The sequence below is a fragment of the Dama dama genome, chromosome 23, assembly GCF_033118175.1.
Source record: "Dama dama isolate Ldn47 chromosome 23, ASM3311817v1, whole genome shotgun sequence".
Lineage (NCBI taxonomy): Eukaryota > Metazoa > Chordata > Mammalia > Artiodactyla > Cervidae > Dama > Dama dama.
Genome location: NC_083703.1, coordinates 57,346,471 through 57,490,649, shown reverse-complemented (window position 1 = coordinate 57,490,649; position 144,179 = coordinate 57,346,471). Strand labels below are relative to the sequence as shown.

Genomic DNA, 144,179 nt, shown 5'->3' with positions numbered 1-144,179 from the left:
AAGGAGTCTTTTAAAGGAGATTTCATTCATTCAGTGGCTACAGCCAACCTACTACTATGCTGGGGATGTGGCCAGGGCCAATGCAGAAAGTTAAATATGCTTGTCTCAACTGTGCTACAGCGATTTAATGCACAAACATGGAGATTTCACAAATGTATTATAAAATATGAAATATATCTGAATCACAAAACAAACAAACACGCAAAAACACACAAAGCCCATGGGGATGAAAAGATTTAAACCAAGTTAAAAGCAATTATTTACCTAAATTTTCAAAACCATGTTCCCTGACCCACCAGGTGACCAAGCCTCATACTTTTTTTTTCACCAGTCTAATTTTATCATATTAAATTTTGACAAATGGAAGCATTGTCATTGAAATCAGAACATTTATAAATGAGAAAATGATCAGAAAGCATTAAAAACGCAGGAGAGAAATCAATTTTGACATATTGCTCTTTTGTTGACTTTGTAGCCGTTGGACTTGCGTCTGAGCTGAGTACCTTTCATAAAAAGCTGCTTTATTAATAAAGATTAGACCGGATCTCTTTTATTATGTCTCTGGTAAGAGGCGAAGCCATGCAAGGGTTATTTCGGGTGACAATTTCCAGCCACTGTTTTCCACCCTGAGTGAGACAACACACGTTAATCGTCACTGCCCTGGGGATGCATTGTGCAAGTACCCTAAAAAAATAATAAAGAGAAAGTATCCAGAAAGTTCCATCCATCATCTCTTGTCTTCAACTTCTTCCTTTCACAGGCTGTCATGACTTCATATGGTGATATTCTTCCTGGCTTCCGTTTAAAACATCCACCTTTGAAAAAAAAAATAGGCTTTCAACTGGGGGATAAGGGAATTGATTACGCGGTGACATGGTGCTCCTGACATTTTCAGGAGTGGGAGGAAAGCGGGAATTTTAAAGTGGATGAATCATCGGGGAATAAGAGCAGGGGAAGAACAGCTGGAGAGGGGACCTCACAGCGGAGGGCACGGCGCATCCCGAATGCCCGCAGCACTATTCTTCTGCGTTTTGAAGGCCAAATGGTGGAAGAGAACTTATTTCACTGACTCATGAAGAACAAACAGTGGGAGGGGAGATGGGGCACAGACAGGAGAGGTGGCAGATCCTGGAAGCAGGTTAACCCTCTCCTTGCCCCTGAGAGGGGGTGCTGGGAAGGAGTCTCCTGGGCTTCTGTCTCAGTCCTTGTCGGATCTTCCCTGCCAGGCAGATAGGAGAGTTTTCATGTTTCCAGGGGAAAAACACCAAGTCACCCAAGGAGTTCTGATGCATGGAAAATTTCTTTTTACAATCTTTTGTTTATTAGTTTCTTTTCTAAGCACCTACCAGTGCCTGGGGCCAGGAGGTCCCAGGCATCATAGTAGATTTCAGGGTTTCTGGGGTATGGCAAATGAATCAACCAGAACTTGGGAGGGCCTTGTTTTTGGCCAGAGGGACACAGAGAGAGATGAGGCTACAGATGTCATCTGTAACCCTAACCTGGACATTCCTGAATCTACCTGCTTGAGGCCTACCTCTCTGATTTGATAAACTCCTTTGAGAAATAAGCCAGTCTTGGTTGGACTTCTGTCACTTAGCCCCCAGGGGACATTGGAGAACAGATGGCTAACATTTGCTAGGTGGTGGCAGCTCTGGGCACCCAGCAAGCACTCATTAGAGGGTGGGCTTCACCATCATTGAGGGCAGCTGGTCAACCCCATGTATGCCATGACTCTCTATTCTGCGTTACTGCATCCTTCCTCAGCCTCTAGAGAAAGGCGGCTGCTATTGCTTTCCTAGTCTAAGACTAGGCCTGCTATTTCTAGAGTTGGTTTTTAAGAATAGTTTTAATAAGAGTTCTGAAACCTGCCCCAGGTTCACAGGTGGAAGATATTTCACATGATAAGAATTCACTCCATTTAAAGGGAAGACTGTTGACCTGGGGTGGATTCCTGCCTCTTGGCTGTGATGGTTGGACGGTTGGGTGAGACCTGCCATGGTCATTGTTAACTTCAGCTGTGCAGCATTCATGTCCCCCTACCTCTGCCCTTTTTTTTCTGGTGACAGCCTCTCTTTTCTACTGCGAACCTACTGCATTCCCAGTGCATGTGGATCAAGTGGGCTGATTCACAAGCCTGGAGGGAGGTGATGCCACAGCAAGAATCTGAATGGTTGTGAGAATGAGCGAATCCAGAGCTCTTTCTAGAAAGAGCCACGGAGATGAGAATTCTGAAGGTTCCATCTTCTTTGTGCTAAATGATGACTTGGCTATCAAAACTTGGTTCACATGTAATTGGTGCCTGAATCTTTCCACAAGAAATGTGGAGATTTGTGGCAGGTTGTTTGCTAAAATGGCCACATTTCTCTACTTCTTCTCTGGTCATCTCTCTCTCTTTCGACCCAGGAGCCTGCTTCCCTCTTGTGAAAAAGTCAGGGCTTGCTGAAGGATGGGAGACTCTGGAGAAGACAGCCTGATTGTCCTAGTTGAGGACATCCTCTTCCACTCGATGGTCTGATGACTCCCAGGTATGTAAGTGAGTTCAGTCAAGGGGAACAAGGCTGTGTGTTCCCACCTGGAACTCACAACCCTTGCACGAGTGAGCCTGGTTGAGACCAGAAGAACCCAGCTGACTTTTAGAGCAATCATAAATGTAGTGTTTATGTAGCAATCATAAATTTAGTATTTTAAACCACCAAGTTTGGGGATTATTTGTTACACAGCAAAAGCTGACTGTTACAGACATCATTAGTTAAGCTTGTTACATTGGCTGCTGTGCCTAAAAAGTTGTCAAAACATACTTTATTTTCACAAGTCTCATGAAGCTTTGGGAGGTCACTGACTTTGAAAACTGAAAGGTAGTCCTGTTGCTATGGATACCCCCATTGAGACAGGAGAGTGCAAAAAGAGAAACCTAGGGTTGCCTTGACAACAGATTTGAATATTCAGGTTTGGAAGGCACAAGACTATCAAAAAATAGGAAGATTCAGGAGGAGGGGGGCGACATTAGCCTGGAAATGCTCACCTCTTTCAACACTTTGCCTCCATGGAGTCTCAGGCCATTAGAAGCAAGCATTGCCTGAATTGGGGGCTAAAAAGGAGCAACAGGAAGCTTCTCTTTCCATGGCCCATGCCTATAGTGGGAGGAAATTGCACAGCCAGCGAGTGGCGCGAGACACAGAAATACTAAGTGCTGCCTGGAAGAGTTTGTAGTTTGCTCTCAACCAGGTTTCATTCTAAGAATGAGAGCTTGCCTAGGCTGGGAGGGGTCTTGGAGTATCTGGTCCCTGCCTCCTTTTCTCCTACAGAGAGGGAAACTGAGGTCCAGAGGGAGCTTGGGCTGCTTGAGGTCCCCGTGACATTAGAATTTTGGTCTAGTGGAGTGGCCAAGTGCTCTGGCCGTGGAGTCAGCAAGCCCTGGGTATATGTCCTGGTGCTGCTGAGTAGTGTGTGATGTTACAGCAGCTTCCTGACCTCTTAGAGTTGCTCTGTGAGATGGAAGCTATGATAATAATGACTCCAAACGTGGTGAGAGCGCTGTGAGCTATTGCACAAAAGGCACTTAGCCCAGCAAGCTGGGTCTGACCCAGCAAGTGCTGACCATTATTTTTACTATTATCTTGTCACTCTGCCTCTGCTCTTCAGGGTCATAGAAGTCATCCTGGGGAGGCCCTACGGGATCCAGAATCTTCTCACAGAGGCTTGATGGTGTCTTTTAAGATGCCCACTGTCATTTTCTGTATCTTCCAGTTGGAGGGCACAGCTTATAATTTTCAAAATAGCCATGTCTTTCATTTCCTCTCATAGCAGCCTAGCCAGCCACACAGGAGGGGGTCACAGTGCTTCATTTTTTTCACTTTGTCAAGGAGGAAATTGCCCAAAATCCCTCGGAAATTTCCATCTACCCTGGGGGTTGAAGCCCTGTTCCCCAGACTGTATTTCCTCTCCCCCACCTCCCGGCCCAGAGGCAGCTGCCCCCGAAGAGTCGTGCATCCACACAGATGGGCCCAGACATGGGGTTTAACACAGCTAGAGGAAGGAAGTTTGGAACATCTGTTTATTCAAGAAAATCACCAGCCGTGCATGGACATCTTATGCATAGCAAATAATTGTTGGGCAAATACCACTTGCATATTCAGAGGCGACTTTCAGACCTGAACATCCAGTCCTGCTGAAATGATGTGAGCTAAGAACTTTTGTAAGAGTGTGGGGGTGGAGGGGAGGGTTTCTGTGCGTGGTCTGGTGTGGTGATGGAGAGGAGGGGTCCACAGTGGTCCAAGGTGTTATCTGGGAAGGATGGTTTTGTGGAGCAAATTAGCAGCTCCAGCAAGAAGGAAGCAGGGTAAAGGGCAGTGGGCTTCAGTGACAGGGTCCATACAATGGAGGGAAGAGGGCCACCTGTCCATTCCTAGAGGGGTGGTGGGCTTCCCGAAGCTGCCCAAGTCAGCAAGTAGCAGCAGGGTCTTGTTTTCCTGTGGACAACTCTGCTCTGGGTCTTTTCCTTACGGACCACCTCTGGGTTCTGCCCAAGCTGCTTGTTCACAGAGCAGGCTCAGATTAAGAAATTGCAAAGTATCTTTGAAGTGGGGGCCATTTGAAAGGATAGTGAAGTTTCAATTTCTAACTAGCTTGGCACACGAGAGGAGGCAGCACAGACCTTCCTTCTGCCTGCAGTGCCTATGTCCGTATTCCCCCTGATGGTCAGTGGTGTTGGTTCAGGTGCGTGGAGCGAGGAACAGGGGAGGGAAGGCCTGTGATGCCAAATAATCCGTGTTGGTGGCATGTCGGCTGATCGGCCAACAACTCAGGAAAAATAAACTTTCTCCCTATGGCTGTTTCTTTTCATAACGTTCCGAGCGGGAGGCAGACACAGGGCTGTCTGTGTGTGTGTCCTGTAATGTGAGCCCCTCGGGTCGTGGCTCAGGCCCCATTGGCAAAGAAGAATAGTCACTGTGTTGGTGGCCTCGCCTGGCCTTGGGTTAGGATGGGCGGGCTGGAAACACAGCTGGCTACACATCCCGGTTTTGAATAAGATTGTCACCTCTCTTGTCCCTCGGCAACATGCCACGCAGGGTTTGTTTTTGTGTTCCCGACTCGCCATCTGTCTCTGGGTTAGTGACTCAAGCTCTGTGATCATTCAGCCTTCACAATCGTGATTAGCGGTTGATCTGACTTTTATTGACCCTAAACCCTCAGATGGGCTTCCCCAGCGGCTAAGCGGTAAAGAACCCGCCTGCCAATGCAGGAGACGTGGGTTTGATCCCTGGGTCAGGAAGACACCCTGGAGGAGGGTATGGCAACCCACTCCAGTATTCTTGCCTGGAGAATCCCGTGGACAGAGGAGCCTGGTGAACCACAGTCCGTGGGGTTGCAAAGAGTTGGACATGACTGAAGTGACTTAGCACGCACACAAGCAAACCCTCTGGTGGGGGGAACCAACGTGTTGAAGTGAGCACAGCCATGTTGTCAGAGACCTTGGTGGGTATAGCATGCCTGGAGGGTCTCTTTCCCTCACGGGCTTCCCAGCTGGGCTGGGAGGAGGTGACACAGAGCAACACTGATCTTAGGGTCAGAAGACAGGGCTCAGCTCAGGCCACCTCCCCGTGACGCTCGGTTTCCTCCACAGAAAGGCGTGGCCCCTTGGCAAGGCCCAGCCTGGGATGCAGCAGCTGTTGCTGCAGCAGGCGGCGTTGTGGACCAGCATGCCTCATCCTTGGTGGTGGAAACTCCATCTGGTGTGGGTGCCCACCTTCCAAGTCAGGAATGTGTTCAGGGGTGACAATCCCATCCCCACTCTGGAGTTGAATTCTGATTAGGGTCACTCAGCTTGGACAAGCCCATTGCTCTGACCAGCGCTAGCTTCAGGGGAGCAAGTGTCTTGCGTCTGGCTAATAAGGCACCAAAGCTATTCCTCAGGGCCCCTGGGAAGGGTTTATCTAAAAATGAGGGTCCAGTCTCTTGTGTTTGGCTGGATGCTGTTGGGACTGGATATAACTCCTGGGATGGCTTTGGCCATCTTGTGACCATGACAGCCTGAAGACAAAGCTTGCACTCCAGGGCTGCAAGACCAGAGGGAGAGAAAGGAAAGACTCAGGTCCTTGATAGGGGCTCTGAGTTTGCCATCCCTAGTCCTGCCCTGCTGTGGGGGTCTCTTGTAAAGTGAGATAAAAGCAAATCCTTCTCATTTCAGCTGGTCTGACATGCCAGCTGCTGTTACTTGCAGATTAGCACATCCTCAGTGCCCTGTTCTTCTGAAAGTGGTCCCCAATTAGCAGCATTGGTGGAATCTCAACTCTGCCCCCAGATCCTGATCTTCATGGAGATTCACAGGTGATTCACGTCCACCTAAGCTTGAGAAGCCCTGCCCTAAAGGCTGTACTTTTGGAACACGGCCTCCTGAGGAGAACACTGGTTTTGACAATGATGGGCTCAGGTTCTGCCCAAGACAGGGTACCAGGTATCAGGGCTACAGTTTCTGACAGGTGCATCTCAAGTATGCCAACAAGCTGTGGAAAAGCTCAAGAAGGTTCAGAGGCCTTGATCAGTGCCTCAAAGGAAAATAAGAGAGTGGTTGATGAGTTTCTGCTTCCCAAACTGTTTTCCATCGACTTGCATTTGGGTACAGCATTGATTTTCATCTAAAGCCATGAGGGCAGTAAAATCTCATTAATTCAGGCCTCACCAATTTGGAAGTGATAATTTAAGCCAGGGCCAGGCTGGCTGGACTGAGAGCAAGACTGAGAGCAACCTGTTGTTGGGACTTCGGCTTACTAAGTGAAGGTGATGAGATGCTTCCAATTACAGGTGAACCTCAGTGTGTTCAAGTTCAGGAGGAACTGTAGTTGAAAATCAATCCATCAATAAATGTTTATTGAGTGTCCCTATGGACACGTTCCTGGTTGGTAGAGAACGCTTGGTGAGAAATTACTTTTAATCATTATCCATGCTGGAAAGTAACGGATTTCTTTAGCTAATGCAATTTCTTTCTTTCTTTTTTTTTTATTAGTTGGAGGCTAATTACTTCACAACATTTCAGTGGGTTTTGTCATACATTGATATGAATCAGCCATAGAGTTACACGTATTCCCTATCCCGATCCCCCCTCCCACCACCCTCTCCACCCAATCCCTTTGGGTCTTCCCAGTGCACCAGGCCCGAGCACTTGTCTCATGCATCCAACCTGGGCTGGTGATCTGTTTCACCCTTGACAACATACATGTTTCGATGCTGTTCTCTCTAAACATCCCACCCTCGCCTTCTCCCACAGAGTCCAAAAGTCTGTTCTGTACATCTGTGTCTCTTTTTCTGTTTTGCATATAGGGTTATCATTACCATCTTTCTAAATTCCATATATATGCATTAGTATACTATATTGGTCTTTATGTTTCTGGCTTACTTCACTCTGTATAATGGGCTCCAGTTTCATCCATCTCTTTAGAACTGATTCACATGATTCTTTTTAATGGCTGAGTAGTATTCCATGGTGTATATGTACCACAGCTTCCTTATCCATTCGTCTGCTGAAGCACATCTAGGTTGCTTCCATGTCCTGGCAATTATAAACAGTGCTGTGATGAACATTGGGGTGCACATGTGTCTTTCAGATCTGGTTTCTTTGGTGTGTATGCCCAGAAGTGGGATTGCTGGGTCGTATGGCAGTTCTATTTCCAGTTTTTTAAGAAATCTCCACACTGTTCTCCATAGCGGCTGTACTAGTTTGCATTCCCACCAACAGTGTAAGAGGGTTCCCTTTTCTCCACACCCTCTCCAGCATTTATTGCTTGTAGACTTTTGGATAGCAGCCATCCTGACTGGCGTGTAATGGTACCTCACTGTGGTTTTGATTTGCATTTCCCTAATAATGAATGATGTTGAGCATCTTTTCATGTTTTCATGTTTGTTAGCCATCTGTATGTCTTCTTTGGAGAAATGTCTGTTTAGTTCTTTGGCCCATTTTTTGATTGGGTCATTTATTTTTCTGGAATTGAGCTGCAGGAGTTGCTTGTATATTTTTGAGATTAATCCTTTGTCTGTTTCTTCATTTGCTATTATTTTCTCCCAATCTGAGGGCTGTCTTTTCACCTTACTTATAGTTTCCTTTATTGTGCAAAAGCTTTTAAGTTTCATTAGGTCCCATTTGTTTATTTTTGCTTTTATTTCCAATATTCTGGGAGGTGGGTCGTAGAGGATCTTGCTGTGATTTATGTCAGAGAGTGGTTTGCCTATGTTCTCCTCTAGGAGTTTTATAGTTTCTGGTCTTACATTTAGATCTTTAATCCATTTTGAGTTTATTTTTGTGTATGGTGTTAGAAAGTGTTCTAGTTTCATTCTTTTACAAGTGGTTGACCAGTTTTCCCAGCACTACTTATTAAAGAGGTTGTCTTTTTTCCATTGTATATCCTTGCCTCCTTTGTCAAAGATAAGGTGTCCATAGGTTCATGGATTTATCTCTGGGCTTTCTATTCTGTTCCATTGATCTATATTTCTGTCTTTGTGCCAGTACCATACTGTCTTGATGACTGTGGCTTTGTAGTAGAGTCTGAAGTCAGGCAGGTTGATTCCTCCAGTTCCATTCTTCTTTCTCAAGATTACTTTGGCTATTCGAGGTTTTTTGTATTTTCATACAAATTGTGAAATTATTTGTTCTAGTTCTGTGAAAAATACCGTTGGTAGCTTGATAGGGATTGCATTGAATCTATAGATTGCTTTGGGTAGAATAGCCATTTTGACAATATTGATTCTTCCAATCCACGAACACGGTATGTTTCTCCACCTGTTTGTGTCCTCTTTGATTTCAACAGTCTGTGTTCCCATCAATGGCCAACTCTTCCACATGTGTGTATCCGACTTGCTCCTCACTCTCCCGAGTTGTCAGATCCCCTCTTCTCAAGCTGTTTATTACTCAATGTTATTTCTGTCATCTTGAAATAAAAGGACTAATCTCCATCCACTTTCTCCATCACTATCACCCTATTTCTCTGTTCCCCTTGACCTGAAATCTTTTCAAAGAGTTGACCATTGCCCCCATTTCTACCCACCCTCCATTTTCCTTCAAACCTGAGCAAGTGGTCACCTGACTCGTCTCCTTCACCCCACACATAGTTGAGGGATGTCTGGGGACTTGGGCTCCCCCCACTTAGTGAATAAGACAGACCCTGTGGATATGCCCTGGGACTGCGGATGTGCGCAACTCCTCCCAATGTATAAGAGCAAGGAGTATTCTCAGGACTTCCTGGTGGTCCAGTGGTTAAGAATCTGCCTTGCGATGCAGGAGACATGGGTTCAATCCCTGGCCAGGAAACTAAGATCCGACAAGGCGGCAGACAGCTTAGCCTGCATGCCACAAGTATAGAGCCTGTGTGCCTCAACTAGAGAGAAGCCCATGCACCACAATAAAGATCCCACTTGCTGAAACTAAGACCCAATGCAGCCAAAAGTAGATAAAGAAATATTTCTTTTTTTAAAAAAAGCAAGGTATTTTCTCTCTCAGAGCTTGACAGTGACCTTGGAAGACACTGGGGAATGGATTAATCCAAATCTGAGCCCCAGAAATGATAAAATGCCCCTAATTCACCCTGGGTGGGAAAACATCTGTAATTTGAGGCTTTGAGACATAATGTTAATGGTCCTTAGACAGAGGGTCAGGACCTTTCCCAGGTGTCCACCTTTAGGACTCGGGACCCAGAATCCAGGTGGAGCTCCTGTCTCTGCACTTACCAGCCCTATTACATCGGCTGTCACTCAGGTGCAGTTCCCTCCCTGAAAGGGGAGTCCTGGTCATCTCCCAGGTTGCTGGGAGGCCCAGGAGAGCTGAGTGTGAAGTGTGGGGTGCACAGGAGGTCCTCAGCTTCCATTTGGGAAGCTTACTGGAGGGTGAGTGGGATGCAGTGATGCTGTGTTTCTGCCGACCTGCCAGCATCTCTGGCCTCCCCATCCATGGCCCAGGTCCCTGGTGGCTGATGCCCAGTCCCCACGTACTTAAGGTTTGCCTCCAGCCAGAGCCTCGAGTTCCTTGGGGGTCAGGAAGCACAGGCCTAATAACGATAGTGATTCCTTCTTACCATCTGCTCCTGCATGAAGTCCAGGCCCCGGTGTGGACCCTGTGCTCAGCCCTCTCGTGCATCTGCTCCTGGGATCACCCGATGTGATCTGGATGGAAGCAGAGATGGTGTTCCTTGCTCACTGATGCTCAGCCGGCTAGACTGGCTCCAGAAGCCTGGCTTTCATTGGATTTCCTGTGGCCCTCCTTGTTCTCACCCCAAATGATGCCCCAGGGATGATCCTCATCTCCTCATCCTGCACTTCCCAGACCCATGCACGTGAGGGGTCCTTATGGGGCCCTCGGGGAGAGGAGGAGGCCCCGCTTCCTGGCACACATGGCAATCCGTGTGTGTGTGTGTGTGTGTGTGTGTGTGTGTGTGTGTGTTGGGGGCTGGACGCAGGGGGCAGCAGCGGAAGGTCTGAGGCAGCAGGTGCAGGCGGTTGTGGGGTGTGCTGGGGTGAGTGGGCGGGGCGGCCTTGCAGGGTTCTAGCTCTGGAGGGTGTGGGGCCAATTTACCTCCCACCCAGGCATGGCCACGGCCTGATTCCTTGTGCCTTACTGAATTCACTCCCTTCTTCAAATGGAACCTGTTTTTAACTGTACTTTTCCTGATTATAAAAATGATACATGATCCCTGCAAAGAATTCATACCACATGGGAAAAGTATAAAGAGAAACACTAAAACCTCTCCAGTTCTTCCCCCGGAGCATAACACTGCGGCCCTGTCATCTGCACGGTCTGACTGCACACGGCACTTGTACACCCCATTGCAGGAGCAATTTTGCACAAATGTGATTGTCATTGTGCCCTACTCTGAAACTTGCTATTTTCTCACTCAATACTCTAATAGCAGTGTCTTTCTTTCTCAGCCAGATAATGTAGAGCAATACCAGCATTTTACATGACTGCATCGTGTTTCATTGTGTGCATGTCCTGTGATGAAGCTGATCAAGGCTTTTTTGTTGGGGCTTTCACTTTTTTTTAGAATTTTTATTGGAATACGGTTGATTTACAATGTTGTGTTAGTTTCAGGTGTACTAACTAGGGATTCAGTTATAGATATACATATATTCATTCTTTTTCAGATCCTTTTCCTCTATAGGGTATTATAGAATATGGAGTAGAGTTCCCTTGTGCTACACAGTAGGTCCTTGTTGGTTATCTGTTCTATATACAGTAGTGTGTGTATGTTAATCCCAAGCTCCTAATTTATCCATCCTTGCCATGTTTCCCCTTTGGTAACCATAATTTTTTTTTGAAATCTGTCTGTTTTGTAAATAAGTTCATTTATATCATTTAAAAAATCAGATTCCACATATGAGTGATATCATATGATATTTGCCTTTGTCTGACTTAGTTCACTTAGTATGATCATCTCTAGGTTCATCCAAGTTACTGCAAATGGCACTAGGGTTTTAACTTTTTTCAGGGGGTATTTTCTGGCTTCAACAAACCTCGTGGTACAAACACATTGTGAGTTTGTCTGATCATGATGTTGGGAAAAAAGTTCTGAGAGGACTGATTGCTGTGCCAACTGTGCCAAGTTGGACTCCAAAAGGTTGACCATTTTCCATTCCCGTCAGTGGGGCAGGGGAAAGCCTGTCTCCCCCGTCCTCTGCACCCCAAGTGTCAGCAATATTTTACTTTGTTGTGATCTCATGTTCACATGCTTATCTCTTGGTGGTCCTAGAGGTGAAGCATCTTATCATGTTCTTCTTGTGCATTTGTGTGCCTTCTGGAAACACCTTTCTCCATTCTGGGCTCTTTATTTGTAAACTGCTAAATTGCTAAATTGGTGAATTGACCCAAATCCTCGACAAACTCTCAACTTTATCTCAAGCAGGCTTTGACTGGAGGAAGGAGAGACAGTGAGGGGTGAAAGGTTGCTTCTGCAGCCACACAGGTCCCAGTGAGCCAGGCAAGACCCTGCCGAGCTGGGGTTCAGCTCCGCTGAGGGTCCCAGGACCTGACAGCGTCCCCTTGTGCTGCTGACCGCAGCTGGAAGCTTCTCAACTGATCTGTTAGGGCCTATTCAACCTCAGGTCCTGCATGACTTCCGTGGGGTTGCCTTGGGCTGTTGCTCTGCTTGTTTTTCCAGTAGGAAAACACGCCTCACCTGTCAAGCTCTCCTCCAAAGTCAATTTTCAAGGTGATTTAAAGCGATGCAGGCTAACGCGGATCTGCACACAGGCACCTCCATGCAGAACCAGACAGCCCTGCCTGTGGGCGGGCCAGTGGCCCCATGTGTGGCTCCATTTGACAGCTGCCAAGTGGGAAGAGGGAACCCAAACATCCATGCCCAGTTATGAATGCAGGGCTGGGCACGCGGCAGGCGGGGACCACGGCTGGCTGAACCTGGGTCGAGTAAGCATGGGTCAGCCTCCAGGATGGGAAGGGGACCCACAAAAGCATCTCTCTTCCATCTTTCATTCTAGGGTTTGGAAAGCAGGATTCCGAAAGAGAGGGAAATTGGTGGCAGAAGCTGGCGCTGGCTGGAGACCTCACACCTTCCTCCTTTAAGTCCTCCTTTAGGTCTGCTGATTCTCAGCTTTCAGAGATTAGAGTATCATTGCCATGAAGCTGGGGTCACTGAGGTCAGCAGGGAGGATGGTATTCTGATGTGGGGACAAGGTGAAGCCCAGACTCTTTCCTGGTGCCTGAAGGATTTCTTGGGTGTTAACCTTCATGCTGGCTTCCCAGGGCTTAGGAGGCCACCCCAGACCCCCCTAACATGGACAGTGATGCCCAGAATCTTACTGAACAGTGGACAGAGGGTAGCAGCAGCAGTGGCCAGTAGACGCCCAACTGCGGTCCCCCACAGGCCTTGAAGTGGTAGGACCCTGGCCAGAAAGTCTTCCTCTGTCCACATGATCTGATTTACTCCTGTGGTCCACCTATCTTGCTTTGATCACTTACAATGGTCTCAGGTTTCCCTGAGGGCTCAGTGGTAAAGAATCCTCCTGCTAACGTGGGTTCGATCACTGAGTTGGAAAGATTCCCCTGGAGAAGGAAGTGGCAACCCACTCCAGTAAAATTGCCTGGGAAATCCCATGGGCGGAGGAAACTGGTGGGCTAGAGTCCATGGGGTTGCAAAGAGCTGGACACGACTTAATGACTAAACAACAATAGCAACGGTCTGATTTTGATTCTTGTGCTGACCACCTTGCAGGGACCATGTGCATCTTGCTCACCCAGCCCCAAGGACAGTGGCTGGCATCTTGAAGAGGCCAGATGATCAGTGAATACATGGAGGATCTCTGTTGGAATTTCAGTTTGCTTTTCTCTCTTCTGGCCTTTAAACAAATGGAAGTTGTGGCTTTTCTGCTTGAGCTGCCTGCTTGTGGAAGCTGAGCAGCAGGACCCTGGCTTCCCTGCCATCTGGAAAAGATGAGAGGAAACCATCAACTGCACTGTGGGCTGTGGCTGAAAGGCTTGTGGTCATCATTATCTCAACCCAAAACCCACTTGACTCACTGCAAACTCGCCATGGGACTCCGAGGCTCCCAGTCTCTCTTTGCTCATCTGTACAGTGGGGGCGGGCTGGGGACATCAGCATTCCTGCCTCTCAGAGCTCGAAACCACACAGCTTGCAGTGTCATTTCAGCTTTGTCTCTGAGCAGCTGTAGAACCTTGGGAAAATCACTTCATATCTTTGTACCTCAGTTTCCTCTCTTGCAAATGGGGCTAAAATAGTTTCTGTCTCTTTGAAAAGATATATGCACCTAGTGTTCATAGCAGCATTATTTACAATTGCCAAGATAAGGAAGCAACCTAAGAGTATATCAATAGAGGAATGGATAAAGAAGATGTGGTGTATATATACACCACATATATATATGGCATATATATGGTATATATATGTATGGTGTGTGTGTATATATATATATATATATATGGTGCATATATAGAGAGTATATATATGGTGTATGTATACACACACACACACACACACACACACACACACACAAAATGGGATACTACTCAGCCAGTAAAAAGAATGAAATGTTGCCATTTTGATGTTTTGATCAAATAAGCAGGGGTCTGGAATCTTGGCCGGGGTGGGGATGTCTCTTTTGAGTCCTGCTTTCCACAGTCTTCCTGAAAGTAAGTGGTGGGGCAGGATTCAAGCTCTGGTCTGTGCCCCTGGAACCCATGCTACCTTCTTCCACCCAGCTTGTCCCTGTCCTCTCGAGTTCATGTTAGGCCTTTGACTATCCTTTGCGGTAGATCCTGTAGCTCCCTCTGTATACAAGTCCCCAAACTCCCCCCTCCTCTAGACTTCCGTCCTAATAGGTGTTTGGCTCATCCTAGGATGAAATGTTGGAATTCAGCCGTGTGCTTTTCTTCCCCAGCAGATTCCACACTCCCGGAGGGCGTTGTGGCATAGCCTGAGGGGTACCTTACATCATGTTTCCTTTGTATCTCAGGGTAACTGATTCCCTGGTTTTATAAGAACACCTGGTCACTCAGAATAAAAATAAGACATTTCATCTTCTCTTGCAGCTAGATATGGCCCTATGGCTAAATTCTGGCTGCAGAGCTGCTGAAGAGAACGAGATATACACTTTCTAAGTCAGGCACTTACAGGGAAAGAGTGTGCCTGCCTCTTATCCGTTTGTCCACCCAGAAAGGAGATAGTGCCATCTTGGGTCACATGGGCAGGACGTAAGCTAGGAAAGCAGACCAACCAGTTAGAAGAAGCCCAGCTCTTTGACTCTGGTCTGTCACCCATGTTTCCGTTGCCTGTGTTGGAACTATTATACAGCAGAAAAATAAACATTCATTTTGCTTAAGCCATTGTTATTTTTTATTGGGCTTCCCTTGTGGCTCAGGTAGTAAGGAATCCACCTGCAATGAGGGAGACCTGGGTTCGATCCCTGGGTTGGGAAGATCCCCTGGAGAAGGGAAAGGCTACCCACTCCAATATTCTGGCCTGGAGAATTCCATGGACTGTATAGTCTATGGCGTCTCAAAGAGTCGGATACAACTTTCACTAAGCTATTGTTGTTTTGGTTCTCTGTTACAAAAGTTGGATGGCATCACCGACTCAGTGAACATGAGTTTGAGCAAACTCTGGGAGCTAGTGAAGGACAGGGAAGCCTGGTGTGCTACAGTCCATAGGGCTGCAAAGAGTCGGACATGACTTAGGGATTCAACAACAGAAGTAAAAACTTTCATCCTAAGACAGCCATTTCCAGGTTGTTAACGTGTCATATATGCTAATATGTCTTTGAGATGTGCTCAGTAAACCCTTTTTTTGGGGACTGAATCAATGAAGCATAGCTGTCTGTATCAAAACCCTTGCATTTCCAGGACATTTTTCTGTTTTGTGTGATAAATCCCTCTTCATTTCTGTCCACTGGTGAAGTTGGGATGAAGACATGGGGCAGTGATATTACCTGATGTCTCTGGGTCCCAAGAAGTGTTCAACCCCAAACTTAGTCTTTTCAGGTTCTCTTGGTAACTCAAATTTTATGAGGATATCACAGCTGGGGTCCTGGTCCATGCTCCATCTCCTTGAAGTTTCTGTTAGCTCCTTAGCAGTTAAGCAGGGGTAGGGCAAAAGGACGCTTGTGTTGAGTGGAAGTTGTGAAGATACAACCCACCCATCAAGTTTTCAATCCTTGATTTTGACAGCATCACCAACACAGCCACATCCTGGCTGAGTCTCCAGGTGAGTGGAGCAACATCCACAGAGCGTTTATAGCAGCTCAGTGTGAGGTGGAGGATCGGAAAGTTCCTGTAGGTTCTTTTAGGCACAGCTTGTTGTTCTAAAACAAAGTCCCTTTGACTTGTGTGGAACCCCAAGCCCTTTATTTTAATGCCTGCATCATCTCTGCACCCAATGCCCTTGAAGAGCCAGGCCCCTCACTCCTTCTCAGAACATCCCAAAGAAAGTAATTAGCACCCATTGGGCTTCACCCCTTGGTCACCAGCTTCCAGGCATGCATTAGTTTCAAATTCCCAGGCGCCAGGTGTCAAACGTGTTATCAGTGACTCAGTAGATTTAGTTGCAGGGTTAATGCCAAGACGTGGTAAAGTATTTAAGGACATATTCCATGTATTATTTTAAAACTGTGATTAACACTGGTTTGGGAGCATTTTGGAAGACTAATTAAATGATTGAAAACCACCTTCTGGCTTTGCGATGTTTGTTCAACAAAAGCGTTTGTGAAAATTAGGTGTAATTCAACCACCTCATTATACAATTTGTTGCTTAATTCTGTCTACAGGCATTCAGGGTCATAGGATGAAATGGTGGTTTCTAGGGCATGGCTGGGCTTTAGAACAGGTCTCTGTGCTTTTTAGGGTGCTGTGCCCTTCTGCCCCCGTCCCCCCATCCCCACTGGTGCAGTCTCCCCGGCCTCCCCCTGTCCCCCCAGTCACCATGCCTCTCTGTAGCCCACTGCTTTGGTGCTGGCTCCTCTGCCTGCCTGTGCGGTCACCATTTCTGCTGTTCACCACATCTTTTTAGTTTTTCTCAGAAGTACGTGGTAGGTGGCACTCCTCTCCCCACCCCCTGGAAGCTAGGTGGCCCTAGTAACTTGCTTTCACATCATGGGCAGAGAAACATGTGTCGTTTCTGGGCAGAAGCTTGCACAACCTGCATGAAATTTACCCCCATCCTTTCTCTTTGCCATGGCAACTGGAGATCTTCCAGACAGCGTTTTCTCCATCAACCCTGGGTCTTGAAGTGAGAAAGATATATTGCAGCCTACAGGCTTATGGACACCAAGCGTAAATTGGAAACAAATCTTTATTTCCTACAACACAGAAACTTGGAGGTTATTTTTTTCTGAGCATAACCTAACTTCTCTTGCAGATAGAGTAGGGGCCAATTTCCCCAGATTTTCCTTTGGCTAATGACTTTTTATTTTTGAGACTCTTCTCAAATATCTTGTCCTCAGAATATTTTGCTTTGTCTGTCTCCTCCCAGCCAATTGTGATTGTAAGTCTTTTCTTGATTTTCTTCAGAATACGTACAGCCACCTGATGTTATTTCAGTTGTACATTTATTGCGTTCCATTATTTGGAAGTTGGGGGGTTTCCTTAGTGGCTCAGTGGTAAAGAATCCTGCTGTCAATGCAGGAGATGCGGGTTTGATCCCTGGTCCAGGAAGAGCCCCTGGAGAAGGAAATGTCAACCCACTCCAGTATTCTTGCCCGGGAAATCCCATGAACAGTGGAGCCTTGTGGGCTATAGTCCATGGAGTATTAAAGAGTTGGATATGACTTAGCAACTGAGCAGCAACAATTTAGAAGATGGATATTTTTTCACATGATCATACAGATGAAATCAGAATGTATCTTACAGTCCATGCTGTGTTATGAAGGCCATGGTATTGTTGAATTGCCCATGTGTGTGAACAGCAAAATAACTGTCATCCAAATCCGAAGTTCCCTTCTGCAGTGGACATGTGTAACTAATATGCAACTGGCTAGGGTCAGCATGCTAGAAGAGGATCGTGGATTGGATGGGAAGCTTCTGTAACCTTTATGCACGTCACGGTTGTAGGGATAGAGTGGAGAACTTGAGCAAATCATAGACATTTAGCAACAATCCTGAAATGGAAACCAAAGCAGGAAAACCATATACAATTCTAAAGTCTGCTTTGAAGAGTCCAACACTTGGGACTTTAAATCCTTTGATGGATTCTTTAAAGAAATGCCATATCATCAGGGTTATAGATGAATGCACAGAGGATGCGAGACTGTGGAAAAAACCCAGACACTGATGATAGAAAAGTCAGACTCTGTGTAAAGAAGTTTGAGGAATAATGATCAATTTGTTTCACTTGTATTTTCATTTTCATGTATGCACAATAGTAATATGTGATAAAAAAATTTGTCTAAAGAAGTCTCAAAGAACCCTTTCAATAAGTAGAATTAAAAATTCTAAGTGATAAGAAAGCATTTGTATCATGGCTTAATTGGCAGTGTATTTTTCTTTCACAGTGGAAAAAAATTAATGGTGCCTCTTGCAATTGTGTGTCTTAAGAGTTGATGAAATATGGTATTTCTGGCTGGGGCTGCTCTTATCTAATGACATCTGCTGTGTCACTCATTTCAATTTCAGTGGAGTTTAAGCAAGGCCTCTGGCCATTTAGAAAATTGGCTCACTTGGCCTTAGAGGCACTTTGATTTTAAATTTTACCACCTTGGAACTACAGAAGGGCTCGAATTTTGCTTTGGATGTCCACTGGGTGTCTAAGGCTTGGATGCCCATAGGTTCTGCCCCTGGATGGGACTGGGACCCTTAACCCCTAGAGGAAATCCATCCATTCCTAGACCTTGGGTGTGTCTTATGTCACTATCACAAATTTTCTACTGAATTTGTGAGTCACCTGTACTATCATTGAATTAATATTTTTCCCTTTGGAAACCTTTTTCAATAATTACAGGCTCAAAAAGAGTAGAGAGAGGTTCTTCACCCTCTTTCATTGGTAACATCGTAATAACTATAGTACAATATCAGAAGTGGGAAGCTGACAATACAATTTATTAAAATGCAGACCTTAGTCAGATTTCACCAGTTTTTGCATGTATTCATTTGTATGTGCAAATACAGTCTATGCAATTTTATCACACGTGGCCACTGTCAAGATACAGAACTGTCACCTCCTGGTTTATAATCTATGGGAACTGGAATAGAATTTGTATCCTGCTGTTGTATGAAAATTGCATAAATCTTATGTTAAATTGGTTCATAGTGCTTTTCAGGTCTACTATATCCTTCTACTTTTCTATTTATTCTATTAATTTTTGAGAGTATGATATTGAAACTCCAACTAAAAATCTTAATTCATCCACTTAAAAAATAATTGTAACACATAGTGAACTATATGGAACTCTATTCTATACTTTTCAGGTCTTATGTAAGTGTGTTATCATACTTTCATAATTTAAAAAAGAAAGAAGGAAAAAATATACAAAACTGTCAGTTACTATGACCCCTTCGTGGTCTCACTCCACCCTCCATCCCTATGCCCCGGTCCACTAATCTGTTCTCCCATCGCTGTAATTTTGTCATGTTAAGTTGAATCACACAGGATGTACAACTATTTTTTTTTCCACTTAGCATAATGCCCTTGATATTCATCCAAGTTGTCAAGTGTATCAACAGTCTTTTTTTCTTTATTGCTTAATTATATTCCATGGTGTAGACACACTGCAGTTTATTTACCTGTTGAAGGATATTTGGGTTGTTTCCAGTTATTGGCTATTACAAAGAAAGTATCTATAAACATACATGGATGGATTTGTATGTGAAAATAAAATTTCATTTTTCTGGGAAAAATGTCCTAAAGTGCAATTGCTGAGTTGTATAAATAAGTGCATGTTTGATTCAGAGAATGGATCTATGGTGGCTGGGCTTGGGGGAGGATGGGGGAGGCAATAGTTAGGGAGTTTGGAATTGACATGTCCACACTGCTATATGTTTAAAACTGATAACGAACAAGGACGTAGCGTGTAGCACAGGGAACTCTGCTCAATGTGATGTGGCAGCCTGGATGGGAGGGGAGTTTGGGGGAGAATGGATACACGTATATGTATGGTTGAATCCTTTTGCTGTTCATCTGAAACTACCACAACATTGTTAATCAGCTATACTCCAATACAAAATAAAAGGTAAAAAATAAGTGCATGTTTAATTTCATAAGAAACTGCCAAATCATTTTTCAGAGTGACTGACCCATTTTTCACACAAACCAGCCACTGGTGGGTGATGCAGTTTATTCACACCTGGGCCAGCATTGGTACTGTTATTTTTATTTCATCTTAGCCTCTCTGACAGGTGCATAGTGATGTCTGATCATGGCTTTAGTCCACATTCCTTGTGGGAGATCCGCTGAGCATCTTCTCAAATTCTTCCTGGCCGTCTGGCTGTCCTTTTGGTGGAATATCTGTTCATGTCTGTTGCCCATTTTCTAATTGGATTATTTTTTTTCACTGTTGAATTTTGAGAATTCTTTATATATTCCAAATACTAGTCTTTTGCCAGATACATGGCTTGCAAATATTTTCTTCTTTTTTTTTGAAATAAAGACTTCATTTTGTGGGGAGCAGTTTTATGTTCACATCAAAACTGCAGAGGTCAGGAGAGTTCCCATATGCCCCCTACCCACCCGCTCTGGGTCAATATCCTCCATCAGATGGTGCTTTTGTTACAACTGATGTACCTACACTGACATATCACTACAACTCAAAGACTCTAGTTTTCCTTAGTGTTCATTCTTGCTGCTGTATTTCTGTGAATTTGGAAAAATATACAAAGAGGTGTGCCCATCATTAAAATATCATGGGTTTCCCTATCACACACGCCCTGAGAACACTCTGTGCTCTGCTAGTCCTCCCTCCCTCTACCCCTTAAACTGTTTGCTATCGCTTGTCTTTTTTTTTTTTAACTGTCTCTGTAGTTTTGCCTTTTCCAGAATATCATCTAAGTTTTCTTCTATGCTATTTTCTAAAAGTTTGATAGTTTTGCATTTTGCATTTAGGTCTATGATCCATTTTGAGTTAATTTTTGTGAAATCTAAGGTTTGCGTCTAGATTCATTTTTCTGGCATGTGGATGTCCAGTTGTTCCAGTACCAGCTGTTCAATAAAGCTGTTTTTCATGTTCTTAATAGCATCTTTTGCAGAGGAAAAGATTTAGGTTTAATGATGTCTAATTTCATTGGCTTTTTTCTTTTATGGATTGTGATTTTGGTGTCATGTCTAAGAACTCTTTGCCTTAACCTTAGGTCCCAAAACTTTTCTCTCATTTTTTTTTCTCTAAAAGTTTTGTAGTTTTATGTCTTACATTTAAATCTACAATCCATTTTTGAGTTGCTTTTTGTATAAATTGTGGGTTTAGCATAGATTTTTTTTTTTTTTTTTTTGCCAAGACATCCAATTGCTCCAACATCATTTGTTGAAAAGATTATCCTTCCTCGATTAAATTGCTTTTGTGCCTTTGTCAACATCAGTCAAGCATATTTGTGTGGCTCTATTTCTGGTTCTTTGTTCAGTTTTATTGATCTACATGTTTATCTCCATCAATACTGCACTGTCTTGATTACTGTAGCTATAGAGTGAGCCTTAAAATTTGATAATGTGATTGCTCCAACTTTATTCTTCTTTTTCAAAATCACTTTAGGTCTTCTAGTTTGTTTGGATTTCCATATAAGTCTCAGAATAGAATTTTTATTTAAATTGGCTATTAAGATGCATTTAAAAGGGATATACACAAGTTGGATCTGTTATTTTTATTGAAATAAACATATAACTAGTACAATTTTGAAAAAATCATCTGGGACTTCCCTGGTGGTGCAGTGGATGAGAACCCACCTGCCAATGTAGGGGACAAGGGTTCGATCCCAGGTCTGGGAAGATTCACGTGACATGGGGCAACTAAGCCATGTGCTGTAACTACTGAAGCCTGCATGCCTAGAGCCTGCATTCCACGATAAGAGAAGGCCTCCAGAACAAGAAGCCTTCACACCACACCAAAGGGAAGCCCCCGCTTGATGCAACTAGAGAAAGCCATTGCTCAGCAACAAAAACCCAGTGCAACCAAAACCAAATAAATAAAAATCAGCTGAAGACCATGTTAAATGATCTCAGAAGCCACTTGATGGGCCCAGACCCTTCCCTCCTGGCACTTGTGTATTGGGAAAGGGGCTCCCTGTGGAATGCTGGTGGTGCTCCCTGGGAAAACACACAAGACTCTGCTTCCTCATCCGGGGCTGGCTCAGTGGTGGCTGACCTCACAGTCATCATCTATAGGATGGCTTGAAGCCTACGAATTGGCCCAGAAGGTAGGCTCTGCCCAACTGTGAGGTCCTTTATGGACCAAGCGAGGCCACTGGATACTCCTGGGCAAGTGCGAGTGTCGGGTGAAGGGGGCTGGTGGTGGGAACAGGGTGGCAGCCGTCGGGGAGAGGACACAGGAGGGAGCGAGACACTCAAGAAGCAGCAGCTGCTTCTGTGGAGAGTAGCTGATTCCCCAGTGGGACACGCCTGAGCCGGGAGCCCTGGACCTCCTCTGGCCTGTCCCTCACAGGGAAGGGGCAGAGCTAGACCACCAGGCACACTGTAAAATCCGTTAAACCGAACCACACTATGTTCTGTTTCCCCACCCCCACCCCCAGCATTTTATTTTGTATTGGAGTATAGCCAATTAACAATGTGATAATTTCAGGTCATCAGCAAAGGGACTCAGTCACACATATACATATCCATTCTCCCCCAAACTCCCCTCCCATCCAGGCTGCCACATGGCATTGAGCAGGGTTCCCCATGCTATATGGTAGGTCCTTATTGGTTATCCATTTCAAATATACCAGTGTGTACGTGTCCATCTCAAACTACCTAACTATGCACCCCATGTAAACAAAAGCAAAGATTAGATTTTGTTTATCCATCACCGTTTTGCTCCTAGTGCCAAAGTGCTGGTACTGGGAAGTTCTCAGATACGTGGCAGTTGCCTGTCCTGGTTAGTGAATGGGTAAGTGGTGGGGGTGGAGAAGGACAAGGCAGTCCATTCCGGTATTCTTGGAGAAGAGAATGGCAACCCACTCCAGTACTCTCCCCTGGAAAATCCCATGGACAGGCAAGCCTGGTAGGCTACAGTCCATGGGGTTGCAAAGAGTCAGACACGACTGAGCGGCTAACACACACGTAGTGGTTGGGGAGGCACTGGGATGTCAAGACTCTCAGGCGGCATCGCTCTGCTTTGGCTCCTGGAGGAAGCTGATGTAACTGATGATTGTGGGTCCCGTTCTGTGTCCACATCAGAAAGCTGGCTGGTTGTTTTTCCCTTGAAAGCCTCTTTGTGAAGACTCTGGTCTCAGCATGGAATCCCCTACCCCCACATCTTCTCTTCCTTCTCTCTTGGGACGGGCCTGACTGGTCCTGACCCTCACTCCAGTCACAGCAGAACAGCCCCTACCTGCTTCTCCCAGGCTCCCACCCACCTGTACTTCTTCATCATCCAGGAGAATCTGTTTCCAGGGCCAAGATCCCGGGTCCTGCCCTCCGGGTCCTACCGGAGTTGGGGTGCAGAGTGAGAAATGGCCAGTTTTCTTCCTCGAGGTTGGGCAGTCATCTGGAATACACGTCTGAACTTGAATTTCACTTTCCCTTTTTGTCGGCCTCCAATAATTTGCTGTGTGCTGGGGCTTCCGTGGCAAGCCTGGCCCAAGATTTCTTTGAAAGAAAACCCCCGACCAGGCCGGATGCATTAATGTTGTCAGCACGACCATTACCCTCCTTCAGAGAAAGGTCAACAAATAATTTCAGCTTTGTTTAAAGCTTCTTTAATGGATTCTGTAAAATGCTCTAATTACCAATGATTATCGGTCGAAGTGCTTGCGAGCTTTTTAAAGCTTTTCTGCACCCATTTCACTTTGTTCACACGGAGTTCAAGTTCTCTGATGTACTTAAGCAAGAGGAGGCGTTTCTTTTCTTTTTCTTATTTATTTTTTTTAATCATGTGACTTGGAGTGTTTACAAGGCCAGCAGGCTTTCTCTCTTCTTGGTCTGAAGCAGAAAGCTCTTACATGACTTCCCATCTGTTTCCATTTTGCCCCCCAGTCAGAGATGAAATGCCACCTAAATGATAAGGAAGTCTCTTTCTTACCAAATGTAACATAACTGCCTTCTGGTTTACTCAGAATCCTCGTGGGCATGGTCTCACTTGAGCCCCACCAAGGGGGCTAAAGGACTCACCCAGACTGGATCCTTTACTTCTGCTGGGCTGTTGACCTTCAGGATGGATCATTCTGTCTCGGACCGCCCTGTCCATCTTCATAGGCTGTTCGACAGTATCCCTGGCCTCTACCCACTGCATGTCAGTAGCACTGTCCCTAGTTGTGGCAACCAAAATGTCCTCAGATAGTCTCAAATGCCCGTGAGGGCAAGATCACGCTTGGTTGAGGAGTTTTCACATGAAGAGGCTGACGCCCCCATTGATGGTGAGCAGTAGAGCTAGAGTCTGTTGGCACTGATGGGCCCAGCAGCCCCCAAATCCAGTAGGGTGCACCATCTTTTCCTCCCCTACTCCTGTTCAACTCCCTCCATCATGGTCCTTTCTGACCTGAACGTCTCTATGCAGCATGTCTCTCTCCCGGAGTTCCTGTGTTTCACGCCTCTTCTATTCTGCTCCCCTAAGTTTCACACTGTCCAGGATCAGACGTGCCATCTGATCCTTAGAGAGTCCATCAGGGGTGTGAACAGGGTGCCAGAAAGCTCCCCCAGGGAGTCTATCACCCCTCCTCCCCCCTGCCGCCAACTCTGCAACCCTGCCAGTTTGGGTCAGCTCTGACCTCAGGAAACCCCCATCCCTGGGCTGCAGAAGTGAGGTGGAGACCCACTGGAAGGGGAGAGGAGCTGCACTGACTCAGCTCCACACAGCCCCGAGGGAACTGTCCACTTCCCTCGTGTTCCCTGTCCAGCTGGAAGCACAGTCTCCAGTTCATGGGTAACTAGCCAGAGCACCCATGTTGGTAACAAGCTTAGAGTGTTCTGAGATGGTGACCTCTGACCTGTCTGGTTCCCAGGATCTCACTTAACTTGCCCTCTCTTGGCTGAAAGGTTTGATTTGGGGTCAGGCTTCCACTGGGGTGGGGTACATGAATGTGTATACAAAGTGTGCATACATATAAGTGTGTTGCCATGGATAGTGGTGGTATTTGGGGAGAGGGGATTCTTTCGTCTAAGGTCTACATGTTTTGGAAATATTGGATTAGGCAGAATTACACAGGATTCTTCATTGAAGGACTTCGCAGAGTCTTTACTTGCCAAAATGCTCTGTGACTATCTTAGAGTGATACGGGATGCAGTAGTTTCCAAGGTAATTTGTCCACAGGATTTTTTTTTCCCCTTTTCTTGGAGTATCTTATGCCACCATTCACAGAGTATTCCTTGAGAAGACGTTCGCTGGATATGAAAGTGCACCTCTCCCCTTCGTCGGCCAGTTCCAAGGTAGCTTTGCAATCAGGAGGGATTCAGGTGGTCAAATACGGATGTACAACCTTCTTGGGATGTGATGGGTCTCAGTGGCTGGATCAGGGCAAGACCTCAGAGAAGAGAAAATCCTTCCCAAATGTCTGGGCATGCCCACTGCCTGGGGGTTGGTCTGTATGACCTGACCTTCCCGTCCAGCCCAGTGGCCCTAAGGGTAAATGTTGTGTCCAGAAGACACGGGGTGATGGGGTGGGGGGAGCCTGGAGAGAGAGAAACCCACCCTTGCTCACCTTCTCTGAAACTCCAGAAGAGAGGTGCAAGGGAGCGTGTGCAGGGAGGGAAAGAAAAACAGAAGATTCCATTTGTACCGGATGGTTTTGTTTTTTTATCTGTTTGCAAATGTTCAGTGTAATGGTTTGAAACCCAGCCGTGTAGCTGCCGCCGCCCACACACAGAGCTGCAGTACCACTGAGCATCGGCAGGCAAGCCGTATCTCCAGCATCGGCCATTACACCCGAACCCATACCAGGGCAGGCTGCACCCCTACCCCCTGGGTCCCTCCACCCACCCCCCACCACCCTGCACCCCCGACACCCACCATCCTCCACACACACAATTAAAACAAAATTTCCAGCACTCGGTTTCCTCTAGAGAAGGCAGAAAGAGAAGCAAAGGCACACATGGGATGAGGAGGGAGGAAACTCGTGCCTCATCGGAGCCACCGGTTTTCCAGAGAGCGCGGCAGCCCCCACCTGCCTGTGGACTGACCACTTCAAGGTGAGAGAGGTCTTTGTGATTTCTTTGTGCACCTGGAGGTCTGGGAGGCAAGGCCAGATGAAGGGAGCTTAATCACTGAGCCTTGTCTGTCACCTCCCGAGTGATTCTATCAGGCAAGCATGATGGATGCTCTCTTCCAAGCACACGCAGTTTTTTGTGACACAAGCCCCCACTCAGGTCCCCGTGAGTGCCTTGGAGTCAGGGGGCTTCTCAGGCCCCCTCTTCCACCTCTCAGCACAGCCTCCTGAGCTGAGACGTGGACTAAGGGCTGACCCTGCCTTTGGCTTGACCTGTTGATTTCCGACTGAGGCCACTGACCTTCCTCCCTGGAGTGAGTACTGACCCCAAAGTGGGTCCCTACAGAGTGGTTCTCCATCTATGGGGCTTTGGGAAACCTGTCTGCCCAGTGGCCCCAAGCCCGGTAATCAGAAGCAATCAGATCCAGCTGTCCAGCTAATCTCTATGAAATAGGCTTCCTTCCCAGTAGAAATCAACAAAGTTTAAAATAGAACGGACTGTAATCGGAAATGAAGCTATAGAGTTGTGTGTGTGTGTGTGAGGCAACAGGCAGCAACATCCGTATGGAAAATATTAAGGACAAATTACATAGCTCACCGCCATGGGAGCCAGGAAAAGAAATGATTTCCTTGCTTAATAAGCATGTTTGTGGGTCGGAGGGGAGCTAAGTGGGGACATCTCCTCTGGACACTTTCAACCTCTGGACCAGAAGGAGAGGGATTAGAGGAGAACGACAAAGATGGAGGGAAAGGAAAAAGGCCATAATGTAACGTACTTGGAGAAGAGAAGCAGAGAAAAAAAGCTCCAAATTCTGTGCAGTGAAGGATGAATCAGTTGGCATAGGTTTATTTTTAGTCTCTAAGATCTGCTGTTACAGTTTGCCTGGCATTAATTAATGTCATAGGCGTGTTTCATCCACAGATTCCGAAGGTCCTCAACATGTTATTCAAACCAGGAGGTGTCGACCCTCATGTCTGGGCGCTCTCGGGCCTTGGGGTTTGGTCTCCTGCACAAACACGCGTCCAGAGTGTTGCGATCTCTGACCTTGCCCTCTCCGGGTGTATCCGTTCATCTCCTGGCTCCAACCCGTGGATGTCTGGCCACTGGCCAAGGGAGAATTGCAATTGTTATGCTTTGTTTTTCAAAAAGGAAAGGCTGTACGGAGTCAAAATTGGGGGAAAAAGATGTTGGATCATGGCTTGGGATGAAAAAAAAAAAGATGGCTTTAGGGGCATCTCTACCACCACAGAGAAGAAGGACGGGGCTCCCTAATCTCCACACTGGGTGAATATTGACAAAGTGTGTTTTGTAAGCAGAGAATCACTCCCAAGGTAGTTAGGACGTAGTGTAATATTTTAGCAGGGACTCATCATGGGGCTTGGAATTGGTCAGATGTTGGCTGAAATTTCACCTGAGGCTGCTGCTGCTGCTAAGTTGCTTCAGTTGTGTCCGACTCTGTGCGCCCTCATAGACAGCAGCCCACCAGGCTCTGCCGTCCCTGGGATTCTCCAGGCAAGAACACTGGAGTGGGTTGCCATTTCCTTCTCCAATGAAGGAAAGTGAAAAGTGAAAGTGAAGTCACTCAGTCACGTCTGACTCTTAGCGAACCCATGGACTGCAGCCTACCAGGGTCCTCCGTCCATGGGATTTTCCAGGCAAGAGTACTGGAGTGGGTTGCCATCACCTGAGGCTGCTGCTGCTGCTGCTGCTAAGTCACTTCAGTCGTGTCCGACTCTGTGAGACCCCGTAGATGGCAACCCACCAGGCTCCCTGTCCCTGGGATTCTCCAGGCAAGAACTCTGGAGTGGGTTGCTATTTCCTTCTCCAATGCATGAAAGTGAAAAGTGAGAGTGAAGTCGCTCAGTCGTGTCCAACTCTTAGCGACCCCATGGGCTGCAGCCTACCAGGCTCCTCCGTCCATGGGATTTTCCAGGCAAGAGTACTGGAGTGGGTTGCCATCACCTGAGGCTACTTACCCCCGAAACGCCTGTTCATATTTCAGAGCCCAGGCTGTATTGAAAGAGCAGTTTAGAGGCAGGAGCTGTCCCGAGCAGGGTGCCTCGCTCTCTGAGGTGAAAACAGGATAACAGCTGGCTTGAGGAAGAGGCAAGCGTGAGAAAGAGAAGGCCGAGCAGTAGTGGAACCATTGAGACAACTGTCTTTGTACATTTGCAACAACTATTAGCTCAGTAAGAAAGTGTGAATGCATTCCAGCCCCTGATTCGAGGAGACATCTCTTATCCTCTCTTAAATTAATCCAAATATCCCCCCACGACCCTACAGTCAGACTCAGTCATTGATGACTAGGTGTTCAGAGCTGCCTATGTATGGTCTTCATTTAGTTCATCAGTCTTTCATGGTTGGTCCATCTGAGACAGGGGCATGGACAACCACACCCAGGAGCGTCCCAGGGCAGTGGCTGGCCTCTCTATCAAGTGAAGAAATACAAAGAGTATGAATGATCTCTGATGGCCACTGGGCAGGTTCAGTGCTCAGGTCCTCAAGGGAGATCAGCATCACTGAATTTGAGAAGTTCTTAAGAAGGAGGGTCAGGACCACCGAGAGGGTGTGAGTAGGCAGGGAACTGACTTGGGTGTTTTGTTGAGATTGGGTTCTGTCCTTCAACCCAGGCAGCGGACTCAAGGATCCCGAGCCCACACATGTGAACTGTGTGTGACTGGGTGAGTCATGCATGCCCTTCTGACCACACCAAGCTCCTTGAACATGGCCCATCACATCCTCTACCAGAGCCTCTTCAGCAACCACAGATGGATTTTTCTGGGCTGGGAACACCTAGCTGGCAGGGGGTGATGAGTGGGGATCCAGTGGTTGAGTAACAGGAATTCCGTTCTAATGGGAACCTCTGGTGGTTCACCAAGTGTGTGGCCACTGGTGTACGAGATGGGTACCCACCTGGGCACATCAGACAGGGCAGGTGACAGACCTTCAGGCTTTTGTCACCTGTTTGAGACCTGACCAGAGGATGCCCTTAGAAAACCAAGTGAAAACTTCCCCCGGTGCTGAAAACCTGGAGTCTTTCACAGCTTTGTAATTTGTTTAAGTGCAGAGAGGTCTGATATGCCAGGCCAGTTGAAGGGATAAGTTCAAAACTATGATCAGAGAAGGTGACTGCTGCTGCTGACTCTGACTGCCCGGTGTTATGACAGGGAAGGAGGACTTTGCCTGCATCTCTTTTTCTAGTCCTTGTAATGCCTGGGAGGCTGCAGCCATCCCATCACCTTTTGATGGAGGAGGAAACGGAGCCTTACGTATGTTATTTTTTGCATTGCCTTCCACAGTAGATCCACTGATTTTACTATAAAATAACTCTTTCCTCTAAAAAATGCTTGATGGAGAATTTTCTGCTCCCTCACTCCTGGGCGAGGCACGTGTTTACCTGTGGTGTCTGCAGGCAGAGTCCTGCCCATTCTGTAAGTACAGGGGTCCTATTGGAAGAGCCAGAGCTCAGGCCACCAGAGGGAGGCCTGTGGGGCCGGAGGGGTGGCCTCCCTGCAGGTTTGTGCTCACTGGCAGGTGAAGGGCAAAGGCTCCCCAGCCCTGTTCCTTCCCTGCTGAGTTCCCACCCCCCAGCAAAGGTCTGCAGCTAGGCAACTGTCACCTATGGTCCTGGGGAGGGCCAGTTGTCTGCAGTGGGATGCGGAAGCTGGACAGGGGTCCAGTGTGGAGGTGGTCATCCCACGTGAGGGGGCGGGGTCTCCAGGGCCCCTAGCTCCCAAGCAGCCCCACCTACAGGCCCTCCTGACCCCCTCCTCCTCTGTGACCGCCGTGGGCCTCACATCCTGGCGGGGAGGGGCTCCCTGGAAACAGGGCCTGTTGATGCAAACACACGTGTCTCTCGCCACAGGAAACGTGGGCTCACGTCCACAGTGATAACCACCGCGCTCCTCCCAGACACAGAAGAGGAACAGGTTTTCGATGTTTAACTAAATTAGGAAACACGTGTTCTCCCTCCCCCTGTGTCTCCTGGCAGTTCTCAGTTGACCTCATGTGGAGCCCCTCCTCTCGCTTTCTGTCCTACAGTGGGAAGCTGGACAGTTAGGCAGTAAAGCCCTGTTCCTCTGGTCTTAGCTAAAAGCTGGGAAAAAACATGGTATTAGTGATACTAGAAATCGATGGGTTTCTAGTATCTAGATACTGGAAACCAGTGATCTGGGGTCCTAGGTAGGGCTGTCCGATAGAATACAGGGTGCCCAGCTGGACTTCAGGGACGCTGTGAATGCTCTTATAGTATAAGGATTGCACAGGATATACTAGCTTATTCTTTGTTGTTTCTTCTAGACTCAAATTTAACTAGGCATCCTGTAATTTTTTTAATTTTTTATTTTAAAAACATTTATTTTTATTTATTTATTTGGCTGTACCAGTTCTCAGTTGCAGTACGTGGGATATTCAATCTTGGTTGTGGCATGCCAACTCTTAGTTGTGGCATATGGGATCTAGTTTCCCAATCAGGGATCCAACCTAGGTCCCCTGCATTGGGAAAATGGAGTTTTAGCCACTGGACCACCAGGAAACTGACCATTCTGCATTTTTTTTTCTTTCCCTTTTTAAAAAAAATAATTTTATTTATTTATTTTTATTTTTTGGGGCTGTGCTGAGTCTTTGTTGCTGTGCAAGCTTCTCTCTAGTTGCGGCAAGTAGGGACTACTCTCTGATTGCTGTATTCTTAGGTTTCTCATGCAGTGGCTTCTCTTGTTGCAGAGTACAGGTGCAGGGAGCAGCAGCTTCAATAGTTGCAGCATGTGGGCTCCGTAGTTGTGGCTCCTGGGCTCTAGAGCACAGGCTCAGTAGTTGTGGCACTCAGACTTGGTTGCTTCTTGGCATGTGGGATCTTCCTGGACTAGGGATTGAACCCATGTCTCCTGCCGCAGCGGGTGGATTCTCATCCACTGAGCCCACCAGGGAAGCCCCCCATCATGCATTTTTAAAAATGGATGTATAGTTGATTTACAATATTAGTTTCAAGTGTGCAGCACAGTGATTCATTTAAAGATATATATGTATGTGGGTATATATATATATATATATATTTTTTTTTTTTTTCAGGGCATTCTTCATTTTTATATATCTGCTACAGGTAGTAGTAGTATGAGCTTCCCTGATAGCTCAGTTGGTAATGAATCTGCCTGCAATGCAGGAGACCCCAGTTTGATTCCTGGGTCAGGAAGATCCCCTGGAGAAGGAAAAGGCTACCCACTCCAGGATTCTGGCCTGGAGAATTCCATGGACTGTGTTGTCCATGGGGTCCAAAGAGTCGGACACAACTGAGCGACTTTCACACACACACTCAGTAGTAGTATCTGTAGTATAGGGTATGCCCACGCAAACTTGAAAAACTTTTTCTGGGAGGAGCTGGGGTCAAGTTCTCCATCAGACTAGCTCCCTGGGCCCTGAGGAGAATAAAGTTGCCTCTGTGTTGTAATGGGTACCTGGCTCCAGGCACACGGTAACATCTTATATACAAGGTGGTCTCCTTGGGTCTTTCCCGGGGAGGCGTGATGAAATTCGCTGTCCCGGGGAGCAGCTGAGACCTAGGGAGGCTGGTCTGACTTTCCAGGTGCTCAGATTCCGCCTCCCTGCCTAGGACTTTCTGACAGTGGGTGGGTAAGCAGTGCAAACGCCTAGAAAATGAAGCTTTGGAGGAGCAGTAATAACAGGTTAGCTTGGAAACGCTCTGTGCAGAGATGGGAAGGCTGTATCAACACATGCAAATTATATGCAAATACACTCGGCCGCCTGGCAGTGTGTACCTGTGGGAGTCCATGAGCTCATCCCACCTGCACCCCACTACTGTCCTGGGTCTCTGGCTATGGCAAGTATACTGGGCTGAGCGCTGCTGGGACCTGGTGAGGTCCACGTTCCTGGAGCACATTTGGCCTGGGGCAGGAGGTGTGTGTGTGTGTGTGTGTGTGTGTGTGTGTGTGTGAACAAACGCACACACATGTTCTCTGGTGTGGCTGAGGATATAAGGGGGCTGATGTGGAGGTGGATGTGTGAGGCGGGGGGAGCACATTGATGTGTACATGACTTGCCACTGTGATCTGTGCATGCCCAGAGAGACACACAGCTCCTGTCTCTCAGGATAAGCCCTGCCCAGGCTCCCCCAGGATCTCTCTCCAGAGAGGAAGAGGCAGTCCCTCTTTCTGGCCATCCTCCTGCCAAGATGCCCAGAATGGATGCTGTTGATGAGAATAATTGCAGCTGTAATGTTCCCATTAGCTTCCACCATGGCTTCCCAGGTGGCTCAGTGGTAAAGAATCTGCCTGCCAATGCAGGATATGCAAGAGACGTGGTTCAATCCCTGGGTTGGGACGATACCCTGGAGAAGGAAATAGTAACTCACTGCAGTACTCTTGCTTGGAAAATTCTATGGACAGAGGAGTCTGGTGGGCTGCAATCCATGAGGTCGCAAAGAGTTGGACATGACTGAGCACACACACAAAAATGCTCCCATCAACATTGACTGGGGTTAGAGGTCCACCCGCCTTTTGGGGAGCACCATAAACTTAACTGACCCAAGTGCCTGGGGTTATTATCATCCCTGACAGACAGAGCAGCCTATGAAGGCTTTGAAAGATAAAGGAACTTGTCCACAACTAGTGAGAACGGAGCCCAGGTTCAACTTTAGGTGCCCTAAGACACCTGCTCTGAGATTTTGGGAGCTTGGTAGAGCCCTGTCCACTGAGGATTGAAACCCAAATCCTGGGCACTGACTTTTTGGGAGAGAGTGAATTCTCATGGGAATGTCTTCATGGAGATATTTGCGAGTTTTAAGTGAGATGGTTTGGGATTTGTGCTGTTAGAATTAACAGGGTTGGCCTCAAATGTTGGTGCCAGCTGCATCCCCATATGTTGGGAGGTGTTCCCCAAGAGAGCAGCTGAGCCCAGGGACTGATGATGGAGGGGTGGGCTGCCCCAGCCCCTCTGTCTTGTCTGCTGAAGAAAGGAGCTTGGGTTAACAGTTAAGCATGGTGACGTGAGCTTCTTCTCAGGCTCCCCAAAAGAAACCAGATCTGAGTTAGGTCTGAAGGTCTGGAGCAAGGCGATGAGGTGCAGATGGAAGGATGGACACAGACCTCAGGCCTGAGAGTGGCTCCTATGGGGCCCCCACGCCAGCAGGAGCTGAAAGGCCAGGGTGGGCTGGGATGCAAATAGGAAGTGGGGTTTGGGACGGGCCCGCAGAGGTGCTCAGAGGCCAGCACCCTGGCGACCATGCAGGCAGTGGAAACCACTTCAGGGAGCTGTGACTAGAGTGAGGATGTTGGATGGAATTCTGTTTGAAAATCAGCCCTCTGGTCATGGGAGGATCATGGTGTTTACTGGGGGCCTGGGGGTGAAAGGAGATCACTGGACCTTTGCTGCTGGCGGGCACACAATCCATTCCCATCCTGCTCGGCTGCCTTCTCCACCCACAGCCCAGCAGGCTGAGCGGCCCCTGCAGACCGTGTTCCTGAGTTCGTCCCCTCTTGGCTCCCTCTCCTTTCCGCCTCCAGAGAACACGTGCGCTGGCTCCTAGCCCGCACTGCCCTGAGTTCTTCCCCTTGGGGCCAAACTCGGCACAACTGGACCCCACGAGAACAGGAAGGAGTCAACACAATATTAAGCATGCCTGAGCCCTGCTGCCTGACTTTTGAGAAGGTCAGGGCCCGATTTCTGTTTGGCCCCCACTTCCCTGGGCTGGGCTTCCCGTGGAGCAGAAAGCACGGTGGGAGGAACCGATTGCTTCACCAAGCGGTCTCGCTCCCAGGCCCACTGGGGAAGTGCTTCATTGTGCAGGATGCTGCTCCCAGAAGCCTGGGTCTCCCAGCTGCCCAGACTTGATCGGGGAGACTGGACAAACTGGAAACTGGACAAACTGATGATCCTAGCCACCCCTGCCCCCACCAAGTGCACCTGAGGAAGGACAAGTCAGACGTTGAGCATCCCTGTCATGCTAAGTTCTGGAGAACAGGAAGGTCCTAGAGGGAAAAGGACCCGGTAGGAAGTTGCGTTGGCAGCCCAGCGTTGGAGAGGGACTTACTGCCCCACTATTTCGTGCCAGGGGGAACTCTTTCTTTGAAAAAAGCCACAACCAACCTTGGCTGTCCCAGCACAGCTGGAAAGTTGGTCTGACAGTTGCTTACCAAGTACCTGTGTGGAGCTGGCTGCATGCGTGCGTGCTAAGCCACTTCAGTTGTGTTCCACTCTTTGCAACCACATGGACCATAGCCTGTCAGGCTCCTCTGTCCATGGAATTCTCCAGGCAAGAATACTTGAGTGGGTTGCCATGCCCTCCTACAGAGAATCTTCCTGACCTAGGAATCGAACCCGCGTCTCTTACATCTCCTGCATTGGCAGGCGGGTTCTTTATCACTAGTGCCACCTGGGAAGCCCCGCGGAGCTGGGCTAAGAAAGTTAAAATTTGTCACCATCTTCAAGCAGTGCAACTGGTGACAGAAGCTGACGGGTAAACCAATCATTGCAATACGCTGTTTGAAGTACATGGGGAAGGATGAGCAAGCTGCCGGGGCTCCCTGAGAGAGGAGAAGGTCTCGGGGTGCCTGGACAATTGGGTCACGCCTCACAGAGGATGCAACATCTAGACCGGCTGTATCACCTTTTCCTGCTCCAGGGAGAGGAATCGTGAGTCCAGAACATAGTCACACACATGGGTCGAGCTTGTAAAACGAGTATATAACACCTTTGGAACAGGAACTCATGTGGTCCAGTCTCAAAGTGGCTTTACAAGCCCCAGATTCAGTGTAGGAGACAGAAGCTGATTTATCTGATAGGCAAACAGTAAGGTCCTTTGCTTGAGTTTCTTCACTGCTGGGGAGGAGTCTCATGATCCACAGCAAAACTTGTAACATTTCTTCTTCCTTTTCCATCCACTTTCCCTCCTCCAAGGTCTCTCTTCTCCAACCTCTGATGAAAAGCTCGTTCCTCTGTCCTGATCCTTTTTCTCTCAACCAATTTCCCAACCTCCCTGCCATGTCTTAACGTTACTGTTAGTTGCTCAGTCACGTCCGACTCTTTGCGACCCTGTGGACTGTAACCCGCCAGGCTTCTCTGTTCGTGGAATCCTCCAGGCAAGAATACTGTAGTGGGGCTCCAGTATTGCCATTCCCTTCTCCGGGGGATCTTTCCAACCCAGGGATCAAGCCTGGGTCTCCTGTGCTGCAGGCAGATTCTTTACCATCTGAGCCACCTGTGGCCTCAAAAGCTCTACACCCCTTGTCCTCTGATTGGACTTTGGTCTCATCTTGTAGCATCTTCCTCTTTGCTATTGTTCTGCATATCCATCAGCCTTCTGCTGGTTTTAAGTTGCCCAGTGGGTACTCACCCCAGGACCTTTGCACATCAAACTCCCTCCGTCTGGAACAACTCACCCTCAGATTTCCCCTTGGCTGAATCATCCTTGCATTTCAGCTGTCCTCATCATGTGTCACACCACTCCATTTTTTTCCTTCATCACTTATCTCTATCTGAAATGACTTCATTCACTTATGTGTTTTCTTCTATATGATTGTCTCCTATTCAAAAGGTGAGCCCCACACGCACAGGGGCCTTATCTTATTCTCCCCTGATCCTTTGACCTAGAACAGAACTTGAAACCTGTTTGGTGTTCAAGAAATTGTTGGTGAATGTTTGAGTAGCTGTGGAATGCAATTTCCCAGGAGTGGGTCTGTTTTCTTCTTCATGGCTTTTTTGGGTTGGTATCTGCCTGTTTGGTTTTTGTCCTTATTTTTCCTCAAGCATCTTGAACACGTATCACAGAAAAGACGAAGAGCACTTTGTTGTTGCTCAGTTCTGTCACTCAGTAAAGTCTGACTTTGTGACCCCATGGACTGCAGCACGCCAGGCTTCCCTGTCCTCCACCATCTCCTTGAGTTTGCTCAGGTTCATGTCCACTGAGTTGGTGATGCTGTCTAACCATCTCATCCTCTGCTGCCCTCTTCTCTTTTTGCCTTTAGTCTTTCCCTGCATCAGGTTCTTTTCCAATGAGTCAGTTCTTAGCATCAGGTGGCCAAAGTATTGGAGCTTCAGCTTCAGCATTAGTCCTTCCAATGAGAACAGTTCGGTGATGGCAAAACCTTCTCAGGGCAGTGGGAGGTGACAGGGCAGATTGGACAAAGCACAGCTTCTCCTGGATGGGAAAACAAGCCAATCCGCTGACTCAATGGATGTGAGTCTGAGTGAAGGACAAGGAAACCTGGAGTGCTGCAGTCCATGGGATTGCAAAGAGCTGGACACAACTTAGTGACTGAACAATAGCCACATAAAAGGGACACACCCAGAGGATGGGACAGTGGGAAAGAAAGCCAGAACGTGAGCTCAGAGGCCACCAAGAGAACAAAATCCCTGGGGTCTCCTAGGCCAGGACTTGGATTTGAGGAACAGTCATCATTTGGTTTCATGAGGACAAAAGGATACTTGGCTTGGAGAAGTAGCTGGCAGAGGCTGATATACAAATCTTGGTTTTAATCTGTTTATTGAAATGTTTAAACATATCATTTTTGTAAATACATCCGAAAGACACTGATTAATCCATCTCCCAAGGGGTAGGTGGGGTGGGGGTCTTACCATTTTGTTCCCCATCTGGATCAGTGAACTCTTCCCCTTAAAAAAAAAAAAATAAGAAAACAAACTCCTTACATAAGAAACTTTTGACAGGGGGTGGAAGAGGGGAACCAGTTTTTCTTTTTATCGCTGAAACGTAAGGCCTTTTCTTTCTGGTCTGAAAAATTAATCTACAGAAACAGTGGGTGACGCTGACAAAAATCACTTCAGGTTCTGGGAATGATTTCATTTTTACACTTGATGATTAAAAATCAGATCAGCCAAGTGCTCAAGAGCCCCAGCATGCCTTCCTAAATAGGGATACTATGGTAGGGAACAAAATGCACATTGCCTTTGCCTGGCTTTTGGTCTGTCACTCAGACACTTCTGTTCTCTCTAGCTCTGGGAAAGCAGAGTCAGGGCGATGGTCTGGGGAAATGAACTGCTCAAGCAATTATGGCAGGAGCATCAGCAACAAGGCAGTAATAGACCCTGGAGGCTCTGAATCTTTCCCTGGATGTAGTACGATCATAGCCTGGTGTGAGCCGGGAAGCTGGAGTGATGGGAGCTGTTCCAGAAAAGGAGGGGGGCATTTGTTTGCTGACCAGGGGTGGAGGAGGACAGTTTTGGGGAACCTGTCTTGAGAATCAGAAGGACATTGTCCTGAAGAACCTGTGCCCCCCTCCCACCGAACCACAGCCAGGGGCATCTTCCTGCTTCCTCATTCAACCCTCCCTTGAATGGGTCTGGACCAGAGAAACCAACCCAAACCCAGCCCATCCCGAGTACTAGAAGAGTCTAAGGAGCTGGCACATTGTCTGACCTGACATTTCCCAAGATTGGTATCTAGACCTGGAGTACTGTATTTTTTTTTTAATTTCTTGACCTCCATAAATTTAGGTGGAACCATTAAACATTAATTTTTTTAATTGGAGGATAATTACTTCACAACGGTATGTTGGTTTCTGCTGAACAACAATTTGAATCAGCTACATGCTTGCGTGTGCTAAGTTACTTCAGTCGTGTCCGACCCTCTGTGACCCCATGGACTGTCGTCCGCCAGGCTCCTCTGTCTATGGGATTCTCCAGGCAAGAAAACTGGAATGGGTTGCCGTTCTCTTCCCCAGGGGATCTTCCCCATCCAGGATCGAACCTGTGTCTCTTACGTCTCTGTCTCCTGCATTGGCAGAAGGGTTCCTTACCACAAGCACCACATGGGAAGCCCTGAATCGGCCATACATATATCCATTTATGTATATACAATATACCTGTACAGATGGATCCCCTCCTTCTTGAGCTTCCCTCTCCTATCCCCCTTCCCTGCCCACCTCACCTCTTTAGGTCATCCCAGCGCCCCAAGCTAAGCTTCCTGTGATATACCGCGGCTTCCCCGCTAGCTATCTGTTTTACACGTGGTACTGGATGAATGTCAACGCTACTCTCTCAATTCGTCCCACCCTTTTCGGAAGAGGGTGTGTCTACACGTCTGCTGTCTACATCTGCATCTCTATTAAACATTTTGAAGATAAACTTTTTATCTTGGAGTCATGTTCCGTTTACAGGAAAGTTGCAAAGTTAGCCCTTTGTCCCGCTGTGAGCATCTGACATGCACACAGGGGTGCACAGTGACAGAGATGTAGAATGTTGACACACGACTGTAACTGAATTCCAGACATTATCTAGACTTCCAGTCTTCCCTGGATGCTGGCTTTCTATTCTAGGATCCAGACGAGGGTCAAGTGGTATCTTCTGACATATCTTTTTAAAAAGTGACTACCTAGGGAATTATTTTAATGGATATCACAGAAGTATATCATGACCACATCAACTGTGATTACAGTTTGTAAACAATTAAATGCCAAAAAACATGTCCATTTGAAGAAATATGTTATAAATATAAATGAAGATGACGCCCAGCTGGGGGATGAGGATCCGGCATGCAGTGGTCTGGCTCCTTTTCATCACCACCGCCCTCCCCCTGACTGAAAGGGAGGGTATGGTGTAGGTCCCTCAGAAATCCGGTGTAGGATCCCGAAAGTGGAACTGGCCCAACGGAGACCCCTCCGAGGCCACCAGCTCTTCCACGATCCAACAGCGCCTCCTTCCTCAGCAGGAGGAAGGCAGGAGGTGGAGATGGGGGTGCAGGAGACCCTCTGGTGGGAATAAAGTTTCCATCTCAATTATTCAGCTGACCCTTGACCCCCATTATCATGGATAATCAAAAACTGGCTGGATGCTGCATGTTTTAAATAAAAACATGGTTGAAGTGGCCCTGAGGACACACAGGCAGGTAATTAACAGGGGCCACTCCTGCGACTACTCTTCAGGGGGGTGCGCTTTTCCATCTGCACAGAAATGAGAACAACGGCCGTGGGGATGAGTCAGAGCCCTATGGAGGGCTCCCCTCAAAAGGAGCTCTACAGGTGAACCTCATTTCTTACTACATGAGGATTGTGGTCACAAACCTCTGTTGACAAGCAGAACCCAGAGAGGAAAGAGGCTTAAATGAAAACCCAACTGCATGTTCCCAAGAGTGCACGTGTGTGCCCCTGCCTCCCGCTTGAAGCCCGCTTGAAGCCCGCTTGAACACTCTGCAGTTGATAAGCTTGGAGACTTGGAGGTTTTTCCATCCCGGCAGGTCCCACCTGGCTGGTAGGTCTCTATGGGCACCCATGCAAGGTCTGGGTTTAGCTCAAGGCTGGAGAAATTTGATGGGGTTTGTCTCTGTAGATAGAGTCCTCAGGCTTACCCTGTGCAGGCCGTCAGGTGACAAAGAGGGAAGCCCAGACAATCATTTAGGACACCCCGGGACAGACAACCTGAGAGGGACGAGAGATGTGAGGGTTCATCTCAGGAGAGTTGAAGGAGAAGGGTGGCTGTCCTGACTGGTCTTGCATGGTCTCTGTTCTTCACAAGTTGTCCTGCTGCCCGCACAAAAGTGAAAACCAGAAAACAACAAACAGATACATCCACTCATTTCCTTTCGTTTAACACATGCCCTGGGGACTGTGATCTGCTCTGGGCCCAGTTCAAGACTTTGTAGAGGCCCCTGGAGGTAGGGGAGAGAAGGGCTGGCAGCAGGATGTGGAGAGAGGACCACACCTGGAGGCGTCTTGTAGTCACTTCAGATTTGACTCATCCGAAGCCCGGAGAAGATCTTCTTAGCGCCCTGCTTGCTGGCGAGGCTGAGCTGGGTCCCCGGGCCCCAGATTTCCTGCACAGACTCATCCTCCTGCTGAGTCCTGGGGGAGGGCTGCTCTCGGAGCTGCAAGAAGGGGGCCAGGTGCAGCTACCCTGGGGATTTGTGCCATGCAGCTGCATCTCTGCGGGCCAGGGAAGATTCTGGGCACTGAACCCCAAAGGTAAGGGGTGATTAGGCTCCCCCTGGCCCCACTTCTGGACAAGAATGTCACTGAACCCCAGAGGCAGGGGGTTATTAGACTCCCCCTGCCCCCACTTCTGGAAGGGGATGTGAGTCAAGGGGCACAGGAGCCATGCAGCTTTGCTCCTCGTGTAAATTCCTCTTCCCACCCAGTCTTCCTGGACCTGCAGGACATCTGCCGTCCTGCCCTGGTTTTGCTGTCTTTTCTTTTAGCTACACCTGAGAGCTGTGCTTTAGAGAACTGTCATCACAGACTGCAATTTTGCCAAACGAGCCTTACTCTTGGCAAGGGAGTGATATATCTTTTCTGTTTGTTTCCTTGAGGGAGGAAAAAGAAAAGGCCCAAGAAAGCAAGTTCACAATGATTCGGAAATGATTTTTCTTTCTCTTTGGTGACTGTTGTCACATGCTTACTGGGTTGGTTATCTGCTGTCCAATCTGGACAGCTGAATTATGTGACAGTACTTAGAAAAATTGGAAGGGGAGTGATTGTTTATTATCTTGAGATATAATTCACATACCATAATGTTTCCCTTCTAAAGTCTATGATTTAGTGGTTTTTAGTGTATTCACAAAGTTGTGCACTTATCTCTATGATCGAATTCCAGAACATTCCACCCTCCTATCCCAAATAACCTCTGCACGTAGCAGCTGTCACTCCCCTCCCTACCCCCAGCCCTAAGGAGCTATAACTCTACTGTCTGTCTCTGCAGATTTGCCTTTTCTGGACATTTCATATACATGGAACCAGACGACATGTCGCCTTTGGTGTCTGGCTTCTGCCACTCATCATAGCTCTGGGGTCCACTCAGCATAGCTCTGGGGTCCACTCAGCATAGTTCTGGGGTCCACTCAGCATAGTTGGGGGTCCACTCAGCATAGTTCTGGGGTCCACTCAGCATAGTTGTGGGTCCATTCAGTGTAGTTCTGGGGTTCACCCAGTGTAGTCGGGGATACACTCAGCGTAGTTGGGGGTCCATTCAGTGTAGTTGGGGGGTCCACCAATGTTGTTGCAGGGTCCGGATTTCATTCTTTTTGTTGCCTCATGTCTCCGTGGCATAGATATGTGACATTTTAATCTAATCATCCCTTGATATATTTATTTTCGACTAACTCCAAAGGCATGTTTCTTTAAGTGACTTTTGTACAGGAAAACTTTCCCATTAAGCTATCTTCATGAAGTGTATTCACACTGTAACTCAGGAGAAAAAAGAAAAAGTAAATCAAAGTCCTTTCTGGATGTAGAGACAGATTCTTTTCTGAGGGCTTCCTTGGTGATGGGGGACTGTCTACCTGCTTCTCAGCCCTTTCGGCATCCTCTCCCATGGCTCTCTACTTCTGGGAGTTTCGCCTTACTCCAGGGGCAGGCCCAGCTCTTCAGCTCTTCCAGTCTTCTCCTCTCCCTTCCCTGGTCCACAGCTGTCCCATGACTCTCTCTCTCCCTTTTGGGGACAGCCGGGCACACACAAACCTTTGACCTTCGTGCATTTCCAAGCCTCCTCAGCTTGCCTCTTGCTGCTACACCTGCCCAGAAAATTCTTTTGCATCCTCCAACACCCAGCTCATCTATTTTCTCTAGGAAGTTCCCCAAACTGTCTTTCCCTGGGCCTCCATGATGCTTTATTTCTGTGTCATGATCAGGGGGTGGTTCTATGGTATTTAAAAATGGGAAAACTGGAGGTAGCAATACATTGGATTGGTTGCCGGTGGCAGTGCTGGGATCTGGAGATGTTGGAGGGTCCCAGGGAGGGGAAGGGACACTGGAGTTCTGCTCATGCTACACCACTGAGACATTGCCTCCGGCTTTCCCAGTCTTACTTGCATACTACCTGTGACCACGTGCACACCTGGCGCCCACAGAGCTGGGGAGGTGCCCGGGCGTTGATGCTGGAGGTACAGCGAGTGGGATCCACATGAATCTGCAGACTGTGGTTCTTCCAAAGACCAGTCCACTCACCCAGGTAAAATTCCTCCCCAAGCCCAATCTAGCTCAGCGTGAGGCTTAGAGACATGACCAGCTGGAGATTGAGATGCGGAGTCTTAATCACTGGACCACCAGGGAAGCCCTGAGACTCTTTTTTTTTTGACCATACCAATAGCTGCAATTAAAACAAATTGAACTTGATTTACAATGTTGTGTCTCAGGTACACAGATTTAACTTTATATATATATATATATATATATATATATATATATATATATATATACATATACATATATATATATACACACATGTATATATGTGTTCTTTTTAAAGTCCTGTTCCATTTTTGATTATTAAAGATACTGAATATAGTTCCCTGTGCTCTAGGTCCTTGTTATTTATTTTACATACAGTGGTGCATGCCTGCTCAGCCTCTCAGTAACGTCTGACTCTTTTAGACCCCATGGACTGTAACCCGCCAGGTTCCTCTGTCCATGGGATTTTGCAGGCAAGACTACTGGAGTGGACTGCCATTTCCTCCTCCCGGGGAACTTCCCCACACAGGGATCAAACCTGTCTCCTGTGGCTCTTGCATTGGCAGAAGGATTCTTTACTACTGAACCACGTGGGAAGCCCATATAGAGTGGTGCGTATCTGTTAATTCCAAACTTCTAATTTATCCCTCCCCACGCTTTCCTCTTTAGTAACCATAAGTTTGTTTTCTATGTGACTTAGAGATTCAGTTTGCCTCTCAACTTCCACCACTGAGAATAATTATTATTTATGTACTCAACTTGTACATACTGTATTTTTACATATTTATGGATCGTATTTATTATACTTTTCAATGCTCCGTCACTCCTGTGTTTTCTCCCTCCGAAGTTAGAGACAGCAGGGCAGGGACTAGAGTGGGGAGTCAGAGAAAACTCCACCATGGATGTAGAATTTAGGGGTGCCCCAAACTGAAGTCATCAAGATAATGTTTTCATGCAATGTATTGAAAATAAAAATTAATGGTACAGCAGAAACCAACACAATATTGTAAAGCAATTATCCTCCAATTTAAAAAGTAAATTAAAACATATTTAAAAAGTTAATGCAAGTGACTCCAAATTGAGCAAAGTATCAATACTTTAAATAAAGACAGCATCACAGAGATCCTTGTCAGGCCTCTCGCCTTCATCACTTGCAGTGGAAATACCCTACCTGGGCCCTGAGAACCTTCAGTATTATGTGGGGAGGTTCTTGGATGCCTCTTCCAACCCCACCTCCAGGGAAACAACCACGCTGGCTCTACTTCTTACCAGCCTGCACAGACAGAACAAACACGTCTCTGATATGCTGGGTGCCACTCCTCCATTTCCCAGCAGCAGGCTCGGTAGATGCACTGTTAGATCAATAGTCACAATTACTGAAGGCCTCAGCAGAGGCTGTATTTTTTTTCTCTCCCTCTCTGCGTCTCTCTCTTCCTGTTTTTTAAAGGTTGCTACTGTGACATTAAGTGATGTATAGAAAAGAATTGACTTCCTATTTCTGAGCCAGACCAAGTTTCATCTCTGCATGCGTCTCCTCCAGGTTGTTCAAAATGGTGCTTTTCTCAGTTAAACCTGGTGTTGACTCAAAGGCCAAGCCACGGGAGGTCGTACTCTTTTACTTTATTTTATAATACGCAAAGAGGATGCCTCTGCCCTCTGAGATGCTGCCTGTAGAGTGGGCACCATTTCAGCAAAGAGGGTAGGAGGCAGGTCACGCCAGCGCCTCGCTGCTCTGGGTTGTCTTTTCTGGGGCCACGGATGTCTCCCCAGTTTCAGGCCAGGTCATTCGTGTTTGAGTTGGAGCACCACTGGCTGCAGGTACATCTCTCTTCATCAAGGTATGTAACATACTTCACCAGATAAGCCTATAGATGATGTTAGTTTTTTAAAAAACAAACCCTTTTTTTCTCACCCTGTACTCTTAATGATATATTTATCTTCAAGCATACAGTTAAAAAGAAAATGCTACATAAAACTGGGCTTGACCCAGTTCAGTAATTGTCCTGTGTGCTTACCATCACTGTTCTTTTTGTCAAAATATTTACTGCAAATCATAATGGCTGTCAGAAACTGAGTCCGCAATCTGTGTTCTACTGAACATAGAAAAACCTATAAGGAAATTTGTTGCTGTTGCTTTGTAAGCAGTTCTTTTTTTTTTTTTTTTAGTGATGGATCTAATTAAACTGAAGGTGTGAATTGGTTAGGAACATTAGTTCTATTAGCCCAAGAGTCAGAAAAACAAAACATACAGTGTAATCTAAATGTCAAGGTATTTGAAAGCAATACTATTTATAGCAGCTCTACTGAGCAACCACCCAAGGGGAGCATTTTTCAATGAGATTTATAAGGGACCCTGGACCTGGGACCATGTATTTATATATATATTTGGGTTCCCAGCGTCCAAAATAGCTAAGAGCTGGAGGGTCTGCCAGATAAGCCCTGGAGCCCATGTCCTGAGAGGTGGCATGCCTCTCCGCTCCCGTCGCAAATCTTCCTGTAAGAATGAGAGCCGAGATGTTATCTGCCGGAATGCAAGGGGAGACAGGATGCAACTTAGAAGAACGATAACGTCGGGCGACTGGGAAAAGCAGAATCAACGTCAGGGCCGATTTAAAATTATGTGCCTTTTAACTAATTCTAGCACCCTAGCTAAGGGCAAGCTTTTAGGATCACAAGACTGATACCCATCAGAGCAAGTGTTTGGGTTCTGCACAAGGCTTGGGGACTGTGGGAAGATTCCGAGAAGCCAGGAGATGAAGGCTTGCTTCCTCGGTTTTACTTTGACCAGGAAGACAGGGGAGGGGGAACCCCCCAAAACTTAAGTAATCACTGCCTAGTTGCCAAGGGGAAATGAGGCCGCCAGGAGGGCCAAGTGCTTACCAGCCAGAGGCCCTTCTCGTGGTAGAAACCACAAGCATGTATGCAGAGAATCAAGACTGTAGAAGGGGGGTGGGGAGGTCAGTGTCAGATTAACACAGAGAAGAACACCCAGGGCAGAGTGCCCACCACCATACACATTTGCCAGTTGTCTGATCCTCGGAACAAGTGGGCATAAGCCCTGACCTTCAGAGAAGGAAATCATGGCAAGGAGAGTCGAGGTGACTTTTTCAAAGTCATTAGAGGTTGGGAATTCCCTGGTGGACCAGTGGCTGGCACTTGTCGTCACTTTCACGGCAGTGGCCCGGGTTCAATCCCTGGTCGGGGAACTAAAATCCCACAAAGCCTGTGGCATGGCCAATGATGCCTTGTGTGTGCATGCATGTGTGCTCAGTCGTGTCTGACCCTGTGTGACCCCATGGACTGTACCTGCCAGGCTCCTCTGTCCATGGAATCCTCCAGGCAAGAATATTGGAGTGGGTTGCCGTTTCCTCCTCTAGGGGATTTTCCTGACCCAGGGATTGAACCTGAGTCTCCTGCACTGGCAGGTGAATTCTTTACTGCTCAGCCACTGGGGAAGCCAGTGATGCCCTACAGTGCTTTAAAAATTAGTTTACAAAATCATAGAGCTTGAAGGGAGCTGAGTAAAGGGTCAAAGATAGGTGTGGTCTCCAAGGTCTGGGACTTCTGTCCTTCTGGGTGTGGCTGAGCAAGGATGACTGAGTTTCTCTGAATGGTCACAGTCAGGACTCTCTATAGAGTCTGTCAGGGCAGCCTTTCCTCTGCTTTGACTTGCAATGAAGTGAGAAGTCTTTGAGGGTCTTCACTGATATCATATTATCATTATAATCATTTGCACTCATATAATGGTGGAGCCTTGCCGTTTATGGCAGTGATGTAAAAATGTCCTCTGAATATAAGGGTACCTGAGAACAAATAAATTGATCTTAAGAAAATGATGCAGAGGAAAATGACATGCATCAAGTCAGTGTTTCTCCAAGGGTAGCCATATGGTGCCCAGGCCTAGGGATATGGTTTTAGGTCTCTAGATGCTACAGTAAATAACATGGGCTCACATGCTACAAAGGTCACTTCCTGTTTCAGTGCTCTTTCTTTTTGTTTATTTACTATTTATTATTTTTATAAGTTAGGCGTTTTGTTTTGAGATAATTGTAGGTTCCCATGCAGGTGTAGGGCTTCCCTGGCAGCTCAGACAGTAAAGAATCTGCAAGAGACCTGTGTTTGATCCCTGGGTCAGTAAGATCCCTTGGAAAAGGGAATGGCAACCCACTCCAGTATTCTTGCCTGGAGAATTCCATGGACAGAGGAGCCTGGCAGGCTACAGTCCATGGGGTTGCAAAGAGTTGGACATAACTGAGCAACTAACAATTTCACTTTCTTTATTTCATGCTATTGTAAGAAATAATCCAAAGAGATCCCATGTACCTTTTAGCCAGTTTCCCTCCATGGTAACATATTTCAAATCACAGCCTGCATGTTGATTTAGTCAAGATACAGACTGTTTCATCACCACAGGGATCTCTCATGGACACACCCACTTCCTCCCTGCACTCCTTTCAACTCCTGGTAACCTTTCATCTGTTCTCCAGCTTCATAATCTGTCATTTCAATACTGTTATATAAGTGGGGAAAAAAAAGAACTTTAATAAGAGGCAGCCATTCTACTCCTGGGTATATATTTGAGAGAAACAAAAACATTAATTCTAAAGGATTGATGCACCCCAACTTTCATAGCAGCATCCCCCCACTCTTTTTTTTAACAATTGCCAAGGTATGGAAGCAAGCCTAAGTGTCCACTAAGAGATGAATGGGTAAAGAAAATGTGGTGTATACACACAATGGAATATCAGCCATAAAAGAAGGAAATGATGCCATGTGCGGTAACAGGGATGGACCTAGAGATTAAGTGAAGTCAGAGAAAGACAAATTAAGTAAAGTCAAAGAAAGACAAATACAGTATAATATTATTTACATGTGGAATCTAAAAAATACAACAAACCAATGAATATAACAACAAAAAAACAGACTCACAGATATAGAGAACAAACTAGTGGTTTACCAGTGAGGAGAGGGAAGGGGAATGGGGCAACACAGATATACGAGATTCAGTTCAGTTCAATTCAGTTCAGTCGCTCAGTCGTGTCCGACTCTTTGCGACCCCATGAACCTCATCATGCCAGGCCTCCCTGTCCATCACCAACTCCCGGAGTCCACCCAAACCCATGTCCATTGTGTCGGTGATGCCATCCAACCATCTCATCCTCTGTTGTCCCCTTCTCCTGCCCTCAATCTTTCTCAGAATCAGGGTCTTTTCAAATGAGTCAACTCTCCATATCAGGTGGCCAAAGCATTGGAGTTTCAGCTTCAACATCAGTCCTTCCAATGAACACCCAGGACTGATCTCCTTTAGGATGGACTGGTTGGATCTCCTTGCAGTCCAAGGGACTCTCAAGAGTCTTCTCCAACACCACAGTTCAAAAGCATCAATTCTTCAGCGCTCAGCTTTCTTCATAGTCCAACTCTCACATCCATACATGACCACTGGAAAAACCATAGCCTTGACTAGACAGACCTTTGTTGGCAAAGTAATGTCTCTGCTTTTTAATATGCTATCTAGGTTGGTCATAACTTTCCTTCCAAGGAGCAAGTGTCTTTTAATTTCATGGCTGCAATCAACATTGGCAGTGATTTTGGAGCCCAGAAAAATAAAGTCAGCCACTGTTTCCCCATCTATTTGCCATGAAGTGATGGGACCAGATGCCATGATCTTAGTTTTCTGAATGTTGAGCTTTAAGTCAACTTTTTCACTCTCCTCTTTCACTTTCATCAAGAGGCTCTTTAGTTCTTCTTCACTTTCTGCCATAAGGGTGGTGTCATAAGGGTGGTGTACTAACTCTCAGGGATAAAATAAGCTAGAAGTGTATATTGTACAACAAGGAGACTATAACCAATATTTTATAATAATGAAATAGAGTGTAACCTTTAAAAATTGTGAATCACTCTATTATATACCTGTAATTTATATAAGGTTATACAGCAGCTACACATCCATTTAAAAATGGAAAAAATAAAAATAAAATAGCAAAAAAAGAGGAATGTCATATAAATGAAATTACAGTGTATGGCCTTGGGGTGTGGCTTTTTTCACACAGCATAATTCTCTGGAGATTCATCAATATTGTTCCATGTAATATTTCACTCCTTTTGACTGCTGAGTAATAATGACATGGATGGACCACAGCTGGTTTAAATGTTCATCTGTTGAAGGATATCAGGGCTGATTTCAGTTATCAGCGATTAGACATAAAGCTGCCATGACCATTTGTGCACAGTCTCCTATATGAATCTAAGTTTTCATTTCTTTGGAATAAAAGCCCAGGAATCTAATCCCTGGGTTAAATGGTAGTGGCAGGTTAATTTTTTTTTTTTTTTTTAAAGACACTGCCAAAGTTTTGTCCAGAATGGCCTTATCATACCCACATCAGCCATTCATGTCATATTTCCACATTCTCGCCTGCACTAGGTGTTATCACTGTTTTTCATTTCTGCATCCTGATGGGCGTGCAGTGATATTTCGCTGTGGTTTTAATTTGCATTTCTCTGATGGCTAGTGGTGCTGAACGTCTTTTCATGTGCTTGTTTCCATCTGTATAAGTTTGGCGATGTGTCTGTCTTCATATCTTTTGCTCATTTTTTGATTGGATGGTTGTTGAATTTTTTTTACATTTAATTTTTATTGTATATTGGCATATAGTTCGGATTTTTTTTAAACTTAAATTTTTTTTTTTAATGTTAAGTTTTCATACTCTAGGTTTAATTCCCTGGTCTAATATAGGGCTTACAAATACTGTCTCCTGGTCTATAGCTGATGTGTTTATCCTCTTCAAAGCAGGGGTTCTCATAGAGCAGATATTTTTAATTTTGATGGGATTCAATTTATACATTTTCCCTCCATGGCTCATACTCTTGGTGTCAAGTCTGGAAACTCTTTCCTATGCCCTGGATCCTAAAGATTTTTCTCTTGTTTTTTATTCTAGAGTTTATAGTTTTATAGTTTCTGTTTAAGCTTGTTTCACATTTAGAGTTAATGTTAATATAAGTAAGATCTGAGGTTTAGTTGAGGTCAATTTTTGTCTCTGGATGTCAATTACTCCAGCACTGTTTATTGTAAAGATTACCCTCCCCTCACCAAATTGCTTGAACTTTTGTTAAAAATCTGTTGGACCTACTTGTGCGAATCTATTTCTGTTTTTTTTTTTTTTTTAATTCTGTTCAATTGATCTATGTGTTTGTTCCTCTACCAGAATGGCACTGTCTTCTTTACCATAGCTCTGTAATAAGCTTTAAAATTTATTGAAAATTTAGACTGATTCCTATCAATTTATTATCCTTTTTCCAAAACTGAGTTACCCTAGTTCCTTTACCTTCCTCAATAAATTTTCAAATAATCTTGTTTATGCCCACAAAAAAAGCTTGTGGGGATTTTGATAGGAACTGAATTAAGTCTCTCTATCACTCTGGGGAAAACTGACATCTTTACACCTCTACTATGCTAGTCTTCCAAACCATGAACACAATCTATCTCTTTATTTCTTTAGATTTTCTTTGAGTTTTTCATCAGTTTTTTGTAGTGTTCAGCATATAGGTCCTGGTTATACTTTGTTAATTTTACATCTAAGTATTTCAGTTTTTTGAGTGCTTGTAAATAGCATTGCATTTTAAATTTGGGTTTCTGACTGGCCATTGCTAGTATATGGAAGTGGGATTGATTTTTGTGTGTTGATCTTGTAGACCACGACTTTGCTGAACTTGTTAGTTCTAGAAAACTTTTCTTCTTTTCTTTCTCTCTCTCTCTTTTTTCTGATTTCTTGGGATTTTCTACATAGACAATCATGTCATCTGCAAATATAGAAAGTTTCATTTCCTCCTTTCTGTCTCTGTGTCTTTTATTGCCTTTCTTGCTGTGTTGCACTGGCCAGAATTTCTACATCTCTGTTACATAAAAGTGCTGAGTGATCTCTGTCCTGTTTCTGATGTTTAGGAGGAAGTATTCAGTTTTCCGTCCTTAAGGATAACATTTTTAGATGTACTTCATCAAGCTGAGAAGCTTTCCCTCTACTTCTGTTTTCTGAGAAAGTTTATCATGAATAGGTGTTGACTCTTGTTAAAAGCTTTTTCTCCAGCAATTGATATAATCATGTGATTTCCCCCCCTTCTTTCCTCTGTAAATATGATAGATTACACAGATGCAGGCCTGGGGCCCTGGGTCATGGGGTATGTAATTCTTTCTATATTGCAGAATCTAGTTGCTGATACTTTATGAAGGATTTTACATCTATATTCATGAAGGGATAGTGCTCTGTAGGTTTGGTTTTGTTTTGCTTTTGGACTGTCTTTGTCTGATTTTGGTATCAGGGTAATACCTAGCTTCATGAAATTAATGGGGAAATGCCCCCTCCTCTTTTGTTTCCTGGAAGAAGTTGTATAGAATTTGTATTAATTTTTCTTTAAATTCTAGGTAGAATTCTTCAGCAACACTATCAGGATCTTTCCTTGGGGCGTTTTAGAATTACAAATTTGGGGGACTTCTCTGGTGGTCCGGTGGTTAAGACTTTGCCTTCTAATGCAGGGGGTGTGGGTTTGATCCCTGGTTGGGGAGCTAAGATCCCACATGCCTTGCATCCAAAAATCCAAAACAAAGAACAGAAGAAATACTGTAATAAATTCAATGAAGACTTTAAAAAGATAATAAAATTACAAATTTGGTCTGCTTAATAAATACAGTGCTAATCAAGTTATCTGCTTCATATCTGGTGAATTTTTGCTAACTTGTGCTTTTCGAGGAATTGATCCATCTCATTTAAGTTATCACATGTATGTGGACGGAGTTATTCACGGTAACCCTTGTGCTGTCCTTTGGACACTTGCAGAGTCTGTCATGATATTCTGTTTCATTCCTGATGTTGGTAATTTGCGTCTTCTCTCCTTTTTCCTTTCTAAATCTTTGCAGAGATTCTAAAGATGAATTTATTTATTTAATTTTTTAAAAATGCATTTTATTGAAATATAGTTGATTTACAATGTTGTGTTAATTTCTGTACAGCAAAGTGATTCAGTTATACATATACATATATACATTCATTTTCAAGTTATTGTCCATTATGGTTTATTACAGGATATTGAATATAGTACTCTGTGCTTTCTGGTGACTCAAGTCAGGTTACTAGCCACCACACGACCACACATAGGGTTTCTTGTTATCCAGATCAAGCCATATCCTAGGGGCTGACCTCCTACTTTACCCCTAATGGCACCCTGGTCAATCAGCTACCACGGAAGATCTCTAGGACCCAAGGAACTCTGACTCCTGGCCCCTCCCCATGGCCCTGTGCTGGATACACCCACTTTCTTATGGACAGTTAAGTGCTCCCGCTTGGCCTCTGCTCTCCTGGGATCTCCAGTGAAATCAGGGAGCCCATCTCAAGACTGACACCCCCTAGACGTACCTGACCTCAAAAGAGAGCAACCACAGAGGTTTTCAGGGATGCAAGTGCAATGCCCTAGAGAGGAAAGGGCCTTTGGGTCTTCTGGAAAATTGTGGTTGGGGAGTGGGTGGGTAGGTCTGAACGTGGCACACGGTACATCCAGGCCAGTCTTCTTAGTTATCTGAGCTGCTGAATTCCTGCCTCCACATCAGACCAGAGAAGTTCTGGCATCTTAGTCTCATGAAATCTAGGTCACCACTGGGTCCAGGTTTCTGTTAACCAACCAAGGAAGCTGCAAAACCACATCCAGCCACTCAATGAATACATTAAGTTGAGACCTTCTAATAAGCACCCCACCAATGAACATGGCCCACACTGATGTTCTTTCTACCCCTTCTGTTATAACACTCTTAGGATCTACTCTCACACATGGATTCCCAGGTTTCTGCTGCTATGTGTTATCAAGGATCTACAGCTATTTTGGTATATAAGCTATTTACTCCTGGATAAAGCTCAGGGGCATCATGGACTCAATGGACATGAGTCTGAGCAAACTCTGGAGATAGTGAAGGACAGGGAAGCCCGGTGTGCTGCAGTCCATGGGGTCACAGAGAGTCGGACAAGACTTACAACAACAATAACAATAATATACAATAAAAAACAATAAAATAACAATAAACAACAATAACATAGCCTGTACCTGTTCCCTGAATCATGCTGACATGCAGCTCTAGTTACTGACAAAAGGGTGGGGGGCTGTGGTGGGTTCTGAGAAAGGAGAGCATCCCCATTCGAGGCATGTATTAATGCCCCAAGGGAGCATACCATGGGGTTTTCAAGCTGAGGAAGAATGGTGTTCTTGAACCTTGGAGGAAAAGCTATTGCTACTGGTCAGAGAGGTTCAGAGTGACTTGGAGTCAATGCTCTGTTTCTTCAGGTCCAATCAGATGGCCTTATTCCAAGTTTCAGGATCTCATTCTTACTTGATTACTGACCTAATTTTCACCCTAGACACTTGGTGAGACTGTGAATCCAACTGCCATTTAAATGCACAACTTGCACCATTAAATTTTGTGTTTGATCTTCTGTCATGTCAGCCCTGAAATAAATTCTTTCAGGGCTGTTGTGGAAGCTCATTCTCAGATCATGACTTGAGGTGGGAGCTAACAGACCTGGTTTTATGGTTTTCTAAGTGCTCAATGGCAGTCAGAAAAATTCATCTCATACCACATTCCTGATCGTCATCATCACTGATGTGTGGCTGGTATTCCCAAGGCACGTGTTCCAATTGGCACTTTATCATGAGCAACCATGGGTAATAGGTTGATTAACTGTGATGGCACTGCTTGTCATGGGTTGCAAGCATCCCATTTCTCATAGGCAAGGATCTAATGTCACACTTAAGTTCAAGGGCATGATCCCATCTGCAGGAATCTGTCTCTTGAGGCCCCTTCCAGTACTGATTCTGTAGTATGTGTATCTAATCAGGAGTTAGAAATCACATAATTGGTTACACTGGGGAAGTTTAGGATGATTAACTAAAATAAAAGAGTAACTATAAGACATAAGAGGGCTTCCCAGGTGGTGCTAGTGGTGAAGAACCCACCTGTCAGTGCAGGAGACATAAGAGACGCGGGTTTGATCCCTGGGTTAGGAAGATCCCCTGGAGGAGGGCATGGCAACCCACTCCAGTATTCTAGCCTGGAGATTCCCATAGACAGAAGAGCCTGGATGGCTACAGTCCATAGGGTTGCAAAGAGCCAGACACAACTGAAGTGACTTAGCACGCACATATGCCCAAGACTTAAGAACACTGTTTACAGTCCCTAGGATTGTGAGAGACTGTCCAGGAAAGGGCAGACTTTGGAAGGAGTTCAGACTTCATTGAAGAAGTTGTGACTTAGTCACCCAACAGCAGAGATGTTGGCTAGTTTAGCCTGAATGGAGCTGGTCTGGAATTGCTGAGCACACAATAGGAAACCCTCTGGAGTGTGGGTAGGAAGCAGGCAATGACAAGAGATGGGGGTGTGCATTGGAAGTATGGACACTAGTGGGGACAGAGGCAGTCAGAGCTCATGGGCTGTGTGGAGGGAAGTTGGGCTTGCAGAGGGACTGGCCAGTGTGTATGGACCCCCAGCCGCAGACAACTGTGCTTTGCCTGCATGGGTACCCAGTTTAACTGTCAGGAAGGCTGCAGCCACATCCTCTCCAGCCCGAGGTTCTATGGTTGCAGAGAGATGGCATCTGTGGCTTGTGGTTCAGGCAGGCTCTGTCGGATGTCCTCGTATTGATTATGTGGTTGCTGTTAGTATTGTATTATAGATTCATAACTCATTGTAGTCTATTGGTGTTACTGCTTTACCAGCTGAAGTGAAATGTAGAAACTACCTCCTCTACCTTCTCCCACTTATAACTGTCTTAAATATTTCTTCTAAATACATTAGTGTTTTTTGTTTCAAACATCATTTGGAAAATTCAAAAGGAAATATTGAATTTATCTATATTTTTTCTCTTTCCAGTATTCTTTCTCCTTCTTGAAGTTCCAAGTGTCCTTCTTTTAGTAGTAGTAATATTATTTTTACAAGAATGGATCACACCATTAATTATGATGGCTTCTTATTTTATGCTATTTTATTTGAAAATTTTTTTGCCACACCACATGCCTTGTGGGATCTTTGTTCCCTGACCAGGTATTGAACTTGGCAGTGAGAGTGTGGAGTCTTTACCACTGTATCACCAGGGAACTCCCCCTTCCTTTATTATTTCCTTTCTATGTAGAGAACTTTCTTTAGCCATTCGTGGTGATTGCAAATTCTCTGTGTTTTATTTGAGAATGCCTTCATTTCCCCTTCCTTCTAGAAGGGTCTTTTTGCTGGATATAGAATTTGTGGCTGACAGTTCTTTTCTTTACGCTCTTGAAAAATGTTGTGCTACTTCCTTCTGACCTCAAGTTTCAGACAGGAAACCTGCTGGCATTAGGATTTGTTTTTCCCCATAGGAAAGTTGTCATTTCTCTTTTATGGCTTTGAGGAAATTTTTCTTTGTCTTAAGAGTTCAGAAGTTTGACTGTGATGTGTTTTGGTGAGGATTTCTTTGCTTTATCCTGTTTGAGATTCACTAGTGTCCAGATTCCATGGGTTTATATGTCTTTTGTCAAACTGAAGTTTTCAGCCATATTTCAATGAGTATTGTTTTTATCCCAGTCCTCTGTCTCGTCTCCTTCCAGAACTCAGATGATATGAATGTTATAGCTTTTGTTAATCTCATAGGTCCCTGAGGCTTTGCCCATTTTTTTTCCCCCTAGCCTATTTTCTCTCTGTTGTTCAGACTGGGAAACCTCTATTGTTCTATCTGCAAGTTCATGGCTTTTTTCCCCTCCCTTCTGTTCTGCTGTTGAGTGCACCCACTGAATTTTAAAATTTGGGGTTATAGTATTTTTCAGTTCTAAAATGTCCATTTGTTTGTTCTTTTACTTTTGATTTCTTTCCTGAGACTGTTTTTATTTGTTTCAAGCCTATTTGTAAGTATTCATGGAGACATTTTTGCATGATGGGCCCTCTAAAATCTTTGTCAGATAATCCCAATACCTCTTGCATCTTGGTATTGGCATTTGTGAATTATCTTTCTTTACTCAGTTTGACATCTTCCTGATATGAAAAGTGATTCTGATTGAAACTTAGTCACTTGGGTACTACATTATGAGAGTCTGGATGGATTAAACCTTCTGTTTTTATTGGCTTCCTTTGATGCTGCTCAGCAGGGGAAGAAAATGGAGAGAAGTCCAGATTGCCCACTTGGTTTCTGTTGACCCCAAGGGTGAGCTCCTCATTACTGCTTCGTGGGGTGGTCATTCTGGTTCCCCACTCTGTCATCATGGGTGTCTCCCTGGAAAATAGGATGCCAGGTTATGGCTCCTCACATGGCTTCCACTGACCCTATGGGTATGAATGGCCTTATTGCTATTGAGTGGTGATGAACATGCTGGTTCTCTTTTGGGTAATGGTATAGTCCTCCTTCATTTTCCCCTCCAGTTGTTCTAAGCATTTATTTGTTGGTTGTTTCTGTTTTAACTGATAGCAGACATGGCATGATGATCTAGCCTCATAGTTCTTGGCCAATGACAATAAATGTCTTTTCACATATGTCTTTACAAATTTAATTGCTTTGATTTTTAATTTTAAAAATTAATAGACAATTTTAAAAGAGTGGTTTGGGTTTATAAATGGGCTTCCCTGGTGGCTTAATGATAAAGAATCCACCTGAAATGCAGGAGCCGTAAGAGACGAAATTTCGGTCCCTGGGTTGGGAAGGAAATGGCAACCCACTCCAGTATTCTTGCCTGGACAATTCCATGGATAGAGGAACCTGGTGGGCTACAGTGTATGAGATCACAGAGAGTTGGACATGAGCGCACATGCACGCATAATGACATGTACCCAGTGCTACAGTATTATGCCAGACAGTTTTATTTCCCTCAAAATCTTCTGTGCCCCATGTATTCATCCCTCCCTCCCCCTCACCCCCTGGAAACCACAGATCTTCTTACTGTTTTCATAACTTTGCCTTTTCCAGAATGCTATATATTTGGGAATATACAGTCCAACTATATAGCCTTTTCAGATCAGCTTCTTTTGATTAAAAATATTCATTTATGTGTCTTCATGTTTTCTCATGATTTGATAGCTCCAGTCTTTTGTCATTAAAATTAAATTTTAATTAAAATAATTTCTTTTTAATGTTGAATAATATTCCACTGTCTGGATGCACCATGACTGACTTATTCACCCACCTACTGAAGGGCATCCTGGTTGCTTCTAAGTTTTAGCAATTATGAATAGAATCAATTGTTGCTTTAAACATGTTTGCAGGCTTTTGAATGAAAACAACATTTTGGCTAATTGGGTAATGAAAAAAGTGAAAGTGTCAGTCACTCAGTTGCATTCAACTCTGTTACCTGTGGATTGTAGTCTGCCAGACTCCTCTGTCCATGGGATTTCCCAGAAAAGAATACTGGAGTGGGTAGCCATACCCTTCTTCAGGGGATCCTTTCAACCCAGGGATCCAACCTGGGTCTCCCACATTGCAGGCAGATTCTTTACCATCATCGCCACCAGGGAAGCCCGGTGATATAGCATCACCTTTCTTTTTTGCTTTTTAAAAGTTGTAAAATATGCATAACATAAAATTGATTATCTCAACCATTTTAAAGTGCAGTTCAGTGCTGCTGAGTACATTCACATTCTTATGCATATAGTTCCCTGTTAAAGTAATGCTAGCCCAGGTGCCCAGGGATGGGGGAAAGCAAGTGGTCCCCCCCCACCACAGCACAGCGGGTGACAGGCATGCAGGGTGGACTGACGTTTGGGAAGCTTGCAACTAGAATGACAGTCTTGGTACCCACATTCTTTCTGGAGAGTCCCATCTGCTGAAAGTTCCATCTTCATAGTCTTGTCTCTCAGGCCCAGAAGGTGAGTTTTTCAAACCTATTTGCAGCATGCCCACGTTGTCTTTTTGCCCAGGCCCCCTTGTGGGTTGCTCTGAAGAAAGGGGCCTTTGGAAATAGTCAGTTTCCTCAGGTTCCTCCCACTTTTCTCTTCACCTCCCCGTGGGGCCACACACAAGCCTAGAGGAACATAGCTTCGGTGAGTGGGAAGCCCACACGTGACAGATGGTGGAAGCGAGGGGTCCGAGAAGCTCTCTGCAGGATGGACCCTCGGGAGGGTGACGGGGTGGGGGCAGCGCTTGGCAGTGGGTCTAGCTGAGCAGGTGGTCCTCCTAGAGCCTTCCTGGTGCACCTGCTTGATGGCAATAGGATGGCTTCCCACCCCCTTGGTTCAGAGTGAGAATCATCAGCACTGCCCTTTGCAGTTTTCCTGGGAAAAGTGCCATGCCCCCCCTCCCCAGCCTCCGGAAGGTGCTGGTGGGCTTGCTACCTCCCTGGCAGCGATCAGCTGCTACTAAAAGGCGTCAATTTTGCTGTGATCACGCAACAGGCTGCAGAGAGCAAAATAATCATCGTGGCAGGTGTGTCAGAAATGTAGCGCTCTTTTTCTGGAATTTCTATTTTGAAGCCCCGCTCCTCCCACCTCAAGGCAGTCAGTTCTGGACTTCTTTTCTCTCTCCCCTGATGATGGGCTTATTTCAGGAGACAGGTGGTGCTCAGCCCCCAGCTCCCCTCACAAGCCAGCGCCCCCCTCGCTGAGTCACCCCTTCTCCTGCATTGCCCTGGGTCTGACCCACATTCCGGGTCACTCCCGGCCCCCTCTTGGGTACTCTGGGAGTCATCCTGGGCTGTAGCCCTCTGGGCTGTAGGGTTCTGGGCATGGAATGGGGGCTTCTTCCATCCCTCCCACTGGACTCATGTCTGAAGCTATTGCTATTGTGGGTCTCAGCACCTCCCTCTGGCTTTCCTCCTTCCCACTTCCTCCCAACCCAAGGATGGTCCTCATCAGAGTCCCCTTAGGGTTTAGGCTTTGGAATTTGCAAGTCTGTCCTCTGTTTCTGCCATAGTAACTCCATTGGAAGTCCTGGTTACCCATCCTTCTCTGCATTTACCACTTAGGAACAAATTGCAGGCAGTCTTGCTGGGCATGAGATTTTCTGGGGCCACAGAGCCCACTGGGTGTGTCCCCTTGGCCAGCTGGACATGCCAGCCATTGAACCTTCAGCCCCTAGTGGGGTAACATGTTTCTGTGATCTCTTATTCCCCAACCTGGTTAGGTGAGCTCTGGGTACCCTCAGTGAGGACTTGCTTGATGATACATTCTATTTTTTGGTTAAAATTTTTTATTGTGGTAAAAGTCACATAATATAAAACATATTATTTTACTATTTTAACATATTTCTCTGTATAGTTCAGTGGCACGAAGTACTTTCACATTGTCAGGCAACTCTCACCATTGTCCAACCCCTGAATTTTTCACCTTCCCAAACTGAAACTCTGTCCCCATTAAAGACTAACCTCCCCTCCCCTCTTGCCACCTCTCCACCCTCCCCAGCCCAAGGCATCTATCAATGTACTTTCTAACTATGAATTTGACTATTCTAAGTACCCCGTATAAGTGGAATCAAACAGTATGTCTGCATCTAATGTATATTGGAATGCATTTTTAAGGTTAACTTCATCTATGGATGACACACACTCTTTAAAGCTTCCTTCACTCTGCTTTCCCACTCCCCTGTCAGTGTTACCTGAAATCACCTCCTAAACTGAATCCTTATCATGCATGGCCTTCTTTCTTGGGAACTGCACCTAAGACGGCCTCCCTTCCCGGAGGCTTTGAAGGGAGTTGGCTGCGCTGACTGATGGAGAAGAGACAAGGGGTAGGAGGGAAGGTGGGGAGGGGAGGATTCGCTCATTAATAGTTCAAAATATTATGGCGTTATCACTGGAAACTCAGATGAACCAAGCACTTCCTCCCTGCCTGATGCCACCCTCGGTGTTTCCATACACGTCATTCATCTGATCCGCCCAGGAGCTGTGCCTGAGTGACCTGGGAGCCAGGTGAGCAGAGACAGGAAGGCGGGTCTGATGGTTCTCCTGGGAAGCATCTGGAAATTTCTCAGCTAGCAGAAAGGACACGGCACCTTCAGGGAAGCCTCATCTTCCCTTCACAGTGGTGCTTATGAATTCTAGTAGCTCCTACCCATCCCTAGGGATTTCTGTCTTTAAATCTATCCTTAAAAAATTACAAGGTTTCAAATCTGTGAGATCTATAATGCAGACAGGTTTATGAGGGACAGAGAATGAGAGCAATGGTCTTGGGATAAAAAAGAGAAAAAGGATTGGTTGTAGCATTTGCCAGTTTCTGTGGTATAAATACTCCCACTGAAGCCAGTCCCAAGCTATGAATGTGACATGTGGTCATTAAGTTGTGTCCAATTCTTGCCATCCCATGGACTGTAGCCCATCAGGCTCCTCTCTCCATAGGATTTCTTAGGCAAGAATACTGGAGTGGCTTGCCACTTCCTTCTCCAGAGGATCTTTCCCTGTGTGGTTGCCACCTTTTGGCTCTTTTGAATTGTTGCTATCAACACTTATGTCTATGTTTTTATTTGAATACCTATTTTTAATTCTTTTGGGTATATATGAAGAAGTGGAATTTCTGGGTCAGATAGTAGTTCTGTGTTTAACATTTTGAAGAGTTGCCAAGCTGTTTTCCCCAGTGGTTGCATCATTTTACATTCTCACTAGGGTTCAAATTTCTCCACATCCTCAGCAACACGTTATTTTCATTATTATTATAACAATGTGCTAGTTGACATGCAGTCATATCTCGCTGTGATTTTGATTTACATTTTCTAATGACTAGTGATATTGAGCATCTTTACATGTGTTTTTGACCATTTGTATATTTCTTTGGAGAAATGTCTGTTCAAATCCTTTGCTCATTCTTTATCTGTCTGTCTTTTTGTTATTGAATTTTAAGAGTTCTTTATATATTCTGGATTTATCCTGCATATGATTTGCAAATATTTTCTCCCATTCTGTGAGTTGTCTTTCCACTGTCTTGATAGATAGTGTCCTTTGGTGTACAAAAGCTTTTAATTTTGAAAGATTTCAATTTATCCTTTTATTTTAATTGCTTGTACTTTTTGTGTCATAACTAAGAGCCAATTGTCAAATCCAAGGTAATGAAGATTTATTCTGATGTTTTCTTCTAACAGTTTCATAGTTTTAGTTTTTATATTTAGACTTTAGATGAATTTCAAGTCAATCTTTGTATATAGTGTGAAGTAGGTACTCAATTTCATTCTTTTGCATGTGAATATCCAGTTGTAGTAAACTTGCTTTTAACATGATTTATTGAATTGCAGATTTATATAATTTAACTTTTAATTGTGGGCACATTTGGGCTTCCCTGGTGGCTCAGATGGTAAAGAATCTGCCTGCAATGCAGAAGACTCAGGTTCGATCCCTGGGTTGGGAAGATCCCCTGGAGAAGGGAAAGGCTACCCACCCCAGTATTCTTTATTTTTTTTTATTTTTTTTTATTAGTTGGAGGCTAATTACTTCACAACATTTCAGTGGGTTTTGTCATACATTGATATGAATCAGCCATGGATTTACACGTCTTCCCCATCCTGATCCTCCCCCCCACCTCCCTCTCCACCCGATTCCTCTGGGTCTTCCCAGTGCACCAGGCCCGAGCACTTGTCTCATGCATCCCACCTGGGCTGGTGATCTGTTTCACCATAGATAATATACATGCTGTTCTTTCGAAATATCCCACCCTCACCTTCTCCCACAGAGTTCAAAAGTCTGTTCTGTACTTCTGTGTCTCTTTGTCTGTTTTGCATATAGGGTTATCGTTACCATCTTTCTAAATTCCATATATATGTGTTAGTATGCTGTAATGTTCTTTATCTTTCTGGCTTACTTCACTCTGTATAATGGGCTCCAGTTTCATCCATCTCTTTAGAACTGATTCAAATGAATTCTTTTTAACGGCTGAGTAATATTCCATGGTGTATATGTACCACAGCTTCCTTATCAATTCATCTGCTGATGGGCATCTAGGTTGCTTCCATGTCCTGGCTATTATAAACAGTGCTGCAATAAACATTGGGGTGCACGTGTTTCTTTCAGATCTGGTTTCTTTGGTGTGTATGCCCAGAAGTGGGATTGCTGGGTCATATGGCAGTTCTATTTCCAGTTTTTTAAGAAATCTCCACACTGTTTTCCATAGTGGCTGTACTAGTTTGCATTCCCACCAACAGTGTAAGAGGGTTCCCTTTTCTCCACACCCTCTCCAGCATTTATTGCTTGTAGACTTTTGGATAGCAGTCATCCTGACTGGCGTGTAATGGTACCTCACTGTGGTTTTGATTTGCATTTCTCTAATAATGAGTGATGTTGAGCATCTTTTCATGTGTTTGTTAGCCATCTGTATGTCTTCTTTGGAGAAATGTCTGTTTAGTTCTTTGGCCCATTTTTTGATTGGGTCATTTATTTTTCTGGAATTGAGCTGCAGGAGTTGCTTGTATATTTTTGAGATTAGTCCTTTGTCTGTTGTTTCATTTGCTATTATTTTCTCCCAATCTGAGGGCTGTCTTTTCACCTTACTTATAGTTTCCTTTGTAGTGCAAAAGCTTTTAAATTTCATTAGGTCCCATTTGTTTATTTTTGCTTTTATTTCCAATATTCTGGGAGGTGGGTCATAGAGGATCTTGCTGTGATTTATGTCAGAGAGTGTTTTGCCTATGTTCTCCTCTAGGAGTTTTATAGTTTCTGGTCTTACATTTAGATCTTTAATCCATTTTGAGTTTATTTTTGTGTATGGTGTTAGAAAGTGTTCTAGTTTCATTCTTTTACAAGTGGTTGACCAGTTTTCCCAGCACCACTTGTTAAAGAGGTTGTCTTTTTTCCATTGTATATCCTTGCCTCCTTTGTCAAAGATAAGGTGTCCATAGGTATGTGGATTTATCTCTGGGCTTTCTATTCTGTTCCATTGATCTATATTTCTGTCTTTGTGCCAGTACCATACTGTCTTGATGACTGTGGCTTTGTAGTAGAGCCTGAAGTCAGGCAGGTTGATTCCTCCAGTTCCATTCTTCTTTCTCAAGATTACTTTGGCTATTGGAGGTTTTTTGTATTTCCATACAAATTGTGAAATTATTTGGTCTAGTTCTGTGAAAAATACCGTTGGTAGCTTGATAGGGATTGCATTGAATCTATAGATTGCTTTGGGTAGAATAGCCATTTTGACAATATTGATTCTTCCAATCCATGAACACGGTATGTTTCTCCATCTGTTTCTGTCCTCTTTGATTTCTTTCATCAGTGTTTTATAGTTTTCTATGTATAGTTCTTTTGTTTCTTTAGGTAGATATACTCCTAAGTATTTCATTCTTTTTGTTGCAATGGTGAATGGTATTGTTTCCTTAATTTCTCTTTCTGTATTTTCATTGTTAGTATATAGGAATGCAAGGGATTTCTGTGTGTTAATTTTATATCCTGCAACTTTACTATATTCATTGATTAGCTCTAGTAATTTTCTGGAAGAGTCTTTAGGGTTTTCTATGTAGAGGATCATGTCATCTGCAAACAGTGAGAGTTTCACTTCTTCTTTTCCTATCTGGATTCCTTTTACTTCTTTTTCTGCTCTGATTGCTGTGGCCAAAACTTCCAACACTATGTTGAATAGTAGTGGTGAGAGTGGGCACCCTTGTCGTGTTCCTGATTTCAGGGGAAATGCTTTCAATTTTTCACCATTGAGGGTGATGCTTGCTGTGGGTTTGTCATATATAGCTTTTATTATGTTGAGGTATGTTCCTTCTATTCCTGCTTTCTGGAGAGTTTTAATCATAAATGAGTGTTGAATTTTGTCAAAGGCTTTCTCTGCATCTATTGAGATAATCATATGGTTTTTATCTTTCAATTTGTTAATGTGGTGTATTACATTGATTGATTTGCAGATATTAAAGAATCCTTGCATTCCTGGGATAAAGCCCACTTGGTCATGATGTATGATTTTTTTAATATGTTGTTGGATTGTTTGCTAGAATTTTGTTAAGGATTTTTGCATCTATGTTCATCAGTGATATTGGCCTGTAGTTTTCTTTTTTTGTGGCATCTTTGTCTGGTTTAGGAATTAGGGTGATGGTGGCCTCATAGAATGAGTTTGGAAGTTTACCTTCTTCTGCAATTTTCTGGAAGAGTTTGAGTAAGATAGGTGTTAGCTCTTCTCTAAATTTTTGGTAGAATTCAGCTGTGAAGCCATCTGGTCCTGGGCTTTTGTTTGCTGGAAGATTTTTGATTACAGTTTCAATTTCCTTGCTTGTAATGGGTCTGTTAAGATCTTCTATTTCTCCCTGGTTCAGTTTTGAAAAGTTATACTTCTCTAAGAATTTGTCCATTTCATCCAAGTTGTCCATTTTATTGGCATAGAGCTGCTGGTAGTAGTCTCTTATGATCCTTTGTATTTCAGTGTTGTCTATTGTGATCTCTCCATTTTCATTTCTAATTTTGTTAATTTGGTTCTTCTCCCTTTGTTTCTTAATGAGTCTTGCTAATGGTTTGTCAATTTTGTTTATTTTTTAAAAAAATCAGTTTTTAGCTTTGTTGATTTTTGCTATGGTCTCTTTAGTTTCTTTTGCATTTATTTCTGTCCTGATTTTTAAGATTTCTTTCCTTCTGCTAACCCTGGGGTTCTTCATTTCTTCCTTCTCTAATTGCTTTAGGTGTAGAGTTAGGTTATTTATTTGGCTTTTTTCTTGTTTCTTGATGTAAGCCCGTAATGCTATGAACCTTCCTCTTAGCACTGCTTTTACAGTGTCCCATAGGTTTTGGGTTGTTGTGTTTTCATTTTCATTCATTTCTATACATATTTTGATTTCTTTTTTTGATTTCTTCTATGATTTGTTGGTTATTCAGAAGCGTGTTATTTAGCCTCCATATGTTTGAATTTTTAACATTTTTTTTTCCTGTAATTGAGATCTAATCTTACTGCACTGTGGTCAGAAAAGATGACTGGAATGATTTCAATTTTTTTGAATTTTCCAAGACCAGATCCACCCCAGTATTCTTGCCTGGAGAATTCTATGGACAGAGGAGCCTGGCAGGCTACAATCCATGGGAGAGCAGAGTCAGACATGACTGAGCTTGCACTCACACACAAATAATGCATAATATTCTAGTGTAAGCAAGATGAATGCAAGAATTGAGACATATATATATATATATGCTAAAGAATTATGAAATGTTTATCTGAAATTCAAACTTAGCTGGGAGTTTTGCATTTTCATTTGTTCAGTCTAGTAAGCATCCCTTCAGGTCAGGTTTCTTCCCTGCTGTCCTCATCCAACAGTAGAGGCTGAGCACTCCAGAGTGGAAGATGCTGATTCTCTGCCCACTCTACAGATCTAAAAACCAAGTCCCAAATGAGGAAAGGGACTTGCCCCAGTGCATGGGGTCACTGTGGACTTTCAGAACCTTGATGAGCTGCATGACTTCCCTTTGTCACGAAGTCAGCACATTTTCTGAGTGTCTCCTCTGCACAGCGCACTGTGCTGGGTAGGGGGATGTCCGTGACAAGCCTACCACGTACCTGTGTGCAGGGCAAGAATCAAGAGTTCTTTTTGGAAAATTAAATAAAAGACAGGATTCAGACAGACCTGGGTCTGAACCCTACTCTATCACGTTTTAGCTGCACGACAAGTCACTTCCACTTGCTGAGCCTCAGTTTCCCCCTTCTTTTACATGAGCAATAAGTGTATTTTCAGGGGGGGGGATTGTTGTGGCTTCAGTAGAGGTGATAAAATGCCCAGTGGGGGCAGGGAAGTGTTTACTGTACAATGAGAGAAGAGAGGTACCCACAGTAAAGTCCGGTTGTTGCTCACAGGTTTCCCAGCGCCCCGGGCCACCCAGATGATGTGGGATGGATGCGCCAGAACTCGCCTGTCCTACCTCGCCTGCCAGGGACCAGCTGGCACCTGCTTCTGGCCCCCCAGGGGCCCCGGGTGGGCAGGCATCGCCTCACTTGACCCTGGGCCCCGTCATCCTGCCTCGGGAGCAGGGCCTAGCCCCCACCGTGTTCCTGAAGGCCCTGCCCATCCCGCTGTACCACACAGTGCCTCCGGGAGGGCTCCAGCCACGTGCTCCCCTCATGACGGGCAGCCTGGACGGGGGCAGCCTGCCCTTCGTTCTCAGCCCCCTGCTGCAGCCTGAAGGGCTTGGTCCCACCCGAGCCGGCAAGCCGGTGGCCCCGGGGCTCACGGTGAACATAGTGAGTGCTCTGCCCATCCTGTCACCGGGCCTGGGGCCCACTCTGAGCAGCCCAGGCAAGATGCGCAACGCTGGTAGGTACCTGTGCCCACACTGCGGCCGGGACTGCCTGAAGCCCAGCGTACTGGAGAAGCACATTCGCTCCCACACTGGGGAGCGGCCATTCCCCTGCGCCACCTGCGGCATCGCCTTTAAGACCCAGAGCAACTTATACAAGCACAGACGGACCCAGACACACCTCAACAACTCCAGACTCTCCTCGGAGTCCGACGGTGGCGGGAGCAGCCTCCTGGAGGAAGGCGACAAGGCCGCTGAGCCCACTGGGGCCGACCGGGCGCTATCACAGAGACCCCTTTCTCCCGGCACCCACGCCGCTGGGCACTGCCCGGTGCCCACCGCGCATGTGTCCCTGGTTGCCAAGAACCTGGACCGGAAGTTGGACGCTGTTCCCTGCCGGGGGTCCACGTTTGATGTCAAGGAGGCCCCTGTAGACTCTGCTCCCGGGCTCCCGCTGGCCAGCCCGCAGTCGAGGTGGAAGCTGCCAGAGCCTTGGTCCCCGACGGCCAGTAGGCCGAACACAGCGCTGCAGCAGCAGCAGCAGCAGCAGGTGGAGAAGCCTGGGGACGCCAAACCTTCGGAGGGCCGGCTGCGGAAGTGTGAGAGCACCGACTCGGGCTACCTGTCCCGTTCGGACAGCGCTGAACAGCCGCCAGCCGCCGGCAGCCCCCTGCACAGCCTGTCGGAGCACAGTGCCGAGTCCGAGGGTGAGGGCGGCCCCGGGCCCGGACGCGCGGAGCGGGCGGCCGGCCTGGAGCTGGAGAAGAGGCGGCTGGAGGAACGCATCGCCAGGCTCATCTCGCACAATCAGGCCGTGGTGGACGACCCCCAGTTGGCCCACGTGCGGCCCCGCAAAACGGTCCTGTCCAAGCAGGGCAGCATTGACCTGCCCATGCCTTATACCTACAAGGACTCCTTCCACTTCGACCTGCGGCCGCCGGGACCCGGGAGGCTGCCGGCTGCCCTGCGTGCCGCGCGCTCCACCTGCGCGCCCCCAGACAGGGCGCGCCCCCTCTTCTTCCACTCGGTCCCCACGCAGCTCTCCACCGGCACCGATTGCGTGCCAGTCACCAGGAGCAACTCGCTGCCCTTCGTCGAGGGCACCGGGACGTGGCCGGAGCCGCCGGAACCCCGGGATGCCTGGCCCCGGAGGCAGAAACCTCTGAGCCCCAGGCCCACCTCCGCGCGCCCGGCCGATGCCCCTGGCGGGCACCCTCGGGCTCTGGTCAGACAGGCGGCAGTCGAGGACCTGCCGTGCCCCCTGACCGCAGATGCCCCGGCCCCCACGGAGGACCCAGAGGGAAAGAGACCAGCTGCTGAGGAGGGGTCTACCAGCAAGGGCCAGGCAGCTGCTAAGAAACGCGGCCAGAGGAAGAAGATGTTCTCACAGGAGAAGTGGCAAGTATACGGGAAGGACACGTTCAAGAGCATCTACCAGAGAGGGAAAGCCAGCCACCATGGAGGCAGGAAGGCGACCGAGGGGACAGTGGGCGGTGGGGCTGCGCTGGAGTGTCCTCCCCAGCAAGAGGCCGCGGGTGGTGGGGACACTGTTATCGGGGCCAAGCCGGGGCCGTGGGCAAGTCCACCAGTCCTGGCAGGCCTCTTGGTGACTGAGCCCCACAAGCAGAGGGAGACAGTGGCCGGAACAGGAGGCCCTGACCAGCTGGGCTCTAACAGGGCCGCCTCACCCCCCGCCCTCAGCAGTGGAGAAGCCCTCTGCTTGGGCAGCAAAAGCCCTCCGCTTCCTCCACATGAGGTCCCGAAGCTGGGGTGTCAGCAGCTCCCAGCACCTGGTCCCCCCACAGGGGGTGACCTAGAGGCTCCCAGGCCAGACTCCAAGCTGGACGGTGGCACCTGCAGTGGTGAGGGCACCAGGGAAACCTGTCAGCAGGCCCATGTGGCCCCAAGAGGGCCTGGCGGGAGCTCAGGAGAGCCTAAGCCCCCGGAAGACAAGCTCCCCTCAGAGAGGAAGAAGTTGAAGGTGGAGGAGCTAAGCTGCCAGGAGCTCCTGGGAGCAGGAGGAGAGACTCCCGGTGGCCCCATGCAGACTGCCTCACCACCACCTCAGAACCAGGACACTGACCCTGGGGAAAAGCCAGGGGCTCTGCCTGGAAGTGGCAACCGCACAGAAAGGGTCATGTCTGGGGCCCTGAGGTGGGAGGGTCCTCAAGACACGGAGCCTCCACCACGTTCCCCTGGGTGTTCCTCCCAGCTGACCTCCCACCCTCCAGCTCCTCACACCCTCACTGGCCCGGTGGACATGGCCTTTCCTCCCCAGTACCTCCTCAGGTTTCCCCAGCGAGACACCCGCCCCCTGTCGCCTGTTCTCCAGAAGCCGGACCAAGGTCAGGACTCTATCAGCAAGAGAGGGGGGGCCGAGGTACAGACATCCTTTGCCGAGTCAGGGCAGGGGGCCCTCCTGCCTCCCTGTCCTATCTCAGGCCAGGCCCCAGCTGGAGAAGACAGCTGCTGGGAACACCCCAGCTGGTCCAGGCCGTGTGACCAGAGAGAGGAGAGGGGCAGCTTGAAGGCTGGCATCCCAACAGCCAGGGTTCTCAAGGGGTCGGCCTCCTTCTTGCCTGCCCCAATGTGTGACTCTTGGAGGAGCGGGGCCCATGACACCCAAGAAATCTGCAGGAGCAACACTGTGGTGAGGGCTGGGCCCTCTGGGGGTGTCCTCAATCCCTGGGAACCCACTGGGGCGCTGGGGGCGCCTTCTGAGAGTGCCACTCAAGCCCCTCCTTTGGGGTCTCTAGCGGAGCTTCATCCCTGCTGCTCCCACCAGCCTGGCTCCTCTCTCTCGGCCAGCATGGCTCCCCACTGGCCTGAGTTGGCCTTGCGCACCAATGCAGAGCCTGCCAGGAGCCGCGGGGTCCAGGGCCCTTTTCCATCGCTGAGGGCCGAGCCCCGGCTCACGTGGTGTTGCCTGAGCCGCAGCCTCCCCCTGCCGATGGAGCAGAAGGAGAAGGATGCTTCTGTGTATCTGGGCTTACATTTGCCTGGAGGTGGCCTCCAGGGTGAGGGTCCGGACGCCTGGCTGGTGAGCAAAACATTGTCTGGAGCATGGACCAAGATATGCCCTGGAGATGGAGGGCAGATGCAGATATCGAAGGTAATACCAGCTTTGCCCCAGGGCCCTGGGAGCTGAGGGAGAATGCTTGGCAGGCAGGACTAGTGATGATGGAGAGAAAGTGTGAGGCCATCTGGTATAGTCTCCGTTGTCCTGTATGATGTCTTCTCAGCCCACTTCCAAGGGAGTGAATAGAGGCCCCAAGAGTAAAATAAAATGAAAGAAAATCACGAAAAAAAGAAGTTTCAAAGGAAAGAATAATTGTACCTATGACTCTGGGTGAGATCTTTTTCATAACTGGACATAAACCTTGACTAGGAGCTTCCTGGTAGCAGAGGCAAAAAGTAAAAATGAAATGCTGCTCAGGGGAGCTCTCTGGGTAGTCAACAATTATAAATCAGAAACCCTTACTGAGAGACAGACAACAGGAAAAAATTCTTAAAAGGAGAGTGTTATCATTCCAGGGATTCCAGAAAAAATAGTTGCTATACTCAGATTTGACTGATTCCTGAGTTTCCTGGGAGCAGTGGCAGAAAGGTTAAGGAGCTGAGTGCTCTAGAGCATTCTCCCTTGGTGATTAAATAGGCTTAGAATCCCACCATTAGAGGGGCCCCATGCACCTGGATTGTATCATCAAGGATGCTGTCCCACCCTGGGATGTCTTGGGCCAGTGTGACTGAAGAGGGCCCTGTAGCCTCTCTTCTGATTTAATCATGTGGAACAACAGGTCCTGGGTCCCAGAGCTTTCAGACTACTCTCCCTGGTAGTACTGTCTTCATCCCAAAAGTGGTGAGTTAGGAAAGATTGTGCTGGGCCTGAGAGAAGGGGAATCTAGAAGCCAAGTTAGCCTCCTTCCTCCAAAAGGCAATCAGTTACTGGGTGTGGATTTTGCTGGAGGAGGGCAAGGAGACAGCCACAGTATCACCAAAGGTCTGGGCTTTCCTCTGTGGATCCAGCCCAGGCAGATTCCAGAAGATTCCGCCCAGGAATGCACAGACCATTTAGCAAGGCAGCATTTTGATGCCTGATTTCCCCAGATAGACATCCTGTCTGCAGTGGGAGACCCCCTCTGTGTTGTTCCCACCACAAGGGCTGTGAGCAATATGACTCCAGCATCACTGGTATTTTCAGCTCTCTGACCCAACAGCCCGAGGGATGCTGTCCTGGGACCGGGTGTCTGAGCCAGAGTGGAAGAAACGACGGTCTCGTAGAAGAGCGAAGATACCTCGTGGGAGCAGCAGGTGGAAACATCTGAGCACCCACTCTAAAAGGTAGGGTGTGTGGCCTCCTCTGTCACTTCCCTGTGTGACACTGTAACTGCAAACTGCGATTTCAATAAGCCTGCAAAGAAAACTTCACCAGGGATTCAAAAGGCATCCCTGTGCTCCAGAGAGACAGGGAGAGGGAGAGAGAAAGAGAAACAGAGAGAGAGAAAGAGAGTCCTGTTTAGGAACTGGGATCTAGAGTTTCATGGTTCTAGGACTCAGGTATTTCCCCATCCTCCACTGGCTCTGTGTTTTTCATTGGTGCCCTTTTCAAGGCCAGGCATCCAGCAAATATTTGAAACAACTGAGTGGAAAACACATCCATCTAGTGTAAGTCCTGAAGAGAGAGCGTGTTAATTATTTACAGCTTTTATTGCTTTTTTAATTATGCAAGTGATGCGTGTCCTTTGCAGAAAAATTAGAAAATACACATGAACAAGGAGAAGACAATAAAGTATCTTAGTGATCTCACCATTCAGAGACAATCACATTTAGGTGCGTGCCCTTCTAGACTTTTCTCTGTGATCTGCGTGCATACGCAAACTCCCAACTGCAAATGAGGCGGGGGATAGGGGCAGATGGATTTTAACACTCCTCTTTTAGCATGGCATTCTGATTGTCTTGCCCCTTTGCTCAAAACCCTTCACATTGCCCACTCTGTGCAAGTTAAAAAGCAAATTCTTTAACCAGCACCATGACTTAGCTACTAAACAGTAACACTGCCTTGCACCCCTGTCCCGTTTTCCCACAGTTGTTCCCTTCCCCCTCAGTGTTACTTGTGGTCCCAGCCCTCATCCATTCTCCATTTGACACTCTGTACCCAGATCCCCGAGGCTCTCCTGCACCTCCATGCCATACCTCGCACCCCAATGATGTCTCCTTCCAAGAATGCTTGGCCTTCTTCTCCTATTGTAGGTGTTTGATCCAGACCTAGGTGCTCATCAAGAGGCCACGCAAATCCCTAATGCTTGCCTACAACTACTCAGAGTCTCCGTGGCTGGAGATGACAAACCCTCTTCTGAGGCTCCTGCCCTTGTTTCACATGTCTGCCAGGACCACGTTTCCAGAGCTGGCATCGCTGAGGGTTTACTGTGTGCTGGGCTCCCCATTTTTCTCATGAGGACACTGAGATCCACAGAGGGTTTGGGCAGCCTCTGCAGGGACCCAGATCTGAACCAACAAGCCTTCCTCCAGTGCTTGTGTGTGGAACGGCAGCTTGCCCCGGTGTTCCCAGCCCATAACAGACATGAGAGTCGCCTAGGGTTTTCTGGAGATTTTTTGTGATGCTGTGTCAAATTCAGTGGGTCCGAGTGCTATCCAAGAGTCTGTATTTCTTTCTTTTTTTTTCTTTTTGATTTTTTTATTTATTTATTTTTGCTAATTCTATTTTTAAAAATTTTTAAATTAATTTTTTCTTTGTTTTTAATTGAAGGATAATTACAATGCTAGTTTTATTTTTTAATTTTTTTAAATTATGAAAATATAACACATTTACAGGAGACTTGGAAAATGCAGAACAAAGTTACATATAGTTCCATGATATATTATAATTTTTTTAAGTAGGTAAATTAAATTTTTAGTTGGAGTTTCAATATCAAACTCTCAAAAATTAATAGAACGAATATACAGAGAAGTTGAAAGATAGAGTAGACCTGAAAAGCACTATGAACCAATTCAACATAATAAGATCTATACAATTTTCACACAACAGTAGGATACAAATTTTATTCAAGTTCCCTTAGACAGTAAACTAGGGGACACTGGAACATATCCAGGGACATAAGACCAGGTACAAAAATTTCATGGTCTAAAGGTGTTGAAATCATACAGAGTCTGTTCTTATCACTGTGAAATTATGTTAGAGATCAATATCAAAACATATTTTGGGATAAGCTACCCACTCCAGAATTCTTGGGCTTCCCTGGTGGCTCACTGCAGGGAATCCGGCTGCAATGCGGGAGACCTGAGTTCGATCCCTGGTTTGGGAAGATCTCCTGGAGGAGGGAATGGCTACCCTCTATAGTATTCTGGCCTGGAGAAATCCATAGACTGTATAGTCCATGGGGTTGCAAAGAGTTGGACACGACTGAGTGATTTCACTTCACTTTCACATATTTTCAAGTGCAATATGACATTTATTGAGAGAGATCTTTGGAGAGTCTGTACTTCTAACCTGCTCCTCAGTGATGCTGAGGATGCTGGTCCAGAGAGTGGGCTTGGAGAGCAATGCTACATCACCCCGACCACAGCCCAGGAGCACAGGGACACTGGTGTGTGGCTTCGTTCCCATGTAGCAAACTACAAACTAAATGACATCTAAGTGACAATGACAAAACTGAAGTCTCCAGACCTCAGTCAGTGTCCCAGGAGATGTGGGGAGGGCCACAAGGCTAGGAGTGCCTGGTTTATTGCCTTCTGTTCCCAACACTTGAACTTGACTGGTTGAACACACGTTCATCATGATCACGTCTGCAAAGTCTCTCTAGCCAGGAAGGTAACATATGCACAGGTTCTGGGGATTAGGATAGGGCCATCTCTGCAGGGGTGGGTGGGTATTAATCTGCCTACCACACTCTCTGTCTCCATCCATCCCCCAGATGTGAATGACTATATATAGGATGTGTGTATCCATTTATATATCCATCTACCCACTCACATATGTATGTATGCTTGCATATCTGTATCTACCTATCTATCAATATCTATCCATCCATCTACCTACCTAGTCTATCTATTGATATCTATCTATCCATCCATTCATCCATCCATCTACTTTGTCTATCCATTTATCTATCTATACATCCAGCCACCTATCTATGCTGTCTATCTATCAACTTGCGTGTTCTCCCCTTAAGAAAGAAGCCCATTTTTAAATTCATGCCCCCATTTTCACTCCACTTGTCTTTAACATTCTATAGGGAATGAAATACTGTAGCAGAGATTCCCCTATGGGTCTCAGCTCACAGAGTATTGTGAAATTCATGTATCAGCATATTCTCTCTCTCTCTCTCTTTGCTGTGCTGCATGGTTTGCGGGATCTTAGCTCCCCGATCAGAGATTGAACCTGGGCCTTCGGCAGTGACAATGTGGAGTCCTAACCACTGGACTGCCAAGGAATTCCCATCTTTCCCTCTTTTTTTTTTAAAAAATAAAAATAAAAAAATATTAAAAAGTATAGAAAATCTATAACAGATTCATGGGTGATGATCCAGAATTAACAGATATTAACATTTTATCATATTTGCTTCTGAGCCTTAAAAATGAAACAAATAAAATATTACTTTATGTAGCATTTAAATATTACATAAAATAAAATAATTACAACAAAAAGATAATTATGTGGTTTTGTATGTTTGGTGTTATTTCCATCCATGTGTTCATACCTTATAATCAATGTATCCACTAATATATAAATTGTTTAGTGTCTTTAAAACATATATGTATATGTGTATATATATATATATATATATATATATATCACATTGAATTTATCATCTTGCAGTTTGATGTTTAAACTCCATATTGTGTTTTTGAAGATATAGCCATGTTGATACATACAGATAAAACTCATTCATCTTAATTGCTATAGAGCATTCTATCCCGTGAGAATAACACGTTGCATTTTCCATTCCCCTATTTATGGACATTTAAATTGTTTTCAGTTTTTTGTGTATGTGTTGACTTTGCAATGAACATGCTTATGCATGGCTCCTTAAACACAATGTGAGAGGCTGTCTAAGAAATATACTTTAAAGTGGAATTACTGAGTTATAAGATAATCACATTTTCAACTTGACAATGTGAAAGTTTGCCTGCTCCCATATTCTTACTAATATTTGTCAGGAGCAGACTTTTCATGTTTTGCCCACCCAAAATGTGTAGGATCGTGTATATATCCTAAATTTGCATATATCTTTTGCCTGTAATACATAACTATAGGTACTTCCCAAGTCTGTTATCTGATGTTTAAGCCCATGCATTTCTATTTACCCATGAAATTGCTAACATTCTGCCTCTTTATTGCCTTTGGCATGTCAAATCTTTCTTCTGGGATTGTTTTCTTCTGTCTGAAGCATATTCCTGGGAACTTCCTTTAGAGAAGAAAAATCTCACATTTTATGAGTCTTAAAATGCATTTATTTCATCCTTGTTGTTGAAAAATATTTTTGCTGTGTCTCCAGTCTTAGGTTGACTGTTATTTCCTCCTAATCCATCAGAGCTCCTACTGCATCATCAATTAGTTTCAGTTTTAAGGACAGAAGTCAAGAGATTCATCTACTCCTCTATCTTTCGAAGGTCTCTTTTCTCTGGCTACTTTTAAAGATCTTCTTTAACCTTTGGTGTTTCATACTTTGATATCTCCAGATACACGTCACTTTAAATTATTCCATTAGGAATCCCTTGAGCTTCTAGCATTTATTTCCTTGTTTGACATTGTGTGTATGCAGGCTCAATCATGTCCAACTCTTCTTTCCAGGGGCTTTCCCAGGCAAGAATACTGGAGTGGGTTGCTATGCCCTCCTTCAGGGGATCTTCCTGACCCAGAGACTGAACCCGGGTCTCTTGTGTCTCTTGCATTGACAGGCAGATTGTTTATCAGCTGAGCCACCAGGGAAGCCAGAAAGCTGAGGTTTTGGGAACTTTGTGGTGGGTTTCTCCAGTAATTTGTTTTGCTTCTGCTAGGTACCTGGGAGCACCCATTGACCACTACTTTAAAGAAAATTCTTGCTTGTAGTTTTTCCCATGTCCCAGGGTAGTGTGAATTCAGATTGCAACCCCATGAGGAGATAGATAGACTCAGTGTTATAAAATTAACAGGAGAGACTTTTGCCCCCTTTACTCAGTGATAAGATTGGAATTAAAAAAAATAGTTCTCTGGGCTGGTGTTGGGGGTAGGGTATGTTATTCTTAATTCACTGAGATTTTGAAGATATAACCTCTGAGGTCTCAGCTTTATGCAGGACAAGAGGTTGGGTCTTCTGGCCACCTCTCACACAGGGTAGATTCTGGGTTTGAATTCTGCACCCCACACTGCCCCACCAGACCATGAACACGGAACAACAGGCTCCTGTGGTTTGGCAAATGCCCTCAAAATGAAAATGTTCTCACTTTTTTAGGTTTCTATTTTCACTTGGTTTTTGACTTTTAAATATATCTTACCTCCTAATCAGAACACCAGTACATTTAAATATAAGTTGTAAACATTTTCATATTTTAATCTGCATTTTTAGTTGGTTTTAGTATCAGGGTAAATAGGAAGGTAGACTATCAGAGTAGCTAGCCCACTGTACTGTGGAGACGGACTTCTTATTTTTTAACCTTGTTTATGCTTCTCTGGCTTCCCTGGTAGCTCAGGCAGTGAAGAATCTGCTTGCAGTGCAGGAGACATAGTCAACACTGGTTTGATCCCTGGGTCAGGGAGATCTCCTGGAGGAGGGCGTGGCAACCCGCTCCAGTACTCTTGCCTGGAGAATTCCATGGACAGAGGAGCCTGACAGGCTACAGTCTGTGGGGTCGCAGAATCAGACACGACTGAGTGACTAACATTTAACACTTAGGCTTCTCTGATCATCAAGAAGTTGCATATTTTGATGTAGTCAGATGGAGCTCCCTTTTCCTTCATGGTTATGACTTTCTGATCTTGTCTAAGAAATTTTTCTTTACTCTCAGTCTCCCAGGGTCACAGATACAAAATGATATTATCATGTTCTTTCTTCATCTTAATGAACATTAAAGAAGGATTTCTTTTTATTTTTATGTAGAAAACAATGGACCTTGGGTCAAATTTAGCTCTTGACTTGTTTCTTTATACCCGTGTGAGGAAGGCATGGTTTCTACGTTTAGAAAAATGCATATAGGCATATGTGTGTATATACACAGATATTTGCATAAAAATATATAAATATATACATATTTGAGCTTCCTTTGTGGCTCAGATGGTAAAGAGTCTGCCTGCAATGTAGGAGATCCAGGTTCAATCCCTGGGTCTGGAAGATCCCCTGGAGAAGGAAGTGGCAACCCACTCCAGTACTCCTGCTTGGAAAATCCTGTGGATGGTGGAGCCTGGCAGGCTACAGTCCATGGGGTTGCAAAGAGTCAGACACGACTGAGCAACTTCACCTTCACTTTCATATGCATATATGTAAATATGTATTTATGTATGTGTTAAGTTTCTTCAGTCATGTCAACTCTTTGTGACCCCATGGGGGGCCCAGGAGGTTCCTCTGTCCATGGAGTTTTCAAGGCAAAAATACTGGAATGGTTTGCCATGCCCTCCTCCAGTGGATCTTCCTGACCCAGGGATTGAACCTGCATTGGCAAGGGGATTCTTTACCACTAATGCCACCTGGGAAGCCCATAAATATATGTGTGTGTGTATATACATATATACACACATAAAAATATGTGGTAGAGACTTTATATGGCTTGTAAAGTCTAAAATATTTATTATCTGGACCTTTACGTAAGAGGCTTATAGACCCCTGGTGTAATCCACTTTTTTCACTTTTTTTCTGTATTTGAACTTCCTCTGTATACTTGGAATTTATTTCCGGGCCCTCCATTCTGCTTCACTCATCTCTGTGCTGCCATCTCCAAATATGTAATGAAAATGGGTGTTTTCATTAATGAAAGTACAAGAGTTAAAGGAGAGGAATTAGAAAAGACAGGATCTGTCTTCAGAGTGGAAATGGAAAAATGTAAAAAGTTCATACTTGGACACCTAATTGCCCTGACGTTAACTAGTAGAGGTGTAGAGATTATGAGCATCCACAGAAAATGTCTCCGCTGTGCCCAGAGCAGGCACTGGACCATGGAATTGGATTTTATTGATTAATTTGTAACTGTGTACAGTGCTATCTGAAGCTTGAAACTCTCAGAGACTGGTTCTAGGAAGCTCCTGACAAATGAACAATGAATTGTGAAGTCCTGAGTGAATTGGGATGAATAAGGAGGAGATTGGAGGTTATATGGGCAAAGGGCGCTCTGTGAACCCTACGATGCCCATTAATCACGGAAGCGGAGGACACAGGAGAAAACACGGAGGCGGGATTCTCCTAATTGGTGGTGTTTTTCCTTGTAAAGCGGAAGTTTATGTGTCTGCTCACTTAGTCATGACACACTCTCCTCATTCAATGAGAGGACTCTGAAGTGAGATGGAGGCACAGACCTAGTGCTGAGGCTCTCTGTCTTGCTCTCCACGGCACCAGAGTCCTGACTCCAGATCCTGCATGGTAGGGTGCTGAGGATCTGCCGTGCCTTCCCACCATTTCTTTCTGCTTTGTTACTCCTTGTGGGATTAACAGAGGGTCACATGACAGACCACGTATTCCTTCTCTGGGATCAGCATTATCAAAACTGCAAGTCTGCTTCTTTGGATCTACCTTCCAAGACTTGCCTGATAAAAAGGGCAGTGGGAGTGGGGGTCAGGGTGGGGCTGGAGCAGCCAGGGTGGTCAATGGCTTTCAACCAGCATCAAGATACATGATAGCCCTACCCTGCCCGCTTTCGTGAGCCTCCCAGTGGAGTCTGGAAAAGTTGGTATCCATTGCACTCGTGGCCTTGGTCCACCAGTCATCAGAGCCCTGGCTGGTGCTGACCTGGAGCAAGAAGACTTCTTTCTGATTGGTCTTTCACGAGGTCTATCAATGAAGATACTGTGCTGATCTTACAGATGTTATGTTGGCTCGTAAAGGAAGACCTACAGAGAGAGACCAAGAGAGCAGAGGGTGTGCCAGGTATGAGTTGGATTTAAAATCTGGCCCTTAAATAGCTGACTCAATGTCATGAGTTTGAGCAAAAGGACAGGGAAGCCTGGAGTGCTGCAGTCCGTGGGGTCACAGAGTCCGGACGTGACTGAAGCAACTTAGCATGCACATGCATATTTGAGGAGGTTTGGTAAATGCACCTGAGTGCTGCTGGGGGAAATAGGCGGGCAGGATAGAGAGGAGGAGGAGCAGGGATGACATTGGAATCTTGCGTCTGAGGTTGGGCTCCCCAGAAGCAGGGCCTGAGATGGGGATGTTGGTACAAGTGGTTCACCTAAGGGAGGGTTCTTGGGAGGCTCGTGAGGGGTGAGGGAAGCAGGCCAGGCCAGGGAAGAACTCAGAAGAGATGTGGGGTCAGATATCCAGTCGTGCTTGACCCCACGGGAGCTCTAGGGTATGACATGTGTCACAAAGATTGTCCTGCTCAGAAGCAAAAAGCTGGGGTCTCACACCGGGTGACAATGGCTCAGGGCCCTTCCTGGGGGTGTGCACAGTCCTCCAGGTCTTCCAGGCAAGCCAGCTCCCACTGGCCAAGGGCTGCCCTCTTGAGAAGGTGGTAAGAGTGCGTCCCTAGCAGCTGGCACCCAACGGCTGACATGGACAAGTAGCCAAGGTGGAGGCAGTAGCTGAGGCACTCGTGGCACATGCTGGACCATGAGGGGTCTCTCAGGACAGTGATGGTGAGCTTGCAGTCCTGCCCCATCCCGACTGTTCACCCCAGGGGGATGCTGCTCTAGGAGGGATGCTCACACAATGTTCTGGAGAACTCAGGAGAGAAGGAAATGAAACCTACTCATGATTAAACAAAACTTGCTTTGCAGATAATGCCAAGGTCCACTTGGGCTCCCCCCCCCCCCCCCCGCCAGGGCCGAAAGGGTCTAGATTCCACTACAGTAAGACCCGAGTCCAGAGGCTGCAGCTCTCCTGGCAGTCTCCTAGTTATTTCCATCAAATGCAGTTCCTTGCTCTTGTCCGTTTTACAAAAGCAGACCTCCCTGCAGTTCAAACTGTGCCATTGTTAACACCTGTGAGCTCATGTCAATCACCCACTGACTGGGGGCAAAGGTGATCCACGGCACATAGGCAAGGAAGGTTCCTGCATCCCCACACCATCCTTCCTGCCTTTGTCTCTGTACTTGGAAGTCACTCTTCCCCTGGCCCTGCAGCAGCCCTGGCTGGTTTGAGAGGTTTGTGATTAGCAGAAGAGCAGCCCTGTGGCTCTTCACCTGGGCTCAGATCATACTTTCAGGATCCGGAGGTCTTGACAAACAGGGATGGGCTGCTTCAAAGAACCAGGCAGGCACCCATGGGGAGTGACAACTCCTGCCCAGGGCCAGGGAGGCAGTAATGCTTGCAAGTGAAGCCTCTTCCAAACACGAATAAGATGAAGAAAAAGTCACTTTGTCCTTGTTGCTGCCGTGAAAATCAGCGCCCAGGAGGATACGGCAGTCTGCAGATCTTATTTAAAATTCTGCCAATGGCCTTGGTGATGAGGGGACTGCGGCTGGATGTTGGCAACAGCTCAGACAAGTGAGAAAGAAAAATCGCCAAGCAGGTTGCCTCACTTTCCTCTGCCACCAGGTGGTTCTGAAGAACATCATGGTGGGAACAGAATTCTTGTAAACTGAGCCTTGGGAAGGGAGACCTTGTAGCTTGACCAGGCAGCTAGAAGCGGTGCAGATTTCTTTTCAAAGATCTGACCACAGATAATGGTCAAAATGGTGCAGGGACCTGAGTCAAGAGTTCAGTTCCCAACTGGCTACAGGGCTGCGAGTCAGGGCACATGACAGGCGGTTGGTCTGTCTTTCAGTTCCTTCACCTGCTGCAAAGGGAGTGCTAGACTAGCTTGCTGGTCTGCTTTTGGCTGCACATTCCTACGGGTAAAACATTTTTAGCCTGCACTTAAGAAATGCATGGAGAAGGAAATGGCAACCCACTCCAGTATTCTTGCCTTGAGAATCCAGTGGTCAGAGGAGACTGGTGGGCTGCCATAACAATAGATATAAGAAACTCTAGGTGAAAATAACTGTAAATAGAAGCTCAGTATTTTTAAAAAAATTTGTTGAAGTATTGCTGATTCATAGTGCTGTGTTAATTTCTTTCTAAATTGAATCAGTTTATATACATAGGCTTTTGCGGCTCAGCAATAAAAATTTGCCTGCAATGCAGGAGATGTGGGTTCAATATGTGGATGGGGAAGATCCTCTGGAGAAAGAGATGGCAGCCCACTCCAGTATTCTTGTCTGGGAAATCCCATGAACAGAGGAACCTGGCAGGCTAAGTCCATGGGGTGGCAAAAGGAGTTGGACACAACTTAGCAACTAAACAACAACTATATACATTCTTTTTTATATTCTTCTCCAATACGGCTTATCACAGGATACTGAATATAGTTCCTTGCGCTATACAGTAGCACTGTGTTGTTTATCCATCTTATATATAACAGTTTGCATCTGCCAATTCCAAACTCCCACTCCATCCCTCCCACGCCCACCCTAACTCTTGGCAACCACAAATCTCTTCTCTATGTCTGTGAGTCTGTTTCATAGATAAGTTTTCATTTGTGTCATATTTTAGATTCCACATGTAAGTGATATCACATGGTATTTGTCTTTCTCTTTATGACTTACTTTTCTTAGCATGATGTTTTCTAGGTTCATCTATGTCACTGCAATTGCATTATTTCATTCTTTTTTATGGCTGAGTAGTATTCCATTATATATATAACACACACCACATTTTTTTAATCCCTTCATCTGTTGATAGATATTTAAGTTGTTTCCATGTCTTGAGTATTGTGAATAGTGCTGCTAAGAACACAGCGGTGCATTATCTCTTCAAATTATGGTTTCATCTGGATATATGCCTAGGAATGGGATTGCTGGATCATATGGTAGCTCTATTTTTAGTTTTTTTTTATGGAATCTCCACACTGTTTTCTATAGTGGCTGCATCAATTTACATTTCCACCAACAGTGCAGGAGGGTTCCCTTTTCTCCACACCCTCTCCAGCATTTGCTATTTGTAGACTTTTTAATGATGGCTGTTCTGACTGGTGTGACGTGGTACTTCATTGCAGTTTTGATTTGCTTTTCTCTAATAGTTAGCAACATTGAGAAGCTCAGTATTTTCTTTCTCTGCCCTTGTTACACCCTCCTCCTGTAATGTGAAGGCTCTATTTTGGAGGTTAGACCAGATGACCTGGAAGGGCTTCTCTAGGGGGAATATCTGTGAGGCCCAGTTTTTTTCAGAGGAGACCCTTTGGACACAACCAGTCCAATAATGGTAGCTACTAGTCACTTGTGGCTCTTTAAACTCATTAAAATGAAATTGACCAGAAAGCTCAGTTCCTCAGACATATGAACTACCTTTCAGTCACTACAGAGATGCCTATGGTTAGTGGTTACCATATTGGTCAATGTGGAGTATAGAAGGCTTTCATTACTGTATAAAGTTCCACTGGACAGCCAGTTACACAAGTAGTCATATACTTCAGTGTTTAATTATAGCAACTGACCTTGATTAAGCACTTGCTATGTGCTAGGTGGTGTGGGAAGCATTTTGCAGATGCTGCCTCACTTCATGCTTATAAGAGCTACCTGAGTTGTGTCCTGTTGTCATTCTCCTGGCAGGAGAATGAGGACTGGAAGGAAGAGGGGTTCCTGAGAGCTGACAATCTGCTTGGACCTCATGCTCTTTGTGCTCTCCTGGACTCCCCATGGGGACCTGGACTTTTCCCTCTGAGCATCCTGTTTGGAATTTCTGTGCCCACAAGCTCCAGGGCACATGCTCTCCAGGGTGCTTATGCCCCCTGTGCTTCTTGTTCCCCAGGTACAGAGGGAATTTCTTGCAGAGCCGTGTCCAGCTGAGAGTCATTAGACTGCGGAAGCCACACTGGGTTCTGAGAAAAGATGGCCACCCACCCCGAGCCAAGGGGCCGGACCCCCATAGGACTCAAGGGCAGGCTTCTTCAGAGATGGCAGGTAAGTCTTGCTGACCTTGGAGATGGATCCAAACTGGGCGCCATGCTGCTGGGGCCATGAAATGAGCAGAGGCAGCTATCCTTGCTGTCTGAAGCCTGACATCCAGGAAGGGTATGGATGCTTATGGGGTGATGACCGAAGTGTTACCTCTGTGGGACAGTCGAGACCCTAAACTGGGGGACTGGGTCCTGGGTGGGGATATTGGGAATCCAACATTGAAATGCAACAAACACCCTTGAGTATGGAGGGCCTGAGTCAGAACTCTGGGTGCCTCCATCTTCCCCCATCTCTGAAGAAGTTCACTGGACTCTTTCTGCAGGGCTACTGTGAGGCTAAATGGGTCAATGGATGGGCTTTCGAGTGAATGTGAAATAAAAGTAGCAGGAGATGTTGTAATGAGAGAGTGGCTGGGAACATTGCTTCCATGAGAGGCTTATAAGAGGGGCTCTTCGTGATGCTCGGAAGTAAACAAAGGATGAACTAATGAAGACTGCTTCCTGGAAATGGGCTATTTTAAATTGCAATCACTGGGCAGCCATGGCAAATCACTTAACTTCTTTGGACTGCAGTTTCCCCTCCTTCCTCCCTCCACTGGGCATTCGTGAGCCCAGCCTTAGCCCTGTGGGCAGTGTTTTGATGGGGGGCAGACCAAGACCTTGTGTGAGAAGGTGGTGGTCCCATGTGGCCAGTGGTGACTGAATCACCTGTCTTTCGTGGCTGATTGTTGTCTGTTTGGGTCAAGGGCTGACCCTGGGTTCTGCCTGAGGGTGGGGACAGATGGTTAGGGCCCCCTCTTCTCAGCCTCTGTGAAGCCCCACCACCCCCTCAGGAAGATGGCGCTTCTGTGCTGCCCCTGGATCCCTCGCCCCCCTTGCAATCCCCGTGCCCTCTCCTAGGCAAGGATGAGGACTCGTTTTTTTCCTCAGTGAGAGTTTAAGTCAAAGTAGGTATTTGCTCCAATGGATGGCCAGTTGTGGAAGGAAAAGCACTGTCTTCTGATGGAACATCAAGGGTTAAGACCTCGTCGGTGGGCAGTGGGCTAGACAAAAATGCAATGACGGGACCAGGCTTTGCCCTTTCTTTCTTTTCTGTGACTCCTCACGTTGAACTCCATTACTTGCCTCCTTCTCAAGGAGATACAATCCAGGGACCTGCCCACTGGGGTGTACTTGGGTGATACCACCCCCAAGAAAGCCCAACAGAACCCACCTGCCAATGCAGGAGACACAGGTACAATCCCTGGGTTGGGAAGATCCCCTGGAGGAGGAAATGGCAACCATTCCGGTATTCCTGCCTGGAAATCCCGGGGGCAGAGGGGCCTGGCAGGCTACAGTCCATGGGGTCACAGAGAGTTGGACACAACTGAGGGACTGCGCACGCACACACGTGTAAGGCCCGGCGTATGCTGAGTGCCGAGACCATGTGGGGTGCATGGTACTCAATGTCCCTGTTGTTTAGTGAAGGATGAGGTCAGTGTTTCAGGGAGGAGCCCAAGGGGGAGATTTCTCAGCAGAGATGGCTTCTTCTGGATGTTCAGACATAGGGGGAATAGAACAGATGCTCTCTGGATTGGTAAATTGCTTCGGGCTGCAGAAGAAATTGCCACAAATGCGGTGGTTTAAAATAACAACAATGTATTCTCTCTCAGTTCTGGACGCCAGAAGCTGCCAATCTCTCCAGAACCTCCAGGGGAGGATCCTACCCAGCCTCCCAGCTTCTGGGGGCTCCGGGCATCCTTGGCTTGTGACTGCACCCCTCCAGTCTCTGCTTTCATCTTTGCACAGCTTCTCTCCTGTGTTTCTGTGGGTCAAATGTTCTCCTGTCTTTCTCTTATAAGGACACTTGCCATTGGACTTAGGGCTCATTCTAAACCCAGGATGATCTTACTTTGAGATTCATAATTTAATTTCATGTGCAAAGATGTTTTCTCAAGTAAGGTCACAGTCACAGGTTCTGTGGGTTTAGGACTTGGATATATATGTTTTGGAGGGACAGGCACAATTCAATGACGAACCACCTCAACAATTTTCCCCCGGTCCGAGAACCAACAGAAGGGACCTCAAAATGTGTTTCTAAGTGGAAAAGGCAGTGGCATGCATGGACACTCATCGTCTGTGCTCTCCTTGTGTGCAAATGGCTTTGGCAGGAAAGTTCTGTTATAAACCTAAATCAATATGTATTCATTAAAACAGGATCATGCAGCCCACCTCCCAGTAGGACATATTCACACCTGCAGGTGTGTGGTCCAAGTGAGCTTCAATAGTGAGACTGGTGTGCTGGGTTAGGGGACCCCCTTAGCTTCTTTTTGGGAAAAAAGACCTGGTGGCAGTCTGGACGAGGGCAGGCAGGGCTCCACATGTGGCCGTGCAGGTTGAAACGCAGTCACCACCTGTGGGTCCAGCCCTCTGCTGTGACTGTGGGACTGTCAGTCCAAAGCAGGGAGCTCTTCTCTCCTCCTGAGGGGTGGGGGCATCTTCCATATGTCTTCCAATGGAAGTGGTCACTTCTTCCTAAGATGAAGAAGCTCTTGGTGACCCAGGGGCCTCAGTACTAGTGGAGAGACCAGCTGGAAAAAGTCTCTGATCTTTAATGGTTCTCCTCATCCTGTCTTCCCTTCAAAAGCTTCTCTCGGCCTCAGGGACCAGCCCTGCCAGTCCATGTTGAGAGCACCACACTCGGTAGCTTTCTGATCTCAACACCAGCCTGTTCTACTAATATCCAGTGAATGGGGGAGAAAACCAGCCCCACACAGAAAAGAAAAATCAGAAACAAAATCTAAATGTGGAGCTAAGATGGGGAGGCCAAATGCAGTGCAAAGCCCACTGGGAATGTAGTCCCCTTCCACCCCCACCCCCACGTAGGTAATAATGTGGCAGCAGCAGACCAGGTGGTAATAGCAGATGACTGTGTTTTCATGTTTGTTGTTGGAACAGTCAGTTGAGCCAGAGGTCTGGGTCACAGGTGCCCATTTTCAAAGGGTTTCCTCCCCCATGATGGCAAAGCACATGGAGTGTGTCCATTAAGGGGAGTGGGAGTCTGTGGGGTGTGGTCTAAGCATTGGCCCCAGGGAATATTAATCACCTCTCGTTCCTGATTGAAGTGTCAAAGATGGAGCAGGGAGGTGGGGTCGGATAAACCAGCAAGCCTGGGGTGGATGGGCCATTATGGACACCATTGCATTGGAGGTGGGGTGGAATGCATTAAAATAAACACCCCCTGGGAATCAAAGGACCTCAGAGAGCTTATTGCCACCACCTCCGAAAGCCAATATTTCACAGCAGAGTGACAGACACTCTGAAAGTGTTGGGTGTCTGAAGATGGAGTGCCATTAATAACTTCAAAGGAACCTAGAGATAGGCCTTGGTCACCCACGATTTGCAAGCAACTTTCTTGTCTTCTTTGACCTGGCAGGTCCTGGTTAGAGAGATCAGAGCTGGCTTCTTGGTGAGGGAGCTGACCCCACCGTGTGTGTGTGTGTGCACACACACGACTTTGCGAGTGCGTGCAAAACTGTATATTTTTGAGGGGGGAGGACCTGGTTTCCTCAGCATGACAATGATAGGGTGATTTGTTTGGGGTGACCTGAGGGGCTATAACATGGGGGAATTTGAAACCCAAGAACGAAATGGAGAGTAATTTTTTGATGGGGGCACAGGGTGGAATTTCCCAATTAAAATATGGGAAGACCTTGGACCCTCATTCTTGAAGGTCAGTTAAATCAGCAAAACATTTTCACAGAAGTGGCCAGGAATACTTGTGTACAGGGGCTGAAATAAGATGTTGTTATGGATTCTTTCTACTCTTTATTTTTGGAGAATCTTCCTGTCGATAATTTATGAAGATGAGAGAGAGGATGATTTTGAAAAATATTTTTTAAAAGGATGCTTAATTTCCCTCTTTCAACCATTCCAATAACTTGGGACTAATCATTCGAATTAACAGATGGCTTGGCAGTGAAGTCTTCTGCAAGCAGAAGGCCAGAGGAGTTATGAAGGATGGAGACCTAATTTATAAGATTTTATGATGATTGGCATCTTTGAGACTCTTCTGAGAACTGAACTTTTTATTTTTAGTTTTTTGACTTTCCAACACCACTGAATTTAATTTTTTTCAATTTTTATTTTATATTGGACTATACAATGCATATGGTTGCAAAGAGTCAGACACGACTGAAGTGACTTAGCATGCATATAGTTGATTTACAATGTTGTGTGAGTTTCAGGTGTATAGATAGCCAAGTGATTCTGTTATACGTATACATATATCTATTCTTTTCAAATTCTTTTCCCATTTAGGTTATTATAGTATATTGAGCAGAATCTCCTGTGCTGTATAGGAGGTCCTTGTTGGTTATTTGTTTTAAATATAGTCGTGTGTCTATGTCAATCTCAAACTCCTAGTTTATCCCTCCCCCTCATCTTTCCCCTTTGGTAGCCGTGAATGTGAATCTGTTTGTCTGTGAATCTGTTTCTCTTTTATAAATATTAGTAAGCTTACTTGTATCTTTTTATTTTTTTAGCTTCCACATATAAGTGGTATCTGGTATCATATGATCTTTGTCTTTCTCTGTCTGACTTACTTCGCCTAGTATGATAATCTCTAGGTCCATCCATGTCGCTGCAAATGGCATTATTTCCTTCTCTTGGTATGAATGTCACATACTTTTAATTTACTTAAAATTTTTTCATATTCCTTTCTATTATGGTTTATCACAGGCTGTTGAATACAGTTCCATGTGCTATACAGTAGGACCTTGTTGTTCATCCATTCTATATGTAATAGCTTGCATCTGCTAACCCCAAACTTCCAATCCAACTCTCTCTCCTCCCACTTGGCAACCACTAGGCTATCCTCTAAGTCCCTGTTTCCGTTTCTGTTTCACAGATAGGTTCATTTGTGTCATATTTTAGATTCCAAATGTAGGTGATATGATTGGGCATTTATTTGTCTTTCTCTTTTTTACATACTTCACTTAGTATGATAATCTCTAGTTGTATCCATGTTGCTACAAATATTAACATTTCATTCTCTTTCACCGTCCCATAGTATTTCATTGCACACACACACACACACACACACACACGCACACACACACACACACACACACCACACATCTTCTTTATTCATTCATCTACTGATGGACATTTAGTTGCTTCCATGTCTTAGTTACTATAAACGGTGATGCAGTGAACACTGGGGTATATGTATCTTTTGAACTATGGTTTTTCTTTGGCTACATGCCCAGATGTGGGATTGCTGGGTCACGTTGTAGCTCTATTTTTAGTTTTTCAAGGAACCTCCATACTGTTCTCCATAGTGGCTACATCAATTTACATACCCACCAACAGTGTAGGAGGGTTTCCTTTTCTCCACACTCTCTCTAACATTTATTATTTGTAGACTTTTTGATGATGGTCATTCTGAATGGTATGAAGTGATTTCTCATTGTAGTTTCAGTTTGCATTATTCTAATAATTAGTGATGTTGCGTGAACTTGTTTAAAACCTAAATTCAGTGATCCACCATCCAAGTTTCCAGCAAAGGGGTGAGGGGACCTGGAAGTTTCTTTGTAGATTTCAAGTAGCCTTGACTTACCAGACACTTATCAAGCATAAGAATAGGAATGGTGTCTACAACTTTGAGCAGAGGTTTTTATGCATAACATGTTTGACAACCACTGAGGGCAAGAAGGGTAAGCAAAAAGGCAATCCATCCATCTAGGTTGCCCTGACAACAAACAGCAATTTCTAGAGAGGAATTTTCAAATGTCCCTGCTTGGCCATGAGGTGTATGTCGTTTAGTTTCTGCGTTAAGTGTCTGAAGTTGTGACGACATCTTAATGGATTGGCTTGTTGGGGGATTAACTAAGATACTGGAGTTCTGTCTTCTGCATGGTATGGGAGGTAGTGTTTCAGAAATCAGGGTTTAGGTTAAATGTGCGATAGGTCCCTGCTAGGGCAGTTTCTCTTCTCACCTGAACACCTATCTGCCTGGTGCCATTTGAAGAACCGGGGGAGTTGTTTTCCATTTTGTGATTATTCCATGTAATTGACGTCAGTGAAAGACCATCTTTTGTACCTAAAGGGCAAGTTCACTACTAAGCCTTGTCATGAAAATGATCTGTTTGTTTCCCAGGTTAGGGTCTTAGGGACTTAGCAAAGGAAGCTTTGCAGGTTTGTGTTGTGTGCCCGCTTGCCCATTTGCCTTCTCACATTGGAGTGTTATTTTTCCATTAGAAAAAGTCACTGAAAACTCACACGTCCATACAAAGTGGGTGACACTCACTACCTGAGCAAAAGCCACTGCCAATTCGCTTCTGTTGTGGTTATACAATTCCTGATGTGTTTCTCCTGATGAGGTCACCGCTCTGAAAAGAATACTTTTCAGAACATGGGGAGCAGCGAGGATGAACTCAACATCATTCAATTCTATCTGCATTTCAAGTGGGACATTCTAGTTTCCAGGAGCTTAAAACTCATCAGCAGTCAGCCCATTACCCTTTTCCTAATATCTCAGTTATTGACCCTGGGCTGCAAAAAAGAATCTTGTAATGAGATTTGTCCTGTTTTTGTGTTTATGTGCACATTTCTTTCTCTCTAGTAGATGACATATCAGCTTTTATTTATTTTTATTATTGAAATCCTTTGTGTCAAAAGGACCTGCTCCATTAACTGAATCCTGTTCTATGTACTCTGATGTGCGGATACACTAAAACACTCTTTGGTATAAAGAGTGTTCTTATATATTTCCTTAGAAACGCATTTCGTGGAACTGAATGGAGAACGCTGATGTGGCTGAGGTTAATTATTCGGGCTTTTGCTGGGCACATTGGAAGCCGTGCTGCTTCTGCCGGTACACAGACTAAAATTGGAACGCTGAAGAAGGGCCCGGCGTGGCCCTGTGCCCAGATGACACATCTGAAGTCATATTGATTGAGAGAGATGCTTTATTGAACGATAAGAACTCCATCGAGTTTCTGGTTTTGCAATTTCCTGCAGCTGGCGTGGCTTCTGGCAGTAAACACCGTGAGATTCAGGGTAACATTTCAAAGTGAGATTTTAGAGAAATCTCCCAATAACTAAACTCAGAAGGCACTTTCAGTTCAGGAGCTGCACCCACATCTAATCCCCCCAACAGACTTGAGATGACTCATTTTCATTTTACAGAGGGAGAAACTGAGACTCAGAGTCTCTGAGTCATCCAGTGACCTGCTCAGGGCCACCCAGATGATGAATCGGGGGTCCATGGTATTTCCTAAATTCAGTAATTCATGGACCATCTTCAGAAATGTCCCATCTGCATGTCACCTGTGTGATTATTTGCTTATGTGATCCACTTAAGCTCACTGGAAAAACCCATAAATTCATTTATTTTCAATAGAAACTGTTTATCAATGTTGAAAATGGAAAGCCAGTATGACATGCCATTAAGAGAACTTTACAGAAAGAAAACAATATGAACATGTTTCCCTGGCAAATAAATTCTGTCTAGATGGTTGTGGGCGAGAGCCCTAGATACACTCTCTTTGCTTAAAAAGTGACCTGGAAGACTTAAGGAGACGTTAGAGATATATATTAGCATCCAGTTGGGACTTTCTTTCCTTGATCAGAGGGTTGTAGGGAGAACAACCTTTTCACTGGGTGATTCCATTTTATTTAATGCTAAGCTTGTGACTCACCCCGCACTGTGGGTCCGAGTCCCTCCCTGGGACTTTCTTGTGCTGTCCTATCGGCTTTCCTCTGTCAATAACATCCCGTTGGCTTCTGCTGTCTTAGCTAGAATTTCCTCAACTCTTGTAAGGCCTTCGCCTGTATCAACTTAAAGTCTATGTTCATCAGAGTTGGGCTGTGGAAGCTGTGGACCAACATTCTGCAAAGACCTTTCTTGAAGACTGAACCTTTTCTGCCTCATGGGGATGGGAGCTTAGTGGTATCAGAGGTGTCCTAGGCAGGTTCACACTCTGCATTTATAAGTCTGAGATGCTGACCCAGAGCCTTCTGTGACCAAAGGAGGGATGATGGGAAATGCCCAGGGTGCAGAGAGAGGAGATGGAGGGACCAGGAGCATCTGAGACCTGGGTGGGGACTCATCCTTCTCCTGAGGACAGTGAGGGGCCATTGAAGGATGAGGAGGGCAGAGGGCAGACCATCCATTGTAGGTGAATGTGAAGAAATGGTTGGAGCAGGTAGAGTGGACACTAGGAGGCAGATGAGAAAGTTCCTGAAACTAGTTGGGCAGGTTTGTGTTGAAAATGAACTTGGAAAACAAGGATGCTCCACCTAGAGGAACAGAAAAGTTTAGTTTTTAATTATGTGAGTAATGATGAATCATACATCTTTTAACACATTCAATTATGGTAATAAGGCTCATGTTCGCTTTGACCACCACCTCCATTCCCCATGCTCCCCCCCCAAGATAAAACTACAGCTTGGGATTAGGAAGGCACCTGCCAGATTGTTGTTTCTCTGCGTGTGTGTGTGTGTGTAATAGAAATTGTACAACACTACCTATCTCATTGTGCAACTTGCCTTGTTTAATCAACATCATTTTGTCTTCTTCCCATACTGTTAATACATACAGAGCTATCTCAACCTTGTAAATAGGTATGGAGTCTTTCTGGGTGGGGCTGCTGTGACTTTAGGCAGTCATTCTCTTAACAATGAATAGTTCATCTTTGCCAGTACATCACATGGACCCACTGTCCATGACTCCCAGGCCCAGGTAGGGGGTTTCTCTAGGGAAGACCCAAGAAGAATTGCTGAGTCTTTGTTATGTTGCACATTTAAAATACTTTATTTTATATTGGAATACAGTTGATTTATAGTGTGTTAATTTCTGGTATATAGCAAAGTAATTCTGTTATACATATATATAAGGGATATATGTATCCATTCTTTTTCAGATTCTTTTTCCATAAGTTATTACAGAGTATTAAGTAGAGTTCCCTTTGTTATACAGTAGGTCCTTGTTGATTATCTACTTTATGTATAGTAGTATATATACATTGATTATCTACTTATGTATAGTAGTATATATATAACCTCCTTATTTACCCCTCCCCTCTCTTTCCCCTTTGGTAACTGAAAATTTGTTTTCTATGTCTGTGAGTCTGTTTCTCTTTTGTAAATAAGTTCATTTGTATCATTGTTTTAGATTCCACATGTACATGATATTGTATGATGTTTGTCTTTGTCTGACTTATTTCACTTTGTAGGATAATCTTTAGGTCCATCCATGTTGCTGCAAATGGCATTATTTCATTCTTTTTTATGACTAAGTAATATTCCAATGTGTATATATATACCACATCTTCTTTATCCATTCATCTATTGATGGACATTTAGTTTCCTTCCATATCTTGGCTATTGTAAGTAAGTGCTGCAGTGAACATTGGGATGCATGTATTTCTTTGAATTATTTTCTCCAGGTATGTGCCCAGGCATGGGATTGCAGGATCATATGGTAGCTCTATTTTTAGTGTTTTGAGGAACTTCCATACTGTTCTCTATACTGAAAGTGAAAGAGTTAGCTGCTCAGTCATGTCCGACTCTTCGCAACCCCACGGATTGTAGCCTGCCAGGCTCCTCTGTCCGTGGAATTCTCTAGGCAAGAATACTGGAGGAGTTGCCATTTCCTCCTCCAGGGGATCTTCCTGACCTAGGGGTTGAACTTGGGTCTCCTGCACTTTAGGAAGATTCTTTACCATCTGAGCCGCCAGGGAAGCCCATGTTCTCTAGAGTGGCTGCCCCAATTTACATGGAGGAGGGTTTCCTTTTCTTCACACGCCCTCCAGCATTTATTGTTTGTAGACTTTCTGATAATGGCCATTCTGACCTGTGTGAGGTCATACCTCACTGTAGTTTAGTTATGTTGCACATTTTTAGTAGATATTTCCAAGTTGCTTTCTATTTCACATTCCCATCAGTACCATATTAGAGTACCTTTTCCTTCTTTGATCTTATTAAGCTTAAAAAAAAAAAAAAATCCCAAGATGTGTAACAGATGCTAACTGGAAAGCCTGTCACCAGGAGGGCCTGTCCACCCCAACCTTGCATCTCACTGCAGGGAGAGGGGTCCACAGCCAGACAGACCGTGAGGAAGGCTGGAAGAATCCGGTGGAAAAAAACATGGAGGGATGAATAGACTATCTTGTTTTGAAATCACAGAGAAGTGAGTTTCTCTTGACCAAACTTTAAGTCCACTGGGTACAATTTGATGTTCTCTCCAAATATTAATAGATTTGTTCCTCGGCTGAGGCACGATGTCTCCGTCTCTCTGAGAGAAGTCCGTCACTGCAGAGGACACAAGGCCACACAGGACTTCCTCTGTGCCGAGCCAATTCATTAGACCTGGTGAGCAATTTGCAGAAGAGATTAATTGATTTGCAGGCTGCTGAGCTCTGAGCATTACTCAGCTACCTCCCAGAATGCTCAGGCCGCCTGGGAACTCGACCGAGCAAACAGCAATATGTGAGGCTTTAGTCAAAACCTGAGTGGCATCTTCATCCCTCATTATGGACAGAAGCTGGAGAGATGAATGTCTCAGCCTTCTCTGGTTTAGTGTGGGATCTGGGGCCACAGTCCAGACTCCCGGAATAAAATGAGAAGGCTTGCAGAGAATATGATAGCAATGTTTCTTTTTGCCAGCTTTGATTATCCCCAAACAGACGCCATGCTTATCTTATTCTGAAATGCTGCGACCAGCAGTGGATGCCTGTATCTTTGGGCTGTGAGGAAAGAGACTCCATTTAAATTGGCCCAGACAGAAATGTTATCTCATGGAACAGAGAAAGGGGCTTCAGGCTTGGCTGGATCTAGGGGTACCAATGATGTTACCCAGACTCAGTTTCTGTCCATCTCTTGGATCTTCTCCTGGGGCATCATCACTGGTTCCTCTGGACCTGCCTTGCCTACATATGCTTGACTCCTTTCTGTAACCCAGATCCCCAAACTGAGTCTGGGTGTCCTAGTTGTGAGCAGGTGTCTCTCCGGAACCAATCACTGGGGACTTGAGTGACCAGGTCTAGGTCACACACTCGCCCTTGTATGGAGGGATGGGTTGGGACCTTTAAGAGTAGAGGAGAGACAGTTTCCCAAGAGAGGGGCCAACATGTCCAGACCTCCTCTTACTCATGGTTGAATGGGATTCAGCTTCTGTGTGTCAGAGTTATGCCCTTAGAGTGGGGAGAAGCCGAAGATGCCATGAGTACTCGCCTAAGGAGCTTGGGGACCAGTTGGTGGACCGAGACACCTTTGTGAAATAGATGAGAGTTCGTAGGCAATTAGTTGGGCCCACTCTGTGCCAGGCAGTGTGTGGGAGCAGGAAGAGCAAACAAGAACACGACACGGCCCCTGTCCTTAGGGAGAGCCCCGTCTGGCAGAGGCAGCCGGCCCAGACTGGTAAACAAGTCATTACACATGCAATGCGGTAAGCTCGCTGATATGATTAAGCTTCCAAATGAGGGATCCTGACAGGGCCGGCTGGAGCGGGGAAGGGAGAGTGGGCTAGCGTAAACAGGAACAAAACAGCAGGGGGCCGCGCTTCCGCCACACATCCCCGTGGCCCCTCCATCCGGGCCCCTACAGCAGGGGCAGCGCGGCCCCCCTACAGAGACCAGCAGCCTGTCACTGCACCATCCCTTCTTCTCCCCCTTGGACCATAAAGAACCTTTGCTATCCACAGTAAACTGCTGGAAGTAGAGGCACGCAGCACTTAACTACTATTTACTTATTTATCTAAGATGCTAAGTGTTTCTCTTGGCAGTCGCTAATAGATTCCTGTAGAAACGGAGCGACACATCCTGAATTCCGGCTTCTGCACCATCAGAAGTTGGGAGCACAAGAGTGTGCAGTGCACTTGTGTCTGGCTCCACTGGGGAGGCCAGAGGTCAGGACCATAGAGTCATTTAAAGAGGCTGAGATTTGCAAAGATCAACTGTATTATGTTAAAACATTTCTTTCAAAACAAAAGAGTCACATGTCTTTGATCACAAACCTGAACTGGAGACTGTTCTGCTTTGGGAGGGCTTTCTGGAGACTGTCCTCCCCTTGGAGTTGGGGGAGCCTCTTCTCAGTAGAACCCTCAAAAACAGTCTTGTTCTAGAATATTCTATGTTGAAGGACAGGTAGACAAATGGCATCAGAGGATGAAGCAAGAGGAGAAGTGATGATTTTAACAGAACTACCAATGGGGGACAAAACCATGGAGGGTACCGGTCACCTTGTTGGGTCTTTACTCTCTCACCTCCACCTGGGACCTGATCTTCCAGAGGGGCCAGGCTGTTTTGCTTTGAGGGACAGGCAAGCCTTTAGGGTTAATTTTAATTAAGGGATTAGTAGCAAAGTGAGGCTGAATGGCGTCAATAACTTTTAAGTGTTATGTAGACCAACTGCATTGAGTCACAATGAGAAGGTCAATCTCAGTTCCTTTCTAAGCCTCTTGATTACATCACAAAAAGTCCCCTTTAGATGCTAATATGTCTTTAACACCTGCCTAACTAAATCTTGAGAGAGGTTGGGTTTCAACCTCTAACTAGAATTTGAGAACTAGGTTGTTTTTTTTTTTTCTTTTGGTCTGTAGTTTTACAGGTACCCACTTAGGGCAGATACTTCATCCTACCCAGTTGCTTCCTACAATAGACCTTGGAAAGCCAAATAATTTAAAAAATGCCAAATACTCCTTCTTCCTTCCTCTCTTTCAGCCCCTCATTCAGCCAGTAGTAGTGCAGGGCAAGAAACTTTGTTTCTGGAGTCTGAAGAATTCAAGTCCTGACTTTTCTTCTTACTACTTCCTTGGCCAAGGGCATCCTTTCTCTTTCCCTCAGATCCTCATCTGTAAAATGGGGCCATGTCTGAGTCCATAGGTATCAGAGACTCACTAACCTGGCACTTGAAGAGCCCATGAGGCCAGTTTAGATAGCCCACTCATCTGTCCAGGGTACATGATACCCAAGCAACATGAGATGGTGAGTTAGAAAGAGGCTGTGTCACCCATTGAAAGGACTTTGTGGGTGTCACAGTGGTTATCCTGGCTGACAGTGGGGGCTGTGGGTTATCCTTCCACCCAAGTCTGGGAAAGACTTCTACAGGTCAAGGGGATGAATCAAGGAACAGTGAAATTCAGATGGGGAGCTAGGTGGTATGGAGTCAGTGGATGCTTAGGGGCACATGAATTTATGCACTTAGGTACAGATGGTCTTTGAGTGAGACTGGCCCCAAAGGTAGAGGGGACTAAGGGATTTGAATAATCCTTCAGGTTCTCGCCCCATCCCATCTCACGCCTCCCTGGCACTGTGAGCTCTGCTTAGGGACACTGCCTTTCTCTAAATAAATGCATTCACTGTGGCCTTTACCCCAAGGTTGGATGCTGGCAGGGAGCACAGGGGAATCGGGTCCAACAAGCATTGCTTCCTGCTTGAGCACTGGAATTTCTTCATCTAATTTTCAGTATGGCCCCTTGGGGTCAGCAGGGGAATGTCAAGGCCATTCTCCATTCTAATTAGGAGTCCTGCCCAAGTTCAAACATGGAGGAAAAGAAACGAAAGTTCCATTCTAAGGTTTTTTCTTTTGCTAAAACTCTGTATTTTTGCTTGTTTACTTCCCTAACTTCCAGAGACACGAAGAAGTAATTTTTGTGCCCCCACCCGCTCCACACAAACATTAGCGATCATTTTCAGTCATTTCAACTCTCCCTTTTTGCTACGAGGCACCTGGCATGCCGGGAATGGACAAAAGCTATTTCTCTAAGTACTCGCGTTTGAAATTATTAAGTGTTCATTAAGCACCCCCGGGTGCAAAGCACTCTCGGAGATGTTTGTTTCTCAATTTTCTATAATTTCCTGATTTTTTCCCCCTTCGCAAAAGGCAGATTGAAAAATGAACTCAGTGCATCTCAGTCTCTGAATCATAGTTAATGTACGACGCCCCCTCTCAACCGCGCTGTTTTTCTTCTGCCTACTCTTGTCTCCTTTCTTATCAATCTGAGATAAAGTTCTTATTCTTTTTAACCCCTACTCGAGAGTTGGGGTTGGTGGAGATGGGGGCTGGAACTTTTTTTGCTTTGTTCTCGACTCCCTGCCAGGAAGAAAGAAGTGCAAGAGCGGTGACCCGCGCTCGCCAGGACTGCGGGTGGGCACCTCTGATGAGCACTGGGGCTGCGGGCGGCTCTGCGGCACCCGAGCAGGTGCATCAAGAGAGCTGGGACTCTGCTCCCCGGGGGGCCTGCCCCCTCCCCCGGGCTGGTGGGCAGCAGGGACCCCTCCCCCCAGAACCCCCCTCTGCGCGGACCCTTGTGGAAAAATACAGAAGCCCGAAGCCCCCCTCCCGTCCACCCTCACGCCCGGTGATGCTGAGTCTTACATGAGTACAGAGAAAGGCTGTTTTTCTCTTGCTCTTTTTCTTTCTTTTTTTTCTAAAAACAACAACCTCATATAACCTCAAAAGTTGCCCATGAATTTACCAAAACTTTTTTTATGAAACTATTCTAACCTCTGATGGGGGTTAAAAAACAAGCCCTGTGAATTTATTTCTGAAGGGGGAAAAAAAAAAAGCACTTTTTATTTGATGGAAATTGTCTTCCAAGCTTCAAGGGCGCCCCCTAGCGCCGAGAAGCAGGCAGCGAGGCTGGCTCCTTCCGCCCGGGAGCCCTGCTGAAAGCCCAAATCCGGGGTCCTTCTGTGGGGGACTCTGATCTCGCCCAGTTGTGGGTCCCGTGTGGATCGGACCCTGACTCACGTAGGGAGGGGGGCTGCTCTGAATACCAGTGGACCCCTTGGCACGAATTTATTTTCTGTTCTTTGGAATTTAGATGACTACAGCCCAGGCATGGGAGAGGAGGGTTTTCATTTTAGGAAGCCCCCCACCTCCCATTTTTGAAATAGGCATGACCACTCCTGCTCAAGAAGTGGCCCTTGCCACTGTCTCAGCATGCAGGCGACCCCGGCTTTTTCCTGTCGTCTCATTTTTCTTATGTAAATGCCACCCAGATGTGCAAGAATAAAAACCAATGCTAAGAGAGGAGGCAGAAGCCCCAGCCGAGGATGGAGGGAGGGAGAGGGGAAGAAAAGAAGAGTGATACGATGAGGGTAAAATAAAGGACTAAACGGGGTGGGGCAGGGGTTTGGGTGGGCTGCAGGACCTTTGCCGGCTCCCTGTCCCAAGGTATGTGAGCAGCATACAGGATTCTGCTGCAAACGCAGACTCCCGGCTCCTTGCACAACAAACAGGACTTTTCGGTCTTCTGTGTCATGTATGTGAGGTGTTTTCTATCCTCCCCAGCTTGGAAACAAACCAGTTCTCCTTCAGCGCTGGCCATGTTTTTAAGAAGCACACGTTAGAAATATTAAAAAAAAAAAAAAAAAGAAGCAAATGTTCTAACACAGAGATGCAGGGAAGGAGCGAGCCTGCGGCAGTCAGCCCAGCAGGGCACCAGTGGAACAGCATCTCCCAGATCGGCTTGGAGGGAGGCTGCGGTCCTGTGTCCTCAAGCTGGTTTCAGCGGCACCCGCACCTCAGTTTCCCCGTCTGTAACTCCACGGCGGCAAATGACAGTATCCATTTGGTAGGGCTGTTGAGATATCACTTATATCTATCTTTTAAAACAGGGCTTAATATCTTATTTGACAGTGAGCATCCCAGCTCATGACTTTTAATCTCTCTCTACCAAGGAGCCAGAAACCCAGAATTTTCCATTAAGTTAAATCTCCCAGTTTTTACATGACAAGACTGAATTCACATTTAAAAAAACCAACGCATCCATACACACTGGTCAGAGCCCCAGGATAGTCAGGAGCTGTGAGACCTTTGCTTTGCCAGCTGCCAGGGGGCTTGGGAAGGCTGCCCCGCCTCCTATGTCAGCCCCCACCCCTACATGCTGAAGCCAGCGTGCTCACCCCTTTTCCTCCCCCTTCCCTGAGAATGTGGGAGGGGCACTTTTGAATCCATGCACACCAGGAAGCCACAGTGGAATATGGCATGTGGGCATGCATGTGGGCAACCACGGAGACACGGGAAGGGGGGTCTTCTCCTCCTCGTCCCTGAAGCCCTCGCTGGCCCCTCCTGATAAGTGTATGCTTTTCAACCTTGGTGCTTCAAGGTGTTTCTTGGCTTCTGGCCTGGTTTTGGTGACATCATCTGCCAGGCTGGCTTATCATGTGTTCCTGTACCAGGAGAGGCCTCCCCTCTGCCCAGCCCCTCCTGGATTTCCTGTGTCCCCCCCTGATTGGCGTGCCCTTCTGCCCTGAGGCCTGAACACAGTGTCCATCTACTTTTACTGCATTGATGAGCTGGTTGCTCTTTGCACACGGCCCCACTTCCTTCACTTGGCCCTCCACGCGCTCACGGGCCACTGATGGAGCAACTTCTGTGCTGTTACATTGTTTGACGGGTAAACCAAGCCCATTTCACTGAGCTCCGTTTGTCTCCAAAAATGTTGAGACCTGAGCTTCTCCAAGTGTCATAGACAAAACAACAACAGAAATTACATGGCACAGTGATTCCAAAAAGCATGAGAGAGAAGACTACCGAGAACCAGAGACACGAATTCCCATTTATCTTTGTTTGAATGGATTAAATAGAGTATGCTATTGATTTTTTAAAATCCACACATTAGTGGTTCAAAAGAAATTCGTTTTGTATGTTTTAATATGAAAGCAATTATTTTCCTTTTAAAACTGCTTCCTGGGTCTCTATGGTTTGTTTTTTTTCTTTCCCTTTTCATTCTGCAGAGCAGAATACTGCATGTTGCTAAGTGGAGGGGGGGGAAGCTCTTCATTTTCCCCTTATTAATCTCTATCTGCTATACATTTTAAATGCTACATTCCAGGATGCTTAATTTCAATTAATTTGGATTCATTTAAGTAACATTTCATTATAGATTCAATGCATCCATATTTTTCTGTATATTAAGAAATGAGGAACATTATTTAGTGACTTAAGTCATCCTGTATCAAGACTAAGAAAATCCACGTATCCTTGTTTAGTCTGGAAGTTTCCTTGAAGAGAAAGAAGTTCTTTTGGGTTTTGTTTGTGTTTGTTTACCTTTCCCATCTCTTCCTGGATTTTCTGCAGCTTGTTTAGTAAGACTCACGTTGGTTCTGACAGCTTGAGGCTTTCAGTGCTTCTGAGGACAGAGGACATATTTCTTCTTTGCCTCCAGTTTTGCTACTCAATAAATTTGAGGAGTCATGAAGCCGTCATCTGCGTAGTTAGATAAGGAAGAAAATGATGATTTCTCTATTATTTTGCTTAGGAGAATGGGAAACTAGATTAATCACTATCTATTGGAAGTGCCTCTTTATAGAAGAGACTGGCTCCTTTCAGTGAAGTCATGATGTGTCCCCATGTTGGATGGTTTTCCAGAGACTAGGAGCAGACAATCAAGCTTTGAATTTTAAGTCTGTCACTAGGCGAGGTTTGGTAAATTCTTAATCCCACTTTGAATATGGTTAGGAAGGGGCTGGGGGCCGGAGAGGGGAGGAATATCCATGGCACCCACCCACCTCCTTTGCTGGGACAGAAGGAAGGTAAGTAATGTTTGGAACAGTCAGGAAAACAGTTTGTCATGGCTTATTGATATAATTCTTGGTAGCATGGGACCAAAATCCAACTCAAAAAGATTTAAGCACATAATTGCTTGTGAAACAAGAAGCCCAGAGACTCAAACAATATCACCAGGGCTCTGTTTAGCCCTCTTCCTATCTGAGCTGGCCTTCTTGGGTGGGGGCGCTTTGTTCCCTGGCATGAGGTGGCCCGGGCATGCATCCTACCCTCTTAACAATTGCAGTAGGGAGTGTCCTGTTTGAGTTGAAGTCCAGCACCAGCTCTGACTTAGTGAGGTTTGGGTCCTGTATCTAGCCCTGAGCCTTCTGTTTGTCCAAATGAGTGGAATTTGCCTGCTCCTGGAGATGGGAAGTGGTGATTGGTTACAAACCAGCCAACTTATATTGAGAAGAGATGTTCCGAGAAGGTAGAGGAATGACTGCTGAAATCAAGGAACAGAAGATATTTATCACAACCCACTCTTTTAATTCTGATTTTTATTTGTCTTTAAATTGGAGTGTAGTTCCTTTACACTGCTATCTCAGTTTGTTCTGTATAGCAAAGTCAATCAGCTAAATGTCTACATACGTCCCCTCTTTTTTGGATTTCCTTCCTATTTAGGTCACCACAGAGCACTGATTGGAGTTCCCTGTGCTCTACAATAGGTTCTCATTAGTTATCTCTCTTGTACATCACTGTTACTGTTCAGTCTCTAAGTCGTGTCTGACTCTTTATGAGCCCATGGACTGCAGCACTCCAGGCTCCCCTGTCGCTTCATTGTCTCCCAGAGTTTGCTCAGATTCATATCCAATGAGTTGGTGATGCTATCAACATAGTAGTGTATACATGTCAGTCTCAATCTTTCAATTTATCCCATCTCCCCTTCCACCTTTCACCTTGGTATTCATACATTTGTCCTCTATGTCTGTCACAGTCCAGTGTTGTTTCCTGGTAGAGGAGAGCAAAGAGCAAGACCATTTCACTCTGTACTATAGGGTGACAGTTCTGGTCAAAGCCACTGGTGTCCTGCCCAGATCCCTTTTCAGGCTGGGTGCCCATCATCCCTGTGTCCTGGCTGCTGCCCTCTTTATCTGTACCTTCTTCAAGGGATTGGCCCTTGATTGATGGGAATTACTTTCCCCCAACATACATGTAGTCATGTATGGATGTGAGACTTGGACCGTAAAGAAGCTGAGCGCCCAAGAATTGATGCTTTTGAGCTGTGGTGTTGGAGAAGACTCTTGAGAGTCCTTTGGACAGCTAGGAGATCCAACCAATCCATCCCAAAAGAAATCAGTCTGAAATATTCATTGGAAGGACTGATGCTGAAGCTGAATCTCCAATACTTTGGCCACCTGATGCGAAGAACTGACTCATTGGAAAAGACCCTGACGCTGGGAAAGATTGAAGGCGGGAGGAGAAGGGGATGACAGAGGATGAGATGGTTGGATGGCATCACCAACTCAATGGACATGTGTTTGAGTAAACTCCAGGAGTTGGTGATGGACAGGGAGGCCTGGCGTGCTGCAGTCCATGGGGTTACAAACAGTTGGACACGACTGAGCGACTGAACTGAACTGAACATACACACAGTTGCTGGAGGCTGGTCCACAGCTCCTGATTGATTGATTGATGGAGGGACAGGACCACTCAGGCTTTTTGCCTTCAGGAAGAATGAGTTTTGTGATTATGGTTTGTTCTCCAGAGCTCCCTGTGGCCATCTCCCCAAATCCTTGTTATCTAAACTTCTGACTTCTTTCACTCTTTTCAAGTTTCTTCCGTAACTGACTTCTCAATAAGTCAGTTACACAAGAGCGCAAGACACCGACTATCTAGAAATCGTGAATCACAGCTATTAATGTTTACCACTTTTGCCTCAATATAAGGCAAAAGGAGAAGGGGGTGGTAGAGGATAATATGGTTTGATAGCATCATTGACTCAATGGACATGAATTTGAGCCAACTCGGGGAGATACTGAAGGACAAAGGAGCCTGGCGTGCTGTCATCCAGCAGGTCACAAAGAGTCAGACACAACTTAGCAACTGAACAACAAGGCTATCTCCTATTTTCTCAACACAAAGATCCAAAGGAGTCTCTGGACCAACCTGAAATACAACCTCAAGATGGAGATGAAGTAAGCAAACTTCTCCTTGTAGTGTTTTATGTATTCAGCTAGTTGCACACAGTCCTTTAAATCACACATTACATAAAAGATCGGTGTAGGGACATTATGTTTTCTACTCACATTTCACAAAGCCATTCTAGCTGAACTTGTAGCATGAATCTTTGAGATGGCTTTTGTCATCGCCAGAGCCCCTGGTTTGAGTCACCTAATAGAGATTTCCGAGTACAGCATCTTCACTTTCAACCCAGCTCTTTGAGATTTAGTACTTTTAGAATCTGAGCACAATGCCATCGTAGAAATTTATCCACCGCGTGAGCACCCATTTACATAACATTAGGACAGTCGCTTTCATTTCTCAGGTAGGTGCCTGTTCGAAATTTCCACCAAATAAACACATCCTATTTTGCTTTTTAAAGCAGTCTTCAAGGGACTTGTTTGCAACAACACCCAACGCTTATAACTGTGTCCTAACCACCCAGGAAAAATGACTAAATGTGTGTTCAAGGTCCTCCCTCCCATCACCTTTTCGAAACCAAGTGATTCAGTTTACATATATGTATATCCATTCTGTTTCAGATTCTTTTCCCATATAGGCTCTTAAAGAATATTGAGTAGAGTTTCCTGTGCTATACAGTGGTTCTTGTTGATTATTTTATATATAGTGGTGTGTATATGTTAATCCCAAACTCTTGATTTATCCCTCCCCCCCATCAAGTCTCCTCTTTGTCAAACATAAGTTTGTTTTCAAAGCCCATGCCTTATTTTTAAAAGGACTTCCCTGTAGCTCAAATGGCAAAGAATCTGCCTCCAGTCCAGGAGACGTGGCTTGGAAAGAACCTCTGGAGAAGGGAATGGCAATCCACTCCAGTATTCTTGCCTGGAGAATCCCAGGGACAGAGGAGCCTGCTGGGTTACATCCATGGGGTCACAAAGAGTCGGACACAATTGAGGGACTAACATGCATTATTTTAAAAAGTCATTCATTTCAAAGTCTTTTATTGTAAACATTTTTATTCTCAAACTTCAAGTCTATTCATTGCTCAGCCATATTATAATTTGTTTGCAGTGTATTATCTAATAAGAACCACAATAGGAATACTCTTAGCTAATATTGATGGGTGGTCCCCATCACTAGTCACTATTCTGAGCCCTTTTATGATCCCTTGTAAAATTCTTGATGGAAATACAAAAGTGCTAAAATTATACTCATTAAAATGTTTTTTGTTTCTTAATTTTTACAATGTGTTGGTTTCTGCCATACAACAATGCAAATCAACCATAATTATACTCTCCTACACTCATTTTAAAGATGCAGAAATAAGATTATACAGCAAGCAAGTGCTAAAACATGTAGGCAGTCTGCCACTAGACCAAGGTTATAAAATGTTGTGCTTCTTGTTCCCATCTCATTAGTTATCATTGGACGTCCCCAAATGTAATATATTTACATCCAATATTTATAAACAAATATTCTGAAGGAATTTGTATCATCCCCAAATATGCATATTAGTAATCATAAATACATATCTCTTGTATCAAAGGTAATGACATGTGTATTTACTATACAGCAGTATCTATGTCAAACATAGGTTTACCTGTGATGCATTAGCTACTGCTGTGTAACAAAACACCCCCAAACTCAGTAGTTTATGAGTATTTATTCTTTCTCATGAGTCTCTGGGTAAGTGGGCTGTCAGGTTCGGCTGAACTGACACTCAAGTCTTGCTGGGTTTGGTCATGCATCTGTGGGGTAATTGTGGGAATGGCTGAGACTGGCCGATCTAGGATGGCATCACTCACATTCTGGATGTTGGTTGGCTATAAGCAGGGGCTGGTGGTGGGGCTGACCTTTCTCTGTAAAGGTCAGATAATATATGTTTCTTTAACATTGCTGACCATATAGTCTCTGTTGCAACAACTCAACATTGACATGTTAGGGAGAAGATGGCCACAGACATGTAAATGAATGAGCATGGCTGTGTTTCAAAAAAACTTTATAAAAGTAGACAGAGGGTCAGGATTGGTCTGCAGGCTGTAGTTTGCTGATCCCTGGCCCAGATACTTTGTAGATATGAAAAAACTGGTGAAGGCTTAATACTTGTTGGTCAACAAACCAAACTTATCAAGATTGTATGGATAACCAAAGTTTAGGGCTTGCCAGGTGGCTCAGTGGTAAGGAATCTGCCTACCAATGCAGGAGACACAGAAGACATGGTTTCGATCCCTGGGTCAGGAAGATCCCCTGGAGAAGGAAATAGCAACCCACTCCAGTATTCTTGCCTGGAGAATCCCACGGACAGAGGAGCCTGGCGGGCTGCAGCCCATGGGGTCGCAAAGAGCTGGACATGACTGAGCACGCACACACTCTCTAACCAAAATTTCGGTAATAGTCTAAAGCTTATTAGACTCCTACAGTAAAACATTTCTCATCACCGTGGTACTAAGTATGATAAAGCTTTGGCTTTTCTCTTGAAAAATGAAAATAACTGAATTTAAAAGGATATGAAAAGTTTTATTCCTCTCGCAAATAACTATTGTGTGTGACTAGGACAATCTAGGATGGTGGTTTCATGGCAGGGACCCAGGTTCCTCTTGTCCTGTTGCTCTGCTCTCCCTGTCTCTTTGCTTTACTTGTTTTGTGGTCTAGGATGGCTTCTTCAGCGCCTGCCATCAAGTCTGCACTCCAGCTATTAGAAAGGTAAAGGAGGAATGAAAGGGGACCAGCCCTTCCTTCAAGGGCCTGCCTTGAAAATTGCATATATGATATCCTCTCACATCTCTTTGCCCAACATTTAGTTACCTAGTCATACTTGGCTGCAAGAAAAACTGGAAAATGTAGTTTTTAGCAGAGCAGCACACCCCATCCAGAAAGTGGGTTTTCGTTGCTGAGAAAAAGGATCAGAAATAGGGAGGCAACTCTCAGGCTCTGCCACAAGGGCTAGAGATATAGATGGGGTAAAAGTCCAAACTTTAAATTCAATTAATATCCATGCCAGGAATGCCATTCTCCAGGTGCTGTGTATGTGCTAAGATTTTCTCTCTGTGCCTGAGCTCGTCTCTCTGGGCAGCAGTGACATCTTATTCCTTATCCTACTCTCCATCACAAGTTAAAAAAAAAAAAAATGACAGAACTTTAAAATCCTAGTTTGAGAAAAAACATATTTTTGTTTGTTTATCTCCAGAGAGCAAGTGATACCACTTCAAGAATCTTGTTACTAAACCCCCGTGTTCATGCTGACAAGCTCGGGGGTGTATCTCCTCCCCCAGTTCTTTCAGCCTCATGTGCTTCTGCTCTGAATCCCTTTGGCATGCTCCCTCCACCCCTGCAATGGCCAAACAAGGAACCAGCTTGCCTCCTAGGTCCCCACAATTCCAGAGCCTACATCTAACAGTGCCTGGCTTTATCCTTTCTCTTCCGTTAGGTCCTTGCAGCTTTTTCAACGTCGCCCACTGAAGGAATCTCAAATTATATGGTGAGCTACGGTAATAAGAGTAGGAAAAACACCTTGCTGTTATTTACCCAGAACAAGACATCAAACTGTCATAACTGCGTGAGGGTGTCCCATTATCTACACGTATCCTACTGTTTCTTCCTGGTAACCCCCCCCCGCCCCCCCACTCATCAACCAGGGAGAGCTCGTGGTTATACCTATGTATCCCTGACAAGAAAATTAATTTCGATGGAACAGAGAGGGTGGAAGCTGTGTGGAATGCGGAAACGTGAGCTGGCTTGTAAGTTTCAAGGTTTTGTTTCTCTTCCTGAGGAAAACAGGGTTGAAAATTATGGTCACCTTAATCTTCTTCCTCAGATTACCTTCAGGCTCAGAGCCCGTTACCTTCAAAATTCATATGGCGCTTTTAAAGGGAACAACCCCTTTAAAGAAAAAAAAATTCTTGATGAATGCAAATTGACATTAAATGCAGTTTTTAAAAAAATGATCAGGGTTTTTAAATATGATTATAATCAGTGGGAATAGTGGAGCAGAGTCAAATCATTACTGATCTCATTCATGGGGGTGGCATGGAAGGACTGCTGTGAATTCATCAGAAAAAGAATTTTTCTCTAAAGCCTGACCAACTGGGGATGCGCCCTGGGACCCCTGCCTGAGATGCTGAGATGCTGCACACATATTAACCCTTGCAGAACCTCTCCCTGGAGATGCATCTATAGTCACAAAAGGCAAGAAACCTCCGTGCCGGAGTGAGAGCTGCCATTTGGAGGAATGAAGGCGAAAAGCAGCATCTGGCCTAAGTTTCAGAGTCAGGCCGATGAGGTTGCGCTCTGTAAGCTCATTCCAAGGGTATTTATCAAGCAGCTAATATGTGCTCTTCACTATCAGCCGTTTAGGTGCTGGAATAACGGGGACCATTGATGCAGGTCAGGTCACCTCCCTCCTGGAGCCGATGTTCTAGGTGGGGGGAGATGGGCTATAGACCACAAATTAATGACTAAGATAACAACACAGACCTGAGTTTTATCCCAGGTCCTGAGCATGGTGCGTGTGGTACCCACTCATCTAACTCAGGCACTCCAATAGGCAGTGCCGGGTTCCTCGCACTGCGCAGACGAGGATACGGCAGCACAGAGGGAAGGCATCTGTGTGTGGAGATGAGTTAATCCTTCCAGCTCCTGGATGACTCAGTAACCGCCCCAGACGGCTGGCTTTGTGCCGCACAGGTTCGCCATGGTGGCCAGTGGTCTCCTCCCCACGTCTGCATTTTTGCTGCTCTGGGTACAAGGCTGGGGGGAGTTTGAGTAGCAAGGGTGCAGGTGGCCTTGCCAGAATCCAGGGGAACTCTGCTGCATCTGTTAAAGAACCTACAACTCCATAAACAGGCTTCCCTGGTGGCTCAGATGGGAAAGAATCTGCTTGCCAGGGCCAGAGATGCGAGTTCGATCCCTGCGTCGGGAAGATCCCCTCGAGAAGAAAACGGCAACCCACTCCAGTATTCTTGACTGGAGAATTCCATGGACAGAGGAGCCTGGTGGGCTATAGTCCAGGGGGGCCGAAAAGAGTGGATCATTACTGAACACACCCATATACAACTCCATAAACACAGGGACTGTGGTTGGATGACAGTTTTATTTATCAAACCTAAAGCCTACCTGTGCTTTATCCCAAACACATGGCAGGAATTGGGGACAGACTTTGAAGAATTCTCTCGAGGCCTTTCCAATTTTCCCGATGAAACTGACAACTGCCTTCATCATGTGTCCACTGTTGAAAAGTTAATCCTTGTATGCGTGTGTGTGTGTGTGTGTGTGTGTGTGTGTGTGTGTGTGTGTGTGTGTGTAAGACAACCCCCACCCCCTCCAGACCTTCTGAAAACGAATAAAAGAGAAAACAACCCAAGGGAGCCTCTCCTTCACACAGAATCCCTCCCTCCCCATTGTGGACTTTGGGTTCCTCCCTGAGAAGAAAGGTCAGCGAGGGGTCAGGGGGTCTCAGGGTCCTTTGGGGATTAACAACACACAAAGGTGTGTTCCTCGATTTGAAACACAGTCTCACCTCAGTCCACATAATGCCTTTTTACAAAAGCTCACTTCCTCAGCTCTTTCTGTCCTTGTAAAATTGTTCTGTTGGTTCTTTTCCTTGTTGATGTGAAGATGGGCTTCTTCCACAGCAGTCAATACCTGCTAAGGGAAACCCTAGTGTGTCTGGGAACTGCACAGTTCACAGGGCCAAACTCAGATGGCCCCATGCTTGCTCTGCTGGGCTGACTTGAAATTCTTTCTTCCTTCCAGTTTTATTGAGATACAACTGACACATAGCACTGTATCAGTTTAAGGTACGCAGCATCAGGAGTTGACTTACACATTATGAAAAGATCACAATAAGTTTAGCAAACATCCATCCTCTCATAGAGATACAAAATTTAAGAAATCAAAAAATATTCTTTCCTTGTGAAGAGAACTCTTCGTATATAACAGAGAGCAGTGTTCATTATATTTATCACATTGTACATTACACCCCTAGTATTTTATAACTGGAAGGTTGTACCTTCTGACCATCTTCATCTAACTCCCCCTCCTTCCATCCTCTGCCTCTGGTTATCACAAAACTGATCCCTTTTCCCATGAGTTTATTTTTGAAGTATAATTGATCTCCAACACTATGTTAGTTCCCATTATACAACATAGTGATTCAATATTTCTATGCATTTCAAAACGATCATGATAAGTCTAGTTACCATCTGTCCCCATACAAAGATTTCACATAATTATTAACTGTGTTCCCCACACTGTACATCTCATATCATGACTCATTTAGTTTGTAGCTGGAAGTTGGTACCTCGTAATCTCCCTCACCTATTTCTCTGTTCCCCCCATCCCTGTCCTCTGTATCTATGACTCTGTTTCTGTTTGGTGATGTTTGTTCATGGTTTTCTTTAGATTCCACATGTAGGTGATATCATGTAGTATTTGTTTTTGCGTGGCTTAATTCACTAAGCACAATACCTTCTAGGTCCATCCATGTTGTTGCAGATGGCAAGATTTCACTCTTTTTACGGCTGAGTAATATTCCACTGCATGTATATACCACATCTTAATATCTATTCATCCATCTATGACGGGCATTTTATCCATTCATCTATTGTTGCTTCCATATCTTGGCTAGTGTATGACTTGAAATTCTTAACCATTTTAAATAAGGGCCCACATTTTCATGCTCAGTGAGCTCTGCAAATTGCATAGTTTGGGCAGACAGCACAATACCCTGGACACTGTTAGAGAAAGTGGTTTGAAATGGGAGAACTGAAAAAATACATATATTTTTTTTACTTCAAGACCTATCAAGGAGGGAAAAATGCTTTCCTGACACATCTCAGAGGAAAAGCTGCATCGCTGATCCAAGATCTGAAGAATAAGGAGAGAAGTGTGGACTTCCAGAAGGTTCTTAGGTGCCTCTTGTGTCTGACAGCATCTCCAACTTTTCTTATATTCGATGTCCTCGACAATTGGGAGCACTCTTGCTCCGTGTTGTGGAGGGTGTCCCTCTACTGGAGTTTGTCTCATGGTTTTATCACGGTTAGACTGGGGTGGGGGGTGGGTTTGGCGAGCCAGACTCTGGTGGTGAATTGACCTTCTTGTCATATCCTATCAGGGGTACACCATCACATGATTCACTGTTACTGATGTTGACCTTGATCACCTGGCTGAGGTCTCTTGGGTTCTCCCTTGTCAAGTTATGCCACACCTGCTCCCACCATTGGACTTTTCACCCACAGGAATTCCGCTTCTCTCTCCCAGTTATATCCAGGATCACCTCTGCATCCCTGTTCCACCACTGGTTGCAAGCTCTGCCCTAAAGACTCCCCATTCACCCCATCCTGTCCCTGTGATGCATCATGTAATTATTATTTCTAGAACAAAGATAACCTGAAGCCATGACCAAAGACCAAGTACTATCATCTCTACTCAAACCAAAACATCATTGGAAAAGTAAATTACTTTTATTTTCATTGAAAATATTTGATAGGAAGTGCATGAGAATGTTCACTGAGAAAATAGACCCAGAACCTATCATCAGAGGAGTGATGTTAACTATAAAAAAAAAAAGGGAAGAACCATTGGGTACATTTCCACACTGAAACCTATTTCGAATTTTATCCTTCACCCTGTACTCTTGCATCCATTCTCATTTCCTCTCCCTGAATTTATGAGCACAGGTGGGCACAGCCTCCTTCCCCTCGGAGAACTTTTGTCATGAGGGAACACACAGTCGATTGTCTGCCATCAAGGGCAAGGCAGTGGGGGAGGGTGATTTCAGTAGAAAATGGGTTGCCTTGGGGCCTCATCTAGGGAGAGAAATATTTCTGCACAGCCAGTCCCCAGTCAGATCCCCTTCCCCACACCCTGTAGGGGTGGGCACAGAGTTAGCAGATGCAAATATAAGGCACCCAGTTAAAGCTGAATTTCAGTTGAACTATGTATATATTGTTGTTGTTCTTTTTTAGTTGCTAAGTCATGTCCAACTCTTTTGCAACCCCATGGACTGTAGCCTGCCAGGCTCCTCTGTCCATGGGATTTCCCAGGCAAGACTACTGGAGTGGGTTACCATTTTTCCTGCAGGGGATCTTCCTGACCCAAGGATCAAACCCACATCTCCTGCATTGGGAGATGGATTCTTTACCACTGTGCCACCAGGGAAGTCCCTAAATACACACACACACAAACACACACACACATATAGTCACATCCGTATGTGTGTATTATATATATTAGCATAAGTATGCCCCCAAGCATGGCAATAGGATACACTTATGTTACAAATGATCCATTGTTGACCTGACGTTCACGTTTAACTCGGCATCCCGTTTCATCTTTCCCCGAGGTCCTCAGGCCACCGTTTCCGGCCTCCACCATCCTGCAGGACAGGGGCTCCATGTACTTGAAAACACACCTGATCGTTCTTTCACATCTAATTCCACTTCTGGAACTTGATCGGTGTGATGGTGCCCTGTCCTCCATGCCCGGGCTGAGGGGGCACAGGGCACCACCTTTACTTGCAGACGGGTTGGCTCCTGGGCTGTCTGTTGTTCAGACTCCTAACCTGTTACCTCTGAAGAGGCTGGTTCAGGGTCAGCTGGTCAGATCACCTGTTCTGCGTCACCTGGGCACATGGATCTCCCCACTTTCCCAGCGATTGGTCCTTTTTGCTGTCTCTCTCTTTCTCTCCTTCCCTTTGTGTTTCTGTCCATCTTTGCCTTCTGGCTCCTTCCCCTGGATAAGGCTTTGCCTCCTGTGGCCCGAAGCTACTCAGCAAGTCACCTGGACCCCAAATGAGGTCAGTGGCAGGGGCAGGCATCCTCCAGGCCGTGTTACTCCACCAGTGATGACAGGCCACCTTCACTTTCTTTCTTTTCCAAGCCAAGCCCTGGAAGGAAAGGGGTTAATTTTCTTTTCAAGAAATTCGTGCGGGAGGCGGCATCAAATCTGTCAGTTCTGGCTAAGAAAATACACTCTGAAGTTGTAATCAGGGGCGAGTCTCGACCTTCTAGACACGGTACATCTCTACACTAAAACCTAAATTTTATCGTCTCCCTCATGCTATTTCATCTCCTCCTGCCCTCCCTACCTCTTGTATTTATTAGAGGCTGGGTATGGATTTCTTTCCCTGAGAGAACTTTCATAATAATGAAGTATACTTGGCAGACACTCACAGTGAATATACAGGGTTGGAGGATATTCTGCAAGGAAAATGGTCAGGCTTGTTTTCCTCTGTGGGAGAGAAATATTTGAGATCAGATAGACTAATCATTTCTCAAGATAGAAGTTTTGAAGGTTGCTTTTGCCTAGAGAAGTTGAAAACTTCTTGAAGGGGTAGAAAGTTTCTGAGATGTGAGCATCTTTATGATTTCTCTCCCTGGCAGTCTGCCATCATCCTGTCTCTCTGGGTACCAGCATCCTCTGGGGTTCAGTCCACTTCACGTCTTTCTTCTGCTCTCCTCACACTGACATTTTTTTCTTTTTTTAGATTTTCATGAGGGGTCTGACTGAGAAAGCCAAGAGAACCACTCTTCGTGCTTCTAGCCCTCATTTTTTGATGGATATTCATGCAATTTTCTCATTATTTTTCTGTCAGCATTCACAGAAACCATGTAAACTGCTTTATTTCAAAACCATTATGTTGGTTTACTCCATGATAATTTAAGCCATGTATTCTTTTTTCTGATTTGAATTTAATAATAGCATATTTTAAACAGAAGTCAAGATTTCCTGAATAAATTTTCGATGACAACTGCTGACGTTTCTGGGTTGCCCTCCCTTCTTTTATCTCCTTTTATTGGACCTTAGTTCTACATATGAGATGAGTTGTCCTTTCTCTGGGCATTTTAAACAGATCCTGGGACTTTTAGGAGGAGAAAATTTTGGAGGGGGATGGTCGTCTTATCAACCCAGCTGCCTTTGATTCAAGAAAATAACCAAGGAGACTTCCCTGGAGGACCAGTGTTTAAGACTTCGGCTTCCAATGCAGGGGGTGAGGGTTCGATCCCTGACCTGGGAGCGAAGATCCCACATCCCTCTGAGCCAAAAAAACAAAGCATAAAACAGAAGTAATATTGTAATTAATGCAATAGACTTAGAAAAGAAAGAAAGAAAATAACCAGGAGGGTCAGCTATGTGGTCAAGTGCACAGGTGTCCCAACCCCAAACCTGCCAAGGACCACCCCCAGGAAGGATTCCAGGGACTGCTGGAAGACAGGAGTTTGTAAAGACTGTCTTCTCTCCCTGTAGCAAGATTTGCCTATTTTAAATTCTGTTTTTTTTCCCCAGCCCCTTCGCCTTGGTATATAGTGCAGAATTTTATATCTGCTCCAAGTCTCGTCTCCCACTCCATTCCTTACCTCTTCCCCAGGTGGAGTTTTCTGGATTCCTGACATTATTTATACTCCTTTCCAGGCAACAGTTAGAAGCATCTCCCACTTTCTGTCAGATCTGGATCTCCCTTCCTATAGTGCTCTTGACTTGCGAAACAGACTCCCTTTGTGGGTGATAGAGGAGAAATCTTCAAGGAATGATGTAAAGATTTCTTACATGCTTGAAAACCTTGACTTTCTCCATGGTTCTAATATGTCAATTGCTGGTCTTAAAAATCTAGAAATCAAATTTCTTAATGAATTTGGTAGCATGAACATTTATATATTTATTTCTATGGAGGGATATTCTTTCCTTTTTATTTTCTCTTTCTCCTTCATGTTGCTTTGGGAGTCCTATCTGTACTTCCAAGAATGCTCTCAGTTGTGTAACTGAGGTTTTACATTTCCAGGGCATTTTAACCAGACTGATTAAATGTAGAGGAAGATAAAGGCTGTGACTCCAAGACTGAGAGAGTTTCTGAAGTTTAAAAGAAATCCTGTAATTTAAGTTTCCCATTATAAAAGGCAGAATTTCTAAAGCTGGTGGGAGGACAAAAGACTGACTTCCTAGGATTCTGAAAGAATTGGGTCCATCTCTTCCTGTTAGTACTCTTTCCCCTTTGTTACACGCGCTTCCGAGCTCCACGTAACCTTGAGGTTGGAGCCTCTTCATCACAGGGCAGAGTCAACCCTTGATATTTTATTTCCTGCTTCTGCTGAAAGAACTCATGACTGTCCCCCTTTATTTTCCTCCAGCATCCATAGAAACCACATTGAGGCTTTTGCTCAAAACACACTCCTTGAGTCTCTTTGCTACAGAATTGCAGTCGCAGGAGGACTCTTTTCTTTTGAGGTGGAAATCTTGAGAAAAGTTGAAGCCAAGTTGAAAGTCTTTCCATTATGGGCAAAGTCTGCCCAGTCGAGTTTCTTTCATTATTAAGAAAACCACACTTAGGAAATCGTGTTGAAAGCATACATTCTTGAGTAAATTTTGGTCTGAAAAGTTTTCAAAGAGTCTTTTGAGGTGCTTTTATTCCTTTCTTTTTCTCCCAGTCCCCTTGCTCCTCTATAATAGAGTTTAAGAAATGCTGTTGAATTCTGGGTACGGGATTTCACATTAATGAAATATTTAACACTGGCTCCTCCACTAATGTTGTTTAGAAGAAATATCTGAGTGAGAGAAAGTTTTCAGCTTTCTAAATACTTGCCTTTCCTCAGAAAAAGGTAAAGGCAGGTGTTCTGGAGAAAGACAAAAAATGCCCGAGTAGCACATGCGATGTAGTATCTAAACATGTTACAAAAACAGAAAAATGTTCTCTCATTCTGTTTTCTGGTTTTCTTGTCTTATTGATTTTACTGCATTTTAGGTTTGAGGGAAGACAGAGATTCTCCCTGGATATTATCTTTTCACAGAGGCTAAACTTACAATGTTTTCTTTCCTAAAGTGATTGGAAAACCAAAATGGATTGAGGCCAATGCCAATATTTTCTTTCTTGCTTTTGTTTCTAGTTGGAAATTAGTCCATTTTTTTCTCCTTTATCAGGATTAATGAAGGAGAAAAGGAAAGCTCTTTCTTCTCAGCTATTATCATTGAAATGGATCAATTTCTTCTTTTTAAGAATGCAAATCTTGAGGACAAATTGAGCTTCTCAAATATCTCAATTATATTTCAAGAAATGGACTGTCTTTTGCAGGCTCATTTTATAGGCTTATAAAGAAACATTGGGAATCATAATTCAAAGAGGATATACTCTTGGTTTCAGTCTGGGCGTTATAGATTCCAAATAGTATTTTCAGTAATTTTATTTTTTTTTTCATCCTTCACCTCATGCCCACAGTGGCTCTCTATATTTTAGGTACATGCTTATGGTCTGGGAACAAACTTGCAACTTCAGGGTTGATTTTAAACACAGCTTACCACTCAACATCTTTCAGGGGAAAAAAAAAATTTCTGAGAGGGAAATCTTAAATTGATTGCCTTTCATCAAAGAAGAGAAGTAAGTATTGCTAAGAGTAGTTTCTGAAGGAAAACATATGATTGCTTAGAAAATTGCATTAGGAGAGAGAAATACTCTGGCATGGAGTGGGATTTTAGTAAATGCATTTTTCTGTCCCTCTGGTGGGTCCTTCAACTATATTCTCTCTGAAGAACCCAGTTTAGGTTTCATGCTATTCCTTTCCAGAACAGAGGGAACCTACCTCAACAAAATAGAGGCCACACATGACAAGCCCACAGCTAACATCACACTCAATGGTGAAAAGCTGAAAGCATTTCCTCTAAGATCAGAAACAAAACAAGGATGTCCATTCTCACAACTTTCATTCAACATAGTTTTGGAAGTCCTAGCCACAGTAATCAGAGAAGGAAAAAAGGAGTCCAGTTTGGAAAAGAAGTAAAACTGTCAATGTCTGCAGATGACATGACACCATACATAGAAAATCCTGAGGATGCTACCAAAAAACTACTCAAGCTCATCAATGAGTTTGGTCAAGTTTCAAGATACAAAATTAGTACATAGAAACCTATGTATTGCAATTCCATAAACTAAGAATGAAAGATCAGAAAGAGGAATTAAGGAAACAATCCCATTTACCATCTCATCAGAAAGAATAAAACACTTGGAAATAAACCTACCAAAGGAGGCAAAAGACCTCCACTCTGAAAACTATGACAGTGATGAAAGAAACCAAAGCAGACACCGTGTTCTTGGATCAGAAGAATCAATATTGTTGAAATGACTATACCACCCAAGGCAATCTACAGATGCAGTGCAATCCTTGGATGGTTCTGTAAGGTGACATTTTCATGATTCCTCAGGCTGGTCATTTCCTCTCAAGCCTAATTAGGTGTCCTTGTGCCATGATTCATAACCCATCTCCTTTGTGGCATTTGCCACAATACCAATCTTTATGTAATTATGTCTTAATTTTCTTCTCTTCAGCTACAGGTACACTACATCAGTGAGGCAGAATCGAGAGGCTTAAATCATTGACAATAAACCCATATTTAATTCCAGGGTGAAGGAGCCACTTCTATGCTTTATTTCTCACTGGAATCTCTTCTTTTGAATTTTCTGTCCATACCTAAGCTTTTAAGTGACTGAAATATTTTAACTGATTTTTTTTTTCATTAACATAGTTTAGGAAAAATTCCTCTGAGGCAAACATTATCAAAGCAGCTGTCTTTCATTGAAAAAAAAAGAAAGGTAAAGAGAACTTCTCTGACAGGTACTTCCTGAAATAAAAGGTTTACTGAATCCTATTGAAAAGGTGGAATAGCTCAATATTATATGAGGATGATGATGTAATTCTCCGAAATTAAGTACATTTGAATTGTTTTTATCTTTTCACCCTTTCAACTTCTGTTAGTCATGAGTGAACTGGGACTGGTGGAGCTGGGGGTGGGGGGGTTGGTTTACTTCATGTCACTCGTGACCTGCTCCCTTTGTCACAAATCACCTCCAAATGTTTCCCTGAGAGAAACAAAATGGCAGCCTGAACTCCAGGGTTCCCTCACCCACCAACTCCCTCTCCGCCTCTGACTAGAGCTAATGGCTCGGTACCATTATTTTTCCTGTCAGATTTAATGGGGAGATATTCTTTTCCTAAAGCCATTAGTTAAGTAATATTGCTTACGGAATCGCTGAAACAAGGATAACACCTCCTTCTAAGGGTGTAAATCTTAAGAAATGATGAGGCAATTGCCTAAACACATCAATTATATTCCAAAAGGCTGAACTTCTTTTTTTTCCGTTACAATTTTCATTTAGAGTTAAGAAAGTTTGAAAGTAATGATCTCTAAAGTAGGTTCTTTTGATTCGATTTTGGCACTAAATAATTCAAATAATATTAGCTGGGTTTTTTGTTCTTCATTTCATTTTCCTTCTTCCCCACAATTTGTCCTCTCTTTATTTTAAGGCATTCTCTTTTTGTCTGAGGATGATTTAAAGTTTCAACTTACCAAAAGATTTTAAGCATACTTTCCCACTAAATATGTTTTTTTGGAGAAAATGGTAAGTGAAGTGTTCTCAAACTGATTGCTTTTCATCAGAGAAAGAGAAGAGAAATTTAAACCATAGAGAAAAGTGGTTTCTGGAAAAAAAAAAGAGATTGGAAAATGATTACTTGGAAGCAGCAAAATTTCATACAAAAAAAAATAAGTATAGAACAGAAGTACTTCAGATTTGGTTAAAAGATGGAAAAATATATTTTTCTTTTCCTTTTGTGTGTCTCTCAACCTTTCCTCTGCCTGAAAAAAACTGACCTATTGTCATGAGAGTATGACAGTCTCCCTTGTTCTGATAGAAATGATTTGCCCTGCACACTCTGGAGCTTTTCCTCATGACTTTCAGTCTGAGTTTTAAAGCCAGTGTCATTATTGGCCTCTAATTTTTCTTCCAGACTAACAAAACCATACCATACTAGTTACAACAAAGAAAGCAACACTGACATATGCAAGGAAAATTTGACAATCCCCAGCCTCGTTGCCCCTGCAGGCTGCCAGAGTTGGGCTGATGCACCATCACGCATTTCTCTACATACATAAAAATATGGACAGACACTTTATTTTGTTGTTTACACAAAATAAGAGATCACACCATATTCAGTCATCTACAACTCTTTTCTTCTTAATATATCTTATATGTAACTCTAGGCATATATTACAGATTGATGGGTAGATCATTTTAATAGTGGCACAAAAATCCCACAGTATAGCTGTACCATAATTTATTTATTCAACTCTTCCTCTATTGATGGATGTTCCTGTTGATTGCTATTGGTTTTCCTACCACAGCTATTGCTGCAGTAAATATTCTTGCTCAATTTCCCACAGAGCAGTTGCTGGATCAAGGCACGTTTTATAATTATAAATTTCATTTTATAAGACACTACTAAATTACTTTTCAAAAACAGGATTACTCTCCCATAAATATCTTTTTGACAGTATTTTTGAAAAGAAACTTTGCTTCTGCAAAAGAGCAGAAGTGGAAACTAAAGCCTTGCCTTCATCCTTGGTGCCCCTGAACCTCCTTCCTGACAAAGGGTCACTTATTGGCCTCTCTTGGTAGCATTCAGGCCACAGATAGGTTGGTTAGCATGGTGATGTGGTTTGAAAATTAATTTGTCAGTGTTTAAAAGGGAACCATGGAGCTCAGATTTCTGGTTTCTCATGAAAAACCGATAGCTCCAGCAAACTGGACACTTGGTCCTAGCTGGTCTCGGTGAGTGGGGTTGAGGGGCAGCCTGGCCCTTGAGGCTGGGCCAGTCCTTCCTCTTCATCCACAACCCTTGTTTCTGTTACTGATCTGGCCCTGTAGCTTTTGAGTTTATGATTTTTGGTTTCAACCAGGGTTTCCCAGTGGTGACCCTGTTGGCCTTTGGGGTTGTGTCCATCCAGAATGAGATGGGGGTCTATCCTGTGTACCCCACTTACCCCAAGTAAGTCCCCAGACATCACCTCTGGCTGAAAACCACTATCTTTGATCCACTAGAAGCATTTTCTTCAGTAGTTGTTGAGACAAACTTTTCCAAGAGTGTTCCTGAGTGGCTTTCATTACTTGTCTTTATCCTGAAGGCATCTGTCTTGCTTCCTGAAGGAACACTGTTGAACTCTGTACAAGACCAAGCTTTAATGTCATGAAAAGATTTCAAACCAACCCTGTTCGCAGAGCTGGAAGAAAATATCTGAATGGAGAATGTGATCAAAATGCTTTGCTTTCATCTCAGGAACAGAGGTGTAGACATGGCCATGATTACAGGTGGTTTCTCGAGTAAAGACTCTTCCTAATTACGCACACATAAAGGGGCCAATTTCCAAACACTGGTTGAAGAGGCTTGAATACGTCCCCAGAATAAAGGGAGACTGTGCCTTTTTTCCTGGTTTTCTGTAGCAGTTTCTTTTTGTGATTCAGGGCCTCGGGCCAGCAACCTCTCCCCTTCTATTCTCACAAGAGTCCTCAGCATGTTCCGGAGCATCAGAAAGAATTTGGAAGGCAGAGGAGGGGTCTCTCCTGGGCTCTTCTCCCACTTTGCCTTCGCTCTCCTCCTCTGACAGGAGCTAATGACTTTCCTACATCTTTTCTCATTAGAATTAATAGAGAAGTATTCATTCTTTCCCTAAAGCTGTTATTAATAGTTAAGTTGCCAAGCTCTGGAATTGCTGAAACAGAGTAATTTCTCCTTCCTTCCAAGGTGTAAATCTCAAGGAAAGATGAGAAGCCATCGTGAGTGTTATCAATTAGGTCCTGGGGAAGGGAAGGGACCTTCGTAGACAATTGCATTTAGCAACAGGAAACTTTTAAAATAACGCTATGGAGGGTGGATGGGCTGTGTTCAGTCTCGGCATTTAAAGTCTCAGGTGGCCATTTCTTTGATCATCTCTTTTCCTGACATGATTTCATCATTCTATTTTCACTCTCCGTTATAAAGTCACTCTCTTGTTGTCTGGACAGGATCCAACTGTTAACTTCAAGCAAGATTTTAAACAGCAATTTCCACTAAACACAGTTTAGGTAAAGAATTTCTGTGCGGGAAGATTTCTTGTTCTGATTGCCTTTCATCAGAGGAATAGAAAAGAGATGAGAGCCACGAGGAAAGCGTTTCTGAATAAAATATTTCTTTGTGATTAGTTAGAGGCCAACTTTTCAAAGATTGCATTAGGATAGCACAAAAATGTCCAAGACTGCTCTGGATAAATACCTTTTCCTGGTTTTGTCCCTCCAGTCCCTGTCCATCTACGGAACTAGAGTTGGGCAGTACTTGCTCCCTATCGCCCACGGCCCACCCACTTCTGATCATTTTCTGATTGGAATGAATGTCCCCAGCTTCTGCCTGTGAATAAAACTTCTTCCTTCCATCATTTTCGGCTGTACTTTTTTCTTCTCTGGAGTTCCTTACAAACAGAAATTGTAATAGAATTGCAGAAACGAATGGATTTACTTGCAAAAACTTTTAGTCCAATCTGGTGTGCCAGCCAGCCTTAAAAATATTGGTTCAATAACTACTTGAATGAATGATTCAGACTCGGTAGAGAGAAAACCAGCCCCAAACAGGTGGTGTGGGTTAACAGTTTTATAGTGTGCATGGTTTTACCCCTGTTCATGGATACAGGTGGGGTCAGGACCCCCTTGTATCATCTTATTGCACCCTCTGCTTTTTCCTTCTAGCATTTGCTACATCTACTTGGTGATTTTTTTTAACTGAAATTTTATGTTTTAAAATATTTCTTTCACATTCTTTTCCACTATGGTTTGTTACAGGATATTGGATATAGTTCTCTGTGCAGTACAGCAGGACCTTATTGTTATCCATCCTGTCTATAATAGTTTGCAGCTGCTAATCACAAACTCCCAATCCAGCCATCCTCCAAGTCCCCTCCCCCTTGGCAACCACAAGTCCGATCTCTGTCTGTGACTCGGTTTCTGTTTTGTAGACAAATTCATTTGTGTCATAGTTTAGATTCTGCATATATGTGATATCATATGGTGTTTTTCTTTCTCTTTCTGACTTACTTCATTTAGTATGATAATCTCTAGGTCCATCAGTGTTGCTGCATATGACTTCATTTTGTTCTTTCTTATGGCTGAGTAGTATTCCATTGTACATATATACCACATCATCTTTATCCATTCATCTTTTGATGGACATTTAGGTTTCTTCCATGTCTTAGCTATTATAAACAGCTCTGCAATGAACATTAGGGTGTATGTATCCTTTTGAACGATGGTTTTCTCTGGCTATATGCCCAGGAGTGGGATTGCTGGATCATATGGTAGCTCTACTTTTAGTTTTTGAAGGAACCTCCACAATGTTCTTCAGAGTGGCTGCACCAATTTATATTTCAACTGACAAGTGCAGGCGGGTTCCCTTTTCTCCACATCTTTTCTAGTGTTTGTTATTTGTAGATCATTTTTTGGTGTCATGATTTGCTGGCTGAATTTCTCCTCCATTAGATTGTCATTTCCATAAAGATGTCTGCCTCGGTCACTGAATAAATTGCCTGTGTTCAGCACAGTTCCTGGCAGAGTGTTGACTGTGGTCAATAATAAATATTTAGGCACAATCACATGGACTCATAAATAGGCTCAAGAAATAGGGACTCAAGGACTTCCCTAGTGGTACAGTGGATAAGAATCCGCCTGCCAATGCAGGGGACATGGGTTTGATCCCTGGTCTGGAAAGACTCCACATACCACAGAGCAACTAAGCCTGTGAACCAAGTACTGAGCCTTGGTGCTTACAGTCGTGCTCTGAAACAAGAGAAGCCACCCCAACCAGACAAGTCACTTCAACAAAGAGTAGCCCTTGCTCACTGCAACTAGAGAAAGCCCAAGTGCAGCAATGAAGAGCCAGTGTAGCCAAAAATAAATATTTTTTCAAGTTTAAAAAGCAACAACAGCAAAACAAAACAAAAATATGGACTAAAAAAATGGGCTCAACTAGTATTTGGAATATGAGCAAATAACTGCCCACATAGTGACTCCATTTAGAGCTCTGCCCGACTTTCCTGAAGTAATTGCAAATTTTAATTGCTAGCACTTTGTACATCTTTCAGTGGCAGGGATGCTTATAAACAATTTCATCTCAGATAAATTAGTAATCTGGCGATTACTCCTGGGATCTTGTTGACACTTACAGTTTACTTAACGAGGCCCACGTGGAAGACTCCTTTTTATTCCTTCCTTATAATTTATCATCTTTGAACTCTAAATTCATGGAGGTTTGGGGTGGTTTGGGGTAACTGATGAGAAGGCATTGAATTACTTACATTTCCAGATAATGATATTTGAGTAATATGTCTATTAGCATTTTAATATGGCCTCGCTATGACATAGCTGGCAGGAGGCTTGGCATTAAGGGTGTCACCAGTTAAGCTGTAAGTTTCATGGTATCATTTCTTCAGTCCATTTTCCTTCTAATTATTTACAGTTTCCTATTGCTGTTTCACGGAGAAGGCAATGGCACCCCACTCCAGTACTCTTGCCTGGAAAGTCCCATGGACGGAGGAGCCTGGTAGGCTGCAGTCCATGGGGTCGCTAAGAGTCAGACACGACTGAGCGACTTCACTTTCACTTTTCACTTTCATGCCCTGGAGAAGGAAACGGCAACCCACTCCAGTGTTCTTGCCTGGAGAATCCCAGGGATGGGGGAGCCTGGTGGGCTGCCATGGGGTCGCACATGGTCGGACACGACTAAAGCAACTTAGCAGCATTGCTGTTTCAAGATGGCACTAAGCAGTCTCTTCCTCTCTCCACATGGTCTGGCAGTTATTTCTCAGGGAAATTATTAAACATGCAGCCGTTAATCAGGATGGGAGGAACAGAACGGCATGCAGAGCTGTGATGAGAGATGAGTTCTCTAAGAATAAGATGCTGATGATTGCATAAGAGTGGTTGAATCTGCAAAGATTGCCCATAGGACATAGAAATCCACAATTTCTGAAGATGTATGAAGTGATTCATAGAGTGATGCCAGAACATAAACAGGACCCCATTCTGTGCTTTAACATTGGACCTGAAAAGTTTTTGAAAAGGGCCATCCATCTAAAAGCAAGGGTGCTGTCCTTTCCCAAGAATCTCAATTCATTTAACACACTTTAGTGACATTATTTGGGCATTTTTCACAATGATTAAAGATAACTCTCTTTTCTCTGTAGGCTGTAGGTCACAAGCAAATTAAATCAATGGATTTTCTCCCCTTGCTTTCTCCGATGAGTCAGAAGTTATTGGTCAAAGGCGCACATGGCCTTTTCGTTAAGCTTAAAAACCCAAACAACCTGCTGAGAAGACGCTTGACCAATCTGATTATTTTCTCTATACTAATTGGTTTTTACTCTTCATTGAATTGAATGAATTGCCTGGTGGTTTTGTCACTGTTGGGGACACGGCTTAATCCACTTAGAGTGAAGCGCGTGGGCCTGGTAGATTCTGGGACTCTAGAAACGTCTTTCATCATTATTGTCTTTGGGTGGTTTTTCATAGATGAGAGTGAAAATGATCTCAAATCTGTGTTCTCCATTTCTCTCCCCACTGCCCTAGCCATGCCATCCACCCAGTCCCCTAAATGACCCTGGGAACCTTGTAACTGGTTTTCCCACCACACTGCCCTCTCCCCTAATTCAGTCTCTGTTTAGTAACTATGTGCATCTTTAGAGGATATAGATTTCTTGATGGAAACACTGGTTTCTTCACAATGAATGATGAATGAAATCTAACCCCTTCCCAGGGCTTCTTGCATCCTACAAGACCTGAGCCCCCTGCTCTCCACTGTGCTTCCAGCAAAGCCTCCTTCCACTAGGTCCATCCTCCGAGCTCCATCCCACTGCAGGGCCCTGGCCTCTGTTTCTCCTTTGTCTGGAATGGCCTTTGAGGGCTGGTTCTTCCTGATCCTGAAGGTCTCATTTCAGGTGTCACCTTATCAGAGATACCTTCCTCTACTAGGCAAGCCAGTTAACTGTCCCAGCCCCCAGTGACTCTCTGTAATCTTCCCCTTGGATACTGTTACTCTCTGTAATAACTCTGTTTATTATCACTCTCAGTATCATTCTCCCTTCCCGTTTACTGCATCTCTGTCATAGCCTTCTCTGTATTGGTCCTCCTTGGAGTACCCACCCCTCATTTCTTTCCTTCTTGACCCCCATATCACAACCTCAATTATCCTACATACCTCTGTTTCTCTTCCTTGTTGGAGCAAAGTCTCATAAGAACCAGGGCATCTTGGTCTTGTTCTCTGATTCCTTAGGGTTGAACATGGTGCCTGGTTCCTTGGAGGGGCCCAAAACATGTTTGTTGAGTGGATGAATGAAATACCAAAATCCTGGTGCTATGTCTTTAGATGATTGTGGTATATTGTGGTACTCAAGTAAAGATTGTATTAAAGGGAAAATCACAACTTCCTTCGCCAAATCATTGCGACTTGCATAGATGTTTAAGCTGATTTGCTCAAGATTAGTGCACTCAGGTCATCTAGTGACCTGTCCCAGAGGTATAAAAAGTGGGTCTGTTCCTTTGGGTTCAAGATGGAGGAGAGAGCATGTTCACTTTCTTCCACTTTCCTCTAAAAACCCAGAAGTTAGTGAGGAATGTGTTTGGAATGTCCAGGCCTATGGGGACTAGGTAACCAGAGAAGAAATAGTGCCATGGTTGTGGGGATTAGAATGCAGAGGCTGAATGGTCACTGAGTAGCAGACCCACGCGAACTTCATCGTGATTTAACAGTAGTCAAGCCCTGGATATTAAGAAATTCATGGTACCAGGTGGGACTGAAAACAGGAGTGTTGGTTGACTACTCCCCACTCCTCCGAAACCTCCACCCCACCACTGATTCTCAGATCCTGATCACATCCTTCACTCTCACCCCCAAATAATGTTTGTGGCTTAGTCTCTGGAGACCCTACAAAATGCTGGGGAGCAAGGGGACTAGGTTGAAAACAGAGGGTTTAACCAAAGGTTGGCACTGGATGCTGAGCCCTTCCCTGCCCAATCCCAATTCGGACTGCAGAATGCTGACACCTGCCTTACACTTTCCAGTCAGGACATTGGCGAACTCCTTCTGCAGAAGTCGACTAGCCTGTGTGGAGACCCAAAGTGGGTGACTTCAGGGATTTCCACGTCAACAAGGCGACAAGATAACCCTGCAGGGAGGTCCACAATGGACACTTTACATTTGTAGAGTTTCTAACCAGCTTTTCAGTACCTATTTCTAAAACATGGGTAGATAGATTGCTGGATATCTCAGGGAAGCCTTTAAATATGAAAGAGAGATAAAAGCAAACAGAAGCAAAGGAACCTGGAAGATAGAGAGACAGTGTAGGGACAGGCAAGTTTCAGCAATGACAACAATGGCAACATCTTGCCTGAGACAGACGAGAAGATGCTGGAGCCATGAAGTAGTAACAGGATGCTATAAAGAAGGGATAATAATAATAATTAATAATAATGTTAATTATTATTAATTATTGGAATAATTAAAAATATGATACAGACATATTAGTCCTTCCTTTAAGGAAGACTGGTGCTGAAGCTGAAGCTCCAATACTTTGGCCACTTGATGCGAAGAACCAACTCATTGGAAAAGACTCTGATGCTGGGAAAGATTGAGGGCAAGAGGAGAAGGTGGTGAAAGAGGATGAGATGGTTGGATGGTGTCACTGACTCGATGGACATGAGTTTGAGCAAACTCTGGGAGATAGTGAAGGACAGGGAGGCCTGGCATGCTGTAGTCCGTGGGATTACGAAGAGTCAGACACGACTCAGCAACTGAACAACAACAGACACAGACACTTCTAAGCTGGAATAGCAAGTTGAAGGAATTCCCCCAAAAGAAAAGAAAAAGAAATAGAAAATAGGAGAGAAAAGAAAAATAAAGGGTTAACTCAAGAGGTCTAATAACCTAGTAAGAGCAGTTCTAGCTAAAAAAGAAAAAACATAAGGAAAAAATATATCAAAGAAATAATATATTTTTGTAAAACATAAAGACATGGTTCAGATTGAAAGGACACCTTTAAAGCATACAGACAATGAATGGACATAGACGCAGGACCACAGTGACACTGTCATAAAAAGGAGCTTAGCAATCTGTAGACTCAATGCAATCCCTATCAAGCTACCAGAGGTATTCTTCACAGATTCTAGGACAAGTAATTTCACAATTTGTATGGAAATACAAAAAACCTCCAATAGCCAAAGCAATCTTGAGAAAGAATGGAACCGGAGAAATCAACCTGCCTGACTTCAGGCTCTACTACAAAGCCACAGTCATCAAGACAGTATGGTACCGGCACAAAGACAGAAATATAGATCAATGGAACAGAATAGAAAGCCCAGAGATAAATCCACATACCTATGGACACCTTATCTTTGACAAAGGAGGCAAGAATATACAATGGAAAAAAGACAACCTCTTTAACAAGTGGTGCTGGGAAAACTGGTCAACCACTTGTAAAAGAATGAAACTAGAACACTTTCTAACATGATACACAAAAATAAACTCAAAATGGATTAAAGATCTAAATGTAAGACCAGAAACTATAAAACTCCTAGAGGAGAACATAGGCAAAACACTCTCCAACATAAATCACGGCAAGATCCTCTATGACCCACCTCCCAGAATATTGGAAATAAAAGCAAAAATAAACAAATGGGACCTAATGAAACTTAAAAGCTTTTGCACAATAAAGGAAACTATAAGCAAGGTGAAAAGACAGCCTTCAGAATGGGAGAAAATAATAGCAAATGAAGAAACAGGCAAAGGATTAATCTCAAAAATATACAAGCAACTCCTGCAGCTCAATTCCAGAAAAATAAATGACCCAATCAAAAAATGGGCCAAAGATCTAAACAGACATTTCTCCAAAGAAGACATACAGAGGGCTAACAAACACATGAAAAGATGCTCAACATCACTCATTGTCAGAGAAATGCAAATCAAAACCTCAATGAGGTACTATTACACGCCAGTCAGAGTGGCTGCTATCCAAAAGTCTATAAGCAATAAATGCTGGAGAGGGTGTGAAGAAAAGGGAACCCTCTTACACTGTTGGTGGGAATGCAAACTAGTACAGCCACTATGGAGAACAGTGTGGAGATTCCTTTAAAAACTGGAAATAGAACTGCCATATGACCCAGCAATCCCACTTCTGGGCATACACACTGAGGAAACCAGATCTGAAAGAGACATGTGTACCCCAGTGTTCATCGCAGCACTGTTTATAATAGCCAGGACATGGAAGCAACCTAGATGCCCATCAGCAGACGAATGGATAAGAAAGCTGTGGTACATATACACAATGGAATATTACTCAGCCGTTAAAAAGAATTCATTTGAATCAGTTCTAATGAGGTGGATAAAACTGGAGCCCGTTATACAGAGTGAAGTAAGCCAGAAAGAAAAACACTAATACAGTATACTAACGCATATATATAGAATTTAGAAAGATGGGAACGATAACCCTATATGCAAGACAGAGAAAGAGACACAGAGGTATAGAACAGAATTTTGGACTCTATGGGAGAAGGCGAGGGTGGGATGATCTGAGAGAACAGCATTGAAACATGTATATTATCAAGTGTGAAACAGATTGCCAGTCCAGGTTGGATGCATGAGACAAGTGCTCAGGGCTGGTGCACTGGGTTGACCCAGAGGGATGGGATGGGGAGGGAGGTGGGGGGGGGGCAGTTCAGGATGGGGAACACATATAAATCCATGGCTGATTCATGTCAATGTATGGCAGAAACCACTACAATGTTGTAAAGGAATTAGCCTCCAACTAAAAATAAAGAAAAAAAAAAAGAAAGTTGGGGTGTAAATGGGTCAGCAAAACCCATATATATCAACTGCATTGTGATAAATAAAACTTTCTGAAGTTAAAAAAATTTAAAAAAATAAAAAGGAGCTTAGGAGTTTCCAGAGAGAAAAACAAAATCATTTCCTCCTAAGGACTGGGAACAGTAAATCATGTTGGCTCCAGACTTCTCAACAGCCAGAGCTCTGTGGAGCCACATCTTCAGTTCTGACAGCTATACCCAGACAAGCCACTAGTTAAAGTCTAAAGAATTTTATTTCACCTTTTCTCATGAAATTGCTGGAAGTTTTGCATTAGGAAAGAATGCAAAGAGAGTAAATCCAGGAAAAAGAAGTATGTGTGTGTCTGTGTGTGTATGTCGGGGGGTGGGGTGTCCAGGAACAAGAGGTGAAGAAAATTGCTAGGATGGGGGTGTAGGGAGATGCATTGGCTCAGCCCCGCTTTGGGCCTAGGGAGTAGTGGTCCACTGGGAGTAGGTCAGAAAGTTCTGAGTGAGATGTTTCCAAGGCAATAAAATGAATGAATAAAACGAAATAAAAGACAATTGGGAAGGAAATGGGAGGTGGTTTTGGTAATAAATTAGTACAAAAAACTAGGCAGAAGAAGAAGAAGACAAAATAATGATTAATTACACGAAAAACAGTGTTGGCAAGAAAGGCAATGTAATCATATAACACTACTTGACTTGGTGGTGAAAAGCATGTTCCTGAACATAGTGATGTAAACATTGCATATCCTCAACAAAATCTTGACAGCATAGTTATATTCACATATAACTGAAGAGAGGAGAGAGGGGAGGGACGTGTGCCCATGGGTAGGAGTGATGAGGCTGTGGATGAAGCTTCTAAACCCGCCTCTCCCCTCATGACATCATCAGCTGTTCTGCAAAGTGGAAAAGGCGAATCTAGAAGTAATGCTACATGCTTGTCCTTAGGGGAGAAGGAGATAAACATGAAAGGAATCCCAAGTGGGAAAAAATGAGTGGGTGGGCAAATGTGGCTGTTTTTCTTCAGTAGAAAGACAACTTAAAAAAAAGAAAACCAACCCTGTGCATGTGTAATGTTAATCAAAATAAAAGTAGATTGACAAGGAGGGAGGGGGTGGGGGAAGGAAGGACTGGAAGTTTGGGGTTAGCAGATGTAAACTATTATATATAGGATGGATAAACAACAAGGTCCTACTGTAGAGTACATGGAGCTCTACTACACCCAATATCCTATGATAAACTATAATGGAAAAGAATATAAAAAAGAACGTCTATATATGTCTAGGGCTTCCCAGGTGGCTCAGTGGTAAAGAATCTGCCTACCAATGCAGGAGACATAAGAGATGCAAGTTTGATCCTTGGATCAGGAAGATCCCCTGGAGGAGGGCATGGCAACCCACTCCAGTATTCTTGCCTGGAGAATCCCACGGACAGAGGAGCCTGACCGGCTATGGGTCATAGGGTTGCAGAGAGCCGAACACGACTAAAGTGACTCAGCACGCATATGTGTATAACCGAGTCACTTTGTACAGAAGAGATTGGCACAAAATTGTAAATCAGCTGTGTTGTTGCTGTTCAGTCGCCTAGTCATATCCAACTCTTTGCGACCCCATGGACTGCAGCATGCAAAGTTTTTTTAAAGTTCGTAAACTGAAAAGTGGCTTGAATCCTTTTCTCTGGCGACACAGTCCTTATAGAATGCTTTTCTGCTCTGCTCTCATGGTGGAATCTACATGCTCTGAAATTCCATGATCCTTCTGACCTGTATCCCAGGCCAAAATGATACAATGGAAGAGAGAGTAAGGCTCCCTTGAAAGGCAGATGATATTTGGCGGGGATTGTCAAGGCCAGCCTTTGTCACCCCTCTTCCCACACTCATCACAAAAACCACCACAGAACAACAGCAGCACAAAAGCCCATCGCCCTTCTGCAGTCAGTGCTCTGATGAGATCAAGACATCCAACATGACAGGGAAATTTCCTTTCTCAATATTTCTACTCTGGCCTCAGTTGAATGACCACAGAACTCAAGCCAATCCAAAATTAATCAAAGTGGCAAGGAAGATGACTCTAATGAAAAAAAAAAAAAAAAGATCCCCATGAAATATTTTTAAAAATATCTGTAATCAGGGATTTTTCTGCCTTGGGAATTGGTTTTTCCATCTCTCTCCTTAGCAGAAGTAGAGACATTTTATTAGACCATGTGAACCTATTCAAGGTAAATCAAGTTGGTGGACATGCCATGTAGGATGCAGTTGATGAGCTCGGAGCTGGTGTCAGAGACACAGGTCAACTCCTGGGAAGTGGCTATTGGCTGACTTTATAATTTCAGGTGTGTATCTGTGTGCCCCCCCTTCAGGTCTGAATCTGTCAGGGGAGCCCTCTTGTGTCACCTCAGAATCATCTGTTTGCATTGAGAACAGAGAGCAGGAGGAGGAGGAGAGCGGACACGTCTCCAGGAGTTTCTGTTCTAACACAAGCTTAAGAACCGTAGGGGACACAGACAGACCGATCGCAAAGGTGAGAACTATGATTTCAAATTGTCTGTACCATTCTGTGGTCTAGATTTTTGCCTCTCTTTTTCTTGTTAGTGTACAGTGTGGCAGAACTCACTCAGGACACCTAGAGAAGTTTCCTGGCATAAAAAGCCCCTTGAGGCAAGCAGATGCCTCAAACATGGTGCTGAATGAGTGGGCAGTGAACCATTGGGATGATCTCATAGTTGATTAAAAAAAATCCCAAGTCCCTTAATGATTCATACCTGAATAAAGATGCTTCCCAGTTGGTGGTAGTGGTAAAGAACCTACCTGCCAGTGCAGGAGATGCAGGTTTGATCCCTGGGTCGGGAAGATCCTCTGGAGGAGAAAACGGCAACCCTCTCATTTTCTTGCCTGGAGAATCCCCCAAAACAGAGGAGTCTGGTGGGCTACAGTCAGGGGGTTACAAAGAGTCAGACAGGACTGAGCATACACACACACATTGAGTAGCACACATTAAGTAATGATCTAAAATTGGATGCTCAGAGATGGTTGGATAACTGAGTGATTGAGTTTTCTTAAGTCCAGATAAAAATACATAGCAATCTCAGTAGCTTACTGTGTGTCAACAGGGAATTCTCCTGGAGTTAATGCATCTATTAATTATTAATGAAAACTGAGGAGAACATTGTATCGAGGTTCACACTCAGTAAAGAATCAGGACCTCCAGACCTTGTTCTCATTGAGGACCACATCTCTGACCACAAGTTTTTTTGGTACCAATTAACCTTTTCCCCCCTCCATTTATTTTTCTTTGCACTTTGTTGCAGGAAATTTCATCTGCTGGTGAGCATGGGGCTGGTTGTCCTCTAATCACTGCTGTGGGGTCAGGTTTATCTCTGCCATCTGACTCCCTCGGGGCTAATGACAGACTTCCAGCCTGCAGCAAAGGTCTCGACATGGGATCATTGGAGACTCACCTGCTGCCCTCCCAGCAGCACATCTCAACAGACCCCACACCATGCGTTTTCTCAGATGCTCAAGAGCCCTCTTCCTTTGTGTCCAAAGGAACCTCTCTCGGCCATGACCTTGCTACCTCTGCAGCTGCCGTCTGTCCTTCCCTGGGGGCAAGAGCAGGCCATACAACCCTGGGAGTTCACAGTGTGGAACCACAAGACCAGGGTGAAGAGGAGATTCTCACACAAAGCTCTCCAGACAGAAAAACGATAGCAGAGGGCATGTCCCCAAGCCTTTTGCCAGGGAAGCCTTCATCTGGGCAGAGAATTTCAGGTTCAGTTACACCGGGGTCCACTGGAAAAATTCATCTTGAAATACCAGCTTTAGGACCAGGTTCAGCTAGTTCACACCAAGAGGAAGGGAAACACAAGTCATGTTTTCCTTCTGGGGGGCAATGTGGGTGTAGGGAAGGGCTGGTCCCCTGCCCTCTGGTAGGACCTGACAATGGGAAATGTCAAGGATTCATGACTCTAAAGGATGATGCTGTCCCTTCTAAGCCAGGGCTGCCCACGGAGATCCCTGCAGCCTCTTTGAAAACCCTCAGGAAGAGAAGTTTGGAAGGAATGAGAAAGCAAACTCGTGTGGAGTCCAGCGACACCAGCAGCGACGATGAAGATCGGTTAGTGATAGAAATCTGATGCTTCCAGAGAAAGATGGTGTCTGTCGTCAGAGATGGTTGATGCTTTGCAGTCAATGCCATCAAGTGGGCGGCAGAAATGAACTCTATTCATGAAGCCCCTGCAGAGAGGAAAGCCATCTGGGGGTCTTTCTAAGATCTCCCCAACCTACTCTGAAGCCCAAGCCCAGCCTCACTCCTCCCTAGATGCCCTGCTCACAAGGCATCAGCAGGGCAAATGTGGCAGCGAAATAAAGTGTAAGAAGGGTTGACCTGCATGAGGACTGTGTCTTGACTCCTAGCTGTGTCCTCTGCTTTGGTTCCTCACTGCTTTACCCAGGAAACCGGCATTGACCCAGAGAGCCACAACTGACTTGCTTCTGAACCAGGGTCAAGGTGACAGGTCTCCTCCATCAGTGAGCTTGGGGTTGGCTTCAAAGAGAGTAATGGTACTTGGGAAAGTTGGGGGAGCTTGCAAAGGAGCTGGGGTGTGAACTGGGCAGTGAGATACTTCTCTTCATTCCCGATTCCTCCAAAAACTGAAGTTTGGTCTCAGTAATTTGCCTCCTTAGTGGAAGTTGTAAATATACTTCAAAATGCCTATGAGCTGGTGAAATACTGAGTGTCTCTCAATGTTGCACAAATGGTCAATGCTTATGTGTGATTCAATGACACAGCATGTTTAGCTTGTGTTCCTGGTGCCTTTTCTGTGGAGACCTCTGGAACCCTTGGTTTTTCCAGCTCTTGCAAAAGGAACATTGTGTTAAAAGTTGATAGCACAGTCTCTGTAATGAGTCATTTTTGAGGGGGAAAATTCACTTGTTTTCCTCCAATTCTCTCTGTCATATTGTGCTCTGAGCAATTTCAATTAGAGGGTTACATTTTAGTAATCTCTACAGCTTAAACTGATGCCTGCTCATCGTGATGGGAGCCTTTCAGATTTCCTCCAGAAGCTTCAAGGTTACAAAACTAATTGGAGTTTTGACGCTGTTTTACATCTTGGTAATTTTATTTTGGGGGCTTGGTGTTACTTTGCTGTCAAATTAAATCAGCCTCTGTATTGTGCAAGTCAGAACAGCACAGAGAAAATTCCCCAGGATTCCAAGCCCGTGCATCCCTGTGCAGAAGAAAATAGCTGATGTACGTCAGTGGTGAGCAAAGCCTCCAAGTTACCACACTCTTCTCCTCTTTAAATGGGAGAGGAGAAACTTCAGGAGATCCACACTGCTGCATTTCAATAAAATTTTATACTTGCTTTTAGTATGATTTTGTACCATTTGGAATTTATAGCCCAGCTCTTTTGGCTTCACTTTGATGTAAGGATGTTCCTACGACATAGTTCAAAGGCAACACGAAACATCTCGCATGGTACGAAGATGCTTTAATGCGTCCTTGTCTGTGATGAAGGACGGTCAGATTTCAAGAGTCTTCAAGTGAAGTTTCCAATTTTAGGGTTGTTTATACAGAAACTTTGTGGTAGGGTCAGCTTCCCCCAGTGACTTAGCTTATGTCTGTGGTCATTTCAGATGTGCTCCAACATAGCCTGGTGATTTCAAGTCCAGTCAAGGAAAACGTAAGAAGGAGGCTAGGCATTTGCTTCCTGTACTTTCTAAACCAAACAAAAGTGATGTAATTATCTATCCTTTGATTTATCCTTGCCACTGTAGTGAGAGAAGATCTAGGAAAGTGGTCTGAGTCCTGGAGGAAGAGGGAGAGAAGGCCTGACCTTGTCCAGAGCTGGCTAGGGAATCTTGGTGAAGACTTGGTCCCTTTCGGCACCTTTTTCTCCTTCTGGGAAGGAGAGAGTAAGACTAGATCCACTGAATGCTACTCTGGGCCCCGATTCTCATGAGTGTGGCTCGGAGGAGGGCCTCATGAGGAGTAGTCTTGTACCCAAGAAGTTTGGGAGGGGGATGTGGGGAACTAAACCCAATTATTATTTTTTTGAAGAATGTGGACTCAGGGAAGCTTCTTATTTTTTCCCCAGAGGTACAGGTTTAGGCGGGATGCAGTCAACCCATTTCTAAATGGTGGCTTATAATGCAAAAATTAGAAGCAAAAACAGAACACTACGGTATGGGAGGAAGCCAGCATATCTGTAGGATAAGCTAGTTACTTTGTCTTGGGAGGCACTGGTCAGGGGGGCAAACTATGGTCTAGATCCTTCTTTCCCAGGTGGTTGCTGAGTTGCTGGCTGCATCACTGTACTGAGGTCAGTACATCATAGCTCCCAACAGCACGACCTCAGGAGAGTCAGGTGGGAGCTTGATCCTTCTACAACCCATCATTGCTGGCTGCCACATCCCAGCCTCCATTAAACATGGCAGAATGCTGATTCCATCCCTAACTCTCTGTGCCTCTCATACAAAGATGAGCAGGTCACCAATATTCCTCTCTCTGATGGTCCTTTTGGCTAGTTGGTGGCAATGTTTACAAATGTACTTTACTTCTTATCAACATGAATTTGTGAAAAGCTGTATTTGAGTGGATTAAAAAAAAAAAACAAATTAAAGAATGTAGTTTGAATGACCCTAGAGGAATTGGCTTTTGGAAATCATCTCAAGGTAAATATTTTTTTTAATGAAAAATTCTTTTATAAAGCAACAGACAATCTCTGATTTTATAAGTCTTAATTTTCTCAAGTTCTTAAGGATTTTCTTAAAGTGAGCTGCAACTATAGGGGTACATTTTAAGGATATTATTGGTGAACTATAACCCAGTTTGGGTTATTGAAAATAAAATTTCAGTATTATTGATTGATCATTGCTGCTATGACTGTACAGGCGTGTGCCGTGGAATGGTTAAGGGAGAGCAAATTTATTTTAGGACAGGGCAAACTGGGTCTAAAAACTGGGGATCCCCCTTCTTCCCAGTGCTGTTAATTTCACTGTAGCTTGAGGTAAGGCTCTTAACCAATGGGTGTCTCAGCTTCTCCCACAGAGGATAACTCCCAGGATGCTGTCACAGACAAAGATAAAGTGCACTTGGAATTCTTTCCTTCTCTTGGAGCGAGGTATACAAATGCCATGAACTGTGATACTCAAGACACCACCAAGTATGCCCCTCCAGCCGTACCTACACCCGGCCAGATCTCACTTGTTGATGACGCATAGAGAAAAGAGGTTTCACATTTCCCCGCTCTTGGCAAACTATACTGTTAAGTGGCTCTTCATGTCATGTGCTTTTTGATGGACAACCTGAATCTTCTTTGATGTAAGGCATGATGGAGACAACTCATGCCTCCTTGTTGTAAGACTTGATAGAGACAACTCATGGTCTTTGAGATTCTGGACTAAGCTAACATCCCCTCATTTTACAACCCAGGAGAACCTATGATTCATCCTCCAAGAGGTTTAAAAAAAAAAAAAAAAAGACAGGGGATTGGTGCTTCTGTGTTCGAATCAAAACTCTGTCAACAGCATGATGGTTAACTAAGGGCAAGTTAAACTTCCCTCTCCTAAAATCCCTCCTCTAGAGCTCAGATGGGAAGAGTGGCCTTGTACAATTTCATTGTGACCACAGCTCTTGCCATGACAGATGAATGATTTTTGTCTCATGCCTAAATGTATTTCCTTGCATTTACATTCATAACTTAGAATGATCACATTATTCATTTTTTCTCCCAGCATAGGAATTTGCATTTTGCACAAAAACCTGCCTGGTGCAGCAGATTTTGTAGTTATAGAAGCTGTCATCATTATTGGAATGTACCGCTGCTCAAATCTCCAGACATAATTTAATCTGGTGAGGAAAAAATGACCTGCCTGGCTCTATGGAGGTCATATTTCTACAGCCATGGCAAACAGGGCTTATGTATTTTTTCTCACTTCAATTGTGACTCCCAGAACTCTTTTGAGGGAGATTCTTTGGCGTTTGAAACACTACATTTCTCAATCTGTAAGCACAGCTTTTTGCTCTTCTTTCCCAGATACTCCTTAAACCTAGATGTCAGAACTCAAGAAATCCTATGTGCTAGATCTGTACCCTGTACAATCCTTTTCATTCATGCTTTGTATGTATGTGGAAATACACAGAATTCAATCTGAAGTACAGGACATTGAGTGTATTAGTTTACCACTGAAAGAAAAAGAGCCAGGGAAAATAATCAGCTTCTGTCACTTGGAGCCCTAGAGGATGACTCAGTATTTATATATGCAGCCAACTCTTTAGAACTTACTACACTATCCGTTGTTCAGAATCAAGAAGCTGTTGGCTTCTTGGTTGTTTGTTTAAATGTATTTCCTTCTTTATATGGTTAAATTATTTTGTTTTGATAAAAATAAAACTGAAAATGAAGATGTCTTATTTGATTTGTTAACATTTTAACTTAAACTGCTGCTGCTGCTGCTGCTGCTAAGTTGCTTTAGTCGTGTCCGACTCTGTGCCACCCCATAGACGGCAGCCCACCAGGCTCCCCCGTCCCTGGGATTCTCCAGGCAAGAACACTGGAGTGGCAACTCAAACTACCACCAAAAATATATCCTAGATAAGTTGGATATCTGAATATTCCTGAAAAGTTGACCAGACATTTTGTCCGCCATATTGGTATCCCATTCCACTCAATGAAAGAATTGGGTAATGGCAAATTATCACATTTTCTTGTGTTGTTCTCTTTCCCCATGTGTCCCTTCTGTCATTGTCTGCCATATTTAAAGGTTCATAACTTAGAAATGTGTTTTTAAATGTAGCTAGACTTTAAGGCCACATGAGGGCACTATCCACAGTCCAATAATCCCAAACTTTTCCCTGTGGAATTGATGTTACTTGGATATTTAATATTATTCATTAACTGAGAAAACATCCTTACTTCAAAAACAATGCCTCCTTATGAGTATAAATCATGTACTCTTGGCAAGAATAGTAGATTTATTTTTACATACCAACACAGTATTCTATGACTATACCTCCTGGAGCCGTTTGAAGTCAATGGAGACAAAATGCATTGGGAGAAAAAGTGCGAATGGAAACATGGGAAGAGCAGATATACTGACTGATGGATTTCCATAGCTTTTTTTTGCTAACTCATCAAACGTGTATAGTCATAAATTGATCTATTCTTTCCAAACTTCCATCATTTGAGAACCATCTTACTGCTTTTTACCATATTTGTCCACACGTGGGTACATTCTTTACTTTTATTTAAATCATCTCTGTCTTAAAGAAGCTACTCTTTCTGTAAATTAGTATCTGTGAAATCTCAGCCTTAATTTGGTAGTTGTGTGTATTTTCCAATATGAATTAAAAGTATTAAGATTGGTCATCACATACCAGTTAAATATCATCTTTGTACTACCCAGGATAGCCCCTCCCACACACACACTTTGGGGGGAAACATGGAACTAATCTAAAAGATACTTGTGTTAGTTTCTTGAGTTATTCCAGTTTTTATTAAGCTCAGCTCTCTCTCCAGCCAACAGAACTGGTGAGGGCAAGTTGCACTGTAGGTTTATCAGATAAGTGTCTTCAGTCAAACTTTACAGCTGAGCAATTAACATTCCAAGTCAAAGGACACTCACATCTATTAGTCTCGAAGGAACAATCACATAATAGCTGGTTGCGTCAATATATTTTTTAAATGTTTTGTTGTTTTATTGGTTGGTTGGTTAATGAGTACAGAGTGATACACAAGAAAGTGTATTAGGGATTCATGCTGAACCACCAGCAGTCCCTTCGGTTCTGATGAAAGACTAGCTTCCTTACTCTTGAATTTGAAGCAAATGGACTTGGCTGTGCTAACAGCCACTGAGAACAAGTCTCCAGTCGCATATTTGGGGACAGCGTGTTAATCTCCAGGCTGTAAATGCAGAAGGAACTGCTTGGTGGCGTCTAATACATTTGTCCCCAGCTGTGAATGACGTCTGTTCTCCGTCTCCCTCAGCTTCTGCCAGAGGCAAATTCAATACTCTTTACCTCTGAGGATCCAAGCACTAGTCCATGTGATTTCTACCCAAAAGTAGAGGAACTATTCTCTGGATAAATGCAGGTGTGAATGGTTTTCTATAGGAAATTGGCAGCTTTGTATGTGCAGCATCTGTGGTTGGGACTCAGTCCTGTCTCTGACCTTAGTGGCAGTCGAGTTGTCTTCTACGTGTATGTTGCATGAAACTGGGAAGAATTCATCAGAATTCAGCAAAAATTCAGACAGAGCCCCTAGACTTCATCGTAAATAAAAGGTCAGGTATCTAGGCTTGTTTTTTTTTCTATATGTTAGAGTTCCCATAAGACATGTTTGCTCTAAGGAGTCCCACCCTATGCTCAGGTGTGCACACATAAGCCATACTCTACTCAGAAAGTCCCCTCCTTGTTAAAATTAAGAGCTGGATGGCAGAGGTCCATGAAGTACATAATGAGACAGCCACATAAACAGCCCCAAAGAGACTCCCTTGGAGGCGGGGCATGGTGTCTTGAGGTTCTTAGCAACTGGGTCAATGCCTAGTTCATAGCAAGTATTAATGTACACCTGCTAAGTGAAGAAACAAATGGCTCACTAGGCATCAAGGGGAAAAAAGAGTCTAAGATGCGTGACTTGGCTCCACCCCTTTTCTGATTGTCACCTCATTATCAGAGATGAACAGTCATCTAGAGATGCTGCTCAACAGTCTATGAGGCACAGAATGGTCCCCTCCAAGAAGTATCCAGTCTCAGTGCCAATACTGCTGAGGTTCAGAAACTTTGGTCTAAGAAGGTGAGGTCACAGTCTATTAGAGACCCCAGAGCAGCCTTACACTTGGACTGGATGACAAGACTAGAATGGGGAGAAAGACTTGCCTCGGCAGGACCAGAAGCAAAGTCTAGGCTCCATATCCCAGTCCTGATGCTTTCTGTAAGATCACCTCTGGAACTTCCCCAGTTGTGTTCAGTTCAGTTCAGTTCAGTTCAGTCACTCAGTCCTGTCTGACTCTTTGTGACCCCATGGACTCCAGATGCCAGGTTTCCCTGTCCATCACCAACTCCTGGAGCTTGCTCAAACGCATGTCCATCGAGTTGGTGATGCCATCCAACCAACTCATCCTCTGTCATCCCCATTCACCTCCTGCCTTCAATCTTTCCCAGCATCAGGGTCTTTCCCAATGAGTCAGCTCTTTGCATCAGGTGGCCAAAGTATTGGAGCTTCAGGTTCAGCATCAGTCCTTCCAATGAACATTCAAGACTGATTTCCTTTGAGATTGACCGGTATGATCTCCTTGCAGGCTAAGGGACTCTCAAGAGTCTTCTCTAATACCACAGCTCAAAAGCATCAATTCTTTGCACTCAGTTTTCTTTATGGTCCAGCTCTCACATCCATACTTGACTACTGGAAAAACCATAGGTTTGACTAGACGGACATTTATTGGCAAAGTAATGTCTCTGCTTTTTAATATGCTGTCTGGGTTGGTCATAGCGTCTTTTAAATTCAAAGCAAGCGTCTTTTAATTTCATGGCTTCAATCACCATCTACGGTGATTTTGGAGCCCAAGAAAATAAAGTCCATCACTGTTTCCCCATCTATTTGCCATGAAGTGATGGAACTGGATGCCATGATCTTAGTCTTTTGAGTGTTCAGTTTTAAGCCAGTTTTTTTCACTCTCCTCTTTCACTTTCATCAAGAGGCATTAGGACATGCATTTTGAATCCATGTACTGTAAACCATCTATGGGTTAAGGTCCAATTAGCTTCATTTTTTTCACTCCTCATTCTACTTTGAGGAGAAAGAACTAGGACATGGGAAGTTAAGTCCATGTAAACAGATGTTTGAATATCGATTAGACATCCAGCAAATACAGATCTAAAGATCAGCTTTTACTGTGAGGGTAGATGCAACCCAGATTCCCAAACAGTCTTCATTGACCTCTATAACCAATGGAATGAAAGAGCATGAATACTGCTGCTGGGAACCAAAGAGTTTTCAGATCTGGTTTTGTTCTTATTTAGTACCTAAGTCATGTCCAACTCTCTGCAATCCCATAGACTACAGCACGCTAGGCTCCTCTGACCTCCACTATCTCCTGGAGTTTTCTCAGATTCATGGCCATTGAGTTGGTGATGCCATCCAACCATCTCATCCTCTGCCGCCCCTTCTCCTCCTGCCTTCAGTCTTTCACAGCATCAGGGTCTTTTCCAAAGAGTTAGCTCTTAGAATCAGGTGGACAAAGTATTGGAGCTTCAGCTTCAGCATCAGTCCTTCCAATGAATATTCAGGGTTGATTTCCTTTAGGATTGACGGGGATGCACCAAAGCTGAAAGGTTGTTTTGCATCTTCTTCTTTGTAGAGGAAATTGAGAACCAGAGGATGTGGTCCTGGCTTGAGTCAGAAGTAAGGATGTGACTGATATCAAAGCCTCAACATCCAACATGCTTGCCATGACATGACCGGATTCTGCCTCTGAAATTGTCCATTATCTCCACTCTCCTTGATAAGAGCGTCAAGAGGATCAATATATTTTATAAAAATTTTCTGCATCAGGGTTGGGAAATATCAATGGAGTTCTGGTTAACTGGAAATCAGCCAGAAAAATATATTATCCAGACTAACCCATCCTCCAAATGTTCCAGTTAATCTAGGTGTGATTGTGTCAGTTTTTCAAAAAGAAAACTCTCTCAAGACATTTGGACTCAAATAGATGTGATTGGTGCCTATGTGGTCCCATAATTTATGTACTTGAATTGCTGCTCTGTGGGCAATTTGGCAGGGATCACAAGCATAGACAAAGAAGATGTTAACAGCAAAAAAGACATCACCAAAAGCATTTGGAAGACAAACACTTCACATCTTCAATTATAAGACAACCTGATGCAGGGAGAGAATGAATTAATTTAAAAACCTCCTGCACAAAGAAAATAATGGAAAAATACATTACAAATAGTTATCACTTTTGTGCTAAAAACAAGTGACTTAGAGAAAACAGATGATGGAGCTGAATGTTTTAGTCTTATTATCTTTCTCTGGTTTTAAATTCTTAGGGGAGAAAGAGAGAACAGGAGGAAAAAAAGAGAAGCTTTCATTGTTTCAACAAACATTTGCTGAGTACTTAGTATGTTGCCAGGCACCAGGACTTTCTGTGACTTTTTATACTTTTAAAATTACTTTCAGTAGAGAACTTCTAGATGCCTCATTGCTGATTCCAACAGTTCTAGAAAGGCCCTTCTTCTTGAGTTTTTGCCAAAACTATCAGCTTTAGAGACGCAACTGGGAATCTCACTTAGTGTCCCCCTGTCCACTGCTACCAGGAGCCTGAATTTTAGGGCTTGGTCCATCCTAGACTTAAGGGGCATCTGTTTTCTAGGAGAGGCTTATGAGCCTCAGGATAGCTTTTCCCATAAGCAGACTCTGAAACAGAGTTTAGTGCCTGAGATCTATCAGGAAATGCTCTTAAGGTCCAGCCCTGTGCAAAGGAGAATGAGGAAACACGTTGGGCAGAGGGAGAAGCTGAACTCTAACATAGACTATGACAGCCTTGGCCAACCTGTGGAATGCTCTGGAGAAGGGGTGTGACCTTGGGGAGGCAGCTCTCTGCAGCTGAGGCAGTCGCCATAGGCACCAACAGTGCCTGCCAACAGCACTTCCAGGGGCTAGGGCAACAGTCCTTCACTAGAGGAGATCTGGTGGTACCTCACAGTATCCACCACAGTGAGGTTCCACTGCGGGTGCATCTACCCTCTCTCCTGCCCTCCCTCCCACAGCCTCCCTTCCTCCCTTCTTTCCATCCTCCCTCCCCTTTTTCCTTCCTTCTATGCATCCAACAAACTATTTATTGAACACCTGCCATCCGCTAGGCACAACCTGGTAGAGAAGATGTCGTGAAACAAAATATTACACGTTATTTACTTACAATTTTTCAAATGCTAAAAGGGGCCATGCCAGGTGAGAAAAGAACTGGGGAAACCCACAGAATCAGAGTACCTTGAGACTGAACGCTGAGGGATGAATTAGAATGAGAGGAAAGTGGATGTTCCAGGTGGAGGGAGCTTTGAGGGGCAGGAACTGAAAAGACAATGGTATGGCCCTGGGCACAGAGGGGGACAGGTGTGTGGACTGGGGAGCAGGAAGTGAGACTGCAGAAGGCAAGGCCGGACCTGGGGGATTTTATGGGTAGAGTTAGAGTATGTTTTATCCTAAACGGTATGACCAAGAAATTCACACCATGCTTGAGGGTCTAGGAAGGAGGTTCTTCTGGAACTGAAAAGCTGAAAATTGACCTAAAATGTAAATGCACACTCCTGTCTACAAGGTGTATACTGTTCCTGAGAATGGGAGGTACCTAAGATGAAAGTAGCATCTTCCAACCAGCTCAAGGGGGAGTTGTGTAGAGCTGCGTAAAACTCTATATGGACCCATTTAGGGTTTTGTGTTGGCATCTTTTTTAACCTGACTTTCCCCCCGCCTTCTTTAATTTTCACAACAGCTCACCCCAACTGTTAATATGTGAATAATCTAAGCCTTAAAACAAAATACTTATAGGGTCCGTTGACCCCAAGGCTTGAGAATTGCTGTCCATAAACCCTCTGATAAAGGAGTAGATGGCTTTAATCGCCTTGCAGTTTTTACAGTCATCTGGATGAAAAGATGAAAGGGAAAATGTCACTGTAATAACAGAGATTCTGAATGCCTGCTGTCCAGTGTTGAATCTTGTGAGATGCATGAAGCGAGACGATCTCTTCTGACTTATGTAGGGACAGAAGTGAGACACACTGGGATCTGATAAAATTCCAGAGGCTTAGATTTGTATTTGGAGTCTTCCTCTTTCTCTCTCATTCTCTCTTCATTGAGATGAGGAAGCATTTGAAAAACAAGCCTGTTTTTGGCTTGAGAAGGAGCAGTTCTACCCCACATGTGGTCTCACCCAGGACTCACTCAGAACACCCCGCCCACCGAGGCTGCTTTATTTTGTTCAGCCATCTTCAGTCTGATTTCACATAAAGTTTGTAAAGCTTAACCTTTTCCATTAGTAGCTGAGTCCTCCCCCCTTCCCAGTAGAGATCAGCCAATTTAAAAAAACCAATTCCTGGGTCAGTGTAGATGAGTCATCTTTTGTTTGATACTTATAAAAAATGGTCCACATCTGACCAGGAAGGCATCCGGGAACAAGCACTTCAAAATGTGCTGCCTTCAAAGCATCAGAAGAGAACCCTTCAGGGCTGGGAGCCTGGGAACAGAAGGTGCATATTGGTCTTTAATTAAAAGAACTGTTGAGAAGGAAGAACATTTAACATTTTATCTACCGGTGGCTTCATGGCCACATGAAGCACCTGGGTGGCGAAGATGGGCTTGTTGCCCTGGTTGTCCTCATACCTGCCTTGGTCTGTGCAACTTACCCAAAGCTAAATGCTTCCCACCAAGAGGTGGGGTGATTAGAAATGATCGTGGACTCCAGTGCTGTGACAACTCAATTTTCACCAGCGGTGTGGGAAGCAAAGCTGTAGTCCCCCTCCTGCGGGACACGTTGGCCACAAAACATTAACAGAGCTGGAGAAGTAACGGTTCATTGCCTGGAGAGACCCGCAGACCTGGGAACGTGCAAAGGGTGCTGTAGGACCAAGGATCGGAGCCTCACTACACAGATTTCAACACAATTTCATCTGAGGGAGAAAGAGCTTCTAAGAGTATGAATGGAGGGGAAAAAACCCTATGGGTTGTACTTTGATTTTATAACCAGATTGTTGGAAATTACTGACAGAATGAATAAAATAATACGCTTTGGAGCAGCAGGGAGCGTCAAGGTGGAAGTCTAATTGCTTTCTACCCTAAACCTAGGAGCTGGGGGCTGAGGTGGGAGGAGCTATGTTATTAATCACTCCTGTGGTCACTGCTTGGCATTTTCCTGCATAGTGGGAGGAAATGTCATTTTCAATTACATACATATGAATTTCAGATGACACCTGGTGTACCAGAGGGAAGAATTTGTGTGGATAGAGAGTTACAGCCCATCTCTGGATGTACTTGGGCAGAACCACATCACCCGATAAAACAGTGCAATTATAGAGCATCAGGGGTGGGCTCCGGGAGGTGGTAAAAAGCCCCCATCTGTAAGAACCCAACCCAGTCAGCTCTCTCTTGGAGCATGTGCTGTTGTCCTTCCTGCAAAGCCTTTACCGTAGCCCTGGCCTGAATAGACTGCAGATCTGCTCTGAATATGAAATACCTCTGGGGGCATTCAGCCATTTTCTACCCTGCAAGTCAGAGAGACAAAAGGCAGATTGTGTCTGTATTTAAATGATCTTTCAGGGGTTCACTAAACATCGAGATAAGATGAAGGTCAGCGAGGGAAAGTTTTTCTGAATTAATATGAATTCTTTAGCATCCAAGTTTGAAAGGTAGTTTTCTGTTAAGCTTCCAGGGCTTTCTTCCGGTATTCAAAAGACAAGGATTTTGTGATAGGATTGATTCTTTGAACAAGAAAGTCTTGGGGCTTTCATGGAGAAGAGACCCTTAAAAACATCAGGCATGTCTGATTTGCTTACACGTAACTACTGTGGATCCAGCCCGTTTCTGGACATCTGAGATTCCAAGACCAAGTTAGACCTATTTCTGCTAACAGGAAGGCTCAAAATAAGATATGTTCAATTATATCCACCTGAGTTGGAATGCTGACGTTGTGATGGGGCCCACCCGCCATGCACATTTGTGGAGAACAAACAAAACATACACATGTAAGGGAGAGGGGTGAAGGGTCACATCAGCACAGGTCTCTCACGCTTCGACCAAAAAAGTGGATAGTTGATCCAAACAACTTGCAGCTGGCGCTATGCTCTGAGGCCAAGCAAAGGCAGAGGCCTGTGTCTCACATTAAAAAAAAAACATCTGTGGACCACTTTTGGGTCAAACTATGCCAAGAGTTTGCAACTCACCTGTTCCCATTTGCTGGTTCAAAAGAAAAAAAAAAAAAGGAAAAATCCAGCATATTAGAATTCATGGGAGGACATGGTGGTGTTCTGAGACCCTGGCAACTGGATTTCTTTTGTTTTATTAGCATAAGTGAATTATTAATTCAGCATAAAAGGAACATAGATCTTTGTCATATAAGAATTGCCAATACCACAAGGGACCTTCACAAGCTAGGATGAAAATAATATCTTACTTACATTTGCATAATGCTTTGCAATTTCTGAGGCCCTGCCACATACTCTGGTGGCTGGTGGGTTTAGCTCTGGTGGTTGCCTGGAATGGAGTTTTGTCCCATGCAGGATAGCAGGGTGATTTGACTTCATTACCGTCAAGCCCCCTATCAGAGATAAACACCCTAGATTCAATCAGAAGCACCCAGGCAGGGAGGAAAGTCATTAATATTTAGCTTTTTTTTTTTTTCAAATTCCCAAACTCCACCAAACATTTCCAGAATGTGCCTTTGAGACTCAAGCGACATGGCCCAACTTTGGGGAGTGGTCCAGTCTGAGCCTTCATGAGCTCCATCCATTCTTTTATCCCTAATGGGACAGAGATGTTCACCACGGTGACCAGCTTGTCTTGGTTTGCCTGGGACTTGCCCCATTTTAGGACTCGAAGTGTAACATCCCAGGGTCCTCCTCAGTTCTGGGCAAAATAGGAATATTGGTCATCCTGCATTTGCCAAATTTCTGATATCACACACGTTGTGCCCATTATGGCCCTCTCCTGCAATGCTGATGACCCAGGTTCCATTCCTAGGTGGGGAAGATACCCTGGAGGAGGAAATGGCAAGCCACTTCAGTACTCTTGCCTGGAGAATCCCAATGACAGAGGAGCCTGGTGGCCTACAGTCCATGGGGTCACAAAAAGTTGGACTCAACTGAGTGACTAACAATAACATATTTATATATCTTTATCCACTGATATGCTGATGAACACTTAGATTGCTTCTATGTCTTGGTTATTATAAATAATGCTGCTATGAACATTGGGGTGCATGGATCTTTTCAAATTAGTGTTGTTCTTTTTTTCAGACATCTACCCAGGAGTGGGATTGCTGGGTCACATGGTAGTTCTAGTTTGTTTTTTGAGAAACCTCCATAATGTTCTCTACAGTGGATGCACCAATTTACATTCCCATCAACAGTGCACATGGGTTCCTTTTTCTCCACATATACAAATGTGTTTTCCCTGAGAAGCCAGAAGTTTGTGGACAAAACAGCCCCAAAGGCAATGACCTCAGAAGGGCCCGTCTCTGTGAGGACGTCTGACCCACCCTAGAAGTCGACGGCTTAGAACACAGTAAGCCTCCTCTTCCTGGGCAGTTCTGGGAAGAACCAGAAGGTTGTACTGAGGAGGATTTAGTAGCTAAAGCTGATAGAAAAAGAAAATAAATGAATAAAAGAAAGTAATCACTGTCTTTCAGAATGTAGCCTGAAAAATAACAACATAATCCTGATTTCATAATAATTCAAACCAGATGAAGAGAACTTCACATCTACCCCACACCAATTGATTTCTAATCAATTATTGTGGAGGTAATCCATCTGTCATCCACCCATCCATCATCCATGCACCCACCAACAGCCTCCGGGAAGGGGAGGTGGGGGTGCTGAGCACAGGCTACAAAGTCAGGCAAGACTGGAGCCAAATTCCTTTTTTTCCCCCATATATCAGATCTATGATTTAGGGCAACTTACTGACTTACCCTGAGCCTCAGTTTTCTCATCTGTAAATGTGGGCTTCCCAGGCAGTGCTAATGGTTAAGAACTTATTGACCAGGGCAGGAGATGCAAGAGACGTGGGTTCATCCCTGGGTTGATTCCTTGGAGGAGGGCATGGCAACTCACTCCAGTATTCTTGCCTGGAGAATCCCATGGACAGAGGAGCCTGGTGGGCTACAGTCCATAGAGTTGCAAAGTAAATGGGGGTAGTAATTGTTTTGGCTTCGCAGGGTTAAAT

General features: G+C 44.8%; 1 protein-coding gene across 3 annotated transcripts; it reads left to right on the top strand.

The window, feature by feature from the left end:
• Positions 1 to 43,191: 43,191 nt before the first annotated feature.
• ZNF831 (zinc finger protein 831) lies at positions 43,192 to 134,493 on the top strand. 3 transcript variants are annotated; one of them, XM_061126909.1, is made up of 6 exons: positions 43,192 to 43,521; positions 64,410 to 67,961; positions 69,051 to 69,190; positions 80,782 to 80,933; positions 127,605 to 127,765; positions 128,553 to 134,493. In XM_061126909.1, exons 2-6 carry the CDS (start codon positions 64,446 to 64,448, stop codon positions 129,375 to 129,377), a joined length of 4,794 nt encoding a protein of 1,597 aa, XP_060982892.1. In that variant the 5' UTR covers positions 43,192 to 43,521; positions 64,410 to 64,445; the 3' UTR covers positions 129,378 to 134,493. The 3 variants fall into 3 exon arrangements, with proteins under 3 accessions (XP_060982892.1, XP_060982893.1, XP_060982894.1); XM_061126910.1 differs by lacking the exons at positions 127,605 to 127,765; positions 128,553 to 134,493 and adding an exon at positions 110,076 to 110,138; XM_061126911.1 differs by lacking the exons at positions 127,605 to 127,765; positions 128,553 to 134,493 and having other exon boundaries at positions 69,067 to 69,190; positions 80,782 to 80,916.
• Positions 134,494 to 144,179: the final 9,686 nt, after the last annotated feature.

What these genes read in the sequence shown, in the direction of transcription:
- ZNF831 (XM_061126909.1), top strand. Translation starts at nt 64,446, where the DNA reads ATGGATGCGCCAGAACTCGCCTGTCCTACCTCGCCTGCCAGGGACCAG. An exon ending in GGCTTCTTCAGAGATGGCAG is followed by an intron (nt 80,934 to 127,604) that starts GTAAGTCTTGCT and finishes CCCCCCCTTCAG; the next exon opens with GTCTGAATCTGTCAGGGGAG. An exon ending in CAGACAGACCGATCGCAAAG is followed by an intron (nt 127,766 to 128,552) that starts GTGAGAACTATG and finishes ACTTTGTTGCAG; the next exon opens with GAAATTTCATCTGCTGGTGA.